This window comes from Xyrauchen texanus, chromosome 47 (assembly GCF_025860055.1).
Source record: "Xyrauchen texanus isolate HMW12.3.18 chromosome 47, RBS_HiC_50CHRs, whole genome shotgun sequence".
Classification (NCBI taxonomy): Eukaryota; Metazoa; Chordata; class Actinopteri; order Cypriniformes; family Catostomidae; genus Xyrauchen; species Xyrauchen texanus.
In genome coordinates this window covers 11122007-11265015 of record NC_068322.1, presented here as the reverse complement: position 1 = coordinate 11265015, position 143009 = coordinate 11122007, and the positions used below count along the sequence as shown (strand labels likewise).

Below are 143009 nucleotides of genomic sequence, written 5' to 3'. Positions count from 1 at the left end.
TTTATATTCAATGAGTGCAGTTATGGCCAGAGGTTGTGTTAACCGATCATTGACAGAATTCCAAATGCTGTCCATCATTTTAAGAGATAAAAAAGAAAAAGAACAATTTATTAATGCATCTGCTTGGATGTATGTTATATGTTGTACTGAAGTTTCCTGAGGGAACCTCATTTTGTTTTGTTCACTGTTCTGCAATGTGTATGAATGACAGCAAACCTGTTTTTATTCGCCTAGACTCCTTCACTTCACTGCCGAAGCATGTACTATTTTGTGTAACGTATAAGAGACCCCCCCAGTTTCAAATGATGCTGAATGTAGCCCTGTAATTATCGTATAAATAAAAACAAATTTGACGGATCACAATCAACTCAGTCCATCATAGTGACAGATAAAGATTTTTTTTCTGGCGTTACCTGAGGTTATGGCCATTCATGGAATACAGCGTCTGTGTTCTAAAATGCTTTCAATACCCTGAATAGACAGAAGCTGAGCTAAATCTTGATGGTTTGTGGTCTAATATCCCATGAGCAAGAGCGCACGATTGTGATTCACGGGCAATTAAAGCTCTGCTGATATTAAGCACAACAACGTCATTGCTTTTAACAGTTTTAATAACAAGAAGTTACTATAGAATAACTTGACCAGATATTTTGTTTATTCGTGAGACTGATAGCTTCAAAATGTAGAGATAGCTTGAACCCTAGCTCCTTCTGACCTTAGATCGGTCCCATGACACCTTCATAGACCATAAACAGGCACCAGTGGATCTTTGCCCCCGATACTGTATGTGCCTCAGAACAGCCAAACTCACTCACTGCATTCTGAACTCAGATCAGTTCAGACAGACATACTGAAACTCATCTGCAATACACAGCTGAGTCTCACTTTAAAATGCAGTTTCAATGACCTCCTCTGAGCATCCCCCCACACACTCATTTAGACACAACCTGGTCTCTATGAACCGTACTAGTGGGGGCCTTAGGGCACAATAACCCACAAACACACGCTGCTAGAGGCTTATTCCATTTCTGGTGTTTTAACTCAATAGACCAGTTCTTATAAAATGCATTATGGGGCTTCCCCCTGGTTCCCCCTACAGCTTCCACTCTCAGGTGGTTGAATTGGAAACAGCACTGGAGGGCCTCTTTACAGCTAAACAGCATCTGCGCCAAACGTAATGTGCCTTCCATTGAAAACTGAAATAAACTGCTCACCATGACCGAGATGGCTATGGTTTATTTTGAATAGCAGGGCTAAACTTGTGCCATTCTGTGTCTCATTCCCTCTGCCCACCCTTCTAAACTTATCTCTGTCTCCCTCTTCTGATTAGTCGACTGTCCGGTTTTAAATGAGCCAATGGGGATTGAGCTACTTCTCTGTGTGTTAGCTTGTCTGTGGGTGAATCTCACAAAGAAGATGTCTGGGTCATATTTTATTTTAAAAGAAAAAGAAAATGGGAAATAAAATTATATAATCATAATACTTAGAAAATGAGATTTATTATGAGATTGATATGGATATAAATTAAATCAATATCAATAACCTAATTCATAATATAATAATTATTTGCATACTTTTGAATTTTATTTTTTTAATATTAATTATTACCAATAATACTGTATAGTAATAGTAATGAAAATGATCCAGTCCAAACACAATGATTTTATTTGAAATAAAATCAGCATAAAGCCAATACAACAAATACTTCCTTGGTACATAAATACTTAACAATTGAAACAATATGTATAAATTAATAAATGTATAATAACATGATAATATATACATTTTAAGGGTTTACTATATATATATATATATATATATATATATATATATATATATATATATATATATATATATATATATATGACAGTTGACAAACTTTGAAAGATTCACTCCTGTTTATGTTTGTGGTTATATCCAGTCTACACCAGCTGTTCCTGCCTGTGCTTAACTTGATTACCTCAGTGCATGATAGACCAAATGATGTGCGTCTACAATCTTTTGCCAACATAAAGTTGACAATATCTCTTTCTCGTTCCTTGTCAGCCTTTCATTCTTTCCTGGCCCTGCATGTTCAGCGTAGTGAATCTGATCTTTATCAGAGGTGTGGTTAAAGGCCAACACACTTTGCATTTAAGCAGCCTAACTTAAGCCTACCCTACAGAGACAGCTTGAGGCTTGAGGTCAGATTTGTCACACTCCAGCAGGGCTCTCTGGGTTTAAAGGAGATATTTAGCTATTCATGTGTACTTCTGTCAGGCTGGATGGTTCCAGTTGCTTGTGATCTCCTCTTCCTCCTCAGTGGCCTGGGCTTAGCCTTGTGATAAGAGGACACCTCCATTGTCTCTTCCTTCCTCTCTGGACACTCTCTTATCCTCAACTCAGCATTATAAGCCCAAAAACATAAGCTTCCCCTAAACGCTAAACTTTATCACACTGAGGATTTACATACAAAAGACGCCTCATGTTGTAGTGAGACAGAAAGTGGCAATGTGCACATTCAGTAGAGGCTTAAAATGGCATGTGGTGTCACTCCAAAGAGAAAGTAAAACAGTAGGAGGCAAATTTAGCTGAACAATGTGGATTTTAAGGATTCAGGTCTGATCACAATCTGTAGTGCTCTAAAAGTAATTAATTACTAATTACATCTTCTACCGTGTAATTAGATTACTGTACTAATTACAAACAGAAAAATAAAAATATAGAGATGAAATTATTATTTTAATTCTTTCAAATAAATCAAATCAAATAAATTATTCATGAACTGGCAAAGAATTTAAGGGGCTGCATTTAATTAGAAAACATATATTTTAACATTAGATGTTAATTTTTTTATTTTAAATTCACTATTGTTTTATATAGAATTGTTCTATAGTCTATACAGCATTTAACACAACACAAGAAGTAACTGTAATTAAATTACATAAAATTAAGAGTAACCCCATACTTTACTTTTTTCAACGAAAAATTACAGTAATTAATTACTTAGTAATGCATTACACCCAACACTACCAATCAATACTCTACACAACAGTGTAGTACAGGTAATGGCTTCGGATCCCATAGATCTGGCTAACACAGATCTATAGGGCCAATCCAAACCAATTCAAACACACACACACACACACACACACACACACACACACGCACGCACGCACGCACGCACGCACGCACGCACGCACACACACACACACACGCACACACACACACACACACACACACACACACACACAGATAGTGTGCTAGGCACCCCACGGCTGCAGTAAACAGTCCAATAAAACTTTTACTGGCCTTGTTCCCCAGGGGAAATAGCATCTAAATGATAATATGACCTGTTTGACACATTTGTGATCCAATTTTACCACCATCATGGACAGATGTAATGGTTGGGGACAGTGCAACCTAGTCATAGTTAGCACTCTTTGGGTGTTTCCCTGAAGTGTGATCAATACAAAGCTGGTTTTCATCTCTCATGCAACCATTTTGTTTTGCACTTTTTACCTAATTAAACAAATAAAACATCCTGAGGAGTTAGAACTTAATTTAATGTATTTACCTATATCCTTGTGCAACCCTGCATTATCCTGCACAGACATTCAGTCTTGTCTTTGCTATGCTCTATGCATTTATCATTTAATTTAATTTAATCTGACTGACCTCAGTTCAGGACATTCTGTGCTGTCAGTAAATGTTTAAGTCATGGCAAAAGAACATGGCAACATCAGCAGAGTTTGTATTTGGGATAAACGCTAACAAAACTACATCTGGTTAGAAATCTTAGAGTTTTTACATTAAAACCAGTTTGAGTCAAAAGACTAGAGTCTCTAGTTTTAACCGATATAGAATTATAAACATTTCATAGATTTATCGCAAAACGGCACACTGTTATACACAATAATCCATGTATCATTCATTCTTTCCATATTCAATTAATAATAAAAAAAATGTAATTAATCATTTACAAAACAAATATTAAAAAACAAATAATGACTTGCTTTTCGCAATTTAAAATTTTAAGCTCAAGTTAAAAATTGGAAATTAGAATAATGGCAATAGGAAATTGTGCATTTTGGTTTATTTTCCACTGTAAAAGAAACTAAAAGAGGTGAAAAAATAATTCACACATGTGGGTGGACCTGTAACGTCCCTTTCTTCTTATTGGTCAATCTGCAATGTCGTCTGTTCTTCCTCAATGCCAGGAGACAGAATAACAATTCACTACTGTTAATTGTACAGTTGAATTTGTCTCAGTTATTATTAAATTCTTTGTCATTTATTCTCCAAAATATTCACTGAATTCAGTCACCGATGAAAGGGCTTCGCCATCATTCTAGTGTGCTCAAGCATGCAACTTAGCAGTGGGACAATCATTGGTACGTGAAGAGAGTGATAATAGCCAGAGAGATATGTTTATTATGTTTATTTAGATTTACATTTATGCATTTGGCAGACGCTTTTATCCAAAGTGACTTACAGTGCACTTATTACAGGGACAATCTCCCCGGAGCAACCTGGAGTTAAGTGCCTTGCTCAAGGACACAATGGTGGTGGTGGGGTTCGAACCGCCAACCTTCTGCTTACCAGTTCAGTGCTTTAGCCCACTACGCCACCACCACTCCACATTTAGATGTTTATAAATTAGTCCCTCGCTCTGTATGCCAAATGTCTTCTTACAGTTATCATTTCTCTTGCCACAAAAAACTGTTCTATAAATGTATGTGGTACAACGCAGGACAGCTGATCTGTTCTGGGCACTGCTGGCTAGTCCAAACAGCACTGGACAATCGGCTGCAGTTACGTATAGCATTCGCAGTTAGGGTGGCCAGAAGTCCCTATAAAACCAGGACAGTCACGATTTTACAAGCCGTGTACCGTGTCCCAGATGGACTTAGAGTCAGAAGGCCTTTTGTCCTGATAATTAGTCTAAGATATAATTTGATTGCTTTAAATAAGCATTTTAATTTGGCATCAATGTTTTGTGCTTTTTCTGACATAAGAAACCAGTAGAGAGTAACAAAATAATTGCTCATTTCATTACTGTAGGGTAATTTTCTCAGAGTGGTTAATAGCACAAAACTTCTCTTGCATCCGCTGCCACCCACATCTGTCTGTCTGCCCAGGAAAATAAAACTCATTATCTGCTAGAAGCCAAAATAGAGAAGGACTGAATCTAATGCTAAATAGTGCATAGTAACCTAAATATATGTTAGGTTAATATGCATCAGTGTTTACTGCATGATGAAGTGAAAAAGCATAAGAATAAAAAGAAAGTGCAAAACAACTCGGGGCACCATTTCTGCCAATCTAGCTGATCCTGGCTACCTACTTGCATTAAATCTAAATACAAACATTGCGACAATTCTCTAGTAGCAAATTATGAATAATGTTTAGAATAATGCTTCAGCTCTGTAGGTCAATACAATGCAAGTGAATGGGTGCCAAAATATTTATGCTCCAAAAAGCACATAAAGGCATCACAAAAGTAATCCATACGACTCAAGTAGTTAAAGCCATATTTTCAGAAGTGATATTATAGGTATAGATGAGAAACAGTTCAATATTTAATTAAATTTTTTGCTACAATTTCTTCTCCCTGCCCAGTAGGGGGCTAAAAAAAAGATTTGATAAAAAATAAAAAAACATTTTGCATTTTATTAAAATTTTTGCCTTGTGCATTAGATCTACTAATTACAAGTCAAAAAGGGAAATGGAAAATACTGTATAATATTATTATGCAGAAAGGATGGGTGGACGGATGGACGGACAAACAGACAAAAGGATGAACAGAAACAGTAAAGCCTTATTGTAAAGTGTTACCATGAAAACAATACTTAATAGAACATGTACTGTATTTTTGAATTAAATAAATACATAGAATATGCCTATAAGTAATACATTTGGATTATATCTCATGCAAACATAGGGTGTAATGCTAAAACAATAAAACATTAGTGTGTTAAGGAAGTGACCATATGGCTGGACATTGTATAGCACTTGACCTGAGGTCAGGAATTAAGACAGTTGAGCTGATGCTCCTCTTTAATATGCTAATAGTATGGTCTGGTGTGGTATACTATCAGCTTACAGGCCTATCCACATTCCTGCTTGCTATACACAAACACACACACGGCCACACTTCAGGAGACAAAGACAGTCTTTCAAAATAAACAGCAGAGGCAATCTTTAAAGAATGCATCAAATTCAACCTAACTAGCAACCATATCTCCAAGGTTGAACATCAATTTTTGAGCGAGTCAAAGCAAGACGTATGCATGGAAATTCACTTGATGGAGTGCTGGCTCTTATCATTTTTCTTTCACTCTCCCTCTTCAAATTTGTTCCCCCAGCCTCATTGCGGTTGTCATAGCAACCCTGTGGTATGACGGAGTTGGTGACAGAGAGGTGGAGAGGTGAGATTTATCTCAGAAATGGCTTGTGGAGCCACAACAGTGCTCCCAGCGTTCCCGTATGTGCTGCCATCACACAAAGCACAATTGCGTTTATTTAAAATAGGCCTGGATTTCCTGGCAAAGTCTGACAGATGATATATATATATATATATATGGTCTTCACATGACATGGATGGATGGATGGCTTGATAAATAGAGGAGTTTTCAACCTTCTAAAAGCATAAAGAAAGAGTGAGTGTGGCAGAGACAGCAGAATAAAGGCTGTAAGTGACAGTTGTTTTATCTATGAGGTGCCGATTTCTACTCATATCGTTGTCATTGAGACTTCGTTATACACATGCCATCAGCAACAGGAAGTGTGTAGTACATCTGTGCTTGTATATGTGCCTGTTTGTGGAAGTGTGCATCTATGTCACACTTAAAAACAATGTGGTGTAGAAAATGAGCATTGCCTTGTTTTCCTAACCATTAGAGGTGAGGGGGAAAAAGATTTTTTGCAAAGTTTCACAAAAAATTCTCATTTTTTGATTTCATATTTTTGGGGACAAGGAGATTGACCGCCATTCAGTGCAAGTTTGTAACACAAAACATACAGTGGCATTAGGTCAACGACTACTCTATTTTTATTCGACCAAACTCCAAAATCAGAACAAGCAAGAAAATAATTACGGCAAGCAAATCCATTGCAGATGAAAGAGAAACAAGTGAGTAGAAGACCACAACACGTCCAACATGATCACACGGGAACTCTACATGTTTTTCACTGAATGATCCGGTACCCTGACATTGACCCCATTCTGCCAAGTTACTGACAAGCGCTATGTCCCATCAGACATCACATTTTTGCATCAATTTAAATGAGTTTCTTTTCCTTTGGCTCTACTGATCAGCCTCAGAGAGATGGGTTCTGATCACACGAAAACCAGGAGGCAATTGCATTCACTTAATCAAATGATTTGGAGGTTGCATTTTCCATTTATGATTAAATTTTTACTCCATTGATGGTTGTTTAAGGTTGGGGTTTGGTTTAGGGTGTATGGTTACATTATGCATTCCTGCTGATTGTTTTACATAATTTGAAAAATAAAGAAAAATACTTGCTTTTGCAACTTTGTGGACATTTCTCCTGGAAATTAGAGCTCGCACATCCCCATACATTAAAAAACACTATCATCTTCAGCCACTGGGGGCAGTGTTTCAAAATTCAGTAAGCACCGACTGATTTCAGCTGAAGAACAATCAACTTACTGTTGCCAAATTCACAATGAGATCAGTCTGATCAATCACAGTTCTGAAAATATTCTACACTAAACAAAGAATCACAACAATATTGTATCATGACCTAGATATCGATTCAATATTCAAAAGCCTGGTGCCTGTTAATTCCCACCGTAAATATAAGCACACTCACATTCAAAGACAATATCTCTCAAATAACAATGAAAGCCGATATAAAGTCACTGGCCTAAAGAAAATCCTACAAGCTGAGGCAAGTAATTCTTGCTTCATCCAGCTCTTCATCTGCCCAATCTGCCCTAGATTTCCTGTTGACTTCTATACATTATGACCAGTACATACATTTCACACTGCTGCATTCCATGTCCAGAGCACCAGATACATTTAAATTATAATGTTTTTGTTATATAACGTTTTACATTGTATAATGTCAACAATAATTTGAGAGGAAGGAGTGGCATACAAGTGTTCCCATTAACAGTCATGACCCATCGAAATGGTTTTACATTAGTATTACAAAGTAATAAACTTTAGAACATGAGTTTGAAAACATTTGTATTATTCAGTTGTCTAATTACCCCAAATGGTCTAAGAGCAGTCGAATATTCTTCAGCTGAAATCTGTCTGTGCTTACAAAAATTTGAACCATTTGTTGAATGTCTGGGCAAGTATGAGCTCCAGTATCCAGCTGAAAAGTCCACAAAGTGGTGCCAAAAGTGAGTTGTTTTTAGTTGAAAATGATATAATGCAGTCACCAGGAATTCATATTTTATTATCCATACACGCTAACCCAAACCCCAAATCTAACCTAAGGTGACCAGATTTCTGAAATGAAAAACAGGGACATTTCAAGTTCATTGTTTAATAGGTCATTGACATTTCATTACTTGTTAAAAAAGGGGACGAATCAGATTTTATGTAATTATACCACTATACACTGTAAGAAACTATTTTAATTAAACTTAAAAAAGTAACCTTGCTGCCTAAAATGTTGAGTTCGTTTAACATAAAATTTGATAATAAAATAAATAATAATTTGAATAAAAATGTCTAATAAACTACAAATTAGTGGAATGAACTGTTTTTTTTATTTAGGTTATATCAGTGCCATTAGTGACATTGTGCCATTAGTTTACTCAAAAACAGATTCTTATGTTATCTGAACAAATTAGTTAATCTAAGTAGATCTGACAAAATTATAAAGTTAACAAATCATGGAAATATTTTTTTACAATGTGGTTTTTAATGCTCTATTGAATACTAGCCTATGTCTCATTGAAATGTATTCATTTTTAGTGCTCTTCTGTTTCATCTTAAATTAGTTCATTCTTTTCTATGCTGTACAGATGACATTATGGCATGTGCAGCTGACTCTACAGCACAGGGGTCCTGCCCATTGAGCATCTTAATCATTTCATGGAATACGGTGAAGAATGTAAACGTTTAACATCTAAAACTTATTTTATCATATGACACAAAGATTTTCAATATTGTATAATAATGATAATAATAATGATCATAATACTATTTTACCTACCTGTTTGCGTATCTCATATGGACCTGTTTTTCTTAATTACCTAGGAACAAATCTGCCCAACAATTGTCAATTGTAAAAGGGAAGGTAAAGATGGAGAAAAGCGAGCGTGGAGAGGATCTAGGAAAAAGAGAGGTGCACGGATTACCTGAGGGTGTTCGAGATCAGTTCCTGAGCTAGAGCGGGATGCATGCTGTGTTTGGCCGGTGTTAATGCCGGAGTGAAGGGGTTATGGGCCGCACTTCCTGATGCCGGCTGTGGAGTGTTGTCGTCTTCTAATGCTGAAGAGTGTTGACAAGTAACAAGTTCAGGTATTCGACTTGTGTCTGCTTCTCTAGAACCTCAAGCTCCCCTGGAATAGTTCCCCCTGCCATCCACGGTCAGTGGTATACACACACACACACACACACACACACACACACACACACACACACAGCCGAGTGTGGCGTTTAGTTTTTTCCTTTTACATTCAGTAACATTTTTGTGCAGATCTAATTAAGCTGATACTTTTGAGTGACAGATACACTCAAAATCTGCTGATTTTAAAATACAGGTGCAGGAGTCCAGCATCACCTATAGATTTTCAACTATAGATTTACATTTTTTATTTATAACTATATTTTGTTGAACATTGTGCTTATGATTGTGTTATGGATGGGGTACAAATATATCATATTGAACTGCATTCAGTTGTTTGTGGTGGTTTGTGTTTCATTTTTGTTAAGTGGTGGTTTTTTGTGAGCTATTCGTTAGGGTTTAAATTCTAAGTTTATTCTGGTTTTCGGGCCTGCCACAATTAAGCAAAGATATTCAATATTGTATAGTAATGAAAATAATAATGATCATAATACTATTTTACCTAATTACTTGTACCAAGTAATCAGTAAAGGAGGACTAATTAATAGAAGCTACTATAGCTAGCAGCCTCTTCTATCGGTCAAAATAAACAGCACATGGTAGGCTTTGCTGCTCTGGCTTTCTTGCAATGTATTATTTCACTATGAACGCTGTCTTGAACACTCAACTGGGACTGTCCCCGGAAAACGGGGACGTCTGGTCACCCTAATCAAACCATTATTGGAGTAAAAATGAAATCTTAGAGGGAAAATGCAAATTCCAATTAGTGCTATTTGGTGATTATGTGAACACGATTACTCCTTAATTTTCGTGGGATAAGACCCGTGTTTCTAAGTCTGCAAGCGCAACGTATTATGTGTTGCGCCACAGGAAAAGGTAAACATATTTGATTAAAAATGTCTGATGGAAGATGACACTTGTCAGTAATTGGGCTCAATGGTGTAGATTTCAGAGTACCAGAATATTCGGTAGCAACATGTTGAGCTCCTGTGTGATCACGTTGCTCACAGGCTCTTCACTTTGATTAATCTTGTGTAGTCAACATAAAATCTGGTCTACTTTAGAGAGAAAAAAACACTAATTAAAAGCCCCAATACAGGACCTTTACACAGGTTGACAACCACTGATTTTTAAACACATTACTAGCACACAGAAACTATGATAGACAGACTTTAAAAGGAAAAAACAGTGTCCCACCACATTTTATCTCTCTTGGCAGAAACTTCATTATACACAGTACTTACACTAATGTAGCCATTATAACCCTTTCTATTCTTTGTGTCTAATTAAAACCTGATTTATAACAGCATTGGAGACCTCACAGGCCATAAGTCTCAGGGTCAGAGGCGGTCAGTGTGATGCCCATCAAGCAGGAAGTGAATTGCACTCTGATCTGAGAATGACACATGTAATGGAACACAGTATTGTGGGATCAGGTGCATCAGCCTGAACTGTACATGGCTCTTTTTTTGCACCTGCAGCCCTCAATTTGGTCCCTGGACAGCCATTTGCTCATTGGCCTGTTACGTCCAATAGCAGCTGCAGTAATTGGCTATTTCAGGCCTGTGAAGGTTGAGCTAGCAAGGGGAGAGAGGCCAAGCAAGCAGCTGTCAGTTAAAAACAAAGCCCTCGTTTATCAATTACCCCTACCAACATGTGAGTGACATAATGTCATGGTCTGGCCGTTTGTCAGATAGAGAGTATGCCAAGCAAATCTGTACACATATTTACTGTTGGGAACATGTTTGTATGTGCATGTCAGAAAATATGTAGAAAATAAGCAGATTTCAAAATGTTAATTTGTGATGAAGTGGCAAGATTTTATGACTATTCACTGAGCTTTACAAACTAATTACATTTGTTCAAATTAAGAAACAAATAACACCACCTCAGAGAGCCTCCTATTTAAAATATTAGACTCTCTGGAATTAATGTATCCGATAATGCCAAACAAATACGTATACACCGATTAGCCACAACACTAAAACCGCCTGCCTAATATTGTGTAGGTTCCCCTCATGCCACTAAAACAGCGCCAACCCACCTCTCAGATAGCATTCTGAGACGCTATTCTTCTCACCACAATTGTTCAGAGCGGTTATCTGAGTTACAATAGACTTTGTCAGTTTGAACCAGTCTGGCCATTCTCTGTTGACCTCTCCCATCAACAAGACGTTTCCGTCCACAGAACTGCTACTCACTGGATGCTTTATTTAGTTTTTTGCACCATTCTGAGTAAATTCCAGAGACTGTTGTGCATGAAAATCCCGGGAGAACAGCAGTTACAGAAATACTCAAACCAGCCCGCCTTGCACCAACAATCATCTAGGCGATTATTTAATCAGCCAATCGTGTGGCAGCAGTGCAGGGCATAAAATCATTCATATACGGGTCAGGAGCTTCAATTAATGTTCACATCATCCATCAGAATGGGGAAAAATGTGATCTCAGTGATTTGGGAGCATGGCATGATTGTTGGTGCCAGATGGGCTGGTTTGAGTATTTCTGTAACTGCTGATCTCCCGAGATTTTCATGCACAACAGTCTCTGGAATTTACTCAGAATGGTGCAAAAAACTAAATAAAACATCCAGTGAGTAGCAGTTCTGTGGACGGAAACGTCTTGTTGATGAGAGAGGTCAACAGAGAATGGCCAGACTGGTTCAAACTGTGTATGGTAACTCAGATAACCGCTCCGTACAATTATGGTGAGAAGAATAGGGTTGGCGCTGATTTGGCGACACGAGGGGGACTTAACAATATTAGGCAGGTGGTGTTAATGTTGTGGCTGATCGGTGTATGGCTGCTTTAATAAACACAATGGTGATTACAGCAAATGATAGAACCCTGCTTTATTCGTTCTCTCATTAAACACAATAATTGCAGCTCATGACAAATGGAAACAGACAGGGAGAATCAGGGTGTAAACATGTTTGATATTGTTACTTTTCTGGTGTAAATTAAACTGGCCATTTGCTAAGAGCATAGCTACATCCATTACAGGATGCTGGATAAATTACGGAGGTCCGAATTGCAGAGGCAGAATACATTTCAATTACCATCTCCATTATCTAAAATTGGATTTCTCAGAAACCCACACATACAGAAACACATCTCCACTCACCCGCACATCTTTAAAAACCCAAATATATAAAAGGTCACCAGAAACCTCTGAGTTATGGCTTTGTTGTGTGAACAAAGTTAGCCCGAATCAAACGATTTGCCCACTGCGTTAGCATCTTGCTATTCTTTAAAGATCCTTTGAAGATTAGCATGCGTCTTTAGACCGCCGTCTGTGTTGTGTCTGATTGAGAATGACAGCTGGTCTCTGCAATTTGGGGCTATTTTCTAACAAGCACAGTTCACTGATTGTCTCCTGGAAGAGTTCTGGATCTTGGAATAATCAATTGGTTAGAAAATGGACAAATGCCGAAACTGTTAAAAACTGTCTTGGAAACTTAGAAACATGCCTTCCTCATTTATTATTGCTACTGTTATAGACTTTATTGCTTCAAACTTGTCCCAGATCCAGAATTTCAATCTTAAAATATCCATCATAAATGTATTCATGTAAAAAAAAATTATTATGAAAGTCTAAGCAAAGGGTGCAGTAATCATAAACCATAATAAATTGTGTGAAAATTATTTATATTCACTTTCCATCTCAAACAACAATTTTTTTATAATAAGAGTTAGTGTACTTGATTACCAAAGAGAAAAAGGTGTCATCAAACAGCATGCATTAGATCAAATATGAGACATGTGATGTGTGAAGAAAACAAAGAAAATCAAATATCACTTGGGATCATTTTTATAGTGCATCATTTCCCATCAAGCTGTAGTTTTGTTTCAAAATATTTTACCAAAAATATGAAAAATTAGAAAATATTTTTTGACGGTGTACTTACAGTAAGAACATATAAAATGCAAGCTATGAAATTATCCATTTTATTTTAAAAAACTAAAATAAAGTTTTTTATTTTAAAAACTTAAAATAAAAGTGGGGGGATTACAGAATTCTCTTGTGATGCACATATAAACAATGTTAATTGTTAAGACAATGTTAATGGAAAAATTAAATAAACTGGTGTGAGTGTGAAAAGTGTTTTTCCCAAAATCCATAGGGCCAAATGTGCCCATAGTTTAAGAAGCACCCAACAACGGGTCACCAATTAAGACGTTAGGATTTGTTTTGGCCAAACACTCCCAGACTATCCTCTTAGAGCTATATAATACATTAGCAGAGTCCAGAATCCATATTTTCAGAGAAAATGTCTAGCTATGGATTCTCACAGGCATGGCAGGAGCTACACTAAAAGCATTGAATATTTCTGCACTTGGGGTAATTGCAGGTGTGTGCTCATATTTACAAAGGAAAGTTAAGACACAGCTCAGTCATGAGCCATCGGGTGTAACTGTCCATGCTCATCAAAAGGTCATCTCTTCTCTGCTTCATAATGGATATGGTGGCTTATTTTCCAGAGGAATGGAAAAGACAGTTATTTTAGTCCAAGCAACTCTTGCAATATGATTACATTGTCTGTCACTGCACACGATAAACTCACAGCGCAATGACGCTTTCCATAACAAAACATCTGGTTGTGTACAATAATTACATATTTTATTTTACATTCAAGCCATGAACCCAAGAGATATGAACTCTAGTCCAGGACACAGCTATTTATATTTTACTAAAAAACTGCATTGATTTTAATACAGCACCTCTGAGGGGCCTGGGTAGCTTAGCAAGTAAAGACACTGACTACCACCCCTGGAGTTGCGAGTTCAAATCCAGAGTGTGCTGAGTGACTCCAGCCAGGTCTCCTAACCAACCAAATTGGATCGGTTGCTAGGAAGGGTAGAGGGACATGGGGTAACCTCCTCGTGGTTGTTATAATGTGGTTCTCGCTCTCAGTGGGGCACGTGGTGAGTTGTGCATGGATGCAGGGTGAATGCGTGAAGCCTCCATGCACACTACTTCTACGCAATAACACGCTCAACAAGCCACGTGATAAGATGCATGAATTGACGGTCTCAGACGCGGAGGCAACTGAGATTCATCCTCCGTCCCCCAGATTGAGGCGAGTCACTATGCTATCACGAGGACTTAGAGTGCATTGGGGATTGGGCATTCCAAATTGGGGAGGAAAAAAAGTGGAAGAGGTGGTGGTGTAGTGGGCTAAAGCACTAAAATGTTAAGGAGAAGGTTGTCGGTTTGATCCCCACAGCCACCACCATTGTGTCCTTGAGCAAGGCACTTAACTCCAGGTTGCTCCAGGGGATTGTCCCTGTAATAAGGGCTTTGATATTTTGTTTAGATATTTTACTGTAAATTCTAATTTGAAGCTGTTACATGCAGACAGACTCTTTAATATTCAGATACTGTACTGTGTCTGTGAAGTGCAAAACAAAACAACAAATCTAAAAACACAACAGTAAATCCAAAGACAAAATAAGAATTCAGAAACACAACAACAATTATAATACACAACAGCAATTCTGTCGAAACGGAAAGGGTAGGTACCACGGCTTATCACCTGATTGGCTAATTGGAGAATACCTACTCATTTTCTCTGGACTGGTTCTCTGCCCACTTGCGCGATTATTTCAAAATTAATTCCAAATGCTCAAGTACTGAAAATAGTGAGTAGTTTGTCACTCAGTAAAACAGTGTGTAAGGGACTGTCTAAACATTCCACAAACTGTGCTAAAACGCTGGTGTCCAAGCATTCATTCAGTTGACTCGCATATTCTAATGTAACAAACACTGTTTTAAAAAATATATATTTTCGCATTCTAAACATTGCAGTAGACTGCTGGCGTTATGGCTCACTTTTTACATTTGAAGCCATCATGTCTAATTATGAGTAGTGTTCAATTATTTTTAGTGCAGTTTGTGGACTTTAAGATGATCCCTTACACACTAGACCATGAGACCATAGATGAACATCGTACCTGAAACTAACTTTTCCCTCTCGCTGTTTTTACTCTTTGTGTTGTAAAGTTTTAAGTTACTGTTTTCCCGAGAGAGAAAACACTCCAAATGATTTAATTTTTTAGTCCATGACCTTTTGGCATGGATTTTGAACAGTGAACCAATCCAGTAGATATTATTAGGTCTCATTCAAACAGCCAATCAGGTTAGAAGCTATGATATCTACCCTTTCCATTTGGACTGAATTGCCACTGTTTTCTGATTTGCTGTTGTGTTTTCTGATTTGCTCTTTTGCAACCGGATTTGCTGTGGTTTTATTATTTGTTGTTTTGTTTTGCATTTCATGGCCACCGTAGAAAAGGCTTACTGGCAAAAAAAAAAAAATCAATAGTTTGCATTAAAATCAGCTTCAAGATGCATAAAACACACTGAAACTATGGATGAAAATACAACCTTTTCATTCTTCCAGAAGTATTTACTCTAATGGAGTGTTATGTTGCCTAAACCAGGGACATCTGGTTTCATTAAGGCACTCAGCAATATCATTGTCATGCAAAGCAAACACCATTTCACTAAAAGGTGAAGTGGACTCAGTGTGTGATTACACTGATTAAAAGCTGATAAATGATAGTGAATCTAATGAGACTAAGTTACTGCCTTGATCATCTCCATAGTTCACATAAACCCACACACTGAGAAAAACTCATGAATCATTTCAAAGTGTGTTTTGACTTTGTCATGCTTCAAAATTCAGGATAAAAGGAGTGGAGTGAACCAGATGTTCATCCTCTTCAGACCAGATTCGACCTAAACTCTAAATCCCTATAGGGTGTTCCCGGGTCACTTCTGGGCCAAAGGTCATTGGGTAATTCACACGTCCAATCTGTATCTTTCCATGTATTAAAACTTCCTGTGGCTGATGGTATGTTGGGATAGATAGAGTGATATATCTCTTAAAACAAGTCACAGAAAAACTATAAAACATGTGTTTACATGCAATAAAGCTTTTTATTAACAGGCTCCATCCACATCAAATGCTCAACCTTATGAATAAAATCAATTACATTATACACAGTCTATTACGAGGGGTTCCATATATCTGCAATGAGTCACAGTTAGGATTTTTATTAAAGTGCGGACAATGTAATGTATCATTGTCTGACATTATTAGCCTGACATGGACCTTGTGACCTCCACACAACGCTCCCAAACACCATGAGGTCACCTCACCCCAGTGACCTACCAGCGTGTGCTACACTTACAGTATCTGCTACTAATAAGCTAAAATGTTGTCATAAAAAAATAAATTAAAAAAAATTACATCCATTAAGACAATTTTTTACGTTTTGAGAACGCTGCAATTTTTTTTTTATACTAATAAAACACATTCCGACCTAAATGTATAGCTTTAAGTGTAATGTCAGCAAAAATCATTAGCATAGCTAAGAAAACAAGCTCCTACTATACTAAAACATGGACCCAGAGTAGAAATGTGGCTGTGAGAATGTGTTTAGTGCTAATTGGAGTGGGACTCGGACACAAAAGGGATAGAGTTCACAGATCACAGGATAATCCATCAAATCCTAAACACTTTGGGGAATTTGATACATGAATGCGTTCCAGATGTCTATACATTCAGTGTTAAGCCCAAAGTATACTTTGTTTTTGATGCGAAGGCTAAGCATCTGCTTACAGTCGACTGCAAGCCTGTTAAAGTATACTCCATTTGACGGTGCGCGCATACAAATGCGGTTGGGCGCATGTGCGCTACAACTATTATAAAACACCAGACTATTTCTCTTCAGGAGTTTAGAACCATAAAGATGCCTTTATATTCCTTCAGGCTCGAGTTATACAAATGCAGGTTTCTCTGACCTCACACATGCACTCTTGCCGACAAATCCACTGTTGTTGTTTTTACCATCGTCTAGCATTTGTTCATGACAGCAATGCTTTAAATGTGAGTATTGCCATCTTATGGACCCATTAATGCACCTAACGTTAGCGCTAGTGCTAGGGGTGTAACGATCCATCGATCTGGATCGATGCATTGATCCAATAACCAATGATACAATGTTAACGACACAACGTGTATCATGTCAGCCACGTCCGTATGCATTTCCGTCAGGAGATGAAGCAACCGTATTACATTCATTTCACTTTATGAGCACTAAATACACTTTTCATGTTCGACAGGGATGTGCACAGGATCTGTGAAGACAAATTGTGCTCTGCTATCCGTGTGCGAGAGTCAACCGGGCTTCCCGCAAAACACGGGCTCCAGACCGGTGACAGGATCAGTGCGAGCACGTCAACCAGGGGAAAACACCACACGCCATCTGGTGTTAACTTAGCGCCTCACGTAACTTCATTAGCACATTCATTTTGCTCATCTACATCTGCTGTCCAAAACTAGATATTAAAATACGCGCATGGAATTTCACTCAGGGTTTGAGTTCAGCTATGTGGCGAATTAAGTTGGCTAATGGTCTTAACAAATTTGCAAGCTAACTAAAGCAGCAATTTCTTTCAAAAACATGAAAAACATTCTTAGTGATTCCAAACTCCTGAAAAGTTGTGTTTGTGTGTGTTGCAAGTACTGGAAAAGCATTGATGTACTCATTTTCATAACTAATTTTACATTATATTTACATATTCAGAATTGAAACCATGCATAGGAGTCTGGAGTGGGCAAGAGGGAGGCTTATAAATGCTCAGGCTGCAGATGAAATAATAAATAAATAATGTTTATTCAGATGGTTCAGAATTTAGACAGGAGAACACATGAAGGTAAATGACATCGCACTGAAATGAAACTCAATCAGAGATTAAAAAAAAATAAATGCTTTTCTTGTTGAGGTTGTTCTGAATAGTGATTATTGAGAGAATCATAAAATCGTTCAAAAATCATCCACTTCATGGAATAATAGTTTAGTTTGCTTTGCTAATAACACAGTAGTCTAAAACAAAGCATGGCATAATAATATTTCTTCAGAAGTATCTGGGTATTGACTGCCATTGATTAGTAGTGGATCACAAGGTGCACCATCTTATGCCATTACTCTGAGTCAGGTCTTTCAGTTTTACAGTACCACAGATGGCAGATATTCTCCACACATCTTTATCCACAATCAAAAGACAGTTACGGTGAGTTGTGATTATTTTATAAACACCGTAAAAAGTGGTAAGCGGCAATGTTTACTTGCTCTTTATTCATGATCTAACCCATAAAATGTGTTGTGTTGGTGTAAGCTAATATATTGAGGCTGGTTCATTGATGTTTTCATATTTTGAAATTTATTCAAACAAATAATTTTAATTTTACTACATGAAGCACACATTTTAGGTTAACAATCTTTTTGTTAGTTAAAAAAAAATATACAACTAGTTCCATACTGGATCTCCCATTGTCTCCGCAGCTAAAGCACGATAAATAAGTATGTTCCATTGTGTTCTGTCACCATGACATTCCTTGTGTGTGTAAGTATACTTGGCAGTAAAGCTCATTCTGATTATTTTCACTTTTTGCTTCATCAAACAACACTGTTCTAAACCTAGCCAAGTGTATCTACACAGGCAGCAGCCATTGAGCACGAGGATTCTCTTTTTCGAGGTTTAGAAAAACACTGCGGGTAATGTGATTTCAACATGGTGAAACTCATTGAAGGGGGTGACCCGCATTGTGTAGAATAAATGATTTTTTTATAGAAAACTCTTATGAGTACAGTCTTCATCTCATGTGAGCATACACCATTCGGATCAAACTTCACAAAAACAAAATTAATTTGTTAATGTGTAAAACTTTTTAAATGGGCTCCAAACTACTGAATGCACCTTTAAATCTTTCTGTTTGGGATAACTCGCTTTTAGTGCCACACAGTGGATGTTTCACATTGAAGCTGCCGTGATATGCATAAGGAACCACTTACTGCAATATAATTTTGAAAATGTTTTGCCACAGTCACGTAATTGGACAAGTTTAGACACAACACAGTTTTATTTATTTTTTATTATACAAAAAAATTTACAAAATGACATGAAAATCAATCAGTGAAATGTAATAATATTTCCATAAACCATTAATATTATATAGGCTGAATGTGCAATGAAACTGACATTTGTTGGTTTCTGAATGTCTCATAAAATGCTCTGGGCTGCCAATAAATTGACTCCATAAAAGTAATTGTGGCTGGCACAAAACAACCATGTTTATCCTCCCTGCAAGTGATCCTGCATTTAATAGAGTCTGGACGCATTTCCTTTTAACTTGCATACTTTTGTCCAGAGTCTAAAAATAACAGTGGAAGTTTTATATTCTTATCAGTTATTGGAGATATAAAGAATATTATTTTCAAGTTTAGAGGGGTGATAACTGTCCAGATGATATAGCTCACTACAAATCAGAAACAGGGATATTTTTAACTTGATTTATTTATCAAATAAAATTGCATATCTATATGGCGAAGAGTGTTGTACATTATAGAGTCATGGCCTGTGTTAATGGAAAGAGGTTAGCCCACATACACGCTCAAGGTCTCTCTCTCTCATTCTCTCTGACTGATTAAACTCAATTAACTCTTCTCATTAAGGTTAATGATCTACTCCACCATTTTCACTCCAAGTTCTTGGATGAAAGAGCACCATACAGTAGACTAAAGATGATGTCCTTTATCCTCCTGAAAGAGATCATTTACTCTTCAATGACTTCTGCTCTAAGCAGGCATGTGTTTCTGTATTCTATAACAGAATTATAGAATCTCCTCTTATTATTTGGATCCGTTCTCTCTTTCATTTTACCATACAGTGTATAGAACACAGTGTTTTAAAATATTCCATTCTGAACATAGCTGATGTATTTCTGTTCATGCCATAAAGACACACCCTCATCTTTCCCATTGCCCTCAGCAGAATGTACATATCCCAGCATGCACTTTCATCTCTAGTCTGCTGACGATCCGGGCCCGGAAAATCACAGATGCAACCATGAATGCAAAAACATGACTAAAAGAGGAACAAATTACATTACAGTGCTTTTAGGAAGCTTGTTATTCTTCCTCCAAGCAAAGCAGGTGTTCCTAAAATGCATTCACTATCAGACCCAGGGAGATTTAGAGTTTTATTCTGCTTTGTAGTGAAGTGGGCGAGAATATCTGATTAATTACAGGCAGATCCACTGGGAAATGACATTTTAATACTCATTATCAGGGCATCATGGTGTAGAAGGCTCATCCTCAAAGCACTAAACTGTGAGTGAATATGTGTGGGGGTTTCTGTATAATTCACTGATATTAAAGAGTTTTCGTAATAGAGATAGGCAGATCAATCTCAAAATATTAATACTTCCGGCACAGAATGTTGTGCAAAAACAATCAATCCTCTCATAAAAATATTGAGAAACATTTTTCTTTTATTTCTTTTTTTTTTAATTAGTGACAATGAAGCTATATATTAATTTTAACAGGTTTTGGTCCAGGTTGATACAGGTGAAACTCGAAAAATTAGAATATCGTGCAAAAGTTCATTAATTTCAGTAATTCAACTTAAAAGGTGAAACTAATATATTATATAGACTCATTACAAGCAAAGTAAGATATTTCAAGCCTTTATTTGATATAATTTTGATGATTATGGCTTACAGCTTATGAAAACCCCAAATTCAGAATCTCAGAAAATTAGAATATTGTGAAAAGGTTCAGTATTGTAGGCTCAAAGTGTCACACTCTAATCAGCTAAACACCTGCAAAGGGTTCCTGAGCCTTTAAATGGTCTCTCAGTCTGGTTCAGTTGAATTCACAATCATGGGGAAGATTGCTGACCTGACAGTTGTGCAGAAAACCATCATTGACACCCTCCACAAGGAGGGAAAGCCTCAAAAGGTAATTGCAAAAGAAGTTGGATGTTCTCAAAGTGCTGTATCAAAACACATTAATAGAAAGTTAAGTGGAAGGGAAAAGTGTGGAAGAAAAAGGTGCACAGGCAGCAGGGATGACCGTAGCCTGGAGAGGATTGTCAGGAAAAGGCCATTCAAATGTGTGGGGGAGCTTCACAAGGAACGGACTGAGGCTGGAGTTACTGCATCAAGAGCCACCACACACAGACGGGTCCTGGACATGGGCTTCAAATGTCAAACGTCTTACCTGGGCTAAAGAAAAAAAGAACTGGTCTGTTGCTCAGTGGTCCAAAGTCCTCTTTTCTGATGAGAGCAAATTTTGCATCTCATTTGGAAACCAAGGTCCCAGAGTCTGGAGGAAGAATGGAGAGGCACACAATCCAAGATGCTTGAAGTCCAGTGTGAAGTTTCCACAGTCTGTGTTGGTTTGGGGAGCCATGTCATCGGCTGGTGTTGGTCCACTGTGCTTTATTAAGTCCAGAGTCAACGCAGCCGTCTACCGGGACATTTTAGAGCACTTCATTCTTCCTTCAGCAGACAAGCTTTATGGAGATGCTGACTTCATTTTCCAGCAGGACTTGGCACCTGCCCACACTGCCAAAAGTACCAAAACCTGGTTCAATGACCATGGTATTACTGTGCTTGATTGGCCAGCAAACTCGCCTGACCTGAACCCCATAGAGAATCTATGGGGCATTGCCAAGAGAAAGATGAGAGACATGAGACCAAACAATGCAGAAGAGCTGAAGGCCGCTATTGAAGCATCTTGGTCTTCCAAAACACCTCAGCAGTGCCACAGGCTGATAGCATCCATGCCACGCCGCATTGAGGCAGTAATTAATGCAAAGGGGCCCAAACCAAGTACTGAGTACATATGCATGATTATACTTTTCAGAGGGCCGACATTTCTGTATTTAAAATCCTTTTTTTATTGATTTCATGTAATATTCTAATTTTCTGAGATTCTGAATTTGGGGTTTTCATAAGCTGTAAGCCATAATCATCAAAATTATATCAAATAAAGGCTTGAAATATCTTACTTTGCTTGTAATGAGTCTATATAATATATTAGTTTCACCTTTTAAGTTGAATTACTGAAATTAATGAACTTTTGCACGATATTCTAATTTTTCGAGTTTCACCTGTATAACTTTACAACTGTACATTTACACAAGTTGTTAAATTATTGGTCATATTCTATAATTGATAAACAAATAGATCACACATAAATTAAAATTCTTTGATGATTTACTCACTCTGTCATTCCAAACCTGTATGATTTTCTATCTTCCTTGGAACACAAACAATATGCATTTAAAAAAAAAATGCCATAAAATGACATTGAATCGTGACTGTGGTCTGTCAACTTAAAAAAAAAAAAAGAAACACCATTAAACCACAGTAAAAGTCACCTGAAGTGATAGTAAAGAGAGTCATACAGGATTGAAGTGAAATGAGGGAGCGAAAATAATGACACATATTTAATTGAGACTTAGTCAATGTTAATGATGGCTTTGAAATATTACATTTAATGACTATGATTGCCATTTTTATACTCAGAAATCACAAAAATATACCTTTTAACAGGCATTGGTATGGATGGTATTAGTATAGATATTAGTGATATTGGTCTTGATAGTACTTGGAATTGAAATAATACGTATCACCCATCCCTGCACAGTAATGACAGATACTGTATGAGTTGGTATGAGCATTTTATTAGCTAATCCTGAACAAAATTCATCCACCCCTATCTTTCCCTCAGGTCCCATCAAGCTTTAAATAGGGGTCGTTTTCAAGCTTTTTTTAGTTCTATTTGAACCAAGGATATCCTCCATTAAACTATGCATTACCTCTGGAGGCTCCTTTGGTGCTGTCAGTGAAAAATATACACTTTGTTGCCAGACAAAAGGGTAGACTACAGAATTTAAGTGGGTATTTCTATCTCTGTTGGTGTGACAGTGGCATGATGAGGAAATTGCTACCTCAAGTGCAGTCATGCTCAATAAGGAAGAAGAGATAATGAGAGAAGAAGATTGAGAGAGAAAAGGCAGGAAACTGCCAGAAAGGGATAGAAAGAAATTTTTAGGGGCAAAATATATCCCCTGAATATGTGACATGCTGTCTACTGCCTAAATACTGTCCAGCATCATAAATTAAATGGAAACTCATAATGCCTGATTTAGGAAGGAAATCCGCTTGCCTCACAAATAGCATTCCTCATGTGAAACACATGTGAGACTTGACACATTGAGTCCAATAGAGTTTGATGTTAGCATACTGCTAAGCTAGCTACGTGATACTTAAATAAGCATAAAAATTAAGGCTGCCGTTTTGACGTTTTAATTCGATGTGATTCATTTGTGTTTCAAAACCACCATGTTTTTTGGAGTCCCAGTCTGCAGGGGGCAGTAAGTGCAACACCAGGTGTACAGAAAATGTGCAGCTGTACAGGATACAAACCACAATTACCAAAAGTAGACAGCATAAGATAAGGAGGAATTGTTCTTGCATTCAAACACAGCTTGACAGAGCATAGCTCCAAATGCCGTCTCGAGATACATTTTCTAAGTTTTAAACTATGTTTAACTCGGGAAGTTAACTCAGGCCAGAGCTCCCTCTATGAGGCGGCTATATCCTAACACAGTGTCCTGAAAACGTCTCGGGTTACTTAGCTGTAACCGTTGTTCCAAGGAAGAAGACTTGGGTGGTGGTGGTGGTGGGTGTCTGCTCACTTCTTCAGATCTTTTTCTCTTCACTTCCTCTACAGCTCCTCATCCTCCATTTAGAGTTCAAGGAAACTCGGGACCCAAAGTCCCGAGGAAGCCTCTCACTCTCTGCTCTACTTGTCACACACACGTAACGGGAGTTGCAAGTCCTCATTAAGGAAGGCCTCGCTTCGATGCCTGCCTCATCATCCATCGAGACAATAACTATCCACAATCATAACAGAGTCCAAGACATTAAAGAAACAAGCTTTCTACAAAAAGCCAAAGAACCAAGCCATAGAACAGAAAAGCAAAGCATGGAAACGCAACAACATGCAAGTACATCTCCAGACTTTTGCAGAAAGTGCTGATGTATTATTTAAATACTTTGGGTATTCCGATCGCAAATTGATTTAGACTCAAAGAAGGATAAATGGTTCTTAAGGCATTGTCAACAGACTCCATAAAGTTCATTTTCTCTGTATTGATCATTCTGTCACTTTACTCACCAACCTGTTTCATGTTGTATGTGTTAGATTAGTCTATGTTTAGAATAGCAAAAAAGTTTGGCTGTATTCAAAGATAATTTGACTGTGGTATATTTTGATAAATAATCTCATCACTGTTTTTAAAAGATCTCACTTCCAAGCTATACCTAAAATATGTGTGATATTATTTTCAATAAGCCATGAGAATAATATTACTCTAATAAGTGTCCAATAATCATAATTCCCTCATTAAAGCCAATTCCTTTCAATAGAAATTGTGAGCGGATACAACGAGATGTTGTATTACGATTTTAATGGTGGAGAATTTTATTCAGACAAATAATCAAATTATTTGTAATTTATCTAGTTTATAATGGTTGTCGAATGTGACTAATTCCATTATAAATGTACTTACATAATGATGTAGAATAAGGACAGTTTAAATGAATTCCTAGCTCACTTACTGTTCCCTATAAAGTGATGAACTTGCAAGCGCTGCCCCAGGAGGAGTCAGACCCAGCCTTGTCATTGCTGTGTCCAGAATGTGCCTTGCATGTTTACTTGGAGCACACAGAGAGCTTTAGACGCACTGAGCAGCTCTTTGTCTGTTTTGGGGGACAGCAGTAGGGGAAAGCTGTCTCCAAACAGAGGATTGCCCACATGATTGTGGATGCCTTCGTGTGCTGTGCCCCCTGGGAGTATGAGCACACTCCACTAGGAGTGTGGCATCCTCCTGGCTCTGGCGAATGGCGCCTCTCTAACAGACATCTGTAGAACAGCGGGGTGGTCGACACCCAATACCTTTGCGAGATTTTACAGTCTCAGGGTTGAGCCAGTTTTGTCCCATGTGTTAGCAGGTATGAACAGATAAGTATGCAGGCAGCAAGAACACCACTTAGGGAAAAGAACACCTTCAGCGGCGCTAATATTTCTTGGTCCCAGCTGTGAATTTTTATTTTCAAAGAGGAAAAGGTCAAGAACAGCTGATGCGACCTATTCCCATTTTAAGTACTTCTTGTGGGAGGGCCTTGGGGGTACAAGGGACTAGGCGACTTATGTGGGGCATTGGGAAGGTTATGACGGGTCGGTGTGCACTTGTTACTAGGCACCACCTATCCGCATAATACAGTTCAGCTGGTTGTGGCATTTTGTATTGGGACCCCTAGTGTCACTACATCAACACGACGTCGAGTGAGTGACAGATAGGGAATGTCTTGGTTACTATTGTAACCTCTGTTCCCTGATGGAGGGAACGAGACATTGTGTCCCTCCTGTCACAACTCTGAACTACCTGCTGAAATGGCCGGGACACAGTCTCGGCTCCTCAGCACAACGTCTCATCCATCAGGGAACGGAGGTAACAATAGTAACGAAGATGTTTATGATGCAACACAAAGTCAGATGCTCCAAAAGAGTTCATTTTACACATTGTTACATACAGCTATTTAATTACCAGAATTATTATATTTACTATATATTATATTTTTTATTATTTAAATATAATTTGATTTATTGTGTAGGCTTAATTTCTCTCAACACTTCACCTATGATGCCTTAAAATCCTGTCTAGGAAGGCTTAATCCAGAAGGTTTTGAAACGGAGCTAATAACCTAATTTATCTATCTTCAAAAAAAGAGCAGTCTGCTTTTAAGAAACCGACAGCAGAGTCAAGACCACAGCTAATTATACATCTTTCTACAAGGAATTCCTGTAGAATCAGTCCTATTCAGAGTGAGGGGTGTCTTCCCATATGATTAATTAGGCACTAGTGTGTGTACGTGTGTGTGTAACTACGTAGTTTAAATGAAATGGAACTGATTAGATTTAAAGCAAGTCAAGATATCATTGATCCAACACTGAAAATCTTTGCTCTTTCTCTCTTATTCTGACACATACAGTATACACGCACACTTACACTGCCTCAAGGTATTTTGCCATCAAAAAAAGAGAACCACAGAGTTGTCACATCTAGCATCGTTAGACAGTGGTGATGGGAGAGAAGGACCGTGAGGGTGGCTTTTACCACAGTGCAGCTTATTAGCGCAGTTCACAATGTGGGCATATTTTAATGTCTTCTAAGGCAGATGAGGTGCATTAGCCGCTGCCTGGTCGTTAAAAATGCATCCGTCTCAATTAGGTGATGGATTTGGCCATTTCCCATGCAATATCCACTGCATCTATTCCGCTAAATACACTGGATACCCACATATACACACTGCAAAGGTATGTAGCCTGTGTGTTTTGGTAAGAAGTCTTCCCATCACATTAAATGATACACATGAGAAATGCAATTGAGAGTTGCAAGTCAAAGACTAAATAATAGTAATAATCCCTAATAATAATACTAAATAATAATAATTACAGTTCGTAAAATCAAGTCAAAATTGCTTAACAGTTATGCACTCACAATGGAAGTCTATGGGGTAATGCATTGCACCAGACAAAACTTTAAAATACACACACATTTGAAAGTATAGCCAGAGAGGCTCTGTTTTAACATAGTCTCTTCACAAGTCGTAATAATTTGTTTGAGATGGTGAAATCATAAGATATTGTACAACTTGGCCCATACAAAAACTTGCAACTTTTATTCCCATAGAGACCAAGCAATCATCTAACAGAATTTCAAATCGATATAACTTTATCTTGCATCCTATCCAACACTCTAGTTTAGGAAACAACATCTGAGAACATATCTGGTTACTTGTTTCATGTTTATTTATGCAATGTAAATGATAGGTGTACGTCAATAACCTGAAATAAGCTTAGGAGTAGGGTTAAGGGTTCAAATAATATTGTAATAACTTTTGTTAATTTTTTTTCTGATGATGGGAGTAAAATTCATACATTTATTAATGCACATTATTAGGAATGTAACTAATCATGTTACTGTTTAGTTTATAGTTGGAAGCTGGAAGTTTATCGACTGCATTGTATTGATTATGAAATACATTTTGTTATACTTTAAAGAGAAGTGTTTTGGTATTGTTCTGCATGCACCTGTGCCAAGGGCTGGCAGGGGATGTCAGTGCTCAGATTCAACCCTTCATTGTTCCACTTTTGAATGCTGATGTTCTCCAGATGTCGACTTTCCTAATAGAACAATCCTATATTGAGACTGCTATACTTTCTGGTTATTAGTCCCTGACTCCAGGGGCGTGCCCCGGCGATATCATTCCTTATTAATATTCTATTGGTTTGATAATTAATAGTTATCTTTGATTATTGTTTAAGGATTAATAAGATAATGTTGATTCTAATCAATGTTCTATTGATTTTCTATTGATTTTTAATGATTAATAATTTTCTTATTAATTATTGCTAATAAACAAACCTGCTCCTGAATGAAGCCAAAATATAAACAAATTATAGACAAAAGCAAGAATGAAATTTGAGAGCAACAGCGAAAGGGAAGATTTTCAGAGAATAATGTCTTTGGTCCATTCCTCACACAAATTACAAATGAAACAGATTAATATCTGCAACTCCTTACTCAAAGCTATTGTATGACTTTCAGAAGACTTGAAATACAGAGCACAAGTTTTATGAACAAATTTTAAAGAAGTTTTTTGTTGCTATTTGTCATTTTTGGAGCTTGACAGCCCTAGTTCCTAATCACTTATAATTGTATGGAAAAAAGTAACTTGGACATACCAAAGGAGACAGCAGTATTCCACAAAAGAAAGAAAAATGTGGATCGTGAGGGTGAGTAAATTATGACAATATTAATTTCTGGGTGAATACAACACATTTCATAGGACCCTTTGAGGAAATGCATGGAAGGGGACCAGTTTGGGCATTGGACTCTGGCACCAGTACTCTGCTGATGGAAAAGCAGTTGCAAAAGTAACTTCCAACAACTATCACTGACAAGATAAAAAAAGTGCTTCCTATTCCAGCACTGCCAAAAATTGGCATTTTGACATCGTCTTTCGTCTTAACTCATACAATTAACTCAATCCCAAATGCATCCTGTTATCTGAGCTTGGCTGTTGATGCTTTGGGCTGGATATTATCAGTGATTCAGAACTCATTTTCAGAATTCTGGCTAATCCTTAATTAAGCCAAGTGATGATGGTGTTGATTGCCATCCATCTTGCAAAGCTCTTGGAGTGGCTGAAAAAATTGCTATTTTTTAAATTGTCCATAAAGGAGGTGTGTGGTTCCACTGTGGGCTGTAAAACGCAACCGATCAACTCGATAGAGCTGTGAGTCACAAGTTAAATTAATTTACACAGCACATTTGGTTCTCCAAAGGCTTAATTTTCAAATCCGGCAGTTTGTTTACGTTTGCGTTAAGGGCGAGAAATGATTTTCAGACGATCTTAAATGAGATGTCACAGAGCACAGTAGTGTGGGATATATTAAACTCAAAAAAGAAAGCGGCATAGAACAACACATAGCATTTTCTTTTTTTTACAATTACAGACAAATATGGCACCCCCTGCAAAACCAATAAAACCACAGGGGGTTTAACAAGCACCATAATGCTTTGGTGTGCATTATGAATGACAAGCCGTATCAAACCGGCCCAAGAGGGTTGTATATGTTGTATAAGCCTCTGTGTCTTTGCTAAGACTTTACCCAACCCTTAGATTCAGTGGCCCACTTGTCAGAGAACACTCACCGATACGCCACAGGCCCAGCCCCACACACAGTGATTTATGATTGTCTGTCAGAGCTAATACACCCTGTTTTACATACTCTCTGCCAAGAAAGAGGCAGACCAGAATCTTCCTGCGCTCCCATTCTCCAATAATACATCACATCCACCACTTTCTGCTATAATGGAGCTCCTAAGTAACAGACAATGCACTCACTGCTGTAAGTTACAATGTATGGGGCACGAATGCATGGCCTGATCTACATAAAATGCATTCGTAGGCATAGATACAGATGCAAAGCTGTCTAGAAGAGAAGAGACAAGGGTTTTCTGAAAGAGTGTGAATGATCACATGCTTCAGTTGAGTTGATCTAGAGCTCTACAGTCTTTCTGGTTACTCACGTCCCTATAACTACTCTTTATTGGCGAGGTATCCAAAGTGTCATAAAAAATATGCAAATTAGGTGTTTGTGTATAATGGTCAATTGCAACAGTGGGTTCTCAAAAGGACTGCTTCAGGATCCAATTGTGAATGAAAGACAGAAAGACTGAGAGAGAGAGAGAGAGAGAGAGAGAGAGAGAGAGAGAGAGAGAGAGAGAGAGAGAGATTTCACTGAAAGAATATGAGACAGGGGAGATGGAAGTGTCCCTGCTGCGACGAGAGGGTCTCATCTATCTCTCAACTCACCCCTGAGCATTTCACGGAAAGGCAACATCGATTGAACTCTGGATCCTTGAGATTTTTACCATTTCATTTAGGAGAGTGATAGTGAAAAAAGGGAACAGGCTGCATAGATGGAGAGAATTTTCTACCTCTCTATACAGTAGATATATTTCCATGTCAAAATATTCTCTGTAGATCATCATAAAATAAAGCATTATGTAAGGGATAACGTACAGTCAGCCGGTTATTTCAAAATGTTTTATTCACAAATGATTACATGGCTCTCTATAATACTCAATTCTGATTGGTTAATGGTGCCATCTAGCAGTCTGATGTTGCTCAGTACCAACTGCACATCCACATATCAGACTTATCAGGGATGCACCGATACAACTTTTTCTCTTCCGATCCAATTCCAATATCGGAAATATCAGTATCAGCCAATACAGATCTCAATCCGATACCGGTGTTGTTTTTTTGCATACTCAGTTTAGAATATGTTTACATTATTGTGTGGAATTAATTGGGTGTACGCTTTAATATGTAAAGAAAAACAAACCTCTAACTACACATTATTTCAATATAAATGTATAGCTTATTAAGAAAAACTTTATTGTTAACTAGTATAATGGATAATGTAGCAGCAAAAATAACAGTAATTCCAGTATAAGACATATTTTTTTTTTTTTTTGCGATATTTTTTAACGTGTATCTGGACTTCAGATCTCCTTTTGTTAAATTTAGTTGTAAAATATCAGCTCACTTTTCATTCACAGTTATTTTTTTTAGGAACCCATACAATTTAAATATTATTATCATTTGTAAACAAATAATAACATATTATAATAGTAATATATAATACAGCCGTGGCCAAATGTTTTGGCAATGACATACATTTTGAGTTTTGCAAAATTTACTTTTGGGAGTTGGGATTATTTTTTTAACATGTTTCTATGGTATTCTGGAAAACAATGATAAGCATTTCATGAATCTGAAAGGCTTTTATTGGCAAAAACATTCAATATATGCAAAAACAAACATATTTACGTTGTTGACTTGAATTGTCACAAGAAAATTAATTCGTAATTCCACTTAAAAGTGGCGTAAACAGTTACACTTGAACAGGCCCAAGTTCAACAATAATGAAACAGTTATTAATAGTTCTGTTGTCAATAACAAAATGCCATCGTGACATACTGACAACCAGTAAAAACCATGAAAGCATCACACATTGCAGAGATACATTCAAAAATAAGAAAAATATATTCATAACAAGCTCTAAAACTGCTCCAGTGAGAAATCATTAATATCTACGGTGCGTTTACTGTCTTTGAGTTTTGCTGTAACACAAATCACAAATTATTAAACAAATGCATGAAGACACGGTGTCGTTATTGAAGGTTATACAGCTATATTTATTATTAGTGATATTGTGACCAACAATAATCTGATTTAAATTGGGATGAGTGACTGATGATGAGATATTGAGAGCACCTGAAGAGTGGAGTGGTGGTGGTGTAGTGGGCTAAAGCACTAAACTGTTAAGCAGAAGGTTGTCGGTTCGATCCCCACACAGTTGTGTCCTTGAGCAAGGCACTTATCTCCCGGTTGCTCCAGGGGGATTGTCCCTGTAATACGTGCACTGTAAGTCGCTTTGGATAAAAGCATCTGCCAAATGCATAAATGTAAATATATGAGTGCACGTCTTTGATTGACACAGAGAGCGCTCATGTTAAAGAGAGTAAAGCTAAAAGTGCTCATGATTGCTCAAACAGTCTCTATCACTCAACACAACGTCTGATTGTCACAACTCATGTCATGCATTAACCTGTTAGCAGCCTCTATATCCTCTTCACTGTGCAACAAACCAGCATATTCATCTCAATTATGTCATGTCTGAAAGTTCAAATTCGTTAATGCTTAGAATTGCCAACAACTCACCCTCCATAGGCCATTCTGTCATGCTTCAAGGGCTGAGAAAGCACTCATTCATTAGAGGAGCAGTGTATGTGTGATTACCTACATGCTGCAGAAAAGATCAGCCCTAAATCTAGGCACAATCGGCCGATCGCGGATCTAAGACGAATATCAGCCAATTTTGCCATATTAAGGCTGTAACATAACAAAATGTGGAAAAAGTGAAGCGCTGTGAATACTTTCCGGATACACTGTATGCTTGGGGTCATTGTCCATTTAGAAGATCTATTTTCGACCGAGATTAAACTTCCTGGCTGATATCTTGAGATATTGCTTCAAAATTATTTTCTTTCTTTATGATGCCAAATATTTTGTGAAGTGCACCAGATGTTATTCAGCTTGCAAGCCTCACTCTTTTTCCTCCAAACATAACAATGGTCATTATAGCCAAACAGTACATTTTTGTTTCATCAGACCAGAAGACATTTCTCCAAAAAGAAAGATCTTTGTCCCCATGAGCATTTATGTGTAGTCTGGCTTTTTTTATGGAAGTGGTATGATGGCTGCATGGTGTTTGTACGCAAGTATAAACAATTTTTTTGTACAGATGAACGTGGTACTGTCAGGCGTTTGGAAATTGCTCCCAAGGATGAACCAGATTTGTGGAGGTCCACAATATTTTTTTCTGAGGTCTTGGCTGATTTATTTTGATTTTCCCATGATGTCAAGCAAGGTAGGCCTTAAAATACATCCACTTGTACACCTCCAATTGACTTCAATTAGCCTTTCAGAAGCTAATTGGCTAATTGTCTAATGGCTTGACATAAATTTCTGGAATTTTCCAAGCTGCTTAAAGGTACAGTTAACTTAGTGTATAAACATTTTTGACCCACTGAAATTGTGATGTAGTCAGTTAAAAGTGAAACACTCTGTCTGTAAACAATAGTTGGAGAAATTACTTGTGTCATGCAAAACTATAGTTTGCTAATATGAAATATGTGGAGTGGTTAAACAATTCGTTTTCATTACTTCAACCTAAGTGTATGTAAACTTCTTCAAATGTAATTACAATGCAAATCTATATTTTATGTTCATATATTTATTTATTTGGTTAGTAGCAGTGTTATAAGTGGGATAATGTACAGTCAGCTGGTTGTTATCGCAAAATAAACCCCCTCAGGGTGATAAAAGTCCCCTCCACTTTGCTCAGGATCCTGATCACCCTAATAAAATAAATAAATAAATGGACATAAAAGATTGATTTGTGTTGAAATTATGTAATTATGTGAGAATAAATTAATTGCTGACTTCTGTTGATTGATATCTTTTAAATAATTACTGTTTGACTGCTCGTTATGAAACTTTTTACAATACTACTCTCGGCTGGGGACGGGGGCAGGGCCGGAATGTCGCATGCCCGGTCCCCAATCGGCCTGATGGGGCGCGCGAGGGATAAAGGCGGCCGGTGATGACGTTCAAGAGAGAGAGAATGACGGACATGTCCGTAAACTATCTATCTCTCCCGCATAATCCTCTGCTGTCGACCTTTATCCCTCTCGGAGGCTTGATGAGCCTGATAAGGGACCGGGTGTGTATGATCATGACCCGACCTGCCCTCGGCCCTGCCAGTCCGGTATTCCATTGAAAGTTTCCCCAGAACTTGTATAGCAGAAAAGAGTGTAACACCACTGCTGCTGTTAATCACTTGTCTCTGCAGTTTTACAACCTGCCCCTAATTGACTGGCAGTATTAAAATAGTCAGCATTTGATTAATACTAAACAGTACTGATGTTTATTTAGCTATTTATTTTATTTGTATTTATTCTTTATTTTAATGGTCAGCTTTTGACTTATACTAAACATACAGTACTGATGTTTATTAAGCTATTTTTTTTTTTATTTATTTATTCTGTCAATCAACTGCTGAACTAAAACAAAAGTTCAAACTTACGATAGGCCTTAAAAGGAAATAACCATCCGATCTTAAAATGTTTAAAGTGAATACATACAGCTTCACAGATCTTTTTCAGTGTGTTTGAAATCAACACAAATGAAGCTCCTTTAATATAGGCAATTCACAAAAATAACGGGTAAGTCTGCTTGAAAGTTCAGCAGCATCTGGAAGAAACAGTGCACCATTTTTTCATGCTTTCTTTGTTTTTTCTGACTTTGTTGTGCTTTAATGTCAAGCAGTAACATACTGACATATGGGGCTTTTCCACTGCACAGTACAACTGTACTTGTGCACTCAGTGCACTCACTTGCATTGTATGGGCCTACAAATCTGAGACAGTTTTCTAAAAAATATTTGTGCTCTGCAGAAGAAAGACAGTTATACACATCTGGGATGTTATGAGGGTGATGGTGAGAGAATTTTCATTTTGGGTTGAATTATACCTTTAATCTGTTTTGCACTTCTCTGTATTGCCAACTCATGAACTTCAACCAAAATAATTCATTTTAACTGCTTGTTGACATTTTATTTGAATATGACAGCCCAGTTAACACCATGTGGCATTACCAGGCCAAATCTGAACTATAAGGTCAATATTATTAGATTTCTTTGGGCCACATATGGTCCACACCAGTTCCTCCAATTTACACACTGTGGGCCACATCTGAGCCATAACCATTCATTTAACAATGTCTGGGCCACACTCATAATTTCTACTCACAATAGTGCATGGGCCAGATCTGGCCCACACGCATAAGTTCTGCTCACTTTAAGGTGTTTGAGCCAGATCAAGACCAAGAACCCAGGTGTATACTGGGCCAGAACTAATACAAGTATGTGGCCCAAAAGTGGGCCAGACAACTCTGCTAACTGGGCACATTTGTATGTATTTGGCAGTTGCTTTTATCCATGTCTGGCAAAAGCATAAATAAAGGTTTCCCTGGGAATCACAATGACTTTGGTGTTGCTAGTGCCATGCCTTTCCAGTTGAGTTAGAGAACATCTTAGGAATTCTGAGGCACTCACACTTAAAAACTGATACAGCACAAAAACGACATGATACAAACTCTCTCAGCCATTCTATTCAAACACAGACTTCCAAAAACACACAACTTGTAGGCACTAACCTCAGAATCACAAGCAACAGATACACACAGTATACACTCGCACGAATTAGGTACATGATACTGTGTCATACAGCAATGTGGTGGCAGATAGTACAAATGGATTCTACTCTGTAACAGACACACATATAGGCTACTTACACACAAATGCATTTACAAACAATATATGTTTCACTTCATTCCCAGTCAATGCCGACAAATTTACAAGCGGCTCTCTGAACATAAACTGTTCATTTAAAATCATATTCTGATAATGGGTTAAATTACTACGTTGTAAGAACCTTTAGCCTGCCTGTAATTATTTGATTCTTCGTTTATCTTTATTTTACGGTGTAATTGAGGTAATCTTACAGTATGCTGACATCTGCTGGACAAGTCCTGACATCTGCTGGACAAGTCTTACCATCAAGGCCTACCTTTATTTATTTATTTATAATTTTATTTTGGCGGGTCAGTGATGAAAACATTAACATTATATATATATATATATATATATACACGGATTCAATATGTATTATTTCTTATTTATATGTGTAACATATTTTTGTTGAAAAGTACAGTAGATTACATGGTACATTTTTGTAAGAAAACCTCCTACTCTAGCTGAATTATGCATTATATAGTGTTACTGAATGTCGCCTCTAGTGGTTGTCAGTTGTAAGTCACACGTTGTTGGGCGCCGTAATGCAAGAGCATATATATATATATATATATATCAAATAAAATTTAATAAATAATAATTTTAATAAAAATGTTAATAAAATAAAATAAAAATACTATTTTAGGGCCATTAAGATTATTTACATAATGTGACATCATTTTCATGACAGTTACACACATTTTACCCCTCAATTCTCATCACTGCAATGTGGAAAAAAATAAAATGTATTATTTAAATTGTAAAGTGTATGTACATCATATTAGTAGTCATTCCCATTCGTTTTTGGCTGATTTTAATTAATAAAAAAAAATTACAATACACAAGCATCTATTTTACTGTAATGGAGTAAAACTGTGTTAAATGTGTTATGGTACATGGTAAAGAGAATCAACATTGAAATCATCATTGAATAAGAAAAGGTAAAATGTCCAGATGTGTTACAGAAATTAGTATTGGGAATATTTTTTTGGGAATAGAGTTAATTAGAGTTAATTGCCCTGACAAAAATGCAAAAAATGCATTGTTTATGCAATATATATACATACATACATACATATATATACATACATACATACATACATACATACATACATACATACATATATATATACATACATACATACATACATACATACATACACATACATACATACATACATACATACATACATACATACACATACATACATACATACATACATACATACATACATACACACACACATACATACATACATACATACATACATATATATATATATATACATACATACATACATACATACATACATATACATACATACATACATACATACATACATACATACATACATACATATATATACATACATACATACATACATACATACATACATACATACATATATATATACATACATACATACATACATACATACATACATACATACATATACATACATACATACATACATACATACATACATACATATACATACATACATACATACATACATACATACATACATACACATACATACATACATACATACATACATACATACATACATATATATACATACATACATACATACATACATACATACATACATATATATATACATACATACATACATACATACATACATACATATACATACATACATACATACATACATATATATACATACATACATACATACATACATACATACATACATATATATATACATACATACATACATACATACATACATACATATACATACATACATACATACATACACACATACATACATACACATACATACATATACATACATACATACGCATACATACACACACACATACATACATACATACATACATACATACATATATATATACATACATACATACATACATACATACATACATATACATACATACATACATACATACATACATACATACATACATACATACATACATACATACATACATACATACATACATACATACACACACACATACATACATACATACATACATACATACATACATACATATATATATATATATATATATATATGCAGGGTTGGGAGGGTTACTTTTGAAATGTATTTCACTACAGATTACAGAATACATGCTATATAAAATGTCATTTGTAATATATTCTGTTAGATTACTCAAGGTCAGTAATGTATTCTAAATACTTTGGATTACTTCTTCAGCACTGGTAGATTTTTTCACTTGTTTTGACTATAAAAACTCTGTCAGTACAGTAAGAGTTTTACCAGTATGTCTGGTAACATGTGCATGTTAATTGGCTATACGTAAATAGCATTTTAGCTTAGCGTAAAGCTGACAATTTACACAAGGATTATTTCTATTTCTTCTGCTCCAAACTGACTTCAAACGTACTTCTCTGTCTGCTCGTATGAATGTGACACATCATAAGAAAGTGTTTCACCGCTGTTCAAATGCACTTTTAAATCACATAATTTATATTTATAAATGTTTTCCATCTGAAAGGACTAAAAATTAAATGAAACAAATGACAATAAAATGCAAAGTAATCTTTTCAGTAATCAAAATACTTTTTGAATGTAACCGTATTCTAATTAACAATTATTTAAATTGTAACTGTGGAATACAGTTATTTATACTTTGTATTTTAAATACGTATTTCCGTTACTTGTATTCTGTTACTCCCCATCCCTGTATATATATATATATATAAATATATTTCTTCTTTCTTTGATTTGGGATAAAATATCAGGACATTTTCTTGACAGGTTTTGTGAAAATCATCTACTAGAAGCGTTTTAGAAATGACAAAGAAATAAATCACCCAAAAATGAAAATTCTCTCATCCTTTATCACCCTCATGTCATCCCAGATGTGTATGACGTACTTTCTTCTGCAGAACACAAATTAAGATTTTTAGAAGAGTACTTCAGCTCTGTAGGGTCATACAATGCAAGTGAATTGTGGCAGGCCTTTGAAGCAAATCAAGTCAGCATAATCCATCAAACTCCAGTGGTTAAATCACTGTCTGTTCCAATAGGTTTTGGGTGAGAACAGAACAGTTCCTTTTTCACTATAAATCTTGGCAGCAATCTCCTTGGCAATTGTGATTTCATGATCGATTACACTTCCCATAGCGGCATCTAGTGGTCTGTGTGCGTCAAGCACTGTAATCAAGCTTGAAATAGTGATCGTGCCTAGAGACTGCAATGGCAAGATGTACAGTAAAAAAAATATATATATATTTTGGTCAGTTCTCACCCAAAACCAGCTTGAATGCTTCAGAAGACATTGATTTAACCACTGGAGTCTTATGGATTACTTTAATGTGGACTTTATCTCCTTTTTGGTGCTTCAAAGGCCTGGCCACCCTTCACATGCATTGTATGGACCTACAGACCCAAGATATTCTTTTAAAATACTTTATTTGTGTTCTAAAGAAGAAAGAAAGTAATACACATCTAAGATGGCATGAGGGTGAGTAAATAATTAGATAATTTTCATTTTCATAAATGAAAATTCTGTTATCATTTAACCTACTCACCCTCACATTGTTCCAAAATAGAAGGCTGTAATTTTCTTCCATGGAACACAAAATGAGATTTTAAGCTAAATGTTTGCCTCAGTCACCATTCGCTTTTATTGCATGCAAAATAAGAAGCTGGTGAACGGTGACAGAGGCTAACAATATGCCTAAAATGTTCTTTTGTGTTCCATGAAAGAAAGAAAATCATACTGATTTGGATTATCATGCGGGTGAGTAGCCTAAATGATGACAGAACTGACATTTTTTGGTGAACTATCCCTGGAGTTCTTATTTGTAAAATAAGCTTACTTAAATGATTACAGTGTCAAACATTAAGACATTAAAGTAATACATCTTGCTGATGGAATAAAATCAAGATCAGACAGAAGGTAGTGAAATCCAGAAACCAACATTTATTCGAATTCTTTTATATACAAAATATTTTTGCAATTATATTATAGAGTAAACCATTTCACAGCCTTTCATGCTTTATATTCATGTAGCTTTAACATTAACCAGAATAGTAGTTCACACACTAAATTTAATTCTTCAATGCCCCCTCATAAACACATCAATAGATTCCGCAACCAAAGCAGTGCAATCAGCCCTCCTTCTTAGGGGATGTGTTCCCTTCTTTTGATTTCGTCTTCTCTTATTTTTCCTATAGAAAACGTTCATAAACCATCCGTGCGCAAAATTCAGAAACATCTGGCAAAACAGACAATAAAACGGTGCCAGTAAAATAATACAAGCTGATGTGAATGTGAATTCAGGTGGAACACTGTAGAGTTTCTGCAGCTATACGTTATAATAGAGATCCATGGGATTTAAGACTAGGGGTTTGTTGTCAGTTAAAACAGTTGTAAGGGCTTTTTGAAGTTACTTACAGTACACAAATTGTTGGGACAGTCCCCCTTGAGAATCCAGGGCTAAGTGTCAACCCTTCCTGGGATGCCTCTTCTCCTCTCAAATTTTGGCTGGATATTTACAAAGCAATGCCACATCTCTACATTAAAAAGCAAACTATTCTAAACTTAAAAGACTTGATGCAAGTTATGACAAGCTAAATCATGAAAATCTAGGGCCTTGCCAAAAAAAAAAAAAAAAAAGGCTTGCCCTATACATCCAGTGAAGACACACACACTCATTCGTACACTCATGCAAATAGGCACACACGCTTCTCATACACACATATACCCATGCATGCCTGCATAAATGCATACATAGACTTAAAATCTCTCTATCTCCAGTCATATTTGATGACAGCACCACTGCAGACTGTGTGTTTTGTGAAGCCCTGATTTCACTACACTCAACAGCTTGTAATACTTCTTAACATGCAATAACATGATTTTAAAAAGGGTTACGAGGTGTATATTTCTGCCTTATGGTGTTGCATACAGTGAGATGTCTCAAAACAGGCTACTCCAATGACCAAAGTTGGTTGTTTCAATCACCATTATGAGCTTTCCAAACTGCCATCCACATGTTCGATCACACCAATCAACGGCAGTTCACTCATTACAGAAATGTGGCAGTATTTTTAGCTGTTTATAAGGGGAATGAGAAGCCCCTCACCCCGAATTGAGGTGATCAGAACTTTTGTGGACTGTGACGCTGAATGTTGGTGACATCTCCTTGAATCTTGTAGTCTTGAATCTGCACAGGACCTCAGCATTGCTTGTAGTATAAATCTAAAAGAGAGCCACATTCTGATTCAAAGTGAAAAGAGGGAATTTGTCTGTGATTATAGAATGTTTTTTACCAAGGCACTAAGGAACCATGCTGAGGGGGCTTCCTTAAATCCCACACTGTGATACCACACCTAGGACATTGGGAGATGTTTGTACCCACTTGGAGTTCGACGCAGTGGGCGGAACGGGAGGCTAAAGGTTGGCTACATGGCTGAATGGGGGCTTTCCTTTAAAATGCAGTTTAGAAACTGTGCTGGATGAAATGTAACTCCTTAAAGGCTTGGGGATACTTAGTTTTTCCACATGCTGTTCCGTCTCAAGTGCAGTCGAGCACTCAGCATTTCAAAGCATTCTCTTTTGACCACGAGCACGTACAGACAGTTTTGCCGCATACACACTATGATTGCTTTGTGAATTAGATATCAACAATTCAGTTTTCAATAGTTAAAATGTCAATTCTTGATATCAGGAATGGAATAACCAGTGAAAGTGTATATTTCTGATATCAGTAATTGCATTTGCATGTATATAAATCACATTGTATATCAATAAGAATTTCAACTAGAAAAAACAATTCTTGATATTTGTAATAGTATTTTCACATGTAGAATTTCTTAATGATTGTAGTCATTCACTCCTTTTCAATCTAAAATGTATTACTTCATAGTTACTACTTGCATAGCTATGTACTTCTTACTAGTAAAAATAGTATTTTACGATATAATTAATTACATTATGTCTAGTACAAATATCCATTACTGATATCAACCATTATCTAGTGAAAATTTAATTTTTTTATATAATGTATTTGGACAAGTTAGATATTGCATTTTAGATATCTGGAAATGGATTTCAGATATCAATAAAAGGCTTTCTTACTAGTTCTAATAACATTATAAATATCTTAAATTAACATTGCTACTAGTGAAACAAATTACGGATATAAAAAAAAATAGCATTTTGCTATAGTTTAGGAATGGACATAGTGACAATGTCATTATTGATATAAAAAAAGTTCTGTAGTACAGTGCTGATATGTGAAATTGGAATTTCAACTAGTAAGAAATTAATTATAGATATCTGTAACAGGTTTTAGATATCTTGAGTTTCAAGTGTAAATGCAGTTAGAGATATCATTAAATGTTTTTTACTAGTAGAAATTACATTTTTGATCGTCGAAAATGGGTAATTCCACAAGTACTGCCATCATTTTTAATATTAAAAATACTAGTAGTAATTCCAATGCTGATATCAAGAATAAGCATTTTAACTAGCGAAAATATAATTGAAGATATCTAGAATTCATATCCTGTAATTGATTAAATGCAAAAAAGGGCTTGTAATACTGCGAGTTTGCGCAATATGACCTCTTTATGATACTCTTTAGTAGGGTTACCCTAACCACGCCGAAAACAGAAGTATACTGTGGCCATAATTCTCTCAATCTCTTTTTTTTTTTTTCAGGGATAAAACAGCAAAAAAGATTCATTGTAAATAAATAAAACATTTCAAAATGTTTACCACAAGAAAACAGAAAAAAAGGACACAACCATGTGTGTAAGTGACAGTTTGTCTACAAAGAGTTATTTTGTGTCATAAAAATGCTACCATACCTGATATCCAATTTGAAATCCTACTGTGATTTTTTTTGTATATTCATAGAGTTTCTGTCTGTCAAAAAAGACACCTAATAGCTTTTACACACAGTCGCATACTGTAGGCCTACAGCAATGCCCACAAAGACATTGGTGCTTTAAATGTGTAAAATACCGATTTGAACACTGACGACACAACGCAATGCATTAGCTGTGAAGCAAATGTGAGCATCGTATTTGGACAAGATTCACAGTCTCCACAACGCTGGCTAATGTTGAGTCACTGAGGGCGTGATGTGATAATATCAAGTCCAGTGGATGAGATGGTGAGATACAATGCCTTCTGAGAGTAATGGGGGCATGTTAATAAAATATTTTCTTATGTTAATTTATATATTCATAAATATATATATGTCCTGTATGCTTGCCAAAAGATAATACAGTGATTGCACCTATATGTAATTTGACGTTCACTCTGAGAAATCAGGGTAAAGCTAAAGCCCCCTGGTACTTCCATATGTATGACATTTTCTCTCTCTCTCTCTCGTGATGTCAGAGAGTCAAAGTGCAACAGAGACAGCCTGTTCTCCATATGATGGTGTGGCAAAGGGAGCGGGGTCTTAGATTGGCCAAAGGTGATGTAGAGTTTTCAGACAGTTACACAAAGGAGTTCATGGCGTTGACTGGGGAAGGAGCCTCTGAACTCTCGTTGCCCTCTGCTGTGTCCTTTTCCTTCTTCCCGCTGTACTGACCGATAAAGGAGCCGTCCTCGTTGAACTGGCCATCTCCACCTTCTCCGTAATCGACCAGACTGTCATCACTGTCATCCTTCTTTGCTGTGCCATTGGAAGGGGTCCGGCTGCTCTTGAGGGGCTTGTGGTCTTCAGTGTCACTGATATAAAGATTAGAGACAAGGGGGAGGGGAGGACATTACAACAAAACAATTTGAATGTGCTAAACCAGGCAATTTATGGAGATTTCAAAACATCCATTTCCAAGAACATGCTGTTTAGTGCAGGAACTGTATGTATGACAGTCCTTTATTGGGGCCGGGGGGTCAGTTGATGCCATAATGTGCATTTGGAAGGGTAATTTTGAGCACATTCATCATAATGAATGGAGCACTTCTCTCAGAATCAGAAAACAATCATTGAGGATTTCTAATCGGATGCATTGAAATAATAATAAAATAAGTGCAAACCACAGTACAGTTAGCTATGCAAAATGAAAGATTTCAGATTTAAACTTATTTTAGTAAAGGCTTGGTTTGGCTTAGTCTGCATGAGATTTACATTGTCTGCACAATGGTGAAGCTACAGTGTAAGGTAACAGGCGATTTACGCATGCAAGACTTGCAAAGCCCCTCTTACCTTTCTAAAGACCTGAAACCCCACCCCCCAAAAAACAAAAAAAAAAAAATCAAAAACACACAGGAACCAATGAGACAGACTGACATGTTTGACAATGATGGTATCAACTTTACATTTAAAACAAAGACATGTAGTGACATCATACAAAACAAACAAAGTCATGAATAGGACAAATGCAATGATAACCCAAAACTAACATTTGTAGAGATGACTCCTGTCAAATGCAATTCTGATATGCACTCTCAGTAGCTAAAATTTAATTTAGAAAATGTTTCAATTCTATACAGTGTATGCTGTGTGTATATATACAAATATATAAATTATCAGGAATTTAATTTGCCTCAGTTTAATAGATTGAATTTATGTGCTGAATTAGGTTAGATAAGTTCAGACCAATTCATCCCTGTTCCTATCCCATTTACTGCACTGTTACTGCAATAATAATGGTGATATGACCAGACCACCACACATATACAAACAAAAAAAAAAAAAAAAGAATAATGATGACAATAAATATAATGATGGCACACAACATAAAATACCAAATCACAGCAATAAGTCCAACATTCAGGTAAATAAGGAAGGCAATTCATTTGACACTTAAAATGTGTTAAATAAAAAAAAATATATGTGTGTTTAAAATCATTTTTAAACAGTCACATTATACAGAGCTTTGGTTAAGGCTTGTTATGTTTAACATATAACATGTTTGCTCCTTCTGTCCTCAAGCTGTTTGTGCAGGAAGGTTTACATTCATCTCAGAGGAATGAAAAAATTACGGTCTGAATCCCTGAGCAAGAGGAGAGGTTTGGTTTCAAATGAATCAATTAAATTCAACACACATGTTTGATGATTTCTGACCATAGTGTTATAAATCTGTAGTTTTCCTCACCTGTACTCCCCAAATGTCCCATCATCCTCTTTCATGGGTTGGATCTCTGGGTCTTGATGGGCATCTTCTTTCTCTTTTACTTTGAGGCAAATGGAAACCAGCATGTCACATGGTATAAATGCATGTCATGTGATAATTGACAGACTTCATTTAAAGCTTGCATGTTTATAATAAAAAAAACACTATCAATATTTATTTTCAAAATGAGAGTGTGGCTAAAGAAAAGTATTGTCAGACTTAGCTCAGTTACCCTAGCCAAGACCGTGCACATACACTCACCTGGGTATTTGCCTCCTTTGTTCCTCTTAATGAAGCAAACGATGAGGAGTACCAGTATCAGTAAAGCAATGGCACACATCATCCCTATAAACCAGCCCTGTGTGGCTATGCCAACTTGCTTGCTGGTCATGGCTGCACACATGGAAGTAGATACAAAATTAACCAAACATCACAATCTCAAGCCAATTATTGGTTTATCCCTAGTGTGCACAGAACGAATTAATTGTATCAGACAAACAGAAATTGACATCATGTGAAAAATCACAAAAAAAAAAAGAAAAAGAGAATTTGAGTCATGATATGGAAAAACGACCAGTTGCTTAAATTAAGGAAGGCTGTTCATTAATGATAGTTTCAATCTGTATAGCAAAAAAGCAAGGAAGAAAGGAAAGGAAGAAATGTAATTCTAGAATGCATCTACTTTTCCCTGGACCTGTCTGGACACCAAGCATGCTTAATTTGTTAAGATTCCGAACCAAAACAACAGGTGATGTCTGGAGGGGCTTTATGGGTGAGTGACAGGTGAGATGGACTCCAGCTGTCTACAGACATGCACTCCTCACCTGGAACTGTAATCAACAGCTCCTCTGTACGGTGGACTGTTGTGTTGGAGTGGTCTTTGGCTACCACCCGAACCCTATAGGACATCCCCGGCTTTAGACCTCTAATCTGATATGTCCGAGTGCCATTTACAAACTCTGTTTTCCAGGGTTCTTTACCTGGAGAGCAGCAAAATGTTAAAATATTCTGTTTTATTATTTGCATTTGTTCTGTAAGGTGACCGTTGTGTATAATTAATAATATATATATATCTATCTCAGGTCAGATCAAGTGGATCTTTTTTTATCTTCAGTTTTCAAAAGATGACTGAGATGTAATTGAGTTTTTAAATCATTAAAGTTTTTAATGTTTGAATGGTTGGAAAAGTCAGTTCGGCACTGCTATTTTAAATTGTAATGCGTGAAAATGGTAAGAAGGGAAAGCTTACTGTTATCAACAACATATTCCACAAAAACATTCCTATCTGGCCCAGAGTATTCCCAACATATCAAGGCATGGTCCTCCTCCACGGAGGAGTTCACGCTCCCAAACATACGACCAGCAGGTGGCACTGATCACACAGAGGAAAAAACACAAGTGACGTAAGAATTAAGAAATTACAAATAAATCCTGAAAATCCCTTAAGGGATCGTTCACCCAAAAATTGAATTTCTGTCATCATTTACTCAACCTCAAGTTGTTTCAAACCTCTATCTTTCCTATGTCCGTGGGACAAAATAGAAGATTTTAGGCAGAATGTTAGCCTCAGTCACCATTCACTTTCATTGGTAATTTTTTCCATACAAGTGAATGGTGACTGAAGCTGTCATACTAGGTTTCTAACATCTCTTTTTGTGTTCCACAGAAGAAAGTCATATGGGTCTGGAACAACATGAAGATGAGTTAATGATAACAATTTTCATTTTCGGGAGAACTATGCCTTCACAATACAAATCCTGTTTATTTAGGAATCAGAAGTAATTTACAATGCCCTGGCCAATAAATGGGTCAAGAATTTAAAACTATTAGAAAGCAGATTTTAAATTTATTTTAATGACTAGTTTGAGTCACTTTTTTTGACTCATCATTTAATAAAAAAAGTGACACCTTCTTTCTTCAATCCAAGTCTATAATCTCAAACTAAGCGCAACAGTTGAGGAAAGGGAAAAAGGTGCCGGGATGGTAGTGTTTGTACCATTGTGCAACAGGGGCTGCAAAGATTGAGTGGCAAGAGGGGTTGCTGGTGGTGGTGGAGGGGGGGCTGAGCCTAAAGGAATACAGAGAATAGTGAAACACACATGAAACAATACAAACCATTAGAGAAAGGGAAAACCAGCAGAAAGAGAGAAATACAGTTAATTGAGATATCGGCATGCAGGAACATGCAGATCTCTGGTGCATTAGAGACAGTTATGCTGCAGAGAGGAAGTTGGGATCAAGGAAAGAGAGATCTGGGTGTGTCTTGTTACATTACATTAGAACAGTGTTTCCCAACCTTTTTTTGTATTATGTACCCCCCACAGCTCTATAAGTAATTATATATATTTAAAGAATGTTGAAAATAAAATGTTGCTTTATAAAGGATGTTTTTTGGGATGAATATAGGAAAGCGGGTTGAATTGTTGTGGAAAATTGTAATCAAAGTGTAAAGAGCACTACTGTAGAAATCTATGAATATCTGCAGTTTTATATGCATATACAGTGACCACCAAAAGTTTTTGGACACTGAAGTCCCCCTTATAAATGTATCAATGTCATTACATTAGACCAGGGGTTGGAAACCTTTTTGACATGGAGTGCCATTTTTTTTTTCCTAGTCAATGGCTGTGCAGACGGAAGTTTGAGTCCCCTTGTGAAAATGTTTCTATTTTGCATTTTTGTAATTTAATAATTTCTTTTTCATTATAAATGATATTATCAGCATAAATGTTTGAGTGAAATATGTCAGCAAAACCCAATAATTATGATATAATCATGATCCTGCATGTGAATTTTCAAAGAGAATCTTGTGAAAAAGTGCTTTAATGAAAGAAAACCTCTCCTTTTGTACAAAATAAGATAACACAGTTAATATCACAAATTTGCTTATTTGACTACTGATCACGAAATTGTGTGGAATCGTAAACATTTCTTATATTATGTCATTGTAATCGTGTAAACACTAGCACGCAAGTCTTGCCGTTGTTGGCATGCCAGTGATTACCCCTCAGCGTGCCAATGCTGGCAAGTGTGCCATAGGTTGCATTAGACACTATCAATATAAAACTACATTGCATTTGTAAACAAATAATGCTAGACTTTTTCTCAGAATTTATGTCACTTTTCTTAGGCAAATCACTTTTAACCAACTACCAAGGTTGTATGAAGTCAGTTGACCTCAAATAGCAGTGTCCAAGCAGAGTATGTATTTCATTGCATGAACTGTGGACAAGTGTCCAAATGCTTTTTTTTTATTATTATCTGTTGAACAATATCTCTATTACTTAATAGTTTGAAACCAAACTGTTGAAATGTGTGTTTGTGCTAAATTAATTTAATAAATGCCACTTGGTTTGATATTTTGTAATAAAATGTATACATTTTTAAGAGTGTCCAAATACCTTTTAGGGCCCCTATACATTCTGCTGCAAGTGTCCAAACACAAATTGATAAAACATACATATTTTTCTTTATTTTATTTCCTTAAAATGTTACTGAATGTGTTAAGCCACTAACTGCATATAAAATAACGAGATTAATAGTTTTTCAGTGTTGACAGCCCTAATATGTTATATTAAAGTTGTAATTTGTCTTGATACGTTTAGCAAGGCAAAATCTTACATATCACTAGTTGGGAATCACTGCAGTAGATCACTCTACACTGCAACATCCTGTATCTGGTGTGCTCATCTACACTAACTTAACAACAGATGTTCTAGTTCAAGCTTAGTCCTAATGAAAGCAGTGGGATAAAATTTGCATCTGTTGCTAACACGATTCTCCATGACACATGGAGCAGGTTGCTTCAGGTGTGAAGCTGTTTGGAGGAAGTTCATGCATATCTATTTCTTTTCAATGCTACAGTGACTTTCTAGTCTCATAGCTGATGCTTGATCAGCATGCATTTTCATCAGCCTGGTACTGGTGTTACCTTTACCCGCCTCTACAGCGGGATGTCGAATTAAAGCTTCAAAGAGGAGAGAGAGAAAGGGAGACAAAGATAGAATGGATGTAAGTAGGAAGCACCTGACAACCATTCATTAAAAAGAATAAATAAAACAGAAATGTTTCCAATTGTGTATGTTGCAAAACATGATGCTGCTTGAGGAAGCTCCATTTTAATGTACCACATAACAATGATTTAACTATGGAAATTAGAATGCCAGAGAACAAGAACCATTTCCATTTAAGGCATTTAGCAGATCCAAAGCATCTCACAAAAGCACTTTATTTTTGCAGATATAACTATATATAATCAAACATTAAAGTTGTAAAGACTGATGTGAATGGCACTTAAGTAAGCATTAAGTGGCTCTTATCAGCTTACAAAATAAAAACAATATATAATAACTAGATTTGCATTTTCTGATGAAATTGGCAGTGCAAGGCAGCAAAACAATAGCGCTTAGTTAAATTTGGTTCTGAGTAAAATGAAATGCTGAATTATAGCCACTTTTTTGGCAATTTTTTCCCTGTTGACTACAGCCAAGTATCAACATAGTCAATGTGTAGTGTAACAGTGACTATAAATGGTTAATTAAATGCTAGGAAGGCAAGACCAATCACTCAAAAATGCAAATATACAGTATATACACAGTGCATCCGGAAATTATTCACGCCGCTTTCACTTTTTGTTATGTTACAGCCTTATCCCAAAATTTATTAAATTCATTATTTTCTACAAACAATACCCCATAAAGACAACATGAAAGAAGTTTGTTTGAAATCTTTGCAAATGTATTAAAAATAAAAAACGGGGGAAACAAAAAAGCCTTTGCTCAATCCAGTAGCACCTTTGGCACCAATTATAGCCTCAAGTCTTTTTGTGTATGATGCTACAAGCTTGGCACACCTATTTTTTTCTCCCATTCTTCCATCATGTTGGTTGGGGAGCGTCGGTGCACAGCCATTTTCAGATCTCTCCAGAGGTGTTCAATCAGGTTCAAGTCTGGGCTCTGGCTGGGCCACTAAAGGACATTCACAGATTTGTCCCGTAGCCACGGGCTGTTATCTTGGCTGTGTGCTTAGGTTCGTTGTCCTGTTGGAAGATGAACCTTCACCCCAGTCTGAGGTCCAGAGCGCTCTGGAGCAGGTTTTCATCAAGGATGTCTCTGTACATTGCTGCATTCATCTTTCCCTTGATCCTGACTAGTATCCCAGTTCCTGCCACTGAAAAAAATCCCCACAGCATGATTCTGCCACCACCATGCTTCAATGTAGGGATGGTATTGGACAGGTGATGAGCAGTGCCTGGTTTCCTCCAGACATGACACTTGCCATTCAGGCCAATCTTTGTTTCATCAGACCAGAGAATTTTGTTTCTCATGGTCTGAAAGTTCTTCAGGTGCCTTTTGTCAAACTCCAGGCGGGCTGTCATGTGCCTTTTACTGAGGAGTGGCTTCCATCCGGCCACTACCATACAGGCCTGATTGGTGGAGTGCTGCAGAGATGGTTGTTCTTCTGGAAGGTTCTCCTCTCTGCACAGAGAAACACTAGAGCTCTGTCAGAGTCACCATCGGGTTCTTGGTCACCTCCCTGACATAGGCCCTTCTCCCCTGATCGCTCAGTTTGGCCAGGCGGCCAGCACTAGGAAGATTCCTGGTTGTTCAAAACTTCTTCCATTTACGGATGGAGGCCACTGTGCTCATTGGAACCTTCAATGCTGCAGAAAGTTTTCTGTACCCTTCCCCAGATCTGTGCCTCGATACAATCCTGTCTCTGAGGTATTTAGACAATTCCTTGGACTTCATGGCTAGGTTTGTGCTCTGACATGCACTGTTAACTGTGGGACCTTATATAGACAGGCGTGTGCCTTTCCAAATCATGTTCAATCAACTGAATTTACCACAGGTGGACTCCAATCAAGTTGTAGAAACATCTTAAAGATGATCAGTGGAAACAGGATGCACCTGAGCTCAATTTTGAGTGTCATGGCAAAGGCTGTGAATACTTATGTACATGTGATTTTTTCATTTTTCATTTTTAATACATTTGTAAAGATTTAAAACAAACTTCTTTCATGTTGTCATTATGGGGTATTGTTTGTAGGACTTTGAGGAAAATAATGAATTTAATCAATTTTGGAATAAGGCTGTGACATAACAAAATGTGGAAAAAGTGAAGCGCTGTGAATACTTTCCGGATGCACTGTAAGCAAGAAGATCAACTGCAATTCAGCATGCAAATACAAATACTGTGTCATTGTTTCCGGCTTTTGAATGAAATTTTGACTTCTGAACATTCTAGATAATTCAATGGGAGATTAATTCAGAACAACCCCTAACCAGAATATCAGGGTTACTGCAGCTAGATCCTTGCATCTTATCCTGGAAATGTTATTTAGGAAAATCAGTCACAAATTAATCCTCACCTTCATCCATTACTGTGATGGCCTCTTCTGTGATGGTGGGCCCCGAGCCCTTGACGGTCATGGCGTTCAAATAGAACTTGTAGCGCGTGCTGTATTTGAGGTTGTCAAGAGTGATGTTGGTCTCATTTGCTAGTAGAAACAGCTCTATGAGAGGCCCAATTTCATCTGTTGTATTGACTACACGGAGAGAAGTAAAAAGAATGTGTGCAAGAGAACTGAAAATTACAACCATCTTAATGTTGGATTTTAGATGGATCATTTCTGCACCGCAAGTGTGACCAAGCAGAATTGCAAAAACGCTGAAATGTTCTCAAACAGGTTTCCAGAATACTCCCCCCTCCACCGTTAGACAGATTAACAGATAGTTCCTCCCCAAACTCATGCAACTTGTTGCGCCAATGTTGTGCTTGTCAGGATGCTCTTACAAACAGAGCAACAGTGTTTAAACATTTAAGAGAATTTAAACTGCAAATTGCTTGCTTATCTTTGCATATTAACATCGAAAAAAATTACACACTTCAGCTTTAAGACTTCGGAATACAGTCCTTGATAGATGACTCTTCAGTAACAAGACTGGCCTGCAATATTTCATGAAATATCCTTTAACCAAGACTTACTAGGCTGGTATTTGAGCAGGTATCCTGTTAGGTGACCATTATCTTCCAGAGGTGGCACCCATTCCACAATCAATGAGTCCAGATCCAGATTTCTGACTTTGAATTCAGCAGGAGGCCCTGGAACTATTGCGAGAGAGAGAAAAAAACATAATTCATATTTAAAATGTAGAATATTCTATGCTTTGATTTTGACATGTGAGAGAGTATGCAATATAGACTCTACCTCCTTCTGGTGTTAAAAAGTGCTGATCAGAGCTGGTGGGTCCATCTCCCTTCCCATTGAAGGCCCTAATATTGAGGGAGTACTGGCTATAGGGATGGAGGCCGGACAGATGACCCTCTGTCTCATTCCCACTGAAGATGAGCACCTGTGGCTTATCAGGCTCAGAGTCTTGCTTGTGTAGACTTCTCAACTTCCAGTAACTCACCTACACAATGGCCAACATTTTAGATACCTTAAAGCTCAACTAAAACATTTTGCCGAAATATTTTGAGATTCAGAGAAATGGAAGCGTTAGCAATAGTTCTAGCAGGGAGACTCCTAGTAGCTCCATGCCTATCAATTAATTAATCCAATCATAACCCATATAAGCTCCAGCTGTTGTTCATCTCTCGTTATGTCGCCGTTAGTTTTCAAGCATGTGAGCGGAACACCCACTATGCCTTTGCTCTCTAGCAAACAATTGCTTAACATTGGATTATATATTGAAACACAACCATCTCACATGCTTTTCTTTGCTTCTCAATCAAACAGTCGACTTAACATTGGATTGTACATGTTCAGTTTACTCACCTAGATGTTTACAAACTATACCATTGAATTATCCTTTTCAAGGGTATTGCACTAACAATGCTCCCCCACCCTCATACTCCTCAAAAGCTTGTTATCCTTTTCAAGGTTATTGCACAAATGTTGCTCCCCCACCCTCATACTTCTCAAGCACCCATCGGGGCCCAACAGTGTCATAAGAACTGTGATCCTTTTCAAGGGTATTGCACAACATTGCCACCCTTTTCAATTGGCTCGGACGCTCCGCAGAGCAGTTTCTGAGAGAACTGTTATTGGTGTCGGATAGAATATTGTTCATTAGGTAAATTTGTTTATCTATGAAGAATGTCATTTTTATTCAACAAAACATAAAAAAATTAATGAATTTATGTAGTTTTCATTGTATAATTTAAAACAATTTTCTTAATTTTCAGGAACAGTGCAGATAAAATGCAGTTAATGTCTTTCACTGAAGTGTCTCTATCAAAAAATTTAACTAATTTTATTAACTATTATTTCTGTATTGTTGGCTCTTTTATGTTAAATTGCTTGTGTTTTTATTAGTTTACTAGTTGTTACAAGTACCTTGTATCCCTTTAGTCGCCCTCGGACTGTTGAATGAGGAACAGTGTCCCAGCGCACTTCAGCTACTGACCCATTCTGTACAGAAACCTGCACGTTCTCTGGAGCCACAGTGGGAGCTAAATGATAAAAAGACAGATATATGATACAATGATTCAGTCCACTTAAATCCCCCTCACCCAGTCTTTTACATTTAAAACAAAAGCTTTAATTAATAATTTAGTTAGTTTAGTTAGTTTTCTCAGTTCACTTACAGTCCTCTCCTGAATATCCCAACACAACCTCAGGTCTGGGGCCGAGCCCATAGTCATTGATCGCCTGTACAGTGACTTCATAGGGCACAAAAGTGTCTGTTCTTGTCACCACATACTGTGAGACATTGGCCAGGGTGAGTGAATTCCAGTCCTGATCCACATCTTTCTGTCTCCAGCTCACCTTGTACTGTAGACCTGGACCGTTCGACTCCAGCCCTGTCAGCTCCTGTTCACCAGACATTAAAAAACCTTCAGGTTGTCTCAAGGAACTAAAATCAACAACACAGGGTTCCCACACTTTTTTTATTTTATTTTTTACCAAAGATTCTTTAATTTATCATGAAGACAACTTTGTGATTTGTTGAAAAGACCAGATTCAAAATAATTACTCACTCACAAATTGGAAATTATTATGGCATGCAAGTAAGTTTTATTCGAAACAAGCTCTCACAAGAACAATATTGTGCCAATTAAATATTTAAGAGCAAAGTCTGACTAGAAACATTTATATTCACTATAGAAATGTACATGACTTTTCCAGGCCTAGAAATCATAACGTCTCGGTTACTGATGTAACCTCCGTTCCCTGATGGAAGGAACGAGACGTTGTGTTGATGAGTTGACACTAGGGGTCCCAATGGAAAACGCCACAAGAGCTGAACCGAGTTACGCAGACTGGTTTTGCGAGACGAGCAGACCTCTGTGTGCCTCGTAGCCAGCGCAGCAAGCCGTTGCATAATTACCCCCTACACACTGGCAGGCATGAAGCAGTCCCCTGCACCTAGGGGAACGGCTAACTGCTCAGAAGTATAAGGACTGGCTGGCCTTCTCTCTATTGTTCTCCCCAAAAAGGAACAAAATAGTTCGGCTGGGCGAAGTCTCCAACGGTGTCGCCAAACAGCCCAACCTGGGAGATGGAGGCATCAAGGAAACGCACCTTGTCAGCCTCTCGTAACTCGACCAGGTTGAGCCAGAGGTGGCGTTCATGGACCACCAGGGTGGACATCTCCTGCCCGAGAGCCCGCCGTGACCTCCGTTGCCCGGAGGGCAAAGTCAGTCGGCGAGTGCAGCTCCTGCATTAGACCTGGGTCAGGACTACGCTTGTGTAGTTCTCTGAGTGCCTTGGCTTGGTGCACCTGCAGGAGTGCCATGGCATGCAAGGCAGAGGCGGCGTGTCCAGCAGCGCTGTAGGCCTTAGCCGTCAGGGACAACGTCAGCCTACAGGCCCTGGACGGGTGCCTCAGACGGTTCTGCCAGGTGTAGGTGCTTTGCGGGCATAAGTGCACCTCGATTGCTTTATCCACCCAGGGAATCGCAGAGTAGCCCCTTGCCACCCCGCCATCGAGGGTAGCGAGATTGGAGGAGCTCACAGATCGCATGCGGGCAGTGAAAGGTGCCTGCCAGGAGCGCGTGAGCTCATCATGCACCTCCGTGAAGAAAGGAACGGGGGCGGAGCGTGGCTGTGAGTGGCGCTCTGGCCCCAGGAACCAATCGTCGAGCCGCGATGGTTCAGGGGGGGCAGAGGATTCCACTTCAGCCCGACACTCGCAGCTGCCAGGGCAAGCATGGCCATCAGCTCCGCATCAGCCTGCCGCCGCACCCAAGGGTGGGAGACCAGCCAAGTCCTCAGCGTCAGACATGATGAGCCCGCTCTTCGATGCCGCGATCGAAAGCTCACCGTCGTCAGGCACCCCAAACGAGATTGCGGGTCCTCCGTGAAACGAACCAGCAACCTCGCACCAGCGCTCGGTTGGAGCATACGAGCATGACAGGGAGTGGGAGGTCCGTGGGGGAATACCCGGTGGAGAGGCTCCCACTGAGGTCACCATATCACCTCCAGTGCTAACCAACCCCGCCTCATACCCTTAGGTAGAAGAACCGAGTCGGGGAGCCGCTGGGGTGGCATGCGCTCTTTCGAGGGTGAGCCACGACCACAACGTAGCCATGGTCATGTCCTCGCAGTGAGGACATGAACCATCCATGAACGCTGACACCGCATGGGTGGCACCCAGACACGAAAGGCAGCGATCGTGGCCATCAGACAGGGAGTGACATCGACCGCAACCAGGAAATAAACACAAACGGAAAGACATCTTGAAAAAGACGCTTTCCGTTTGCGCCACTCTTTTAGAGAAATATTACTTTTTTGTGTGTGATAGATATATATATATATATATATATATATATATATATATATATATATATATAGGTAGGTATATAAATATATATATAAACGAAGTTATTCACTCCATGAACTTTCTTTCTGCTGCTGAAGCACCCAGGGGTGTGTGCTCAGCACAACGTAGTGTGCGAGGGGGAGAACCGCTGGAAAGCACCGTAGATCCAACAGCATGTAGAGATGAATGGAGGCGGCAGAGGAATTCAGCTCTGTGACTTGCTCGCTTGGCTCCGAAGATGATATCTGATGTGTGTTTGCAGTGTCACTCCTTTTATACCCGTATGTCCGGGGAAGTGGCATGCAAATTCCACATGCCAATTTCCATTGGCCTTTTCTCAAGATCAGAGATGTCTGGGCACCGCAGGAGCGACCACTATTGTCAACTCATCGACACAACGTCGAGTGAGTGACAGATAAGGAATTAAAAAATTCCCTGATATTACAAGGTTTTCCATGACTGTGGGAACACAAACTACAGTAATTTTGTCATTATTCATTGTATAATTATTAAATATAAAAAATTATAACGTTTTGTACCTTCCAAGTTATTGTCATACTGTCTGGTGATGTTCCAACTGCTTTAAGATTTGATGGATTCATGTCAGGCTCTGGAAGATTTGAATATAATCTGTTTAAGACTTTTCATTTACCAAAAAATAAGGGTGTTCAAAGATTTTAGATTGTACATCCTGTTATCTTTCCCACTAGGGTCACTCACGTGCAGGGTTGGTTCGGTACTGACTGGATGGCAGGCTGGGTTCACTCAGACCCACTTCATTGAGTGCCAGAACTCTAAATGAGTAATACACGTATGGAGACAGCTCCAGACGGGCCGTGGTGCTGTTTCCCGAAACCTCAGTCATATTGACCCAGACTCCACGCTCATGGAGCGAATCTTCATATTGGATCAGGAATGCTGAGGAAACAAGAGACAACAGTGAAGTGAACAACTGAAGTAATCAATTGATTTTTGAAAGGTTTTCAGTCATCCAAGACATATAATTTTAATGCACATTTTGATACATTTTAAGACCCCATAAAATGGCATGACGAGCACAGTTTTTTTTTTTTTCTAGCCGGTTGCAGGTGGTATCAAAGGGGAAGGACATTCTAATTATAGAAAGCATTTGATTGGACAAAAACTTATGAGTTTAAGATGAGTCATTAATATTATGTTGATTATATCAATTTAAAATGTGCATTACAGCTAAAAGTCAACTTTTAGGAGTACACTAGCATGTAGATGGCTTCAAATATAACAGACATGGACTAAAAGCCACAAACCTTAAATATAGATTTTATTGGGTGATTTTTAAAATATCTAATATCTATTTCATATTAAATATTAAAAGCAATATTAAAGGCGCAGATGTTGCTTGCACCCTCATACACAATCAACATCATCACTGACACACACTGTTTAATAACATGCTTTGTTGTGTGCCTATAATGCTTACAGTGTACTGAGAATTCATGTAATGTATGGCTATACTTAGGTTACTGCTCAGCTTTGATTGTGGTAATAATCAAAGCATCAAGAACAAACATTGCTGCTAATGTAGTCTGCCATGGATCTACAAAAAGAGATCAGTTTTCAGTCCTGCACAACTCACATTTAATGAGGCTGTTGTGGTCATCTCCAGGAGTCCAGGTGAGCTGAACACTGCGCTCTCGTTGGTCCGTCAGCTCCAGGTCTGTAGGCGGGTCTGGTTGCTCTGGGAGACCAAACCACCAAAATTATCAGACACAAAACAATTAGACCAAGCCAACTTAAATGCACCACAAATAAAAACATGCAACACAAGTCAAAATAAAAACGTCATGACCAAATGACCCACATTTAGAATAACAACTAAAAAACACAAAAGCACATAAAATCAATAGTCACAAAATGAAATGTGACATTCTATTTAAGACGTGACTTTGGGAGAACAACAGGTACAAATGCATTCAAATAACAGGTCCTCACAGGTCCTTATTTCCAAAAAAGGCAAGTACAAAAAAAGCTGCACTCAAGTCCAAGTTTATTGAGCTGCTTAATCTGAGAATAAGAACCTAATAAAAGGTTAAAAAAAAAACAAAAAAAACAATAGCCTTTAAAGCGACAGTTCACCCAATTGAATTTGAATTAGTTATTCTTATGTCTTCCCAAACCTGTATGACTTTCTTTCTTCTGTGAAAAACAAACAGAGAAGTTAGACAGAATGTATTAGACAGCCTCAGTCACCATTCACATTTATTGTATGAGAAAAGATGCAATAAAATGAATGGTTACATTCTGCATAACATCTCCATTTGTGTTCCACAGAAGAAAGTCATAAGGGTTTCAAACAACATGGGAATGCCTGCTTAATGACATTATTTCATTTTTGGGTGAACTCTTTAACTAGATGTAGACTGATATATCGGTTTTACAGATTAATCAGTGCCGATAGTCACCATTACACTGTAGAATATTGCTGTTATAATGGTAGAATCCTCAACTGTTGGTCATAGTGGCACACTACCAACAATAATCAGCACAGAGTTTTTGTTTACAGAATTGTTTATAGTTAAAAGTTTCACATTATGCACCAAATCTGGGGATTTTATTCATTTTAGACTATCTTAGTCTCTGTCTGTGCCCATAATAGTGAGGATTATTTTTTTTTACATTCAATAAAACTCTCAGCCGATGAATCAGTTTTTCCACCACATTAGGTATCGCCAAAATCCTCTTTCATTAACAGTTTATACATTGATGAGAAACATTTTCAGAAAACATAACCACATAGCCATAACCACATCAGTGAGGTGATGAGGGGTAAACAAAAAAAGCAAAAATGCATGTGGATCAAATGGGTCTGGGACCTGTTTGGGAACTGAAAGGAAGTGAGCTTTACCCAGTCCTATAGGTGGTGTTGGTGTTGCCTCTGATAAGGAAAGCAGTTTTGGGTGAAAGTCCAAAGTTAGTCACACAAAACAGCATACTTTCAACTCTACACTAGTACCAATTTTATATAGCTCATTAATCCTGTTTTGTGTGTTGCCAGCTATATTGTACAATGTACAGTTACAACAACATACAAGTTCGGAAAAAGAATATACTGTATACCTTCAGAAAGTCAGAGATGTTAGATTTTGTTTGATCTGAGGTGAGGAAGTATATATCTGAACTTACCGACTACTGTAAGTGTGGCACTGGCTGAATCGTGGTCCAGCGTTGTGTTCCTTATGCAGGTGTAGGTACCCTTGTCATCTTCTCTCACGTCATGTATTGTCAAACTATCAGAGTCCACCTCAAATCTATAGAACACACACAAAGTGCAGACATTTTTTTAAATCAAGGAGCAGCAAACTGCCATTTAATGTTTACACATTCTTCAGAAATTAAGAAATATACTCAGCATACCGAACATCATCAGGAAGTTCTCCGTTGTCTTTAAGCCATATCATAGTGGGTAAAAGAGTGGGGTCATGTTTGACCTTACAATCAAACACAGCCACCCCGTTTCTCTGGACCACTTTATACTCTGGCTGTTTTAGAATCCGTGTAGGCTCTGAGAAAAGACACAAAAAGATATGGTATAATCCTTTGCCCACTTCCCACATTATTTCTTTAGTATATTATTCCTTTATCATTTTAAAACATAAATTAACTCTAGTAGGATTTCACAGCTTTTCCTCACCTTTCACTTCCAGGTATACATGATTTTCTTTGTTGCCGAGATTGTTTGAGGCCATGCAGGTATATTTACCACTGTTTAGTGGCTGAGCCACAATGATCTCTAAAGTACCGTTCTGATGAATGATGTACGAGTCACCATTCAGTATGCTTTGACTGCCCTTAAACCTTTGGAGAATGGAAAAAGCAAACAAAATCATTCTACAAAGACATGCGTAGCCGCTAATGAGGCCTTTTACAAATGCTGTTAGAGACATATTTCAAAAATGTAATTAAATATAAAAAAAATAAGAAAATGTATTGAATATGTGGCAGGACTGGTTATCACCCCTCCCACTTGTCTGAGGTTTGTCCAATGGCCTGGCATCTGTTGCGTATAAGCGCACGGGCTACCAGTTCATTGATGTGCGTCATTTTCCGGGGCCGTGATGTCATCCGTGCGCCCTGCTGCTTTCTTTGCTGGAGTGCAGTGTTGAATGTGTTGCTCGTAAAGACCGCTAAAGCTGCTTATCCGCTGAATGTGCAGTCTACTGAGTGTGTACTTCCTGGGAAGTTGAATGTGGACAATCGAGACAGGTAAGGGAAGGGTTGTGTGCGACGGTGCTTTTGGGGTGCTTTGAGTTGGTATCTGACTAATCTGTATGCTTCATGTAGCGTAAGATCTATCTGCGTTTCCTGCCAATGAGCTTTGTCGGAGACATTTGGCTCCATCCACCGCATATTTTTGGATAGTGATCCTGGGACAGCATGCTTTGCTGCACGCGCTAAGGGCAATAGTGGCGTTCCGAATGAGTATGTGCTCTGTGCCTCATCATAATGTGCTGATTGCTCCAACGCCCTGCGCTTCAGCATATAGTGCTGTTTGCTTTGTGCTTCATCATAGACTGCTGTTCTGTTTCCACTGGTTATCCCGCGTCTAGCACGGGACTGATACGCTGCCCATGAGCTCTCATGTTGTTTTAAAGTCAATGTTCTGTGCTGGGCTAAGTGATTTAGTACTGGGGTTTCTTTTGTGCCTTTCTTGTTTATTTCTTTAATTGTTTTCAATGGTCAAGCAAGTTTTGAATTTGTATCTTTGTTTTTAATTTAATTGTGATTAGAGAATTCATGTATTGCTTTCATCAAAACAGTATAAATTTGTAACTCAAATTTGGTTGAGTTACACTTTTAGTGACTCTTTATTTAATTTGAGTTTATACAGTGTCTTTTGCTATTTTTTAGGGTTTTGATTTGTGACGACTGAGTTGGGACCAAATGGTTGGTTCCTTCTTGGGACTGTATTAATTAATTCATTATATAGTTGTATTTTGTTTTCTTTGCATATCCATGCTCTTTCTTAATGTCTTTTTCTTTCGTTTGTTGGCAGGACCTGGGCACCCGGGGAGCAGACGAGTGACCTTTTGGTGGTGGTGTCCTCACTGTGTGTCGTGGTCTTCTCTGACATGAGTTGCTGAGTGTGTGCTAGTGTGTGTGCACTGTGAATAGAGTGATTTTCATAAGGGTGATATCTTGAGACTGCCCCTGTTGGTAAGCCCAGGTTCCTCTGTTGCCAACGATAGAATTTAACAAATAGATGAGAGTGATTGTTGGTCAATGCCTTTTATAACTATTGTGTCTTTTAACAATTAATAAACTTTTTGTACGATTACCATTGTCTCTGATTCCGTCTATGATTAGGATCTGCGTGTGCCTTTCAGTTAGAGGTTGTTAAATTCTTGGGGTGAAATTCCTCAGGTGGCGTAGTCGAAAATAATATCAACCGGAGTTTTGAGCGTGGGTATAATTTTTGCTCCGCCCGACTCCATATATAATAGAGCTGCCCTCACACGCTTTGCCACAAATATATACAAAAAAATCTCACCAAGTGATCTTTGGAAGAGGCGAGCCAAATGAAGCGCAGTCCAGCAACGCCCGACTGTTGGTGATGACTGAGTACACATGGTTTGGAGGGGTCAGCACCCTTGGAGGTTCAGCTAAAAAACAATATAATATATTTATCATATGATTGATTAAATAACAATCTGAAACAATATGAACAGAATATAATAGAGTCTAATTTAATTTAGAGAGAATACACATGCATCACTAACCCAGGACACTGACAAAGGCATTGGCTAGCAGGTAACCATATTCATTGGAGGCATTGCACTGGTAAACTGCACTGGACCCAGTCTGGACATCACTGAGGATGATGACATCATCTTCAATATTCCGACTGGGATCCTTGGGTGAGTCTATCAAGGAAGCCAATGATACATTAATATATTTTCAATTCCTTATTATTTCAGTCATGTAGGATATTCCTTTTATGCCACACTGAATTTCAAGCTTAAGATAAATGTGTTTGGCTGAGGCATACTCTCGATTGCCACTCCATTGACAGACCAGGTGACCTTGGGTCTAGGCTTGCCATCTGCCCGGCAGGTGAGCATTCCATTTTCTTTAGGGGCCAAGATGAGGTTCTGAGGGGCACTTATCCAAAAAGGAGCCGCTGTGGAGGTGAGAAGGCAAGGCCTCAATTCAAACAGTGTTCATTTGAATTTAAAGTGTTCTTCTACTCCTTTTACTGTGGTATTGATTAGAAGTATTCCAAAATGTATTGTATGAACTGTCTCATGACGTTTGGCAAACCAGAGGCTGTTTAAGAGCAATAGAAAACATAAAGGGTCTTTCAGATCTGATTGATGCAAGTTAAGGATGGTGTCCCATGGGGCAATGAATGATTTGACTAAACAGTATTTTTGAGATGTGACAGATGAAACAAAGTCATGTGACAGACCTTTGACAACAACTGTGATGATGTGATGGTTGCTCCCCAGGCGGTTGTTAGCTAAACAGCGGTAATCTCCTCCATCCTTGTCTGTCACCTCTGTTATCTTCAAAGTTTTCTGGAAACTGTGAAATACAAAACGGCCGCTTGGCAGCTCCCCATTCACCTTACTCCAGGAGATAACTGGTGTTGGACTAAAACACAAAAAGAAGACAAACACTTAAAGACTACATGAAATGAACAGACTTTTGTGACATAACACATGCCTATTACAGTTACATTTAACAGTTGTAAATCAAATTTTTGCAAATACTTTAAACTGATCGGACTCGAATCAGAAGAAGAGATGGATTTGGAAAATTAGATAACACAGGTCAAATTAATCTTTGCTGCTCTCAGACCTTCCTGCTACTTACAGGCCATCAGCAATGCAATCCAGCTCCAGCGTGTCTCCTTTCAGGACTGTGGCTGTACTGTGTGTCCCTGGTGGGTGCATGAAAGTGGGTGCTCTCTCACCAGATGGGCTGTCTACAACAGGGATTGGCCACAATCAGACAGACAGCTATTGTGACTGGCCAGCAATCGGCCAGGACTACATTGGTTAATATGTATGAGAGGAGGAAAGATTCTGAACTGGTGTGAAAAACCACACATAAATAAGGCAAATAAATCTAGAGGTGTGCGAATATGATATTGCTGATCAAATTTGACTCTATAAAAGCATTTTGTTGGCTTCTCTTTTAACCCGCTGAACGTTAAATGTTTTTATTTGTAACCTGACCTAAAATTGCCCTGGTGCCTGTGGTCAAGTGAACCTGATATTGAATGACAAGAATTGTATCCTTCCATTGCTACTTTTTTGATGGACAGGCCCCTTTAAAAAGAGAATGGAAGGATTTGAGGGAGAAATATACATGAATGAAAGAGCTACTTTTTGTATCTCTCAAAATGGATCCAAAGGATGATCAATACAATAGATTTGTTTAGTTTGACATGCAAAGAATGTTTAGAGGACATCAGACCAGTAGATGACATATAGAGAGGTCTAATACATCATCTACATACTAGTGAAAAAGGACTGATTACCATCGCACCTTAGATATGCATGTTGTCATACAAATTGCAAAATTAAAAGTTTAAAATAAAAATTTCCAGTCATCCACATGACAGACAGATTGACTTCAGTCCTTTTGTCAGTTATATCTGAGTTTTCATGAGGAGGATGCAATGAAATGAATATTAATATAGAGTCAAAGTGTTATTTCTTCATAAATATGAGTTGTTTGAGGTCAGGGTTGGGTTTCTATAGAGGCGGGTTATATTTCTGGTTAAGTAGGTGATATGTTAGGAGAATTCCTGATTAGGAAAAGTGATGGTAGGGATGAAGGCTGGGTTCACTTGGAAAGGTTCTGCTAGAACTCACCACCCCAAAAATCAGAGCCATTCAAAAAAGCTGCCAACACAGTATCATTCATAGCTTCAACTGGAATACAACAAAAAATAATGAGCATGCAATACTGGAAAAGTTCTGTGTCTGGAAACTGGAAAGAGGAGGAAACACTAAAAAGGCATTTCAAAATAAAAGGGACAAAGTGACACTGTCACATGGACAATAACCAATGCTCCCTCTAAGCACATTGTTTTATTTTGCTTTATTTTATTTTTTTTATTATGCAGACTGTGCAAATTCTGTGCAAATATTTGGGATAAGTTTGGAATAAGTTTGGAGTCCATAAAAGTCCCACACAGATGCTCACAGAGGCAATGCATTATTTTTCTGTCTTGTTTTTGTGACTTTGACAAAAGATATATTGCTTTTTTTTTTCAGAAAGAAAAGACAGAAAAATGACAATAATGTGTGACCTAAATATCCCACTATTATATGAATATTAATGTAATAATATACAGCACCTATATACATATATAATACAATTTTAATCATTAACTTATATAAATTTAAAGTAAATGTATACCTTTATTTTCATTTATAATGATTACATTTACGGTGTGTATATATATATATATATATATATATATATATATATATATATATATCAAAATATCAATAATAAATATTTAAATGTAATATATAATGGATATACTGTGCATTCTGCTTAGATGTAGGTATATACTGTATAAAGTATGTACAGTATACACATTAGAAATAGGTTTTGCTCAGCAAGAACAAAAATCCAGAGTTTCTTCAACAAATTAAATCAGAGAGCCAACTGATTTCAAGAGTGTTCTAGGGCAGCAGGGTGATTTTGTTTCTAGCAGCAGGCAGAAAATACTTACTGTCCAGCACGTTGAGAGTGATGGGCTGTTTCTGTTGGATTGTTTGAGTGTGTGGGAACCGGGCGTAGCAGATGTAGTCATTTCTGGTATCATCCATGAGCACGTTGGAGAAATACAGGTCTCCGTTTAAAGCCTGGGACACACGACTGTTTTGGGGAAGCCTATGGAAATCTGACAAAAACGGATACAAAAACATGCTATATTTGGTTTTAGCATATTTAGATTTTTTTGACATGTTACCATGGTAATACCATGTTTTTGGACATATACCATACCACATCATGGTTCGCTTTGAAGGAACATGGAGAACCATGTAAATATGGTACATGTACCATGAACATGATTACCAAACTGCTTACCATAACTAGTATATTTAATTGCTGTGGACTGATGTATCACTCGCTTGAAATACATCATTTTGAAAACATAAAGAGTAGGAATGATTATCTATTGTTTAGAAGAAAATAGAAACATGCATCAGAGAAATAATAGAGCATTAGAAATATTTACAAATAGTTAATCAATAAAATAAATCCCCAAACAGGAAAAGCTTTATAAGTGTAATAGATTGTGCTCTCCACCAATAAGGAAACTTGAAACATGCACGTTATTTTTGTCCTGTTGCCTTTTGCGAACATAGCAATACTGGATCTTTGTCCATATACAATACAAAGGCCCATCAAATAACAATGTGCTAAACCTATAAAAAAAAAGAGAGCAACTTGGTTTAAGTTGAGAATCCAAGTGATTTACATTCATGGGTTGCCATGGAAAGTATATGTAAACGTAACCAAATGAGATGTCACATTTGCTATTCATGCTAGCAGCATGTGCAAGAGAGCCATATGTAATCTTTTTAAAGTGTAGAGCATGAGTATACGTGATGTACTCTGTGTTCTCTGCTCTTACTGTTATCCATCCAGAAGATGATTGGTGGAGGCAGGCCAGCCGGGGGTCTGCACTGCAGTACTAGAGACATGCCTCTCTGCACTGTAATTGGTTCATTTTTCTCCTTCGACCACAAGGGGGACCCTATGAAACAGAATTGAACTGAAAATACAAACTTGGATGCTAAAAATGAAGTGACAACTTATTTGTGATAAGAAATATTGCGAGCAGACTGCAATAATAATAAGACCAAAAAACTGTGTGAAGTAGTGTTGATGTATTTCCTATTGAAACATGAACATGCTTGTTCGGGACACATCAAAGGACTTGACCTTTTATTTAAATAGAGGTTTTAGTTGTGACACAGCCATGATCTATCATTTGCTACTTGCAAGTCATTTACAGGTGATACTAGGGGAAGTTAAATGCATATATCTACTAAAAGGTAACTTTGTCCACTTTTAGGAGTACTGTAGAATTTAGGTAGATTCAAAGCTAATAAATATATACTGAAAGCCTTGGAACTACAATTTTAATTTCATTAGGTCTTTAACAAAGCATCCCTGTGCCAATTTATTTAGCTGTTAGCTGCATCTGCAAAATATCTTACTTGACTGACGGATGACGATGTTATTGGACACGGCAGAGCCATGCTCGTTGCGGGCGATGCACTGGTAAACACCCTCATATGCCTCCGCTTTCTCATCACTGATGTCAATGACCAGAGTGCCTGAATTGGGTTTCATGATGACTTTTGAATCCTTCTCCACATCGAAGTGAGTGCTGTTACGTGTCCATGAAAAGCTATAGGGTGAGGAATAAAAATAGAACATCAATTACAAAACATGCACACAGAGTTATGTTATAATCAATGTTGTTATTTATATCTACATCAATCTATGCTAAATTTACAACCAACCTGATTCATTAAAGGGGCTATATCATAAGACCTGGAATTTTCCTTAAATGTTTTTTTTATTAAACACTTCAGTGTACTATGAAAACATTTAATTTGAAGAAAAAATCATATCTGTTCAACATTAGTATAATTTGGTAAGTGGACTTTGCATCAGTCCACAGCAGTGGAATCTGCAGCGATGGTAACCATGGGGATTCAAAGTGACACCCACCTGGGATGAGGCTTTCCTTTAGCCTCACAGTGGATTATGATGTTCTCCCGAGGGTCAATGATGTAATCCTTGGGGGACTGATGAGTTATTGTGGGTGGCTGTGGCACTAAAGCACAGATACAAGCTTGAATACAAACCCCTCAATTCCCACACACAACTTGGCACAAACTGACACACTCCACACAGCTGTACCACCTTTGCAGAAACCAATTCCGCAAGAAAATATCTAAAAATACAATCTACCCAGTTTTACCTTATTTTATTATGTATATGTACAACAAAACTCAGAGTGTCAAACAACCAAAGAGCATGCAACATGCAACACAAACTTGTTGGCATGGCAGATAGCTGTACATAGCATTTCGTTTTACTTTTGACTTAGGGCTGGGAAATATTTAGAATATTCACAATATATGTGCAATATTTTTGCTGTTGATATAAAATTTTGCAACAGTGTGAATATTGCAGTGACTTTAATATGCTTTTTATTTGGCCATTCATTTTCAAAAAGGCTAGTTTTGTGATTCCTTCTAGTCTTGCAACTTGAGAGAGCTTTAAGATATTTAATAGCCTCTCTAATTTCTAACTTCAGTGGCAAAAACAGCATTAGAGTTGTTAAGTTTGGTTAATTTCTGTGAATCAGTTCAAACTTTCTGTGAATTGATTCAAAGAATTTTTCATGTATTAAAATGTGTACAAATATATATACATAATTATTGTAGCTAAATAAAGTTTATTGATTAAATATAATTCTTTGCTGTGTTCATTTAGAGAAAAACCTTGTGGAAAATATAAATATTGAGATATATATATTGAATATTGTCAACTGAACAATATTGATATAGTTTTTTAGCTATATTTCCCAGCTCTAGTTGGACTGTAAGTTCATGTAATGTTTAATTTGAATACAATTTTTTTTTTAATATGCGTACCAAAAACAGAAACACTTCAAACAAAAGAAAAAGACAGGGGGCCATTTTTTAAAAGAGCTCATTCACAACAGATTTCACAGCAAAGTGCCCAAACTTACATCCCTCCAGAACTTGAAGAACCAAATGAATCAGGAAACACATAAGCAGAGAGTAAAACAGTTTAAATTAGTGTAAGAGAAGAAGAGAAGAGTAGATCAAGCATAATCATGTTCCCTCAGAGAAACCTCTGGAGGTGTGTTGGGTGCTCATTATCCATCATGCATTTCTCATGCTATTTCATTTTCCTAATGCATATTTGATGATGTTGATTGTTTGTTAATAATTGATTGGCTTACCGGCCTTCAAAAGGGTGGTGCATGCATTGTAGACTTAAAAAATTGACAACATACTGGACTGAATTTGTGTTGATGGATGTTTAAAAGGATAGTTCACCCAAAAATGAAAATTCTCTCATAATTTGCTCGTGTATGATTTTCTTTCTTATGCAGAACAGAAGTTAAGATTTTTAAAAGAATATTTCAACTCTGTAGGTCCTCACAATGCAAGTGAATGTGTGCCAAAACTTTGAAGCTCTGAAATTCGAAATAAAGAGAGCATAAAAGTAATCCATTTCACTCCAGTGGTTAAATCCATATCTTCAGACACAATATTATAGGTGTGGGTGAGAAACTGATACATTTTAAGTCATTTTTTTTTATCATAAATTCTCCTCCCTGCCCAGTAGGGGGCGATATGCATCAAGAATATGAATCACCAAAAACAGAAGAAGAAGAATGGGAAAGTGAAAGTGAAAGTAAAGTGGAGATTGACTGAGCATGGAGGAGAATTTATAGTAAAAAAAGACTTAAATATTTATTTGTTTCTCACCCACACCTAACATATAGCTTCTGAAGACATGGATTTAATCACCAGAGTCGTCTGGAGTACTTTTATGTTGCCCTTATGTGGATTTTGGAGCTTCAAAGTTTTGGTCACCATTCACTTACATTCTAAAAACCTTTGTTTGTGTTCAGCAGATGAAAGAAAGTCATACACATCTGGGGTGGCATGCGGGTGAGTAAATGATGAGAGAATTTACATTTTTGGGTGAACTAACCCTTTTAATACTAAAGTTTTAAAGGAATATTTCACCCAAAAATAAAAATAATGTCAGCATTTACTCACCCTCATGCCATCCCAGATGTGTATGACTTTCTTTCATCTGCTGAACACAAACAAAGGTTTTTAGAAGAATATTTCAGCTCTGTAGCTCCATACAACGAAAGCATACAGCATCCAGTGGCTATCAAGCACCAAAAAGGGGGGGAGTACCATAAAAGAAGTCAATATGACTTGAGTGCAATATGTCTAGTCTATTGAAGACAGCCAGAAATGTAAGCTGTTACTCAATGAAATCCATTCCCTACTTTGAGGTCAAGAAAGTCATGCATGGGGCCTGGGTAGCTCAGCGAGTAAAGACGCTGACTACCACCCCTGGTGTCGCAAGTTCGAATCAAGGGTGTGCTGAATGACTTCTGCCAGGTCTCCTAAGTAACCAAATTGGCCCGGTTGCTAGGGAGGGTGGAGTCACATGGGATAACCTCCTCGTGGTCACTATAATGTGGTTCTTGCTCTCGGTGGGGCATATGGTGAGTTGAGCGTGAAGCCACCACACGCGCTATGTCTCAACAACGTGCTCAACAAGCCATGTGATAAGATGCGTGGATTGACGGTCTCAGATGCAGAGGCAACTGAGATTCGTCCTCCACCACCTGGATTGAGGCGAGTAATTATGCCACCACGAGGACTTAGAGCACATTGGGAATTGGGCATTCCAAATTGGGGAGAAAATGGAAGAAAAAAAAATAAGAAAGTCATGCATGAGGCATTATTAAGGCATGAAGCTAAGTACAAAATGACAGATTTTTGGGTGTACTATTTCTTTAAGTAGAGTTAAAAGTGTGTTTATGCATCATTAATTCTGCTTTCTGAAGGTTTTTCAAGAAGGTTTTAGGCAAATGGTTTTCTTAATAAGACTAGATTATCAAAGCCAGAGAGAGAGAGAGAGTGAGAGAGACAGAGAGAGAGAGGGAGAGAGAGAGAGACAGTAGAATGACAGAAAGAGAGACAAAGAAAGAAGCAGGAATATGGAGTGACTTATGCTTTCTAAAAGACCTTGTATATATTTTGCTTATACAGTGGTGATGCTGACTTAACACATTGGCAGTATGTAAATGTGAGACGCTCCTCAAGAGAGCAGTAGCTCAGTAAAGAGAAACGCACAGAAAGTCTTGTATGAGGACAATTTTACTTTACTTAATCTTGTACTGCATACTGCATTTTCATACTAATGAGATTACTTTTTGGTTGTTTTTATTTTTGGAGGACAGATTTCTTGAATAAATCAGGACTGAGAATCTTCAAACTTATGTCCAACTCTAAAAATATAACAAGAACTTAATTTTAAGTCAATATGATCTCAAAGTAGACCCTATAATAACTTGAGCATGATTCACCAGTAGTAAGTCTCTCCTTTTTTCTACAATTCAACTTAATTCCAAAGGATAAAATCGAGGCCCATCCTAAAGATTTTTCTCATTGAATATCCTGTTTTACTCAGAAATTTTCACATCATTGAAATTAAATGGAACATGAAGGCTTCTTCATGTTTACTTAAAAGACATTTGTAATGCTCATCTTAAAAGGCTAAGTAGTAAACTGTAGTTTTGGTGGTTGCTGTACAACTGGAAATCTGCAATTATGGAAATTATTAAAGGAATATTCTGGGTGCAATACAAAAGCTCAATCGACAGCATTTGTGGCATAATGTTGATTACCGCAAAAAAAAAAAAAGTTGTTATTTGTTTTTCATTAAAAAAAAGCAGAAATCAAGGTTACAGTGAGGCAATTACAATGGATGTTAATGGAGCCAATTTTTGAAGGGTTTAAATGCAGAAATGTTAAGCATTTAATTTTTTAAAGAGCACTTACAATAATTATTCTGGTTACACCCATGTATTTTTTGAGCTGTAGAGTTGTTTAAATGGTAATTTTTACAGTCATTTTAAGGTTATAGGGTTTTTTGACATTAAATTGTCATGGAAACGAAGTTGTACAATTTGGCTATAACTTTACACATAAAAGGTTAGCTAAACTTTTTAAACGGTGAGTATTTTAATGTTCATGGATTGGCCCACATTCACTTCCATTGTGAGTGCCTCACTGTAACCAAGATTTTGGCTTTTTTTAAAGAAAAGGTGGGGCAAGTCAAATTGAATTTTGTGGTAATCAATATTATGCCACAAATTATGTCGATTGACCTTAACCTGTATTTAACCCAGAATATTCCTTTAATGTTTATTACCACACATCAAATTTCATTTGAAGAGTTTGAAATCATTGCCACTGTGCAATACTCACGGTCTAGAGGCACCTCTAATGCAGTGGTCATGTGACCAAACAGCAGCAGCATCATCATCACAGCCCCTCCACAGAGCGTACGATTCCTCTTCCTGTCCATAGCAGGGTGTTACACAGAAATCCTTCCCCTCCACGTCAAAGCAACTGGGCCTTGTGAACACTCAGTGTGACCATTCAAACATGCAGGGGCATCCACAACTAGCCAGCGAGACTGAAAGTGAGATAACAAGAATTCATTTTTTTTTTTTGCCATTATACTGCTTACTGGCAAAAATGATTTTCTTCATCAGTATTGTTGTCATGTTTTCCAGATAAAAATATAAATATTAATATTTTTGATATTTTACTAAATACCGATTACAAATTGTATTTAAATTTTTGCAGTGTTATGCCTCTATAAGCACTAACAATCGACAAGAACCTCAAAGGGGAATGCAAGCCTATAGCTAATATGGGCTTTGATAGTCTCGATGTACTTGGAAACACGTGAGGGCACTCAGATGGAAGAGACAGGGATGCTGTGATGGCAACACGCTCAGCACTGGCAAATGGATCTCAACACACATGGATGAAGCACAAAATGAAACAGTCTGCTGTCTGGTTTCTCAGAGGTTAATTAATAGAGACAAAGAAACACCTTACACACTGCGATCCCTGCCCCAAAAAAGCCCTTTGTTTTATTGTTTGGCTTCCTGCATGCATTGAATGAAAATTTCTGAAGCAGATCATCATTTCGTCTCATGCACTGAAGTGGGAGTCAATTCAGTGTATTGTGGCACTGGTACATTTCTTATCAGTGACCTCATACCTGATAAAAGAGTGGATGGGAGATTGTAATGTTTTAAAAGGATTCTGTCAATTTCTTCACCCACATGTTGTTCCAAACCTGTATGACTTTCTTTCATCCATGGAACATGAGAAAGAATATGTGGACAATCCTGCTTATGCTAAGCTCTTCTAATGAGAAGACAGGTGCAGGCGGTCGGGTTAACGATTTCTGAGGCCCCAAGCAACCAACCGACATAAATATTTTTGCTTAAAAAATAGCTAAATGTATTTTAAATCATCATTGTAAATTCATGCTATCAGCCGTTGTAGCCAAGTACATTCAAAATGTTTACTGAAACATAAAATTCTAGTTCAAGATAATGAATGCATGTTTTCACAATACAGTGATAAAAAAAAATAATATAATATTTACCTACATATATTTTTACAAAACACTCTTTTTTAAAAAAAATTTATGAAAAGGATGTGCAAAACACTCGCTACTACACTCGCTAACATTTTGGAATTCAGTTTTTATTTATTATTATTATAACCCAACAATTATTTATCGTTGTCCAGTTTGTCATTTTAATTTGATGCAGTATTATTATTACTATTACTTTGAGGATTTGTTGCATACAATAGTTATATATTTCTGTCATATTTATTTTACTTTCACCAGGAGCTTATATTCTGACACTGCAGTGTATTTATTGTTCACTATGTTGCAAAAGGCTGTATTTTATGTAAGCATTGTAGGCAACATTCGTTACAGTATTGTAACAGTAAACATACAAGGCACAGCGGTCCCTCAGCACACTAGAACAGAAGGAGAAAATAAAAAACATTGCCATTTATCAAATGCTGAAACTTTGCTTGGTGGAGAACAATCTGGAATAATGTTAATCATTGTAGCAGTCACCTCTTTGCAACCAGAAATTGTTCAAAACGTTAAATCTTTGTGACACATGCGCTTAAAACAATCTAGACAGTGCAACGACTGAAACAGAATGCAGGTGTCTCGACAGGCATTTTTGAGACCTGAAGTTCTTTTTAACTTGACGCAGTGTCTAAAAATGCGCCGGTCCTGAGTGAGACACTGAAGAAACAGCGAGACACGGTGCAGCAGGTATGGACATTCATCCAACGCATGTTTACATAGAAAAACAATGGAAAGACAGAGCAGACACGCTCAAAATACACATTCAGTATGAACGGCCCCTAATGTTCGCGCATATCTGTGAGTGAGAGCGCGTGGGCGAAACAAGTTTGGAAAGCCTGTATCATTTTTTTAACCCGAACTAAAAGTCCTACTTGAAAAACTGACCCAACACGGTGGACCTCTAATGTGAACTGGCGATGACAACACATGTGATATGTCACCGCTCATGTGGTTTTTGCAGAGCTTTCCTACCGGGGCGGGGGCCCCCCTCGATGTCCGGGGCCCCACACAATTGCGTGGTGGTTGAAACTACTACTGGACAGGTGTATAATGTGTCAAAGAAGTGAGCTAGATTGCACTGTTCCTACTGGTAGGTAGAGACAGTACTTTCTGGGTGATTCGGATGTGTAGCAGGCTGTGTCAGGAAATGGGCTCTGCTTTGCATAATTCAAGAGCTCAGAAACCTTGACATACAGCAAGTGAGAGAGAGAGAGAGAGAGAGAGAGAGAGAGAGAATGCACGAGTCTGTAGATTCAAAGACTCATCTCAAGGTGAATTTGTCAGACATTCAGAGTCAGACTAAAACTCTATCCAGATGGTTTCTTCTAAATATCTCCTGCAAAAGGTTTTATTCAAACAGTCAAGTTTCCAAGCCACATTCTGGAATCTACATCATGCTAGTTTGTGGCACAAAGGGCTGGTTTCTTATATACACTTTAGCCAGTGAGAAATCTAAGGCCAGTTGCTTAGACCCGGGTTAAAATCAGAATGTGGTTTAAAAATGCAATTTTGAATGCTCTCTGTTCTGGTGAACAAATGCAGCAGGATCATTTATTCACACCAGACTTAATGTGTTAATATGTGGGTGGGTGGTTGCCAGGACAATGATTGGTTTGCATTCTGGTGTTGCTAGGGTGCTCTGGTGGTTGCTAAGTGGTTGCTTACTGGCCAAGTCAAAAGAGCCACCACATCGTTTCCATGATATTCTTGTCCCTAGATAAGGCTTGGGTCACGCCTTCAATTAATTGTGTGCTTTGTTTTATTTTGTTTTGTTTTTTGCCTCCAGAAAAAAGTAAAGAAAAATAATAAGAAATATCCATAGTAAGTGTGCGGGATGAGTTAAACACCACAGTTTAACACTTATGGTTAAAGGTTTGTTCAACAATCTACACACAATGAAACAAGTTTCCCCTGACTACAGTACACAGATGTCCAACTCAAGGGTCTTTTTAACAAACTTTCTGGCTGAAGAAAAAGGCAAGACTCTCTCAGTACCAAAGTCAAGCAGATTTAAAACATTTTCAGTGTTTCAGACAATGTGGAAAGCGTGTCTGATGGCTGCTATGGTGACAGTATGTGTTCAAGCGCCTTTTGGAAAAACCTCAACCAGTCAATTGCAGTAGAGTGACAGTGACATTGTAATAAATGGAAACTGCCAATCACGTTTCTTGTTGCCATGCCATCAGTGCCAAAGATTGACCTTTAGCTTTCTGTTAAAACAATCTGTGAAAAAAGTAGCAGACATTTCCATTTGTGTATTTTAAAATGACAGTGTGATCAGTCTGATCTCACAGTGAAACTGGAAATAGTAGGTTGAATTTTCTTAAGCTAAACTTGGTCTGTGCTTAACAAAATTCAAAACGCTGCCCCCAGTGGCCAAAGAGGTAAGTGTGGTTTGGAATATGTGCACGTGTGAGCTCCATTTTCCAGGTGTAATCTCCACGGATGGGTGCCAAAAGCAATTTTGGAAGAGAGTTGTTTATAGCTGTACATGCAGTGAAAAGGAATGCTTGTTTTATAAACTATCCTCCAATCCAAATCCCAAATGTATATCTAACCAGTGAAGTAAAACCTTTATGAAAAATGCAACCTCTGAAATGCGCCCTTCACTGATTATGTGAACAAAATTACTTCCTGGTTTCAACACATTATCCGACCTCAGGTCTCCCATACTGCTGACATGACATGCATCCGATCATGCCACAGAGGAAGGTAAACATGCTGGATCTGATGCTAACATGTCTGATAAGAGATACCACTTGTCAGTGAGTTGGCATGATATGGCCAATCCTAGTGTACGTAAAAAACATGCCGACCTCCCGTGTGTTCATGTTGGTGTGAAAGCCAAATAAAACACAAGGTTCATGCAAGCAGGACTCACATCACAAGCACATGCACCACAGCCTAATGTGTCAGAATTTGTGTTCTAACTGCTAGACCGTGGCTTAGAATTTAAAGTTAAAATACAAAGTACATTCTGCATTTTCAAACCACTGAATTGCAACACTTTGAACCACCCAATGTGCTAAGTTCCTATAAGAACATTTGCTTTATAACTAAGCACACTGTAGATGTGCTGAAATCTGTGCACAGTGGGATATGGCAATCAGTTTCCTCAGTCCCATATGGATGTTTAAAATACTGTCTATTTGTCCTATAGCTTGAAGGAAACCCCTAAGTATACTCTTAAAAAGTAATGAGTTTGCATGCATTAGATGTTGGCTAGTAGCCCTGTGGCGCACATAATTAATTTAAATAGCTCAAAAGGAAGCTATGGGTAACAGTCTGATGTCATAGAACAGCAAACATTGAATTAAATTCATATCATGAAAGTTTCAAGGGAAATGGTGAAAGATGCATGTCAACATAGGTAATCAGACACGTTCATCTATTCTCTTTCTGACTGGGTGAATGGTGGGCTGTCCTAAATGAGGGCACTCCATCCAGAGCAGCTGGGCTTTTAAGGCACCCTCTTGGTTAATAGCCTCTTTACTGCATAAAATAGAAACACAGTACAGGGAATATTCTGTACAGTATGCCTGAGATATATGTGACTAGAATTACTATCCATAACTCCCCCACATTATGCTGTTTCGTGCTCAAGAGAAAATTTGCCACTGGCTTTTCCGCAGACAGACTATTTTGGTATTCATCTCAGCATAATCTCTGCATAAATTGAGGGAGGTGTATGCAAATGAATGGTATAATTTACACATGAATGGTCTTTAACTGTAAAAGTTAACAGAGACTAAACAGTACAGTCAGCAGGGCTAAACTTTATTCATATGTGTTTATTTTAATCACATCGCTCTGTTGTCTTTCGTGGTTTTGGCTTACTTGTTGTTTGTGTTGACAAGTTTTTGCTTGTTCTTGAATACTTCAGCAGCTTTTTCTACAAAAAAGTATTAAACTCAGAATGATAGTACGGAATAGTATAATTAAATAGTATAGTATAATTAAATAGATTTCTTTAATTAACTTTCCTTTTTCATGTTTGTAAAAGGGCAGAGAGGTGTGAGAACCATCAACAGACTGTCCTTCGAAGGTTGGGAAGGGTCTGTCTAAGTGTGTGTTTTGAGCTGGGCTGGATATTCCCATGAGAATGACACAAAATAAACTCAGACCAATAAGAAAATATAATAAGAGACATTATATGGTAAGGCACACACACACACACACACACACACACACACACACACACACACACACACACAGAATAAGGTTCCATTTGTTAACATTAACTAAGATTAATAAATGCTTGATAAGTATTGTTCATTGTTAGTTAATGTTAACTAATGTAGTTAACAAATGGAACCTTATTGTAAATTGTTACTGAATTTTCTGTCTTGTAGAATTTATTAAACATCATAAACAAATCTGAGCCTGGTCCCATAGACCAATCCACAGAATACAGCAATATTTTTTTAATTATAGTTCATATTAAATTAATATCCCCCAAAAGGAACCCTGTTTGTTCCTCCATTCCCTTGTCGGTTGTTGTTTGTGAATATCGTTGCATGTTATGTTTCTTGCTCATGCCTTTGTTCTCTCGCTGTTCCCCTGGTTCGTTCGAGGTTTACTCTGCTCTTCGTTTATGTTCACTGTCTGTTCTACCCGCTGTGTGTTCTTTTGTGTTTGAGTTAACTTTTTCCCATCGTGGACTTTTCCTTTGTTCCCGTGTTTGTATTATTATTATTTGTTTGTTAATAAAACCGCGTTTGGATCCGCACCCCCCGTCTGCCTTCTCCTGCTTCCCACACACATCGTAACAGAACAACCGACTGACCACAATGGATCCAGCGGTTCTTCAGGCAAGCTGCCACCTCCTGAACCTGAGGCAAGGAAGCCGCCAGGTGGAGGACCACATTAGAGACTTCCTGGACCTAGCGTGGGCTACCGACTTCCCAGACTCCTCCCTGGTGGTGTTCTTCCGGGCTAATCTGACCGATTCGCTCAAGGAGCTGTTGCCACCGGCGACACGCGGCTGGAAGCTCCGCGATTTTGTGGAAGAGACTTTGCTGGTCAGCGGTTCGCCACTCACTGTGGGCGTGGCAGAGGAGGACCCAACCTCACCTCCCGCAGTGGTGACCTTCCACTCGCCCATGGCTCTTCCCATCACGCCTGCCCCACCTGTCAGCGAGCCAACCCCCATGCCTGTCGCCGCCAATGAGCCTGCATGGTCCACTTCGTCTGCCCGGAGGAGGAAGAGAAGACGGGCTTCCGTCTCCCGGCCCACGCCTGCCTCGGTCTGCGAGCCAGAGCCCACGCCTGTCACGGTGAGTGAGCCTGTGCCCACGCCTGTCACTGTGTGCGAGCCTGCGCCCACGTCAGCCACGGACAACGAGCCTGAGCCCTCGTCAGCCCCGGTCAGCGAGCCAGCGCCTGTAGCCTCGACCGTCCCTGAGCCAGCGCCAGTAGCCTCGGCCGTCCAAGAGCCAGCGCCTGTAGCCTCGGCCGTCCAAGGGCCAGCGCCAGTAGCCATGACCGTCCAAGGGCCAGCGCCAGTAGCCATGACCGTCCAAGAGCCAGCGCCAGTAGCCATGACCGTCCCAGCGCCCCTCGAGCCTTCTAGGGCTTCGCCTCCCAAGCCTCCCAGGGCTCCTCCTCTCAAGTCCCTCGAGTCTTCCAGGGCTCCTCCTCTCGAGCCTCCCAGGGCTCCACCTCTCAAGTCTCTCAAGCCTCCCAGGGCACCGCCTCTCGAGCCTTCCAGGGCTCCGCCTCTCGAGCCTCCCAGGACTCCGCCTCTCAAGTCTTCCGAGCCTCCCAGGGCTCCTCTCGAGCCTCCCAGGGCTCCGCCTCTCAAGTCTCTCGAGCCTCCCAGGGCTCCGCCTCTCAAGTCTTCCAGGGCTCCTCCTCTCGAGCCTCCCAGGACTCCGCCTCTCAAGTCTCTCGAGCCTTCCAGGGCTCCTCCTCTCGAGCCTCCCAGGGCTCTGCCTCTCAAGTCTCTCGAGCCTCCCAGGGCTCCGCCACTCGAGTCTTCCAGGGATCCTCCTCTCGAGCCTTCCAGGGCTCCGCCCCTCAAGTCACTCGAGCCTCCCAGGGCTCCGCCTCTCAAGCCTCTCGAGCCTCCCAGGGCTCCGCCTCTCGAGCCTCCCAGGACTCCACCTCTCGAGCCTCCTAGGGCTCCGCCTCTCAAGTCACTCGAGCCTTCCAGGGCTCCGCCTCTCGAGCCTTCCAGGGCTCCGCCACTCAAGTCACTCGAGCCTTCCAGGGCTCCGCCTCTCGAGCCTCCCAGGGCTCTGCCTCTCAAGCCTCTCGAGCCTTCCAGGGCTCCGCCTCTCGAGCCTCTTGAGCCTTCCAGGGCTCCACCTCTCAAGTCTCTCGAGCCTCCCAGGGCTCCGCCCCTCAAGTCACTCGAGTCTTCTAGGGCTCCGCCTCTCAAGCCTCTCGAGCCTTCCAGGGCTCCACCTCTCAAGCCTCCCAAGCCTTCCAGGGCTCCACCTCCCGAGCCTCCTACGGCTTCACCTCCTGAAATTAAAATATGCTTAAAAAAATATTTGAGCCTATTTTTTAAGATTAACGAATTTCAATTTGATGGAAAAAATGCCATAAAAATAAATTGTGTAATTTAAAAAGAACAAATTCTAAAACTTAAAATATTTAGGCCTTTTTATTATTATTTATTTATTACAGTTGTTTAAAGGTTACTCAGTTCAATTTGATGGAATTCTGTATATATATATATATAATACTAAACACATTCATGTTTCAGAACTCAAAACAGAAACCTTGCCTAACATACTGTAAGTGGTACCATAATAAGTTTAAAAATAATAAAATGATTTAACAAAAATATTAAATGGACCCTTTAAAAACAGTGTACTGTAGCTGGAAAGATTGAGAAGCATATTCAAGTGTTTTTACTGATCACAGAGATTTGGAGAAAGTACTTTCAGAAAGAGCACAAGACAACCATTTTGTCCAACTAAAAAAACCTGAGTCAAGAGACTGAACTGGCCAGCCACTTTACTGATCACTCTGTGTCCATGACAACACACTTATTACATAGAAACATGCCTATAAAAAGACACACAAAAAACACCCAAGCCCATCCATCTTTTTAATGTAAATCTAAGGAAAGGACACTACTGAGAGAAGCCATCTCAACAGCGCTCAGCTGGCATTGAACACTGAAAAGAAAGAACAATTCTTTAATTTAGCACAAGATGACTTCAGGCCAAATGAGAGGCACAATTAAATGTCTTTTCACACCAAAGTCTGAAGCCCTTGAGCAGTGTGTTAGACAAACAACAACAGATGAGATAGTAATTAATCCTAAAAATCTTTTCACTATTTTTTAAAGGGTTAAAGTTTGTTTGACAACTCCTAGAACTTATCTGTTCTCTAGATCAGTGGTTCCCAAACTTTAACAGTGACGTACCCCTCCAAATATTCCACATCCTTTCACATACCCCCTCTTTATCTATGTATATTTATGGTACTATGAAAATGTATATGTTTCTATACATATTATCTATGAAAATATGTACAGTATATTTAACACAATTACTCCCTGTGCAACACCTTAAACACAAATTATGTTTTAAACTGCAAAAAAACAAACAGACAAACTAAAATCGTGGACGACTGACATGTGCGAGTTTGGTAAAACAGTGAAGTATCAATTTTACTTGCTATCATTAAGCTACGTCACCTAGCAGTGTGATGGGCTGGCGAAATAAGATACTTGTGTGATGCGTGATGCATGAGTAGATACATTTTTCTTAACCACAAAAGATAAGGTTATTTTATTGTATATTTATCTGACCTTTATGACTTGTTTGGGAGAGTACAAATGAAATTGAACATCTACAAATGTGTCAAGGTAATTCATTTCAATTTTCTGTATGAGTAAATTCACAGTGTGCATTTTAGCCATGAGACTTTATACGAAAGAGTAAAAAAAAAAGTCTGTTATTGCACGGAGAAATACTAAGAAATACAGAATGCTTTTAAGGGTTAGTTTAAGTCTAACTATCTGTATGTGAAAGAGATTTGAGAGCTCCAGCAGATGGGAAGATTTTCTGAGAATAAAGACCAATTTTTCGGTCTGTTCCTCACATAAAGCTGTTGTTTGCCTTCAGAAAGACAGGATATAGCACAAAAGTCGAATGGACTACTTTTAAGATACCTTTTTTTGTAGCTTGATAGCCCCTGGTCCCTATCACTTTTCTATAAATTGGACAGAGCTGTAACGATTTGTGTGAAGTCAGGAGAAGGCAGACAGATGATGCGGATCCAAATGCGGTCTTTTATTGAAAAAACATCAACTAATAAACAAAACACAGGAACAAATGAAAAGTCCACGATGGGAATAAACTCAAACACAAAATAACACACAGTAGGTGGGACAAACAGCGAACAGCGAACATCCACGAAGGGCTGGGGAATCCTTGAATGAACTAGGGGAACAGAGAGAACAGCAAGAGGTCATAGGAATAAACGTGAACCGTGAAGACGGACAAGAAACGTCAACGATCGACAGGGGAAGGAGAAAACAGCGGGGTTTAAATGGACAGACACGGTGATAACAAAATGACGAACAGGTGCGGACAATAAAGCTGTGACAGCGCCGGGAAAGACGGGAAGTGAAGTTTACACACGGACAGTGAGACTCAGGGCGGACAACAGGGAAAACGTGACATGGAACGGGATCAGTGCTGGGTGAAACAGAAAACACGGTACGGTCGACACGAAACACGGTGCGGACGACACGAGACCGTGACATAATCGTGATTAGTGAAACAGAGAACACAGGGCAGACAACACGAGAACGTAACAGGAGCAGTGTGAATATTCTTTAAAATTTCTGATAAACTCTAGCTCTGTAAACTTGAACTATCTGTTGAACTGCTCTGTTGGCAGCTGTCTGCCTTTATGCAGGAGTTATATCCAAAAATCAACAACTGAACATTTTCGAAAGCAAGACAAAGCTAAACCTCAGCAGTGAATACTTTCAGAGGGTCACTGCCAGAACTTAACTAAATAAATGAGCTAACATCATTTAACACAGCACTGGTAGGTTATCCACGGCTTAAGGGCCACTCACTCTTGCAGTTTCAGCAGAATAGGAGACCGTTCTTTCTCTTGTGAGCTTTGGGAAGTTGCTGAACGTCAGCATGCTCCTGTCTGGCTACTCACAAGCTGCATTGTTGCTTTATGCTGTTTATAGTTCAGTTAAGCTGAAACTTTGCACTGAAATTATAATACTGTGTAATTTAATCTACTCTTGAGATGAACGATTCACTTTAAATAGCAGAAAATTAAACACTGGAAACTATAATGTAAAAAAGTTAAGCTCATTCTTACTAAGCAACACCAAAGCCCTTTTAATCCATCATTTCATTCAGCAACTGGTAATGTGTTTTGGCAGCTATTTTCAATCATGCAAGTACAGCTTATATCTACTTGAATGGTGGAAAGAATGAAATATCCAAAAAAATCAATATTTTGCTTCAATGCACTTTCTTTTTTTATTCCCTTTTCTCCCAATATGGAATGTCCAATTCCCACTATTCAATGTGGAGGCAAATGCTACTTTCCGCAATCCACGCACAACTTACCACGTGTCCCATTGTGAGCAAAAACCCCTAATTGCTACCACAAGGAGGTTACCCCATGTGACTCTACCCACCAACTGGGCCAATTTGGTAGCTTAGGAGACCTAGCTAGAGTCACTCAGCACACCCTGGATTCGAACTCGCAACTCCAGGGGTGGTAGTCAACTATGGCTGGACTGGGAAGAGAGTTACATAGTAACCGGGGGGTTAAGGGTGGTTCGCTGTCCTTTTCTGCATATCGCGGCACCGTTTGGTGGTCCGGTGGGAAAATGCCTGGTATACCAGATTACCAGTCCAGCCCTGTAGTCAGCATCAATACTCGCTGAGCTACCCAGGCCTCCTGTTTCAATACATATTCTGAAACATATTTGAAATCAGCATTATAATCTGATAACAAAAGGCAACTGGCACTTTTAATTGGAAACTGGCATAAAAGCCACCAATTTATCCCAATCATATGCATATGAGCCACCCATCTCCACCCTTTATAATGTCCCTAGATAAATCTGATCTGATCTTGGTTTGGAAATCAAAGGTTAACAGGCCTCTTAAAGTGAAGCACAGAGGTTCCCCTTCTGTCGCTCTCTCCACGTTGTGTCAGAGAAGCGACACTAGGGGTCTCTCTTGAGCGCCGATATTCACCTCTGGACTATGAAAAAAGGCCAATGAGAGTTGGCAACCAGTATTTGCATGTCCCGCCCCCGGACATACGGGTATTTAAGTGGCGCAAATACGGGAGTTCATTCAGAAAATTTCTTCGGAGCCGATGGTCATGTCTGCAACTGCTGCGTGTACACACTGAGTTCCTGTTATCCCTCTGCTGCATGCTGTTGGATTCTACGGCGCACAACAGCGGCTTTCTCCTGTTTGCACGGCTGTGCATTCCTGCCCCTGGGCACATCGACAGTGCAGATTTAAAAACTCTCACGAGTTTTTTCCCTAAAAGAGTGATTTTATTTAAAAGAGTAATTTCCTCTAAAAGAGCAAAACACAGCGGCGTTGAACGTCCTTTGAGGACGATGCGGCTGGCGATGGAGGCGATTTGGGGATGGCAGCGGGTGCAGCTCCACCGGGTACGCCCCCTCGGACCACCCGCGCCCCGACACGCTCGTTGATTCCCGTCCGTGCCTCACAGCCAGTCGGCCGACCCTCTTGCGATGGAAGCCGATGAGCTCGCCGCGGCATTGGAGGGTGGGTTATCCGATGCTGAGGACTCCCCTGGGCTGCCGCTTTCGGGCCTGCACGCCCAGGCTGAGGCCGACGCACAGATGACGAACATGCTTTCCCGGGCAGCCGACAGCGTGGGCTTGGATTGGAACCCTCCATCCTCCCCACAACCACGACGGCTCGACGACTGGTTCCTGGGGTCTGGACGCCACTCACAGCCTCGCCCCGGTCCCGTTTTTCCGGAAGTGCATGACGAGCTGGCGTCTTCGTGGAGAGCACCCCTCTCCACTCGTCACATCGCCACAGGCTCGTCCGCCCTCGCCACCCTCGATGGCGGGCGCGCCATGGGTACGAGGCGATTCCCCAGGTGGATAGGGCAGTTGCGATACATCTATGCCCCGGTACCCCTACCACCTGGCGAGGTCGCCCCGTACTCCCTTCCCGGACCTGTAGAGCAACATCCTCGCTGACAGCGAAGGCCTACAGCACCACCGGACGCGCCGCTTCTGCCCTGCATGCCATGGCTCTCCTGAAGGTCCACCAAGCCAAGGCACTACGCGACATGCACGGGGGTGGCCCTGATCCCGACACGCTGCAGGAACTGCGCTCAGCGACCGACCTCGCCCTGAGAGCGACGAAGGTCACAGCGCAAGCACTCGGGCAGGCGATGGCCATGCTAGTGGTCCAGGAATGTCAACTGTGGCTGAACATGGTCGAGATGCGTGAAGCTGACAAGACTCGCTTCCTCAACGCCCCTGTCTCCCAGTTCGGCCTCTTTGGCGACACCGTCGAGGACTTTACCCAGCAGTTCTCCATGGTGAAGAAGCAGACGGAGGCCATCTCTCACATCATGCCTCGCCGCAAGCCTGCCGCTACGGCCCATGCCCCGTCTGCCCGCCGAGGGCGTCCTCCTGCGGCCAGAAGGAAAACCCCTGCTCCGCCTCAACCCGGGCCCAGCTCTCAGCCCCAGCGTCAAGCAAACCGCGGGAAGCGCATGCCCCCTGTCTCACGGACCCCCTCGAGGACCCGGAAGGCTCCCAGGCGCTCCTGAGACAAGGCACCCAGAGCCCAAGACGTTAGCTCCGGAGGTGGTAAGACCGCTCCGTCCCGCGGTGGAGGGCTGGGAGGAGAATCCTTTGTTTTTTCATTTGCCGCACCCCCTAACACGGGCTGCGGTACACAAATTCTCAATAAAAGAGCTATTTCCTTTGTCTCTTGGGCACATGGCCCGCAAATGCCGTTCTCACGGCACTCTGCTTTCAGGCCTCAACAGTCCCGGCACCATGGACACGGTGTCCCCGCCTTCAGCGCCACGACTGTTCTCCGGCCGGTTCAGACGAGTCCAGAGGACGCCAACATCAGACCTCCTCCTCAGTCACGAACCTGTCCCCTGCCGGGTGCGCGGAGCAAGGTAAGTGCTTTGAGTTTATTCTCAGCACCAGAGCCTCGGGACGCCACATTGCCTCCCGCCGCCGCGTTACCTGTTCCGCACCGCTGCGAAGCCCCGCTGGGTACGTCCAAAAAACCCGTCCCCTTGGTGCCCCTAGCACGGAGTTTAGAGGCGTGGCTCTCACTGCCCAACCCGTCACGCTGGCTGCACCGGACCATTCGACTCGGTTACGCAATTCAGTTTGCCAGGTCTCCGCCCCCCTTCGTGGGCGTACATTTTTCCGCAGTACACGGCCAACATGCCCTCTCCCTGCACAAAGAAATCACCTCCCTTCTACTAAAGGACGCGATAGAGCCTGTCCCTCAAGCCAAAACGAAGAAGGGTTTCTACAGCCCTTACTTCGTTGTACCCAAGAAAGGCAGCGGCTTACGACCGCTCTTGGACCTGCGAGTTCTCAATCGGACCTTGTCCAAACTCCCGTTCAAAATGCTCACCCAGAAACAAAGTCTATCTGGCGTCCGGCATCTAGATTGGTTCGCAGCGGTAGACCTGAAGGACGCGTACTTCCACGTCTCAATTCGCCCTCGACACCGCCCCTTCCTAAGGTTCGCGTTCGACGGCCAGGCGTATCAGTACAAAGTCCTCCCCTTCGGCCTGTCTCTGTCCCCTCGCGTCTTCACGAAAGTCGCAGAGGCAGCTCTTGCTCCACTCCGAGAAGCCGGCATACGCATACTCAATTACCTCGACGACTGGCTCATACTGGCCCACTCCCGAGAGTTACTATGCGCACACAGAGACCAGGTGCTCAGCCACCTCAGCCGTTTGGGGTTTCAGGTCAGCTGGGAACAGAGCAAGCTCTCCCCAGTCCAGAGCATCTCTTTTCTCGGTCTGGAGTTAGACTCAGTCCCAATGACAGCACGTCTCTCCAACGAGCGTGCTCAGTCAGTGCTGAAATGCCTTGCTTTCTTCAAGCCAGGTGCCATGGTCCCGCTAAAACGTTTCCAACAGCTCCTGGGGCATATGGCATCCTCCGCGGTGGCCGCGCCACTGGGGTTGATGCATATGAGACCACTTCAGCACTGGCTCCGGACTCGAGTCCCGAGACGAGCATGGCGCCGCGGCACGCACAACATAAAAGTTACCTCTGCCTGCCGCCAAACCTTCAAACCCTGGACAGACCTCTGCTTCCAAAGGGCAGGAGTACCCTTGCAGCAGGTGTCCCGACGCGTTCTGGTCACAACCAATGCCTCCAAATTGGGTTGGGGAGCCGTATGCAATGGGCGCGCAGCCGCAGGCCGGTGGAACCGAGTCCCGCTGCGCTGGCACATCAACTGCCTAGAGCTGCTGGCTGTTTTTCTGGCCCTGCAGAAGTTTCTCCTGTTAATTCGGAACAAACACGTCCTAGTCAGGACAGACAGCACCACGGTCGTAGCCTACATAAACCGCCAAGGCGGAGTACGCTCCCTCCACATGTCACAGCTCGCCCGTCGTCTCCTCCTTTGGAGTCAGCAGCGACTCAAGTCACTGCGCGCCACTCACATCCCCGGCAACCTCAATGTGATAGCGGACGTGCTGTCAAGACAAAGCTTGCCCGGCGGAGCGTGGAGGCTCCACCCCCAGTCGGTCCAGCTGATTTGGGACCGGTTCGGCAAGGCTCAGGTAGACCTGTTTGCCTCCCAAGAAACCTCCCACTGCCCGCTCTGGTATGCCCGGACAGAGGCTCCCCTCGGGGCAGACGCGTTGGCACACAGCTGGCCTGCGGGGCTGCGCAAGTATGCATTCCCCCCAGTGAGCCTTCTTGCACAGGTGCTATGCAAGGTCAGGGAGGACGAGGAGAAAGTCATTCTGGTAGCCCCTTACTGGCCTACCCGGACTTGGTTTTCGGACCTCACGCTCCTCACGACAGCCCCTCCCTGGAGGATTCCCCTGAGGAAGGACCTTCTTTCTCAGGGACGGGGCATGCTCTGGCACCCACACCCAGACCTCTGGAACCTCCACGTCTGGCCCTTGGACGGGATGCGGAAGATCTAGCAGGCCTACCACCGACCGTCATAGATACAATCAATCAAGCCAGAGCCCCCTCTACCAGGCATCTCTACGCTCTAAAGTGGCGTCTGTTCGCGGACTGGTGTTCTTCCCGAGCCGAAGACCCGCAGAAGTGCGCAGTTAGGTCAGTGCTCGTGTTTCTTCAGGAGAGGCTGGAGAGGAGGCTGTCCCCCTCCACCCTCAAGGTGTATGTCGCCGCTATCGCGGCCCACCACGACACAGTAGACGGCAAGTCTCTTGGTAAGCACGACTTAATCGTCAGGTTCCTAAAAGGTGCCCGGAGGATAACTCCCTCTCGGCCTAACCTGTTCCCCTCCTGGGATCTCTCGGTCGTCCTTACGGGCCTCCAGAGACCCCCCTTCGAGCCACTTGACTCAGCTGGACTCAGGGCCCTCTCTCTCAAGACTGCCCTGCTGATCGCGCTCGCTTCCATCAAGAGGGTCGGGGACCTGCATGCGTTCTCTGTTAGCGACGCTTGCCTGGAGTTCGGTCCGGCAGATACTTTCGTGATCCTAAGACCGCGACCGGGCTATGTGCCCAAGGTTCCTACCACGCTCTTCAGGGATCAGGTAGTGAACCTGCAAGCGCTGCCCCGGGAGGAGGCAGACCCAGCCCTTTCACTGCTGTGTCCAGTACGTGCTTTACGTATTTATCTGGACCGCACACAGAGCACCAGACTCTCTGAGCAGCTCTTCGTCTGCTTTGGGGGACAGCAGAAAGGGAATGCTGTCTCCAAGCAGAGACTCGCCCACTGGGTTGTCGACGCCATTTCCCTGGCTTATCACACCCAGGCCGTGCCCCCCCCTTGCGGGTCCGAGCTCACTTCACCAGGAGTGTTGCGTCCTCATGGGCACTGGCTAGGGGCACTGCCCTAGCAGACATTTGTAGAGCAGCGGGCTGGGCAACACCTAACACTTTTGCGAGATTCTACAATCTCTGAGTTGAGTCAGTATCGTCCCGTGTTCTCTCAGGTACCGAACCCGTGAGAACTTCGGTGGCACGCCCACGATCTGACCAGGTGAATCGCTTGCACCTAGCGCCCTTCCCCTAACCAGGGAAACAGTCGCCTTCATTCCCAGGAGATCTCAGGTTTGGGACACTGGTCGATTCCTCCCTAGCCCTCGTGGGTCGCAGTTCAGCGGAGGAACTCGCTGACCCAAGCCACTGCGGGTACCGTAAGCTACCCTGTACTGGTATAGGTGCTCCACAGGTAAGGTCTCCTTCTGACTCCCCCTGTGTGTAACACCATGGTTCTGTCCCCTCTGGCGAGCTGACTCCTGTGTTTCCCTTAGGCAGTCATGGCTGCCTCGGCTGCCATGCTGTATGTTCCCCCCTCTATAGGCTGGATCCACCACCGCACCGACTTTTCCACATAGGCCCTAAGAAGGCCTCTGATGGTTTTGCCACTTAAACTTGCCTCCCCTCTCGGGTAGGCGTGGCCTCCGCAGGGTCTTCTCCTTCCTGAATAAGGGCTAAGACCCCCTTCCCTCAATGCGTGTAAGGGCCCCTGCCTAAGTTGCTCTATGCGAGAAACATAGAGAGAAAAGAGGCCCAGCCAGGCTTGGCCCGTTCCCAGGTTGGCGGCCAGCACCTTGTTCCCCTCCAGGGTAACGATAAGGAATCCTGATGGCTTAAATGGGGCATTGGGGAAGGGTACGTGCAGCCTGATACAGTTGGTCGTCCTGCACGTGAGAATACCTGCTCGCTCCTGTATCAGCAGTTCACGTACACGGCTCAGCGCATGGCGCTTTTATAAGTGGACCCCTAGTGTCGCTTCTCTGACACAACGTGGAGAGAGCGACAGAAGGGGAACGTCTAGGTTACGTATGTAACCTCCGTTCCCTGATGGAGGAACGAGGCGTTGTGTCTCCCCTGCCATGTCGCTGAGCCGAGCCACTGTTGTGGCCGGACCATTTCCGGCTCCTCAGAAAAATCCTGACTGAACTCCCGTATTTGCGCCGCTTAAATACCCGTATGTCCGGGGGCGGGACATGCAAATACTGGTTGCCAACTCTCATTGGCCTTTTTTCATAGTCCAGAGGTGAATATCGGCACTCAAGAGAGACCACTAGTGTCGCTTCTCTGACACAACGTCTCGTTCCCTCCATCAGGGAACGGAGGTTACATACGTAACCTAGACGTTAATATCTGGTTTAAATAGTGGGCACATTCTCAATAAGGGAACTACACACTTTCTACCTTTGTCTAATCTTTTAGTCTATATTTACAACTATTTTCTGGGTTATCATGAAGATGAAATTAAGTTGTGTTTCAAAAAGGCAGATGCTAGGAGACCTGCATCAAGCTCTCAGAAACTACCAATGTGTATGAATTATATAAAAAGCAGCCAGGAATGTCCAGAAATTATTCAATGGTTCCTGAAGGCTGCAAGTCATAAGTCTAATATCATTCTTGCAGCCCTTTTCCCAAGTATACGCTAATCAGCCACAACATTGAAACCACCTGCCTAACATTATGTAGGTCCCCCTCGTGCCACAAAAACAACACCTACCCGCATCTCAGAATAACATTCTGAGATTATATTCTTCTCACCACAATTGTTCAGAGTGGTTTTCTGAGTTACCATAGACTTTGTCAGTTCGAACCAGTCTGGCCATTCTCTGTTGACCTCTCTCATCAACAAGGCATTTCCATCAACAGAACTGCTGCTCACTGGATGTTTTTTGTTTTTGGCACCATTCTGAGTAAAACAGTCTAGAGACTGTTGTGTGTGAAAATCCCAGTAGATCACAGATCAGCAGTTACAGAAATACTCAAACCAGCCCGTCTGGTACCAACAATCATGCCACGGTCAAAATCACTGAGATCACATTTTTTCCCCCATTCTGATGGTTAATGTGAAAATTAACTGAAGCTCCTGTCCTTTATCTGCATGATTTTATGCACTGCAGTCACACAATTGGCTGATTAGATAATCACATGCATGATTGTTGGAGTCAGACAGGCTGGTTTGAGTATTTCTGTAACTGCTGATCTCCTTGGATTTTCACACACAACGGTCTCTAGAATTAACTCAGAATAAAAAAAAAGACAATTATAAAGTGGGAATTATCTTTGTTTATTTCCGTCATCCCTGGCAGCATCCGACTTCCATAATGCAGGAAATTAGTAGGTGCAATTAAAGGAATAGTTTGCCCAAAATATATATTGTCATAACTACAAACCAGAGATTCTCTCTTCTGTGGAATACAGATGCAGGATATAATAGCAGGACTATTTTTATGATACTTTATGGTGCCTTTAATTACTTTTGGGAGCTTTAGAGCACCCATTGCCTTTCACTTTCATTGTATGGTAAAGACCAGTGTGAACATTCTGCAAATATCCCATTGTGTGTTCCACAGAGGAAAGAAATTCATACAGGTTTTGAACATTCCTTTCAGCCAGAAATTAGACTCTATCTCACAAATATCAAAAAACAACTTCACATCAGCAATAATGGCAATGCACATGGCAAGAGATGACCGTCTATCTGTGTTTCCTACCAAAGACAGCTAAGCTCTGGAGCATGCCATCTGTATCTCTCTCTAATGGGGCCAGACGTTCTCAGTAAGTAAAACACAGCAGGGTTCATCATTAGGGAAGAATCACATTCAAGGCCAATCAGTTCAAGTTAAATCTTTTATACATAGGCCTAGTTTTAATGATAGTATCATGACTTATAAAAGCAGATACATTTGTGTCTCAGATAAAGCTGTCTTTACTGATAATATACAGTAATAATCTAAAGGCAATTTCCCTGCATGAAATCAGATAAGATGATATAAGACTTTATTGATTCCTTTGGCTTCGGTAGGTGACTCACTTGTTGACTAACACTGCTGAGAGCCAGTGTGTGTCCTCAAAGACAGAATCTGCTCACTTTGGATGACACAGCATTTACCAGTTCAGCTGCACATTCAGCACATTTACTCATCAACAGTTTTAAGTTTTTCCCTGCAGTGTCTAAATTTGATTGTACTATGTATGTACTGTATGTTTTAGTGCATTTTAGATTTGTTGCAGCTGCTGGGATGCATCTAAGGGTACGTTTACATGACAATTATGTACTAAAAACAGAAATGTTTTTCATTTGCATTTTATTAAAGTTTCATGTACAGACGACAAAGTTGTCAAAACGATACCCGTTCACACGGATCCACAAAATTACAAAAAAAGCTGTATTGCCAGGCCAGTAGTTGGCGATGTCACTTTGTAAAGAAACACTACACGCCTGCGCACATAAGCATTTTTCCACAGAGCGATGAATACAAACAATGAAGATTGTGAAAGCATCTAGCAATTTTGTCTGGATGGACGATGAGGCTGCTTTATTACTACAAGTGACCCTGACTATAAAGCATGCAACCTTGTTTACTTTTTAACTGGTGATCTCATGTTGGTCTGTTTGCCCTGGAAGTAAGGACGATGTTCTTGAAGTTCATGCCTATAGACTGAAGAAGTAATGCGCGTGCAATTTCACAAATTTGCATTTTTGTTTGTTTATACAATATAGACGATAATGGCATCATATTCAAAATCTTGCACTTTGAAACCCGTTTTCAAAAGTTTGTGTTTTCAGGCCCTAAAACACCATTGTCGTGTTTACGAACAGCCAAAACGCATAAAAAAAGTTTTCCGGTTTTAGTTGAAAATTATGTTGTGTAAACGACCCCTAAATATACCTCAGGTGCATAGAAAAAGAGTGCAGTGTACAAGTATATGATTACTCATAATGGTTTTGCAAGTAAGCATCATATCAAAGTTGTAAATACAGTATTATGGTACTATACATATGTTATTACTGGCTTAAAATGTAACTCAATTTTACACAAAATGTATATAATAAAAAAAGAAACAGGGGGTCTCTACTCCATCTCTAATCTATTCCCACCAAGGTGTCCTTGGGCGGAAAAAGGGTGTAGACTGCTCGTATAAAAGACATACTGAATAAATGATCAAAGATGGTGAACACAACCGCACAAGCAACCCAGACCATCTGTATGGGGGAGACCAGACACATTTCACTGCCTTCTACATGATAACAAACTGTCAACAGACAGCAGTGTTATCAAAGCCTCTGCGATTAATGATGATCCTTAATTTGTGTGTGAGTGTGTGTGTAGTGGGGGGTGGTGGGTGAAATCAGCCATAAAATGCTTATTTCTTTCTATTTCAGTAACAGCATTAATGTTTCAGTATATACTGAGAACAAAACATTTATACTTTTTAATTTTCAAATAATCTTCTTTTGTGTGTTTTTCTAAAGATCTGTCATTGCATCACAAACTCACTGAAAATGGAACAAATTGCATTCAGTACAAACAGAAAAGCAGCATGCCGTGAGCCACATTTTACCTGCTTAGACTGTATCAGAGAGTGAATCCTCTCGTTTGAACCAGACGTCAGCAGCTCAGAGGGGTGTGGACACTGTAAAGAAAACAATGGCGCAATTAAATGGGGAACTCTGATATGACAAACTGCTCTAAAATGTTTTTCAATTAACCTGAAAAATTATCTTCATATTATTTAAATAACCAAGTTTAATGACTCAATAAACCTGACTACATTACTTTACACCAATGAAATTATTTCCTAAGGGTCTGATCAGGCTAAAATAAGTCTGTCAGTCCCTAACATTCTGCCTAACACATAGGCTATTAAGTTTTACAGAATAAGCCAAGTCATATGGTTTTGGAACAACATAAGGGTGAAAAGACTGGATGAGTCTCTGTAGTTTGCAGGACATAAGACTCTTGAATTGGATCAAAGATGCAACAAAAAGGCAGAACTTGTGCTGACCATCACCTTGCTATAATATCTAATACAAACACAAAAGATTTATTATTCTATGGTCCAATGGGATTTCTAAAAAGCATGGCCTCAGTGCAAACACAAAGACATGTCTTACTGTAAATCAACAGAATGACAAAGATCCCCCCCACCCCCGGAACCTCTACATCACACATGCTGGTTCATGGTCATACATACATTAGTGCTCTCCCTCGAGACACATGCATTAATTTTACATTAACAGAAACACCGCCACTGACACAGCCCCCACCTCCCCCCACGCACCCACCCACAGAGCTTTTGAATGGAGATGGAGTGAGGGAGCACAAAGATGCATCGAGGAAGAACCGCACTGCTTTACATTATTGTTTTCTGATTTTAAAGCAAACTGAGGAAATCTCCAGAACCTCAAGAAGCTGTCACAAACAGCTGCTGTCTCACAGAGAGAAAGAGAGAGTCAGAGAGAGAGACATACACAAAGAGAGAGAGAAACAGGCAATAAAACAGAGAAAAAATCACACTAACTACCTCCCACCTCTCAGACCTGTCCTGAAGTGTTGTCATGGAGACAGGCCACATGCCGGCACAATAAAGAGAGATGGAGGGGGATCTAAGGGCACTGTAGCTAATGTTTAGAGGCAGACTTAAAAATGCTTCATCATCATTTGCATCAACATCAAGAAGAATTATCTATCTATCTATCTATCTATCTATCTATCTATCTATCTATCTATCTGTCTGTCTGTCTGTCTGTCTGTCTGATAGTATGTTTAATGAAATATAATATAATATAACATCCATCCATCAATCCATCCTTGAATCCATCCTTGAATCCATCCATCCATCCATCCATCTATCTATCTATCTATCTATCTATCTATCTATCTATCTATCTATCTATCTATCTATCTATCTATCTATCTATCTATCTATCTATCTATCTATCTATCTGTCTATCTGTCTGTCTGTCTGTCTGTCTTTCTGTCCTGTATTATAGTACGTTTAATGAAATATAATATAATATAACATCCATCCATCAATCCATCCATGAATCCATCCATCTATCTATCCATCTATCTATCCATCTATCTACCTGTCCGTCCTTCCATCCGTCCGTACATTTATCCATCCATCCATGCTTATATAGATACAATAATAGTACAATAGTACAATAATATGTTGTAAAAAACTATATACAGTCTGTACTGCATACATACAATATATGGATGTTATTAATTGATAATGTATACAGTACAAAACACACACACACACATACATACATACATATATATATATATATATATATTACATACTAAACCTACCAGACAGTCAGATAAAACAGATCTCTCATGTCAAATGCTTACACACTGCAATAAAACCTTTGTTTTATGAGTCGTGTGTGTTGATGGGACTGAGAGTTCAGTCCCATCAGCACACACATGACTCACAAGAATAAACAAATCAGCAAACACACAGAGACAAATCTGACTGGTTTTCGCGGGAAAGGTGATACCAGGTGTGTACCATGCAATAGACAAAATGCTGCTTGTTCTTGTTTTCTAGAACGGCAGTTTCAGTAACTGAGTCAATGAGGTGAAAGGAAATATATCACCCTGGAGGTGGAAGTTTGACCCACAGGGTGTGAGAACTGCAAATGTTGAGGAAATCACCAAAAAACTCAACCAAAACTCTCATGACCAAATCACACAGAACAAATCAACAAAACATTAGAAAAAATCACATCGCACACAGAAACAAAGGCTCCTGGAATAAAAACTGTGTTATTACAAGCAGCCAGAGGATTGTTACCTTGAGTATATGGTGAGTCTATAGCAGTACTTTCCTGAGCGGTGTTTTAAATGTGTATCTTGCTAACCATTCTCTCTGTCTCCTGTACCGTGTGTGGCCAGTGAATGCTCTGACAGGCAGCTGCCTCACACACACACACACACACACACACACACACACACACACACACACACACACACACACACACACACACACACACACACACACACACATACTCAGACACACATAAACACAGACGGTGCCGCGTCCCTCCTTGGCACTCACACCCCTTTCCCTGCCTCCTAAAACTCTGTGAGATTTAGACACACCCCTTTGTCACCATACAAAGGGGGTTAACACATTTCCTGGTGCAAACCAAAAGCATCTGTAAAGAGACTGAGGGAGAGAGAAAGAGATGGAGAGAAAGAGAGATGTAGCAGGTCAAGTGATATTTATACATAGAAGTGTCAAAGTTATCAATCATGTTTACTCAGTAAAATAAATAAATAATCCATATTTTTGCCTCGTTTTCCAGTAAAACTATCTAAAAACAAATCTTGAAATAAAATACATTTACTCATGAAGCAGAACTGTGTAAAATGACATCTTGAATAAAAGGCATAAGACCAAAGGGATAGTTCACCCAAGGGATCAGTCATCATTTACTCACCCCTCATGTTGTTCCAAACCCGTATGATGTTAGTTTCAGTCACCATTAACTTTAATTGCATCTTTTTTTCATACAATGAACGAAAAAGGTGACTGAGGCTAATGGTGACACATTCTGCCCTCATTCTAGATTGTTTCATTTTTCAGGATGTTTAGATATTTTTACTGGAACACGGGACAACAATATTGCTTAAGAAAATATTTTTTTACAGTGCATGCTCATCTTGCAGGTCCATTTGTTATGTAAAGTGTTTGCTTCAACATTTGCTTCAGGAACTCGTTTAATGTGCTAGAGATTTCAATTAACCTCAAGAAGTGTGAAATAATGATTAAAAACAAAATCTGTGCAGAGCCTCACCACTTAACTGACAATAGCCTCAATCACTTAAGTGAGTCTAAGGAGTCTGTAGAGCGAGATTCAGCCCATTTATGAATATCTGAGATCAGCTTTTCCAAACCTAAACCATTACAACACAAAGCACAAGATCATCTGAGAACAGTTTGACTAGGCATATCAATAATGGGTAAATAGATTTAGACTTGTTATTAATCTCCCTCCTGTCTCTAATAAAAGAGCTCTATGGCAACCAGTTGTTTTAATCAATGTCTCCTAATGTAGCTAGGCAATGCAGGCACGTATAACCCTCTGTGTATATAAAAGTGCTTTCAATACTGACATAGTGAGTCATTCTAACATAATATAAAGGTAATTTGAAATGTTCAGAACATTTGTTTACTGAGATTAAATGACATTGGCAGTTGTAAACCCCAGTCATTTTACCATATGCTGTCTTCAAATTGAGGCATAAAATTGATATCCTCTTTGTAAGCAAATTAAATGTTTCAGAAACGTCTGGGGTCAGCAAATGAATCCATAACATTTCTTTGAGAAAAACTAAGCAATCTCCATTGACAATATCTCAATTTATGCAATAAGTCACAAGAGGTGATTTTACCACGTGTGAAGAGTGTTCTTAGGCATGACAATAGCAGTAATAGCACTATGTTTAAAGATACCATTGTTCAGTAAAGTGTTAAATCAATTATTAATAATGATCAGAATAAATAATTAGTCAGCCAAATATTATAGTTCATTAGTATTACTGAGGGTTGTTAATGGTTGCCAAGTAACTTGCGTGCATTAATAAAGAATGCAATTGATGTGTGGTTACAGTGTGTATTGTATATTGTACAATGACTTGAGCGTCATTGGAAATGTAAATGTAAAATGAAAATGTAAACAATGTATGTAACAAATGCCAGATATGTTCCTTTGCGTCTCTATATTGTATATTTTTGTAACCATGTGAGATCAAATCTCAGTGACTTAAAAATAAGCTATTTGAATACCCATATCCTACAATGAGGGGCTGTATTTTAACAGAATGTGGTGTTTTAGAGTAGCATATTGAGCTAGACCCCATGTAGATACAGTCTAGAGTATATATGAACAGAAAGAAAAGTTCTGATTACTTTCCCCAGCTCTCAGCTTTAATTTACTCTGTCTGAGTGTTAACATCCGTCAGACTGGGGTCCCCAACACACACAAATGCCTGAACTGAGTGAGTGCTGGAGAGCTGCACAAAAGGGCATGGAGAGGCCTTTTCACACAGTAGATTTGGCACACACCAGCTGGGCTTTCAGCATAGATAAGAGTTGCCACTGAACTCTGTGTCATTTCCACTTCAGCTTTGAGGACATAGTTATCCACACTAGCAATAATAGCAGGACATAACCCCACCAGACTTCCAACTGCACTAACAAGGAAACAAAAGATCTTGTTTCTTTTTAGTTTGCAGTTTATAATCCATTTGATCTTGTGTAGGACCATACATTTGATATATATTATAAATGTTTTATTTTTTATATTTTTTTACAAATGGGTCGTTGACATTTACAAAATGTCAATTACATTTATTATTATTATTTTTTAACAAAACATTAAGATTTCAGGTTATGTTGATATGAATGTATAATGTAAAGTATTGGTCAGTGATGGGACACTGAGTTTTTTCCCTAATAACTATTCAAAAATACATACATAAAAAAAAAAATTATAATTCACACAAAACCATTACATGAATACACCTTTTCTATGATGAACGTATTTTCAGTTTCTGAGTTTAAAGTCATTTTTATATTTTTTCTGGGGCTTAAAGTAAAAAATGTCATGTGGTGCAACTGGCCACAGACGTTACACCACAAAGGTCAAAATCTCATTAACAGCTGAAATTCTTAAAAAAATAAAATAAAAATGTATCTTTTAGTTTTAGTTCTTGAAGAAGGCGTGAAACAATTGTGTTTTAAAATATATGGTTTATATTTTAAAAGTCAAGTAATTTGGCGTAACCAACTCATAAGGCATGTTGTCATTTTGTTATATATGTTGATAAAATTCAGAGGAGATCCTCATGACTGTGTGTGAAGTTTTAAAAAATATCTAATATTTTGACATTTTTGTGAAAAGGCACATTTTCTACAGGTCAAGTGGTGTAACCCAGAAAAATCATCTGGATATTATTTTCTCAATAAAAATTACATTCATAAAAAATGTAATGATTAAAAAAGATTATTTTTACTTGCTTGACATTTTTTTTAAAATATGCATGATTGTGGTGATGGGGCAGATCAACGTTTGCAGAGAGAGGCCAGGAGAGACATGCCAGTAAGGATTGACACCTGTGGGAAATTACCTCAAACATTACTTTTGTGCTTGCAGTGAGAGTGGAGAGGGATAAAAGGACATTGTCACAATGATTAAGTTGTTTATACTCTCATGTATTCAATGTTCAAGGAAAGTTTTTTATATTTATTCAATATTTTGGTAACACTTTACAATAAGGTTCCACTCATTGAAATTAGTTAATGCATTATGTATCAGGAACAAACAATGAATAATATACTTTTACAGCATTTATTATTCTTTGTTAATGTTAGTGAACAAAAAATACAATTATTCATTGTTGGTTCATGTTTAGTTCATAGTGCCTTAACTTATTTAAACAAAACACAACTTTTGATTTTAAAATATGTTAGTATATTTTGAAATGAACATTAAGATTAATAAATGCTGTAAAATTATTGTTCATTGGTAGTTCATGTTAACTAATTGTTTTAACTAATGTTAAAACATGGAACCTTATTGTAAAGAGTTACCACTATTTTATTAGTACAAAAAGCTATAAATATTTAAAACAAATTATGAAAACTAATCGAACACAGATTACAATTCTAAGAACTTGACACAAGTGTTTTAAACTAGATTTTTTTTTAATTCTTATTTTTAACACTTCGGACAACCACATTTGTCAGTGACCCATATATTTTAATCCTGTCAACATTTCTTTTGCCTTCACATGTTCTTAATAAATGGCCCAAAGGTGTGATACATTAGTTTTAAGTACAAAACAAATATTCCATGTAGTTCATATAATTATATAATATAATGTCATAGAACATTCACTGAATTAAAGGAAAAAATACTTTTTATTAAGTATAATTCAGTAAAGAAATTCACTGTAAAATTTTATAAAAACATTTAATTGAGAAGCAACATATAAGATATTTAGACTTGCTTTAAGACAATGTGTCTTAAATATAAGTGTATTTTTTCACTTGGTTATAATTCTGCGAGTGCAGTAAAGACAAAATATACTCATATTCAAGATCTATTCTCTAAAAGCAAGTCTAAATATCTTATATGCTGCTTCTCAATTGAATGCATCTTTTTTTTTAAAGGATTTTTATATATTTTCAAATATTTGTATTTTTAATAATATATTTGTTACTGAATAGAGACAGAGGCAAACGGGAGGTGTGGATCCAAACGCGGAACTTTTATTGCAACAACTAAAACTAAAAATAATACAAAACACAGGAACAAAGGAAACATCCACGATGGGAAAACAGAGACTAAACCTTGACAGAACATGGAAACATCTACGAAGGGCACAGGAACCTCGAACGAGTAAGTGAAAGTAGGAAACAGGGCAGGAAACAAGGAACTAACACATACACGTGAAGTGCAAACATTCAACGACCGACAAGGGAATGGAGGAATTAACAGGGTTTAAATACACAAGGACAAGTGTAACAAGGCCAATCAACAAACAGAACTCTGAAACAGGATAACAAGATAATTAACTAAAACCAATGACAAACAAGAACTGAATCAAAGTAATCAAACAATGAACCAATAAAAACCAGATACCAAACATGGAGGGAAAACAGGATGTGACAAGGCTAGGAACAGAACAGGAATTTCAAAATAAAAGTACACAAAAGAACAAAGGACAACAATGAACATGACAATATTCAACATTCTCAGATATATAGATATTTATATTGGAAAACAAGCCAAAACAAAAAACACATTTTGTTGCAGTATATAATGGAGTGAAGACTACATCTCTCGCCTTTCTGTTCACTTCAATCCATCTTTAACTCACAAAAAAAACCTCTCGCTTTTTGAATATTAACAGTTTTCTTCACGATAAGAAATGCATAGTGACACATATATTATGATTCAATAAGTCGTGAGCCATCATGTTATAATCTAGTTGCATTAAGTGTGCACACATGAGAGACAAGCATCCCCGGGTACAGTTTCAGTCTCTCCCCCTTAGATCGTGACATTCAAGCAACTCATGGAAGAGGCGCTGACCGCACAGAGAAATGCCAGTTTTGGAGATAAAAGTTATATTCATGTTCTGCTTCCGTATTATTTGAACTTTATTAAAGCTATAACACATTAAATTCATCTTCATTTAGATGCTTGTCAAAGTGGAGCGGCAGCTTTTGTATTTTTGCATTATAATTCTCTCATACTTTGCGATCTACATGACCTGAAGCTGTGAAAGTTTAGAGTGCATCTGGTCTGTGATTAGTGTAATTCTTCCTCTCCTCAGTCAAGCGTGAGCTGTAGTGCTGCTCTCACGTGTCATCATTAGAGTTTAAAGTGATCTCATGTTACGTTAAATGAGATCCAATGACTATTCGTCAACAAAAATTTTTGTGAACAATTTTTTACTGTCAACATTGTCGATTACTTTGAGTAATCGTTTCAGCCCTACCTTTGACAGACAAATATCAAATCTTTTGGTATGATGCCCCTTACAGAGGCTTCTGCACGAAGAGAGTATTATTTGATTTTTATGTTAATGATGTGGTTTGAGCAAAGGCCACATGCCAAAAGGGATATTGAATGGCTGTAGTATTCCACACATTTTCCATTACTATTTATTGGAATCAGCTATATTCATCAAAAGCAGTAGTGTAACATTTTAAATCAGAAATCAACCATTAGAATACCAGAGGCATCCTCAGTTGAACATACGTAAGAAGGCAATATTTCTTCTATTTCATTAGCTCATTCTGATGCACTGTGTATGAAAGCGCTCTCAGTTCATTTTAGTAGCTGCTGACATATGTGCCTTCCACATTATTGATCTGCCTGTTTATATAAAGGCACAGTTCTTAGGGAAAGCCAGCCAATAAAACAGCATTCAGTCATATCTAATAAGGTCAGTGTGACATGAGCGTGAGTAAATTAGGACAATTTGGGGTAAACTATTATAACACAGATCGGCCACATAACTTTTTTCAAATACCCTCACCAACCATGCCATCATCACCATGGATACGAACCATAGCAACAAGGCCCAGCGACGGCAGGACCACCCCGGTGACCCTGACCCTCCTTTAAGCCCACTCTCCTGAGAGAAACTAATCTTGTGTTACATACAATGAGCGAGCATGCAAAGAACAAACTGAGGCAAAGAAGCTGACACAGGGAGAGTCTGCAAGAGAAAGCTAATGAGAAACTTATTCTTCAAAAGAAAACAAAACAAGCTGGTGGTAATAAAAAAGCGAGCGGGTGAGCAGGAGAACTATGGGGCGGTATTTCACCCTGAGTGGAACCATACATCTGATGGAGGAGAGGGGAGAGGGTCGGTAAAGTCTTGTGTGATGGCTATTATTAGCCCCACTAGAGGGAAGAGATTTCTTGTTAAGCCAGTATCTCAGCTGATTGAGAAGTGTGGCTCCCTGAGGCTCGTGAATCAATCCGGAACCCGGCTACCGCCTTACATGCCAATATGGACCGCAGAGAGAACACTGGCAAAATCTTGAAAAGATTTAGTTGAAAGGGCAATATAAGCATACAAACAGTTCACTGAGCATCCATTTAGAAAGTCTTGATTCTAAAGGCTAGTTCGCACTACCCCAACAAAGACACCTGCGTTCTATTAAATAAGTTGTGTTGTGTATAAGTATTGTGTAGCTTGCTTTATAGTGGCCAGAGAGTAGTTAGCTAAAACTCCGCTAGCTATACAGTAACATTTGCATCTCGTACTAACTAGGGTGACCATACGTCCTCTTTTTCCAGGGCATGTCCTCTTTTTTGGACCTGAAAAATCCTCCAGCCGGGATTTTAAAATTGGCTATAAATGTCCAGGATTTGGCTTTCTTCATATTGACATGAAGTTAGGACTCTCATACATTCTGTGTATGTGATCCTCCGCACTAGCTTTTGTGTTCACGAGTCATTACGTGTCTATTCTGATAGAGAGTGGCAGACGAAGGGTGCTTCTCAATCGGAAGGCTGGACATCTCGGCTGCCATGTCATCAAGCACTGTTGAATGCCGCTTCAATTGTGAGGACACTTGGAATGTAGCCTTGTGTCACAGCTTTGCCATATTTTGGAGGATGCATCGGGTGTATCCTTTGTGGCCTTCTATCACCCACAATCCTTTGCACATGTCCCAAATTATTTTTAAAAAGGGTGGAAAATGAGTTGCATGACCACAGAGGTGGAAACCTTTATGACGCTGATTACTTTTTTCTTTCTCTCTTCAAGTTTTTATTCACATTTGCACCAAGACAATATGTAGAAAAAATTAAAAATGCAAGTATTTTAGACAATACAACAAATTAGAAGATATAAAGCACAAAAAAAAAATAATAATAGTAATAATTAAAGGGCAATAATGTGAATTTTAAAAGCTTTAAAGGTTTGATAGTTTTTACAAGTCTAGCGTTCTGTTTTTTTATATTTGAAAGGGTTTAAATATAAATTCTAAGATCAGTGTTGCATAATGTATTATATAAAAGCTTTTTTGAGTGACTCTAGCTTTGTGAATAAAACATTTAAACACATCCTAAAATAATTAAGGGATTAAGGACATATTTCTCATTATAAGTCAATGGATTTTCTTAACAAAGTAAAATATCACATGGTTCTAAGCTTATGGTTCTTCATGCACACTTACTGGACTGTCTCATTCTAGCATTGAGTGATGAGGAGTCTAGCCCACAGCCTCAGAAGGACTGGTCTAGGAAGGACACAGCCTTACTAGGCTACAGCCTTCCATTTGAGAAGCACCCTAGGTGTGCTCTCTCTCTTGTCCACCCGCTTGCTTTCTGCATAGGTGTGTGGGCAGAATGTCACCAGATGTGCCCTGCGCTCTCAACCAGAATCATAAATAAGATAAGTTACGATTTTTTTTTTTACTGAAATATACTACTTATTAGGGAAACGTAAACTAATAGGACAGATAAAATAGACCATGATTACAATTTTACAACCCCTTCCTCTGATATTTGTAGTGCAACCTCTGTATTTCACCTGTAAAGCTGGTAATTCAATGCAAAAAAATCAGAAAAAACTAAACACAGATCAGGCCAGGTGAGGGGTGAAACAAGCATCTACATTTTTCTTTCTTGTATTTTTTTAAGATTTACACATTTCAAATGTATAAAAATATGATACATATTCCCATCTCCCTTCCACTGTGTGCTCTATTTGGAAAACCATAATATGTTCACCCTAGTAGTAATAACTAAAATACAGTTGGAATCAGATAATACTACTTTAAGTCCTGTAATTAATAACGGCAAAGTTGCACAATGATGATTTCAATATTAATTTAAAGTTGGACCGCCACGCAATCGTACGCTGCCATAGAGTGAGAGTGAACTTGAGGTTATTAAAGTTGTAGCTAGCACCTAACTATTAGCAACTAGCTTGCTATCCAGAAGAAAAAAAAACATGCATACTATTGTTGTAGCCTAGTAGCTGGCTGGATAAAATGTGTCTAGCCTTAATTTAACATTAGTCTCAACAAAATAAGGTCTGCACTGATCTGTAATTATCAGTGGCCCCGCGGCAGAATGAACATTTAAATATTAACAAGTCAACTAAATGTTGCATTTGGCTGTTTGTTTATGGTGTTGAGGGTAGTTTTTTAAACATTCAGGGTTCTTTTTAATATTCTTTGTTATCTGTTAATTTAAAGGCCAGTTTGGTATTGAAAAAGTAATTCAACTTTTTATTAAGAGCAATAAAGTTTGTTTATCTTTCAACCTGTTTTTGTAATGTCATTCAATACCGTGATAATACAGTACACCGTGATAAGAGTCAGTAATTAGTGACGTGAAAATTTGATGCCGTCATATAAGAGACAGTGTCAAGTAAGGTAGTGTTCTCGTCTCGACTTAATTCTGTTCCATTCATTGTCTAGCTTTTTTTTTTTCCGCAAGATCGTGTTCAGTCTAAATGGCCCCTTAAGGGCTGTTCACACAGCATGCATTCTAATCCGCAAATGTTGGTGCATTTATAATGTTTTAGCTCAGTGTCTGAGAAGAGAAGCCACTAAAACTGACAGTTAATCAAGATCTATCTAAGTTCTGTCTGAAGGGAATACGTTGACTCCATACTGTGATTATCAGAGTGTTGAGGTATTGAATAACTACATTATCCAAGAAGCAGAAGCCCGTAATGTAAGACCTCGACGCTAGCTGCTACAAGATAATTTAATAAAACTGCATTATTTAAAAGAAAAATGAATTAAACACAGTGTGTGCAGAGCAAAAGAACATAGTTTATCATCATAGAAGGTAAATAGGCACTTCTGGGAGGTTTGCATAAGAATCAAGCAAAGAGAGCCATTTTAAATAGCCATGTCAGTGAAAATAAAAGGCCAAATAGATGGATTAAGCTGAGTAAAAACACTATAAACAGTGTACACACACGCGCTTAATAGCTATCTATGAGAACATAACATATAAGTGTTTTGCTTTGATATAACACTAATTATATAATTACTAATTACTATAGATTAACCCATATCCTTACAACCCCTATAAGAATATTTATACTTTATGAATATACACTCACCTAAAGGATTATTAGGAACACCTGTTAAATTTCTCATTAATGCAATTATCTAATCAACCAATCACATGGCAGTTGCTTCAATGCATTTAGGGGTGTGGTCCTGGTCAAGACAATCTTCTGAACTCCAAACTGAATGTCAGAATGGGAAAGAAAGGTGATTTAAGCAATTTTGAGCGTGGCATGATTGTTGGTGCCAGGCGGGCGGTCTGAGTATTTCACAATCTGCTCAGTTACTGGGATTTTCACGCACAACCATTTCTAGGGTTTACAAAGAATGGTGTGAAAAGGGAAAAACATCCAGTATGCGCCAGTCCTGTGGGCGAAAATGCCTTGTTGATGCTAGAGGTCAGAGGAGAATGGGCCGACTGATTCAAGCTGATAGAAGAGCAACTTTGCCTGAAATAATCACTCGTTACAACCGAGGTATGCAGCAAAGCATTTGTGAAGCCACAACACGCACAAGAGGTGGATGGGCAACAACAGCAGAAGACCCCACCAGGTACCACTCATCTCCACTACAAATAGGAAAAAGAGGCTACAATTTGCAAGAGCTCACCAAAATTGGACAGTTGAAGACTGGAAAAATGTTGCCTGGTCTGATGAGTCTCGATTTCTGTTGAGACATTCAGATGGTAGAGTCAGAATTTGGCGTAAACAGAACGAGAACATGGATCCATCATGCCTTGTTACCACTGTGCATGCTGGTGGTGGTGGTGTAATTGTGTGGGGGATGGTTTCTTGGCACACTTTAGGCCCCTTAGTGCCAATTGGGCATCGTTTAAATGCCACGGCCTACCTGAGCATTGTTTCTGACTATGTCCATCCCTTTATGGCCACCATGTACCCATCCTCTGATGGCTACTTCCAGCAGGATAATGCACCATGTCACAAAACTCGAATCATTTCAAATTGGTTTCTTGAACATGACAATGAGTTCACTGTACTAAAATGGCCCCCACAGTCACCAGATCTCAACCCAATAGAGCATCTTTGGGATGTGGTGGAACAGGAGCTCGTGCCCTGGATGTGCATCCCACAAATCTCCATCAACTGCAAGATGCTATCCTATCAATATGGGCCAACATTTCTAAAGAATGCTTTCAGCACCTTGTTGAATCAATGCCACGTAGAATTAAGGCAGTTCTGAAGGCTAAAAGGGGTCAAACACAGTATTAGTATGGTGTTCCTAATAATCCTTTAGGTGAGTGTATATATATATATATATATATATATATATTATGAATTTATTTTGCAAATAAGAACATCCCTGTATCTCCCCAAAGGCAGGATTAGCTCACTTTTGGGAACAGTTTTGTCCCCAAACTATAGCTAAGTACACACATGCACGTATGCTAGCTTACACAGATGATAGAAAATGTATCCACCCTCTATTGGGCAAAACGACAAAAACAGTCCAAAATGCCACAGCATATTAGAGACCCATTTGCCCTTATTTGTATCCAGTCAGGCTTGAGCAGGCAGCACTGTCATTGCCCTGCCATGTGCATGGCCAGTGCGTGCTCATCTGTGAATCTGACGCATCTGGCAGTGACAGACACACAGAGCACACATGAAAAATGAATCTCAGTCCCCTGTCTTGATTTCCATTAACTAAAGTGACACTACTAAACCATCAGTGACCTGCATTCAAATTCACGTTTGTCATGAGGAGCATCATAAATCAAGCTGGTCAGACAGGCTGCGTGAGCGCAGAGAAATTTCAGCAATGGGGAGCAGCTATAATATGGGATGCCTTCACACTATTGCTTTTATGGACACACAGATGCTTGAATTGATGAGTCAAATAAATATATGCGCTTGTCTCACTAAACAAGCTTGTGCATATCGCCACCTAATGGCATATTGTGCAAATATGATATATGTATTCCTGTTCTTTCCTTTATCCCTTCTTTCTTTTCTTTCTCCTCCCTGCCCAGTAGGTGGCGATATGCACAAAGAATGTGAATTGCCAAAAAACAAGAAGAACCTGGTCCTCATTAACGTGCATAGGAGGGCTGGATGAAAGTGGAGATTTATGATAAAAAAGGACTTAAGTATTGACCTGTTTCTCACCCACACCTATCATATTGCTTCTGAACACATGGATTTATCCACTGGAGTCTAATGGACTACTTTTATTCATCCTGCTTTTTGCAGCTTCAACGTTTTGGACATAATTGACTTGCATTGTATTGGCCAACAGAGCTGAGATAGTCTTCAGAAGAAAGAAAAACATCTGTGTGTCATGAGAGAGAATTTTCATGTTTGGGTGAACTATTCCTTTAATATGAATATTAGAGATGAGTAAAAGATTAACATCTTGTTCATGACCCCAGGAACATAAATGGAAAATTAGATTTTGCAATAATCTAGAATTTAGTAAAAAAATTTGAAGTCCTCTAAATACTTTTGATATACACTCACCTAAAGGATTATTAGGAACACCTGTTCAATTTCTCATTAATGCAATTATCTAATCAACCAATCACATGGCAGTTGCTTCAATGCATTTAGGGGTGTGGTCCTGGTCAAGACAATCTCCTGAACTCCACACTGAATGTCAGAATGGGAAAGAAAGGTGATTTAAGCAATTTTGAGCGTGGCATGGTTGTTGGTGCCAGACGGGCCGGTCTGAGTATTTCACAATCTGCTCAGTTACTGGGATTTTCACGCACAACCATTTCTAGGGTTTACAAAGAATGGTGTGAAAAGGGAAAAACATCCAGTATGCGCCAGTCCTGTGGGCGAAAATGCCTTGTTGATGCTAGAGGTCAGAGGAGAATGGGCCGACTGATTCAAGCTGATAGAGGAGCAACTTTGCCTGAAATAATCACTCGTTACAACCAAGGTATGCAGTAAAGCATTTGTGAAGCCACAACATGCACAACCTTGAGGCGGATGGGCTACAACAGCAGAAGACCCCACCGGGTACCACTCATCTCCACTACAAATAGGAAAAAGAGGCTACAATTTGCAAGAGCTCACCAAAATTGGACAGTTGAAGACTGGAAAAATGTTGCCTGGTCTGATGAGTCTCGATTTCTGTTGAGACATTCAGATGGTACAGTCAGAATTTGGCGTAAACAGAATGAGAACATGGATCCATCATGCCTTGTTACCACTGTGCAGGCTGGTGGTGGTGGTGTAATGGTGTGGGGGATGTTTTCTTGGCACACTTTAGGCCCCTTAGTGCCAATTGGGCATCGTTTAAATGCCACGGCCTACCTGAGCATTGTTTCTGACCATGTCCATCCCTTTATGGCCACCATGTACCCATCCTCTGATGGCTACTTCCAGCAGGATAATACACCATGTCACAAAGCTCGAATCATTTCAAATTGGTTTCTTGAACATGACAATGAGTTCACTGTACTAAAATGGCCCCCACAGTCACCAGATCTCAACCCAGTAGAGCATCTTTGGGATGTGGTGGAACGGGAGCTTCGTGCCCTGGATGTGCATCCCACAAATCTCCATCAACTGCAAGATGCTATCCTATCAATATGGGCCAACATTTCTAAAGAATGCTTTCAGCACCTTGTTGAATCAATGCCACGTAGAATTAAGGCAGTTCTGAAGGTGAAAGGGGGTCAAACACAGTATTAGTATGGTGTTCCTAATAATCCTTTAGGTGAGTGTATATTACTGTTGATTTCCATAACAGATTAATTGTTAAAGAATTACCCTCCAGGGACAGAAACTAAAATACTGCTTCACTCTATTCCAGTGAAAGACAGAGAAAAGGACTTCTTAAGAAAAAAACAGGAACGAAAAGCTGAATAAGAAAATAGCAGAGTGTTGACTTCTCTTCGGATTGTACAGACCCCTTGAGGAGAGTATGCATAACAGATTACAGGCTTGGCATGTGACGTAGGACCTGAAGTGCTATACAGAGTTAGAGCAATACGAAATCAAAGACTCAATTCACTATTATATAGGGTTCAAAGGCATGAATTAGTTGCCTGTTCTAGCACATACCGGACTTGTGACTTTAAAAGGGTATGTTTAAATTAAAGCTGGCAGACTAACTTAGCGTACTGTAAGCTGTGATAAATTATCTTGTGTTGTTTATGCAATTGGCATTTAGCTGCCTTGTTATATCAAAGGGTCAACTCCCTCTCTCCCTCTCCCTCTCTCTCTGCCTCTCTCTCTCTATTAATTGTGGAATCATCATTTCAACTGATTCACACTCTGATCTCTACTGTAAGAAATTCTAAGCATAAAATGTTCCAGCTACCTGCAGATATCACTGAAGTAGGTGTCCTGAGAAGCACGCTGTGACCCCAGCAGCAGCAAATCCCCTTGTGACGTTGGTGGACTGGGCCGTCTTTTATCTCCCCCAACTCTCACTGTGAACGTGGAAATGGTAATTAGTCACAATTCATCTCAGGTGGATGTCTTTACTAGAGATGCACCAATACCACTTTTTTCTTACGAAACGATATCGAATATCTCAGTATCGGCCGATACCGATCCCAATCCGATACCAGTGTTGTTTTTCTGCATAATCAGTTTAGAATATGTTTACATTATTGTGTGGTATTAATTGGGTGTATGCTTTAATATGTGTAGAAACACAAACCTCAAACTACACATTATTTAAACATAAATGTATAGCTTATTAATAAACTCTTTTCATGAATTAGTATACTGGATAATATAGCAGCAAAATTAACAGTAATTCCAGTCTTCAAATCTTCAGTAGAAAAGAATACTGTCTTCTTTTTGACTTTTTTTTCCTTTTCTTTTTTCCAAAGATGTTTCAACTTGCATCTTTTTGTTCAATTTAGTTGTAAGACATCAGTCCACTTTTCATTCACACAGACATTTGTTGGAACCCATTCAACATAAATATTGTTATAAATTGTAAACAAATACTAATGATCACTAATGATGACAATAATAATAATAATAATAATAATAAATCATTATTCATATTATTATTATTATCTTTTAATTTTTATTTTAAATACAACAGTATTATATTTAAATCGTGCACTTTTTAAACCTTCACGCTTTTATTCTGACATTCTAATCTCTCTAGGAAATCCTGTATGTGTCTGTCTGTTGGCAAGTAAACAGTAGTTTAATTGGCTTCTTATTCAAATTCTGGTAAAATGTATCTCCGTTGCCATTCTAAGTGCATATTATAAGTGAACCGAACTATTGAGCATCTACATCTGAGATGCTGTTCTTAAGTAGAACATCCCTAGTTCTTACCTCTTTCTCTCTCCCCAGATGGGCACTTTACCATGCCCTCACCTCCACATTATGCAATTCTACTTGATCCTGCTATTGGTGCATAAATAGGCAGATTGAACTGATTCCCCTCATACACGCAAGCGCATTGAAGAGTGACTGGAAATAGACAATTATAGTGAAAAGGACTTACTGTAAATATGGATCTGTTTCTCACCCAAAGTGATCACATCGCTTTAGATGACATTAATTTAACCACTGATTACTTTTACTACGATTGTCTGTAATTTTTGGAGCTTTAAAGTGCTGATCACATTCACTTGCAATGAATGGGCCTACAGAGCTGAAATATTCTTCTAGAAATCTTCATTTGTGTTCTGCAGAAGTAAAAAAGTCATACACGTCTTAGATGGCATGAGGGTGAGTAAATGATGAGAGAATAAACAAACTATCCCTTTAAGCGACTAGGTGTAAACGGTGATCTGTCTCGCCTGACCATATGTGATCGGTTCACCCAGGTGTAAATGGAGTCCAAGAGTCATTCTAATACTGTCACGATTCACAGTTGTCTGCCCTGTGTTTTGCCTCTGTCATCTGTTCCCCATGGACTACACTTCCCATAATTCCCTGCTCTCATCAATGCCAGCTGTCTTTCATTGTCTTCACCTGTGTTTCATTAAGTCATTACCCACTGTGTATATAATGCTCTGTTGTTTGCTTGTTCTTGTTCAGTTGTTGTATGTACTTGTATGTATCTAGACCTACCGTGTTTTGCCTGTGACCTTAGTGGACGTTTTTCCTGTTTATGTTCTTGTTTCCCATCGTGGATGTTTTCATTGTTCTGGTGTCTACCCGCTATTTTGTACTTGTTTATTTTTTCATTAAATTCTGTTGCCGCACCTAGATCCAGCTCCTGAACTTTCTTCCCAGCATTACAAATACAGAAGATCAGGTTGTTGGGTAAAGACCAGAATCCTTTTGAGTTGGTTCATTAGACCGTCCTGCACTTTAAAAATTGATTTGTGATTCTGTAGCCACACTGAGGTCAAATCTAATTCTAAGGTCAATGATCTGTCAATACTGCCAATCTACTGGCTATGATACATTTATTCACTGATATGTGCACTTAATCAATTCTTAAACCCCAACCATGACATATAAAACATCTTGGACACAAAGTACAAAAGATACAAGACAATAATTTAGAGAAGCAAAAATTCCAATCCAGTACAAGAATTTTAGTACATTCTTCTCGGTTCAGATACAAAAAAACTATAATCACAATTTGTCTGTTTTTATGTTTGCATTAAATTGGGTAAGCCTATTTTTATTTTTTTTTTTGCAGTTAGTCATACTGAAAGGGCCCACATGCTTCTGTGTTTTTTATATTTATACCTCATAAATCATGTTCACAGTGACACCGTGTTTTTGAATTGACTAGACTGCATTGATCACCAGCACAGCAGTGAATTTAGTTCCATTCATGTCTCTTTTTCTCTCAGCAAGTCTCCAGTTTTTTCTCCATTCTATTCAAGAGATCTTTCGGTTCATTCTGTTAATCACAGTCAGACTGGACACCTGCCAGACACTGTCAATCTGGATTCAACTGAAATAACAGGGGCTCATAAAACACAATGTACATAAGGCACTGCAATAAGACTAAGTTGCAACTAATTGGGGATATAAAACCAAAAGCACACATTCCTGATTTGGTTTCCTCAAAAGAGAGATTTAACAAACAGTTAAATCTTAAGTTGTTTAAATGATTAACATCAAAAACAGCACAAACATTCAAATGAGATTACATGCTTTTAAATATTGTTAAGAACTAATTTTTTTCAGGTTCAGACTTTATAATTATTTGTGGCAGGGCGGAGGGCAGGGCCAGGTTGTGATGCTACATACCCGGCCCCTTATCAGGCTAATTAAGCCTCTAAGAGGGATAAAGGCCGACCGGAGATGGCAGTGCGACAGTTAATTTCATAATTAAATATTATTTATATTGTCAAGCTGGTTCTAGCCTCCTCCTTACCCTTTTACCTTGTTACACTATTGTTCTAAAATTAAGCTAATAATAATCATTACACCCAAAACCTACTCCTAATGGACACATTAGCAACACAGTCAAACAATTCATGTAATTTAGCTGATCAATCCACTATGGGTCAAGTCAAGAATAGTGTGCTGAATTAACTTTATAAACCTAACTGTCTGCACTTTATTTCATCTTTCAAAGAAAAGATGAAGGGAGAGGCACACAACTCTAGCATAATTCTTAATATAATCAAGAATGAAACCACAGGCCTGCTAAGAGTTACTTGAGAAGTAATCAACAAGTACAACTTGATCTTAACAGTTACTGATCTTCTAGATGTGTGTAGAACTGATCTATCTATTCATAAACATATTAACTTAATAAAGAATCGATTTTTGGGACATATCTCTGATATTGGATCCACCAAAGATGAGGCTGTATGGGGGGAAATTACTCATGCTGTCAGAAAGTTACACTTATTTTTCAAATTGGATTCTTTTAAGTATGGTTAAAATTTTTCTGCAATAAAAGTGTGCGTAAACTGAGCAAATGCATCAGAGTATGTTGAAATAAAAGCAAGAACGTTTTTAAGAGATACGGATCTTAACCGCACCTGTTCAGAAGCTGAAATGCTGTATGACACCACTGAAGAAGCTAACTATGACATATTAAATATAACAATATTTTAGCAGTGTCTTTACATAGCTGACAGAATAAAATCTCTACTCTTTACTTTGAAATAAATGACTTTTCACAGTTGACAAGGGACTCAAAACATCATTAAAGTCTAAGACTCTGTCTGGAATGAGTCTCGTCTCAGAACACAGAGGAGTTTGAGGAAGTTCAATTATTTTAGGCCTACATTGTGATTCATAGACATGCTACAGACAGAAAACATATGCTGAGCTATATTAGATGACTTTTAAAGGCAAAAACCTATGACTCACATAAGATCAACATAAAATCACATCTAAAACAAACAGGAGTTGGTTTTAGAAAAAGCGAGGATGTAGAGTTCAGGGCGGAGGCTAGGAGGATGAGACCAGAAACCTGTAGGAGCGAAATTTCACAGGGCTTGTGGGCGCCATGACCTCCAAGCTATTTACACCAGTCATAAAGTCAACAGACATCTCTCCAAAGAAGCAAGCAGACCACAGACCACAGCTCTCAAACCCCATAAATCAGCAAGGTTAAAACACATTGATACCAGGCCAATTGAAATATTTCACATTTCTTGGTGGTTAGGGTGGTCAGATGTTAGACGCTTAGCAAATAAATGCTTAAGTTCTTGAGATGATGTGGGTTTGTTGACACAACAGAATAAAGAACCAGTGTCTGAAAATGCTTGCTACTAACTGATTATGTCTACTACTAAAGCTGGGCATTATGCCAGTATTGTGTGACATTAAAAATAAAAGTGTCAACTGGTAGAGATTTTTATATACCACTAATACCGCGATTCATAGACATGCATGTAGATATTTGTCCAGCTATAAGTGTGCAGCACTACTTTACATACTTTACATTATTCATCTTTTGGTTTGTATCCATCAAGTTCTAATTAAAAAGATAAAATAATCAAATGTAACCTTTCATTTTTAAACAATTTAATTCACTGGAATATCCATAAATGGGTATTACCACATAGTTATTTAAATGTGCCATTTTTTATTAAATGTTCAGCAAATATTCAGCAAATTCTCACAAAATAAATGAGTAATTAAATTTTTCATATAGAAAATTAAGTATATTTTAAGGCTATTAAGATTTCTGAACATGTAACATTATTTAATGACTGTTAAACACATTTTAGCCCCCAATTCTCATTATCACATAGTGAAATATACATATTTATATATTATTTTAATTTAAAGCTACATTATGTGGGGGCCTGGGTAGCTCAGCGAGTAAAAGACGCTGACTACAACCAATGGAGTTGCAAGTTTAAATCCAGGGCGGGCTGAGTGACTCCAGCCAGGTCTCCTAAGCAACCAAATTGGCCTGGTTGCTAGGGAGGGTAGAGTCACATTGGGTTAATCTCCTCAATGTTGCTCTAATATGGTTCTCACTCTCAGTGGGGCACGTGGAGATGCGGATGCTGGAGAATGTAAGCTCCACGTGCATGTCTTCGATCGCTCACAGCCATGAGATGGATTGACGCTCAGATGCTGAGCACTGAGATCCTCCGCCACCGGATCGTCAGTCACTAGGACTAGGTCTTGGGTTGGGCATTCAAATTGGGGAGAGAGAAAAAGTAAACTATTTAACTGTCTGGTTGGTGCAGCTCAGACATCAAGACCAGACAGTGATCTGCTGAGAGATTATGTGCCCTGCCCTCCAGAACATACCTCAGAGTGAAAGGCTGGTAAATCCTCTGGCCTCACCTGCCCACCTTTTGAACTTTGCCTTCTGGCGCAGGCACTGAGCACCGTCGCACAGGAACAGTTTTCCTCAGGCCATCCATCCATGAACAGCAATTACCCCATGGCAATACTATGTGCATACACAGTTTAATTTAAATTATATGTCAACATCACTTCTGCCATTACATTGCTCTGTATACTGTTTTTGTTCTTTATAACAGATTGTATTGATTTGCATGTGTGTATGGGTATGTATGAAAGTGTCTTTGTTAATTACCTAATTATTGTTGTGCTGGAGTTGTATGACAAGTCCTGTATGAGAAGATAGCAATAAAGCTGATTACTGATTCTGATTCTAACTTTTGGCCCTCTAGCGGTTGAAGCATAAAACTGCAAGTTAAATGAGGAAGAACAATATGTCATTATGATTCGGCACTGCTCTTCTGGTGGAAGAATCTCATAGTTCGTGGATGTGGAGTTTACCCGCAGAGCGGAGTCATGACGAGCTAAAGTATTTTCATGTTGATATTATGTCATTGTCTTAAACATCTATAACCGATATATTACTTACTTTGAGGAAGATAAACACCACTCTTAATTATATTTTAATATGATTATTAAAGTGTTCAGCCACTACACAATACACTTTAATGTTTGTATTGTACTACACATATCTGTTTAAGAGGTTCAACTCGTAAAATGGCTGATATGAGTTCAATTGAAGACACTTATTTTTATATTACAATCTACAGCCTCATTTGATAATGCAAGTGAATCGTAATACTACAATAGTAGATCTATGCAATACAAACAATATGACTGCTTAAGTCAAATTTTTAAGTTTCGTTAAAATAATGTCACAATGTAAAAAAATCTTACTGGTCCAAAATATATGCTAATTTTAATTAATCAAAATAAAATGTCATAGATTTTTTTTTATTATTGATTTGGGTTTAAATATGACCAGGACATTTTCTTGAAAGGTTTCATGAGAGTTACCCAACTATACTGTGATACTGTTACCATGATATATAATTAATCATACCATGATATGATTTTGGTCACCCTTACCTAACACCATGAAACAATAAAAAGTCATTAAATCTGTATCAAGCTTATAAAATTATCAGAATTATTGAGAATTCAAGATAATTAGCAATGACACATCTAATGGTGTGAGGAAAAATTATGCTAATGAGACATAAAGAATTGAATAGCCCCCTGGAACAGACATTAAGAAAACCTGTGGGAAAATGAGAGGAGGAGATCATTCAAGGAATAATTGCAAATGTTCTCCCTTCACAGATGAGAGAGAGTGCGCATGAACTGAAACACCAGTATTTAAAAGAAACATCATCATCACAACTGTCTAGCGGTGAAAACCATCACTAGGGCAAAATAGTCAACAATTCAATAGGGTTTCCAATCCCCATGTTACATAAGGAGACACTCGCCTCTGATAAAGAATGGTGCTACACCAGAAAGCACAGCGCCCTAACCTCGTCCAAAAATGTCCAGCTTCTGCTTTCAATCAGTGAATTAGCAGATGACAGTATCAGGGCTTCAGTCCATAAACAGGAACAAATAGGCAGAATAGTGCCTCTCATAAACCACCCAATCAGCAGACTGAGAAAGCAGCATATTGTGGGAGTCCATCAGTCCTTATAGTAGGGCAATTGTGTCTCAAACTCTGTGGGGACATTGCTGGAGAACCTTTAGACCAATTCATCTGGTCCTAATTTGCTAGTAATTCATATAATCATCATAATTCAAAAGAAGATACAGTGGATTCAGAACATTTTTGGACACTTATTTCACACTTAAAACTTCTGAATGTCAATGCAATGCATTACATACAAAATATCAACCATAGTGGCATCTGCAAACAAACGATGCTAGACCTTTGCTCAGAACTATTTTCACTTTCTGAGCCATTTTTATTTATTATTATTATTATTACTTTAACAGGTGATTTTTTTTGTGGATTTTTTAAACGTAACAAACTTCTCTTTGTGAAATTATTTGCTTGAAATGTGTGTGTATGCATTTTTTTATGCATTTTCTTTTTTATTAAATAAATGCAACTTGATTTTATATTTTGTTATATACTTAAATGACAAGCATAGATTTGTAGGTGTACCTTAAAGGGTTAGTTCACCCAAAAATGAAAACTCTCTCATCATTAACTTAAGCTCATGCCATCCCAGATATGTATGACTTTCTTTATTCTGCTGAACACAAATTAAGAATTTTAGAAGAATATTTCAGCTCTGCCCGCGACCCGACTTCGGATAAGCGGTTGAAGATGGATGGATGGATTTCAGCTCTGTGGGTCCATGTAATGCAAGTCAACAGGGTCCAAATTTTGAAGCTCATAAATGCAGCATAAAAGTAATCCATATGTATCAAATGGTTTATTCCATGTCTTTAGAAGTGATATGATAGGTGTGGGTGAGAAACAGATTCATATTTCTGTCCATTTTTACTATAGATCTCCACTTTCAAACAGCCCTCCTAAGCTCTCTTCTCACTTAAGAGTTACTCTTCTTTGTTTTTGGCTATTCGCATTATTCATGCATATCGCCACCTACTGAGCAGGGTGAAGAATTTATTGTAAAAAAATTACTTAAATATTCATTTGTTTCTCACCCACACCAATCATATTGCTTCTGAAGATATAGATTTAACCACAAGTGTTGTATGGATTACTTCTATGATACCTTTATGCTTTTTTGAGCTTCAAACTTTTGGACCCCGTTGAAATATTCTTCTAAAAATCTTTGTTTGTGTTCAGCAGAAGAAAGAAGTCATACATATCTAGGATGGCATGAGTGTGAATAAATGATGAGATAATTTTCATTTTTGGGTTAAACCATCTCTTTAAGTGTCCACATATTTTCGGGGTCACTGTATTCACATACTAATGTAAAAACTGTTATGCCATTGCTACCTCAGAATATTGTACTCTGGTTGAACTCACTGTGGTTTCCATAATGGTTAAACATAAAAGAGAGCATTCCTTTCCCATAAACAGCCCTAAACTTGAACTCTGTACCAAAAAGGAGTGCAGTTTCTCCAATCAAAGGGCTTTTACGTGTGGTCAGTGTTGAAGATGACAAATAAACTGCTCTTGTGATGAGATGACAGTCAAAACTAAAAAAGAGGGAACTTGTCCTCCAATCTCCCTTTAAAAGTGAAATGTTCCATCTTGACCTTATCAGAGAAACAGTAAACCACATGTAGACATTCATCAAATACATTTTTGCAAGGGTGCATTTTTGAGTCTCGAAGAACATATATCAAAAGTCAAGCTTTTATGGTAGACAGATGGAGCTGAAGAAGCTTATATTTTAATCAGCTACCACAACATGTAAGTCCTCGCTATATGAGGCTAACATACTACACATTTCCTGAAGTTTTAATCAAACAAATAACCATGCTTCATAATGTAATTCAATTAAAAGCATGCAGCTTCTACATCGACCAAAATGGAATACATTTATCATACAGCACATGAAATATCACATACCTATATGATACACAAGTCACCATATAAGCTGTCATTTCTCAATACAGTTTGCTGTTTCAGTCTGACAAACATCCTATTCAATTATTCTGCTCAATCTGCTGAGAACATTTTCAATAATTATTATGTGTGCTTTGATCATGTCCCATCAATTAATTAATTTAATGTACAAACAGGAACCACCAGCCGTCGATTGGTTGAGAGCGAGAAACACAGTCACATGTTGCCGTGAACACACATGGTTCATCTTCTGACATGGTTAACCTTCATCTCCACTCATCATTTATCAACCATGAGGAAGCAAAAATAGCTCAGAGTCAGCTTGTTTTGTTTGTATTTTTAAATCATGACAAATACAAAATATATGGTGCATAAAGAGAAGTACAGTAGATGTAGCATGTGAAGAGAAATGTTTTGGTTACATGTGGCCACATGTTCCTAGCCTGTTTTTATTTTGATTGGTTGAATAAACCTGTGATCACAATAATATTCAATTATTATCTAAAAGGTAAGAGATGCAAAATTATTATAATACATACACAAAACACCTGTTTAAAAAATACTTTTGCCCCTGGCACCACATGGCACAAAAAGCTATTATTCACTAATCTACCAAACCCAACTCGATCTCATGAAAAGTCATACATAATTTACGAGGTGGCTATTTTGTGTGATGTCGCACAATTTTGTTCGCATAAACTCTTTTTTATATATTACCCTTACCCAAACCCCTTATCTAAACTTAACTGATCAGCAGAGTGTGTAAACATGATAGGAAGCTGTTGTGTGTGACAGAAGCAGGTAATTGTCACGTATTAGATGGAAACGATGTCCAGCAAAGTCACTGGCTGTAGTGAAAGTTGTGGGAATTAAAACGAGTGCAGTCTCACAAATCAGGGTTGGGAGGGTTACTTTTTCCAATACAGATTACAGAATACATGCTATAAAATGTCATTTGTAACATATTCCATTACATTACTCAAGGTCAGTATTCTAAATACTTTGCATTACTTCTTCAGCACTGGTAGATTTTTTCACTTGTTTTGACTATTAAAACTCTGCCAGTACAGTCAGACAAAATACACATGTTAAAAATACATTCTCTGAAAAACCTAAATATCTTATGCAGTGTTGCTTCTAAAACAAGATCAATCAAATTGATCTTGTTTTAAAGATTTTTAGATATTTGTTCAGGAAAACAATACAAAAATTATTAACAAGAATACTATTTTTACCCTAATATCAAAGGTCTTACAAGAAAAAAAGAAATTATGATCCAACATGAATTACTTTGCTAAAAAAAAAAATATGAAAAATATGATCATGTCTGGTAAAATGGCTAGAAATACCATTTTAGCTTAGCATAATGCTGATAATATACCCAAGGATTATTTCTATTTCTTCTGCTCCAAACCACAACTATGGAATAATAGAAATGGAAATATGGGAATTATGTTGTGACTAAAAAAAATCTAAAATAAATAAAAACTGTGTTATATTTTAGCATTTATTTTAGCATATTTATAGCAGATTTTGCAGAAATGTACTCTTGACATTTTCTCAACCAACTTCTTGAGGTATCACCCTGGGATGCTTTTTAAATAGTGTTCCCATCTATGTTGAGCACTTAGTGGCTGCTTTTCTTAATTATTCAGTCCAAGTCATTAATTTCTTTTTTTATACAATTTTAGTTTTCTAATTAAATAAATTAATATGGTGGCACAGTTATATTTTTGTCTACAAATTTAGAAAATCCTGACAATTTCACCATGAGAGTGTGTTGCAACCAGATTTAAGAACCAGTGAGATAGAATTACATTTAGTTTACTCAGCTTAAATCATATTGAGAATCTATGATGCATTAAAATCAGGACACAGGGCACACGTGGCATATTTGCAGAGCAATTCTGAGCATGCAAATGTCTAGCCTGCCATGCCAATGGCAGCTGGTGCAATGTGTCTCTATGTAAATATCCATCATTTGAACTTACTGAGGCACAAACAAACACTCCAAAGCCACAGAAAGAGAGTTATGTCATGCTCTGTGAGTCAGTCTTGCATCTAATGGTTTTCTATCTCTGATGGTCTAATTGTATTCTTTCTGCTGGGAGAGGTCGAGATAAGTCATTGTCTGCTAAACCTCAAAGCAAAATGTGTATATTTTAGTTGTAGAAATGGCAGGAGTTACTGTAAATTCATTCCATAAAGTTACTGTCACATCAGCATGTTGCCTTTGGTAATAATAAGGTACAGAAGTGCATGGTTTGAAGTCAAAGCTCCATGATAAAACACAGCTGGGAGTGTTTGGTGGCACGTACCTGGTGCCTGTTGTGCTTCATCAGCACTGCTATAAATTCCCATTAAATGACCACCAAAAAAACTGTTTGATCTGGTTCCATCTGCACGCACACTGTTCAGAATCCAATTGCACGGAATGTATAAACACTGAGGGAGTTATTATGAATTTTTGCACTGTCATATATTGATCTGACAAAGATTCAATGCATCCATTATGGAAATGTTGAAAATTGTATTATAATTACTATAATAGTACCAAATGTTTTTTTATTTTTTTATTATTATTATTATTAATTTCTTATCCAAAATACAAAACTTGACCAATGTTTAGCATTAAAAATGCATTAAATACAGATAGTTTGATCTCTTTATGTCTTATATGAACATTCACTCACACACACACACACACACACACACACACACACACACACACACACACTATTTTCTCTCGTTACACCAATGCATAAATGTTTATTAAAAATTGCTTTCCCACTAAATGGGAAAATGGATTAACTATTCTCAGTGTCACTAAAGGACTTTTGGCTCTGCAGCACACAAGGCAACAGCTGTTATGCACACATGCGTGCTAATAACCAATCACCAGAAATTACAGGCAAATATTCCATATTTTTTCATTTATTAATCATCAATCAATTGTGTCAATGTTACACAAGACGCAGGTCACTTATAAAGCAATTACAGTACTCAAAATATAAAAAATTATGTTACAAAGCACTAATCATCCACACAATAAGTCTCCTACCAAACTACAGTCTGTGTGTATATGTTTGTGTGGAAGCATAAAAATAATAAGCATGAAATAATAAGTCTACAGTGAGCACACAATATAAAACTGTGGGGGGTGAAAGAGTGCAGTGCTTATTACAGTGTGGCCAAGAGATTTTAAAACTGTTGACCTGCAGTAACAGCAAAATGAATGAGCAACAATGTCCTTAAGAGTTTTTTAAAATGAGCTCATAATAATATTAGCGATCCAAAATTAAGAGCTAACTGATTCCCATATGTGCATAACAGACTGTTTCAACATTCACTATAAAAAAAACTATATATATCACACTAGCTAATATCCATGCAGTAGCCTAAATGTAGTCAACTCAGTTTTCAGAGAGATGCCAGAGAAAAGCAAACACAGCATCATCCGTAAATCTGCTGTTTTGCATTTTTGAGCTGTATGATGAGACAACCTTAAATCTGAATTATCTGAAATAATGTCATATAATAATCTGATATCTTTTTACAAAAGCTAAATCCTGAATCCAAACACAAACACAAAACAATTCCTTCAGCGGCAGCTATCAAACACAATATTCTCCATGCAATATACAATATACAAGAAAGAAAGAAAGAAAGAAAGAAAGAAAGAAAGGAGGAGGAAAGATAGGAGGAAAGAAAGAAGAAAAGAAAGAAAGAAGAAAATGAGGAAGAAAGAAAGAAAGAAAGAAAGAAAGAAAGACTCTATTAAATAGTTGATCTCAAATAATGTAAACTAAATGCCGAATAAATACGCCATAATAAACCAATATTAAAGATGAAGTATCAAGTATGAGAATGGTGGAAACACCTGCTGTCTGTCGACCCGCCTATCAAACATAGTCGTTCATGATGGACCGTTTATAGACTGTCAGTGTGACACGACCCAAATAAAAACGGAATTCGAAATTGTATTTCGATTAGGCAGACATGATCTTCTATCTGAAATATACGTATCTTTTGTGATGCCTGCTATATCTCCTCGAAAATCCGCATCATCATCGGTTGTCATGGGAGAAGCGCGACTAGATGCTGCTCATTCTTGTCGACACAAATAGCTACTGCACCTCCTGCGCATTTTCCTTATAAAAACAATATTGTACAACACAAAATATGTCGTGCGTTCAATATCCATAAATGTAAAGCTCACCTATTCCAGTGCTGAATCTTCAACCTGCATGTGATTGATCAGGTTCTGGTGGTGTGTTGTGTAGTCGCGCGTACCGCAGCCTGTGCTCGCGCGCTCTTCTATCTCCTCGAGCGCTCGCTGTCGCTGCTGTCAGACGACACGCGCAGCGCCGTCCCGCGCACTCTCCGTGTAGGCGCAGCCGCAGCGACACAGGAATAATCAGCAGCAGCAGCTTCAGACATAAGACACACACAAAGCACAACTGGACAATAATAAGCATAATTATTTCTACAAAGACCATTATTAAGCTCCTGGAAGTAAGTCAGTAACTCTGAGCTTCTAACTTCCCCAATGACAAAATATTTATAATTATATATTTAATTTATCATTATTTAGGCTACATAATGCTACTACTCAAACTTTTTGACACACCTACTCATTTATTACAATGTTCCCCATTATAGAATAATAGTTATGTCATTAAAACTATGAAAACAAATAAATAATAATAAATTAAGTATGGAAATGAGATTGACCAAAATTGCAATTGTAAAAGAATTACGCGTTTCAATTGCAAAAAAAACATTTTTCAAGAAAATTTAACTTAATCTTTATTCAATTAAAATAAAAATACTAAATATTTTAAGTTTTATTAATTTATATTTTCTTAAAAATTACACAATATAATTTGTAATTTGAATATGAAATCGAAATACATAAATCTTAAATTCTGTGTGTTGAAGGAATCAAAACTCACTTATATTTTCTTCAAAGTAGGGTTACAACTCTGTGTTTAATGTCATTAAAAATGTCATTATATATGTGCTATGTGTCATTATAATAAGTTACAGAACATGGCACCTTCATCATACAAACCTATTAATTGTAGCTTAATTTTCCATGAATACAAGCATTTAAACTACTTTGTCAAAGCCATAATAATCCCTATCTTTGTGCTGATGGGTAAAGTTGCTTTGAGTTTTGTTTTTCCTTTCTGAATGCAGGCAGGACATCTGACTGATTTATGATGGTGGTTTGGCAGAGCAGGTGAAAATGAGCATGTTACAGTGCTTTCCTTGCACTGAACAATATCATGTCTTACCCGACCACATCTTCTCAAATTCTAAACAATTTGGTGTGTCTATGATATTTTTGAGACTCTGAGTAAGACTCCTGTCTGTCTGAGTGTTGAATGGAATGAGGAACTACTTGTTAACTCGTTCAGAATGATACAGTACAGTGAGAATCAGGATTACATTACAATCAACATCAAAGGTTTGGAAGTAAAAAGTTGATGCCCATGCAAAACAAATTACTAAAAAAATGTGGAATAATATATCTAAAAAAAAAAATCTAACAGAATTATTAAACAGCACAGCATATGGTTCTAACTTTTAAACATCCCCTTTTAGAACTTTTACAAGACTCCTATTTAAGAGTCTCTTCAAACAAGAGGTTGTGAAGCTTGAGCTAATGCCAGTTTACTCTCTATAAGATTACTCTTTTATCTCTATTTTGAGCTAACACAGATCACTGGCTTTGTTTACATGTTCCACTTCCTAAATTGCCTTTTAAAATAGTCTTGAGACATCTATCATTATGTCTCATGGTGTCTTTTATGTGAGGGACTTAATGGGATCATCCAGACATAATCCATATCATGTACCAGACCTGTGCCAAATGATTTCCCAACCAGTTGGTATTTGTTTATAATGTGTTCTTTTAGTGCCTCTTTTTTCTTTTTCACCCATAGCAGTGGAATGAAATTAATTAAAGTCTTTCTCCCTATGCTATTAGACTTATACATAAATGTCAATGTGACAGCACTGAAAAATGCAACTCAAGGACACTGCTGACTTGGCTGGCAAATCAAAATGACAACAGAAGTTTGGAAACACTTCAGATACACAAAATGGACAATATTAATTAAACAAATATACACTGTAAACACACAAGGCATTACAGTGCTACAGAAAATAATACTATGTAGTGTATTGCGTTTGAGAATTGCATTGGAAAAAGTAACTGCATTGGATTACCACAAACATTTATTTCAACTCGCCCCTCCTTTTCATTAAAATAAATAAATAAATAAAAAATCTAGGTTATTTACTAAATGGAAGTGAATGTGACCAATCTCATTTTATAAAACCTTTACATTAATTCTTCTTTTAGGGGCCTGGGTAGCTCAGCAAGTATTGATGTTGACTACCACCCCTGGAGTTGCAAGTTAAAATCCAGTGTGACTTGAGTGACTCCAGCCTGGTTTCCTAAGCAACCAAATTGGCCTGGTTGCTAGGGAGGGTAGTCACATGGTGTAAACTCTCAATGGGGCACGTGGTAAGTTGTGCGTGGATCACGGAAAGTAGCACGAGCCTCCACATGTGGAGTCTCCGTGGTGTCATGCACAAAGAGCCATATGATAAGACACGTGGATTGTCTGTCTCAGAAGCGGAGGCAACTGAGACTTGTCCTCAGCCACCTGGATTGAGGTGAGTAACTATGCCACCACAAGGACCTACTAAGTAGTGGGAATTGGCCATTCCGAATTTTAGGTTAGAGGTCATGTGTGAACACAACCTTTTTGAAAATACTGGTAAATTTTGCTCTGGCAATTTCCCTTGATTAGAAGTTGTATTATTACCTATAAATGTCCATATTGATGGTATGTGTGAACATCACATGTGGTACATTTACCTGTAAAGGCAACCCAACAGTTTTCCTGTAATTTACCCGGTTGTATGTGTGAACGGGTCTATTGTCATGGCAGTGAAGTTGTAAAGTTGGCCATAACTTTACACAGAAAAGGTTAGTAAGTGATTTTATCATACTAAAATCATGTTAAAACATCTTGTGGTCTTGTGGCTAAACTTTTGAGTATTTTAATATTGATGGATTGGTGCCATTAACTTCCATTGTAAGTGTTTCACTGGAACCCAGATTTAATTTTTATTTATTTTTTTTTTAAGAAAAGGAGGTGTGAGTCAATTTAATTGTTTGTGGTAATCAACATTATGCTACAAATGCTGTCGACTGAGCTTAAGATGTGTTGAACCTGGAATATTCCTTTAAGTTACAAAATTGGTTCTAAGAACAAAATATAAGCTCTGATATGGTTTCCCATTGGCAGCCTCAGGGAATCTGATGTAAGGATTGAGCCAGAGACTATCCTATTGGCTGTGCTTCGAATGTACAGTTCTTCGATCAATCTTAGAACCGGTAAACCTTCTCAGCTGAACACACATATTCTTTTTGGACAATGACAAAAACAGCTGTGACTGCACTTTGGTAGACTGTGTGGATAAGTTGTAAAATTGTATTGGGTACAATGCAGATTAGATTCTGATTAAATAAGTGTTCAATTAAAAATAATCAAATTTGACAAGAAAAAAAGCCACACATGGCTCTTTGCATCCACTTTAGGTTTGTCAGAGAAAAAGTCCAATGTCTCACAGGTAAACGAAGGTTCCCTCTCCCAGTAGCACAGAAATGCAGATTCATCTGAGTGCATGTTTCCATCAAATCTCGCACTCACCTGTGGGATTCGACACATCTCTGAATGTTTCCATGAATAAGACACATTCCTTACTTCAGGTTGGTTAAATACTCGAAACTGAGGTTTGACTGAGAAAATAACCGACTTACTGTTATGATCCCTTTTGTATTGAGATTGGGTATTGGGTTTGAGTAAGAATTTAATATTCCAAGGCCTTGCCAACCTATAAATTATGTGACATAATATATAAAGACATCTACATATTGTTGTTGAAATGTGTTGATGGGCTGTGTAAAAATTTCTGCTAACATGGCAACAATGTGGAACATCAGACCAATGGAAATCAATGGTGCAATTGGAAAAAGCAATTAATTGATTAAATTAATTCATCAATTAATTACAGCCACATACATGTTACATTTTAAAGTAAAGTGTTCTGGTTAGCTTTCAGACAAGATAAACTGACAAACAGTGGTATTTAAAAATTGGTTTTCCAATGATCAGGATCTTAATCAATATTAGAGGGGAAACAAAAAGAACAATTCAACATAGGTCTATATACTTTAAATAGTACAGTACAATTACTAACATAATAGCATCCTTTTTATTAGCAATGACATTGAACAAGGACACACTGAGGTTTTAAAATCTTTTATTTCTCTTTGATGTTGTTTAAAGATGCTATTAGGATATATTTGTTACATTTGTTAAAATTGAATCTACAACACTGTCATTAATTTCCTCAATGAATTCAAGGATTATCATTATTTTACAGTATTACACCTTATCAAGACAGAATCGATAAATGATATAGTATGTATAGTGTAGTGTGAGTATTTTCTTACTACACATCAGTTGAAATGAAAATGAACACTACTGAAAAGCAGTGGAAGCATTCAAACATAGACCATGTCCATGATAATAATTTCATTATTATTTCAACACAACTGTTAGAATAACCAATGCAAGTGTTGCATTCAGCAATAAAACAACTGCAATTAGTGATTTCAAAGAAATTTGTGCAAAAGTCCTTAAAACAGTGCTGTTTGTTTCTCTTTGTGGTCTAAGACACAATTAGAGGGTTGACAATTATGAACATCCCACATAGCATAATAATAATAAAAAAAATGTACTGCTTTAACTACTTATTTATACAAACTTCAATTTGTATATAGCAGCTCACCCCATTCGAAATACTGTAAGTTCAGTAAATTCTTACCAGAATTATTGTGCAGAAATAAGTAAGCAACTACAGGGTTTGGCAGGGATGCTACACAACAGCAAGTGCACTATTTCATCATTTAATTTAATGCTAATTGTTCACAATGACAATGTACTGTAATTACATTGCAAAAAACAACAACAAGCAGGAAGTGCTAGCTAGTGGACAAAAGTACTGCCAGTGTTGCCTCTAGCTTTCTTGTCCAGCATCAACAGAGCCGAAGTTAACAACTACTGTCCTTACAACAACAATGAACACTTAGAAATCTGACCTGATCAAGAATCTTTTCAATAATCTAATGTGCTCTTCAATATGAGGCAACAGGCTTGATTCAGATTAAACAGTCATTATGGCAACATAACAATAAATCCACAAAAGCTGTTAAATGTTAAATAGACTTAGGTAAAGGTCATTGGTTGTGTCAGGTTGGTTTAGATGATGAGTTTCATAGCTTTTAGACATGTTTCAGAGTTTGGAGCCAAAGGATAGGCCATCATACATGTCAGCTTTCAGTTGTGCCCACTCAGCCAGCTTCTGAACGACGCTCTTCTCTTGAGTAAGAACACTGGCCGCTTTCTTCAGCTTGTTCTCATTGCGCTCAAGGTAGCGGCGGCCTTCCGCCTGCAGGATGTCCAGCCTCTCCTGTCTCCTCTCATCCAATGGGACATCCTCACTCATGTAAGGGTTAAAGCGAAAGTAGGTATTGGGAGGGAGGAGGGCATCCAACATTGTGTGGACCTCTAAAGTACAAGAGGAAGACAGATCATTAGGTGTTTATAGAAAGCGATCAAAGCAGTAAGAGAGTCATTTGTGCTGATTTGAAAACAAAGTCCTTTTAAAGTTCACTCGGCAGTCAGTTTGATAACAACCCTGGGCAACATTTTCTATGTATGTAATAGGAATTCAGGTACCCTAAACCTAACCTTGAAAGTGGAAAGTGTCATAATTATGCTTTAATAATACAATGTATTTAAATCAGTGATAAAATTGGACAACAATAGTTTAATAAATTTGACTTCTTTAGCACAAATCACGCTGTAATTTTCAGAATGGTCCAGTCGAAACGCATGCATCTACTGTTGAGTAAACAAACCTTCAGTGTCTGTGGCGCTGCTGATGATGTTGGTGAGTTTGGTCTTCAGGCTTGTGTAAGTGCTGGAGCCAGTCTTGGTGACTGTCTCGTATCGGCCTGTGCCCAGAGACACCACACACTGCACAGGTGTGTTGGGCCACAAGCACTTGCTCTCGTGGATGGCCAAAGCTGTGGGGTTGTTGATCAGGAGTCCACCGTCCTGGACAAAACCACAAAAGCAACCACATTTGAATAAAATCACAAGTGTAATTTTCCCCACTATAACAAGTTGTTACTAGAGACTGATCTGTAGGTGATCCTTATATGATTTAAGAAAATTAGATAATTTTAGATTATTTTTACTGGATGACTACTGAATGCTGTAGGCATATCTACTAAAAACTTTAAAGATGCTGTAAGCAATTTTAGCATTCTGAAGCTTTCCCGTGACTGAGTCGTTGAATTAGCCATGCCCCCTCACTCCAAATCCCGCCCTCCAAATATAATTTTGAGACCAAAACCGAGCAAAAGAGCAGCTTTGTTTGTTCCTGTCAAATTCAACAGTGGCACAATAGCGCCGTCAACTGACAAACATTAGGAATCATAGCCTCAATGATCTGCTTCAAATACAACACATTGAGAACGAGCAAACTGATTGACTTGGGAAAAGTCTGCGGTCCGCGGACAATTTCTTTTTTGTTGTTTACAAAGTTTACAGCTGTCACAGAGACTGGTGAGATCTCTCAGGACACTTATTTTATTTATATCTCTAAGGGAGTAGGAGCATTTTTTGCATTCTTTTCCATGAAAAAAATAGCTTACAGCACCTTTAAGGGTTTCTCTATTTACCTGATTCTGACTCATTATTTGAAAGGAAGTGGGAAGGAGGCAGGACAATAAAGGGTGGATGGGAGGGTACAAGATCAAGCAGTATAACAGTATTGCTCATTACAATAGGCCAGAAACACCAGCCCCATACAGTTATGGTGTGTCAGTCTTCCATGCCCTTTTTAGAAATGTCACTAACATTTTACATTCACATTTAAACACATTTTATGTTGCAGTGTTTCAATTGTATCCCATCTATTGGATTCTGAGGATTTTTGATTATACAGTATGGGAAAACAGATAGAACAATACGTCAGGACAGTCTGAAGGTCTGTGCCAAGTTTGGTGCATGTAGTTTAATAGATGTAGGAGGAGACTTGGTTTAGGGATTCTAAAAATACCCTTACCAAAGTCAGTAGGAAATGAAACAATAAGTCTGAAATGGGTCCAAAAGAAAACACACAAGCCAAAACGACACTGTAGATCTTAAATAGGAAAATAACAATGTAACTAACTGCACTTAGTTCCTCACTGCCATATAACATGAAACTGTTAGCTGGGTTTTGTGCTTGATTATTTCCAAACAGTGATATTTGAAAATAATCCTTATAAGACAATTAATAAAATGCTAAAATCCTGATATTTGACTGTTTAAAGGACTAAATCACATTTTGTTTTCGCTTTACTTCTCTAAATGTACAAAATGTAGGTCAAAACTACTCAGCTTCCCTAAAGCCATGAATTTGTCGAGTGAATATCTTGTCTATTTGATAAAAGGACTGCTATTGGTAGTATGAGCTTGGTCAATGATCTAAGTAGGATGGACGTGAGTCAATTAAAATGCTGCAAGCAACATTTCTTCTTAAAAAACAAAAATACAAAATATGTAATGTTTTGTGCTTAATTTAAATATATCTCATGCTTGGCCCTGTACATATGATTTCCAAATAAAGATCCATCCATCCATCCATCCATCGTCAACCGCTTATCCTGTGTACAGGGTCGCGGGGGGCTGGAGCCTATCCCAGCTAACATTGGGCGAAAGGCGGGGGACACCCTGGACAGGTCGCCAGTCCATCGCAGGGCCACACATAGACAGACATACACTCACACACACCTCCAAACAAAGATTTTGCATTATATTATCTGAAAGTTTTACCCCTAAATAAAGGCAATAAAACCACTATATTTAGGTAAGGAAATAATTGCTAAAATTAATGTGCTTCAATGATAATTAAACTAAACAATCAGTGAGTAAGAGCAACTTTTGAGGTCCTGCCAAAACAATTTCATCTATTCTCTAAAAGCGTCTTTTTAAAAATCTGGGTTATTCTCTGAAATGCTAGAGTTTAAAATAAAAATTAACTGGTCTATTTACATTTCCAGTTGATAAGATTATGGAAAATCACCACTGTAAAAAATAATAGACACTTAATCTCTTCAATGTAGGAGACGTGGGTAGATGTGTTCAATTAACCCGAGGCATGTGAAATCTATTGACTTGGCATCATCCCTCTCTGTTTCCTCGCATCTCGTAAGGAGCACATAAGAGAAAACATAATAAAGTCATCCACTAGACAGCATCCCTTATTTCTCTTGTGACCTACAGTGGGACCTCAGTGACATGGATACTGAGAAGTGTATCACTGCTCCAAGCGCTGCATACTGGAACAAAGAGGATACCTCATCAAAACAATCAATCAATAGCTGACTGAGAATTAAAGGACTAGTGGACCCCATCATTAACTCACCCTCATGTTTTTAAAAATCTTCACATAGTTTTGTTCCATAAAATGATAGTTCATGGTGACCATGTCTTTTAAGCTACAAAAAGGGAAGAAACAAAATCACTGAAAAGCACATAAAAAGTACATGTAGTCCATTTGACTTCGTCTTCTATGCAATAATTTTGTGTGAGAAACAGACTGAAATTTCAGCCATTATTCACTGATAATCAAATATGGCACCAATGGCACAGGTCTGATGTCATGATGTTTGAATAATTACTAAGATTTCGATCTGTTCCATGCAAAAAATTATTGCATTGCTTCAGAACACTTGAAATATAGCGCACAAGTCATTGACTGTGGTCACTATGAACTTTCACTGTATAGAAAACAGCTGTAGTGTTTCTTAAGAACAATGTCACTATAAAATTCTTAGCTTTCTGATCTCATTTTAAATGGATTGTTCAACCAAAAATGAAAAATTATTCATTAACGCACCCTCAAGTTGTTCCAATCCCATATGACTTTCTTTATTCCATGGAACACAAAAAAATATAGTTAGTGTGTTAGTCTCAGTTAGAATTCATTTTCATTCTCTTTTTAACATACAATGGAAGTGAATGGTGACTGTCATTCTGCCTAACATCTCCATTTGTGTTTCATGGATAGAGGAAAGTCATACAGGTTTGGAAAAACATGATGGTGAGTAAATGATGAAATAATTAGCATTTGTTGGGTGAACTATCACTTTAAATCCAAAGAACATTTTCCCTTTTGAACAAGAACATTTGAAACATTTAAAACATTTTGATGGAAGAAGATGAAATGAAAGATTAATTAAACGTTATTTAAATTTTCCAGTATTCAATAGCTTGCATTGCTCTTCAAAATCAAAAAGAAACATGAATTGCTTCACTCACTCACTCACATACAGCTTTATGTCACTATATAATAATAGAGCCATCTTCCTACTGACCACAGATGCTCTCAGAATCCTGATGAATCTGGGCATTCATTTAACTTGATGTCCAACAGCTTTATTGGCCTTTCGGGACAACAGAAACATTGTGGAAGGCTGGATGTGAACTCGGTGGGTGTCAGTCATAGACGGACAGAATGACGCCTTTCCGATGGCTCAACAGACACCGCTGAGGGCTACGATTCAACATTAATGTCTGTCATGGCGGAGAGACTTCAGGCTGAAATCTCAAGCTGTGAGGGTGCGTTCAGTGTGGCTGCAGTGGAACTGTGCTAATTTGAGCTGGCTGAAGATAGGCAAAGAGAACTGACAGCTATGCCTGGACTGTGCAGACACATTTTTATAACAATAAATAATCCAAATATGTATAGTTTAAAGCAGCCATGCAAAGATAACCAGATTTAAAGGTATAGTTTTCGCACAAAAGAAAATTGTGTCTTCATTTACTAACCCTCATTTTGCCATGCAGAATGTTAGCCTAAATGTAACCACCCAATGCCTATAAAACAACACTAATTCTCACTTGAGCACAGTTTTCTAAGGTTGTTGGCAGATTGGTTGTTCAAAGCATTTTGGAGAACTGCTTTGTTCTTTGTATTTAAGCTGTCTCAATTGCTTCTGTGTCTTCATGTAACCCCAGAATGACTCATTTGATGTGGAGATCAGGGCTCTGTGGGGCAATACCATTTTTTGCAGGACTAAAATTAATATTTTATATTGCCACATTAAAGTAGAAGATTAAACCAATGTTTTTGTGAAATATCAAATGTGGCCAAGACTTTTGCACAGTATACTACTGTATACTGAATTAATTCAATTAAGTACATCAGCAAAGCACCCAAGTGTATCAGGAAAGTAGGAGGAGTCTAAACAGTCCCTCTCAGTGGAATCACTTCAAACAGCATCTAAAAGCCACTTTGAAGCAGCTGCACTCAGCTGAAGTATTTTGAGTGACAGTACTCAAGGGCAACACTAATGAGTTTGATTGTGCAGCCCTGATGAGACAGCACAGGAAATAGTTAGAGTGCATACATGTGCAGAGTTTGCTTTTCCTCCCTCTTCTTCTGACAAGGACCTGAAATGTTTTTGTAATGATTTTCAATCCTACAACATGTCTGACTTTCAGTATGCATAAATAACTTGAATTTACTAAAGTCAACTTAAAGGAGACCAATTATGCCTCTTTTTACTAGATGTAATATAAGTCTCAGGTGTCCCCAAATTGTGTCTGTGAAGTTTCAGCTCAAAATACCCAAAGGATAATTTATTATACCATGTTGTAAATGTTGGTTTTCATGTGTCTCTTTAAATGCAAATGAGCTGCTGCTCCCCTCCCCCTTTCAGGAAGAGGGCTGTGTCTTTACTCAGCTTGTGAACAGCGTAAAAAAAATACAAAATTCTGCTCTCTGCCTGACATTACTTCAGGCAGATTTTTCACAAGTGACAAAATTGGCAAAAAAGTTATTGATATTTAGTTAAAAATGTACATATATTGCTAGCTAATGTTTATTTAGCAAGTTTCACAGAAACTGCCAAAAAACGTTTACATAAAAAGAAGAGGTTCGCCAATGATGGTCACTACAGCATACTACATATACTATAGCAACAACAAATCAGAACTAATATGACTGACAGTCAGGAGTTCAGCCATATATGAATAACCAGAGTCGGACACTGATGAAGGAGAGACTCCGGCAGTAGTCACAACTGTGAGAATGAACCAGGATGTTTCTGAAGGGTTAATTGACACTACACAGCTGTGGTGAGTCAGTCTGGCAACAAACATCCCTCGTGGTACTGATATCTTGTGCAGATGTGCTGGCCTTTGCAAGTAAACATTCCACTTTTAGCACAACTCACTTATGTTCACAGAAAACATACATAGTTTTCAAAAAGACAAGCACCTTAGTGTATTGTGCATAATAAAGGTGCGGCTATGAATTATACAGACAGCAAGCTTAAAAAAAAGACATAGCTCTGGTCTCCGTGAATCCAATCATTGACAATGGTAACTTTAGCTGGAATACGAACTGTTGTACTGATCCATGCTTGAGAATCAAATTTTTTGAATATCCTGCTTTATATTGACACTCATTCACAAAGCAGTCTGGTGTAAAATTATTTGCGCAAACAAACACACATTTTTGTATGTTTTGGGGCACATTTCCTTCAAAAACAAAACTTGTCCACTGCGTCTTCAGTGGCTCTGGAGTACATGAAGACTCTTTTTTTCACTTTTACAACCAACAACAGAACTCTTATGACTCTTACGAAGCTAAGATATTATTCTTCTCGCTGTATTTGCTCCACCGCGGAACCAAATGGCGGACTGTGTATAGATCACTCGGGAGGATCTATGATAATAGGGTGGAGTCCTTCACCAGTCGTGGGCGAGGCGTGCTCTAATGTGATGTCACTTTAGAGCAGAAACGAAAACCATTAATTTTTACACACTGTTTTTGATTAATAGAAATATAAGAAAGAGGAGCGGGTGGACTTTTAACATTGTAGGGTGGTTGTATACACACTTCCGACTCACATTGTACAAACACCATGAAAAAGAGAATTTTGTATAATAGGTCCCCTTTAAAGGTGTCCTAATTAATTTCTTGTTACTATTGTTTTTCTGAACACCATCACTGAAATTACTCTTTTTTTTTTTTTCAAAACTTACTATTAATTTAATTTGGTGTAAAACTGTGGCACTTTAATACTTACATTATGCATATTTGAATACATACATAAAACATAAAATTCCCAAGGATAAATGACAGAAGCCAGTATAATTCCTGCATTAAGATAATGCATTTTTGTGTCTGTGTGGTTTACCTGGTGGAGGTCATTTCCTAGAACGAACTCCTGGAAATAGCCTGGGGCAGCAGAGGATGCTCGAACGGCCTGCCACATTTTGTGCTGGCAACTCCCCAAGTAGTGTGAACGAACCCCAGGTAAGAAGTTATAATTCCTGAAGACATATGCCTTCAGTGGCAGGCCTCTGTTCACCACAGTGCTCACCGCTGACACCTAGAGGAAGTATTGAGTGATTTATCCAAGTCTAAGTGAAAGGATAAGAATTGCAGTTTGTACAAAGATTTATTGAAACACACCTTGGGGCTTTTAGGGTTTTTGGCAGTCTCGATCAGAAGACCAGGTCCCATTCTTTCTCTGTTTAAGACAAACAAAGGGTTGGCCTTTTTGCAGCATATGAACACTTGTCCTTTACTACAGCACTTTACAACTAAACACTTTTCAACATTGGCTATGTTCACACAGGCAGAAAAAAAACAGATTTTTTTACCTTTCTGACTCAAATCCGTTTAAGGTTTTGTAGTCTGAACAGGACAAAAACACATAAAATCTGATTTTTACAAGCTTGATCCAAACCCCAATCATAGGTGGTTTAGAATCCGATACTTGTTAATGTGTCTTAGTCTGAATGGTCATATCAAATTTCATGTGTTGTTCATTTGTTGTGTGCAACAGGTTGTTTCGTCAGGTTTTGCAACACTGCATTTCATGCACATAAATGATTCCTTCACAGGGAACTTTGAAGGGAAAACAATAATGATGGCCATGCTGTAGGACCAGTACAAACAGAATTTTCAATAAATAACTTTAAAAATGAGTTCAGATCAATCCTTTTATTATACTTTGCAGCTTTTCAGACAGTGGAAATTCAAGTTTTGGAGGGGAACAAGGCATAGGGATGATAATTTCTGAATAGAGTGCATATGTCATGTTTATGTTACAAAGCAGCCAAAGCAGTGCAAACTTCTTTTAAAATACTGTAATACAGACATGACCTTTACACACCCAAAGAAATACGCTACGTACTGAATGTCTCTGGTGAATCCGAGAGTCGGAACGCTTGAGAATTTTGAGCATTTCAATACAGGACGCGGGTTCTTTTCAAGTCTTGCTGTCCGACCCTTTTATGATTCAATACAGAACACAAAGCCTTCAGTATGGGACATTTTTAAATTAAAAAATTAAATTAAATTAAATTTTGCTGCCCACTAAAACACAGGACAATAGGCCTCCAAAATATGGGATGTCCCAGCTAAAAAGGGCCAGTTGTAAACCCTAGCAGTAACAAACACTACATATGCCACCTCTCCCATTTTGGAAGCCATTGCCTCTGATGAATGTTTTATTATTTGGATCCTGATCTCATGAAAAACAATGGAAAAACTTCCATTGCTAAACTTATAACCTGCAGTTATAGTCATTCTAAGAATTGGATTTGAGAAAAAAAATCAGATTTGTCCAGGAGTTTTAACAAAGCCTCAGTCTCTTTTGATATCTGTTTATTTCAACCAATGTTTTTTATTTTTGCCTCTAACTCTTCATGTGTTTGTTACATAGTTATTTCACTATGCCTTGGAGTCAAGAAACAACTTTTGTTGTAGTTGTACTATGCAAATAATGGAATTGAACTGCATTTTAAATAATCCTTCAACCTTCATCATTGCATGCTGGACATAGTCAAAATGAAATTGCATTATCTAGTGTGCTCTTCAAGTGGAGTCGGAAATATCGTAATTACGAGTTCCAAGTGCATGAATGATCCCATGAAATTGGATTAACCAGTGGGAAACTTGGAATTCTAAATGATACATGAGTTTCCATGTTGGAAGCTGAAGGGGCAAGTCAACCTGAAAGATGATGGGAAGCAACGATTTTGCCTTCTGACTTCTAATTTATTCCAATAATATTAATTTGTTATATATGACAATAAACTAATGACTCACGCTTCGTGGTTTGTTTTAAGCAAGTTAATAAAATATATTATATCCATATTATAACCATGCATTAATAAATCATATACTGTATGCCATTTATAAGTGAAACAGGTTTATTTACTAATGTTTATTCACCGTACAACAGCAAAATAGCTTCTACCATTGTGTAATTGTTTAATTTTGGCTTCTTCCATATTTTATTTCCCATATTAATGCATGACATGTCGTAGTAACGAATGCCTGACTCGAAGTTAGGAGCTTCCCTGGTGCACTTGAAGGCTGAATTTGTCTGTTGGTTTGACTTCGCAAAAATCGGACTAGTACAATTTTAGTCAGACAAAAGCGTTTACATGACCTCTAAAAAAATTACTATTATTTTTTAGTCTGACTGAAATCAAACTTTTAAAGTGCATGTAAACATACTGAATGTCTTACTTTAGGATCTCCTCCCAGATCTGGCTATCGTAGAATGCGTGACTCCAACCCATCTTCACTGTGCCCACAATCAAGTTCTGATTAAAGACATCAGATCCCAACTTCCGATACAGTTTCTCACACTCATTCAAAGGGATCTGGAATACACCCAACATAAAGGCCAGGATGGCTCCTAAGACAAGAAAAAAACAATCTATATTTTTCTTGCATCAGCACTGAAGAAGGCATAGAAATACTACAAGAAATTTCAATCATATAATTTAAATTTTATTCAATCACGTTCCATTGCTCCAATGTCCCTTTCAAGGCAAGTCAGTCCAGTCTGTCGCCATCTTGGGAATTCTCCCGGGCAGCTATTTTCAATGGATACGAGCAGCATGAAAGTACAGCTCCTATCTACTTGAATTGGGAAAGACCAAATTCTCCAAAAATGTTCGCCAAGAACGTATTTAAAATCAGCAGTAAAATCTGACTACAATGGTATTATAAATTGTGCTTCCTCAGCTCAGATCATGCTAAAACAATTCTATTTTTCATCTGCATCCTCAAGTTGACTGCCTGGCGATGTCTGTATCTAAAAGATGATTGGCTCTTCCCTGTAAGGCAGGACTTCCTTTTCTACATCCTTGTAACATGTTCTGTTGTGTCTGTGTCTTTGGACTCTTATTTTGAAAGTTTAGTTCCTGTTTCCTGTGTCATGGGATTTCCCAGTTTGTTATGTGACACTAATGTTTCATGTGTTTTGTTCTCATTGGTTTATAGTCATTGTTGTTGGCACTTCGTTCAGGAGCGGTTTTGGTTATTAGCAATAATTAATAATTATCACATATTAAAATCAATAGAACATTGATTAGAATCAACATTAGCTTATTAATTCTTCAAATCAACTATCATCAAAGATAACTATCAATTATCAAAATCAAAATGATCAAAAATGCCAGAGCACCACCCTGGAATCAGGGACTGATAATACAGACTGATCAGTAAAGCAGTCTCAATATTGGATTATTCTCTTAGGATTGTTCTCGCACCGAAGCCGGTTTAGCGATCGTGGGAGAGACGGCAACCGTTCGTTTTATCACTCAGAGACAAGGTGAACGGCTCGTAATCCGTACGTTACTTCCTTGGGCAGCAAGGCTACACCTGGGAGCAGCAGGGCTGCAACTAGATATGGCAAATACTGTCAGAAATCTCCGGGGTTTTACTGTCAATGACATGGTTGAGGATCATGTTCTGTTGTGCGTTTCATCCAATAGGAGTTGAGAAACCAATCCTTCTGAATTTCACACCTAGGTGTATAGTGTGCAAGGCTTGATGGGATGTGCAGTCTGTTTGGACTTGATTTTGGTGCTGTTTGGCTTTGAGTGTCCCTACAGGCCTCAGTCAGGCTTTATGACTGTGTGTAGCCCTGCCTTTGTCTCCTATCTGAGCACATGAGGCCTAAAATTGTCTTGCTATCATATTCATTAGTCTTGTCCTGGTTCATGTTTCATAGTTTTGTTATCTTGTTTATTAGTTCCATTTTGTCATTGTTGTCTTGTCAACTTGTTAACCCTTTCCATGTATATAAGCCCTGATGTTTGCCATTGTCCTTTGTCATGTATTGTTTGTGTAACGTTGTTCTTGTTTGTGGTAATCAGTCTTAGTCAAGTCTCTTTGATCTAGTTACGGTAATGTTGGTTATTCACTTTGCAAATAAATACTGCACTTGGGTTCTCATATCATCAGCATCTTCATTTGTTCCTGTCTTCAGCCTGTCTCTACGTTACAATCCGCCACAGTGTGCATTCCATTTTCTCCCATTCATTTTAATAAAAGTGCTCTGTCTTGTACTAAATAGACTCTGAATGTTCTGATAGCTTATAGCAGATATATTTTGTGCATGTGGTTGAATATACCTGTACTAACTCCACATATGTAGTCAAAGAGTTGGTAGATGGGCTTCCCTGTCAAACTTTCCAATCTGTGCAAAGTCTGTAAAGCCACCAATCCTCTGCAAAACAACGTGATATAAAATTATGGAGTGTCCTATAATACAAACATGTTCATAAATCATCTAAGAAGAAGCTAAAGAAACAAATTTACTGAAAAATTTATATATTTAATTCTTGGGATATAATCCTAAAATGTGTGACTGTGGACAATAATTCTAAACAGAAATTAGCCTGAATTGATAAACAGCATCTAAAGGGAATGTAAAATTGTGTCAGTTCTATTATTGGGTGACCTAATTTTCAGGTAATTTTGGCTGACCTACTTTTATTTTAAAAGTACTTTCGTAATCTGTTTACTTAAATTTTTCCTCAAGTGTCATCTGTCTGTCACAAGCACCTGGTTCCTCCTCCGTCGATGGAGAGCACGCGTATCCCTCTGCCTTTCACTGGGTCGTTGTAGCCCACCAGAGCCAGAGACTGCCTCACAGAAGCCTGCAGACTGGCGTCCCGGACTTGCCCCAAACGCAGCAGACATGGGATCACCTTCTCCTATAGACAATCAATGCGAGAGAATTCAGTGTACAGTGGAATTTTACAAAAATACAAGCTTCTTTGATGTAGATACTATAAATGAGTGATGGTTTAACACACACATACAGTGACTGCCACTCCTCTGGTCTCTGGAAACTCTAGGAGGTGGAAGCTCAGTTCCTCCACTCTGCTGATGGTGATCTTCACATCAGTCACTTTTTTAAGGCTCTTGACCAGTGCTCTGGTTCGGTTATCCACACTTACACGCGCTATAATCTACATACGACACAATTCAATTTAAAGCTCAATCATAAGACGAAGGTTGTAAAATCAATGGTTATGATAGATACTTTCTTAATCTGAAAGAGTTTCCATGGATGAATCTCAAGAAGAACGTCCGGGTAATATTTCAACACAAAATTAAATGGGAAAAAAATAAGAAATTATATTTTCCAAAAAGACAATAATGCTTTTTTTAATGTAATAATATATATACATGCACTGTATGCATATATATTTATTATTATTATTATTTATTTAAAAAAAAAAACAATTACATAAACATATACATTACACCCTTCTTCACAAAAATCTTAAAAGGCACTCATACCAATGCTTCCATAGGTGTGATTGATATCGGACCGAGCTACACCTGGGACTTGTGAGCCTTACTATAATATAGTTTCTTGACTCATCAAGTTCGACCCATAAACTTAAACATTAGGTTCCTCAAGAGGGCCTGTAAACAGCTTAGCCTCAAGTCACAAAAAGCTTACTTGCACTGCTGCTCCTGGGCTTCTTCAGCAGTATCCTCAGACAATCATTATATGCTACCTGCAGTTTACGCATGGTCTCCTTTCTGTAGTTGACCCATAATGGGGCTGCATACATAGGGGTACAGTAAGCACTGAAACAAGTGCACTTTCACATCATCAGAGCAGTAATGAAATTTCCTGACTAACATGTTCAGCTTGTACATACAACATTCGTCTTTGCCTATACATGTCAGCATCATCTTCCATCTTGTCAGTAATGATATGCCCAAGATATTTTGTACAGTTAGATACACAGATACATTGCCCTGACAGGTAAAACATAGGAAAGTGCAGCTTCTGATCTTCTCTAGTCCTACAAACCAACACAACACTCTTCCTTGCATTGTACTGTACATCAAACTCACCCCCATACTTGGAGCATATATCCAACAACTGCTGGAACCCAACAGTACTGGGGGACATAACAACTAAATCATCTGCGTATTACACATCCCGTCTTACATATCCCCAACTGCTTTGAGAGATTATCCATATACAAGTTAAACAGTGCCGGAGACAAAAGCCCCCCCTGCCGTACTCCATTCCTTACACTAAATGGTGACGATAAGCGATTTCCCCATTTAACCTGCATGCTTTGTTTTGCATACCAGTAAGCCAGTATACTTATGATGCATCCCGGCACACCCCTAAGCATAAGTTTAGTAAAAAGCTTCTGATGATTTACTCTATCAAATGCCTTGGACGCATCAATAAACCCAATAAACATTGTAGAGCCCTGCCTCCTATAGGATTCAACAGCTTCTATCAATGCATAGATGCATAGATCAGTACTGTGTTGAGACTTAAAGCCAAATTGATTTTCCGTGGTGTAAATGAGCCCACTGAGTCTATCTAGTAGCATCTTTTCTAACACCTTTGAAAGAATGCTAGCTAGAGCGATGGGTCTATAGTTATCCATACTCCCTATTTTCCCCGCCTTGTCCTTAATGACGGGCACTAATGTGACGGTCATCATGGTGTCTGGCAATACACCATGAGTCATCAGCCCTGTCAGGCAAATAGATAGAATGGCTGACACTCTGGGGCTGGCTAACTTGAGATGCTCTGCAGTGATGTTATCTTTGCCACTAGCTTTGTTATCAGCTAATTGCTCTATAGCATTATAAACCTCATTGGGAGTAAAGTGGATTACATCCTCCTTTAACTCCCCCACACAATAGGGCTTACTTTTAATGCAATGTGCTTAATTATAATGAAAATCACTTCACAATGCAAAAAATTCTTCCCCAGTTCCCCAAATTCTCATTACTATAAGGTGAATTTTTTTTTTATTTTAAATAATATTCTAATAACATTATTTGTAAGCACTTAATTATCATGTCACGATGCAAAACAATCTTAATAGTCCTAAAAAAGGCTTCATTTTTTTAAATAAATTATCATTTCTTATTTATTTATTTTTTCATTATTATTTTGTGGGTAACTGTATCATTACTTGACAGTTTTTTCAAGATTCAACCCTTAAAACGATTCTACAGGCCATACCTAAATATCCACATTCTCTGAAACACTATTTTACATTAAGACAATTAAGTCTATTTTTAGGAAAATGTAAATTATTATTATTATTATTATTATTGGACTGTGACATTATTTCTTTGACAACCAAGCATATTTTGCCCCTAAATTCTCATTACTATAAGTTGAAAAAATAAATCTGCACAATACTCAGTACTGTATATTGAATTAACTCTTGTATTAATAAAGAAAAGATTAATTCAATTCTCAATTCTATATATTTTAGTTTGTTATAACATTTTATTAACTGCGCCATTATTCTACCTTCTCTCTCTGAGACAGCAGTCTCTGTGCTTTCTCATCTGCTTCTTTCTGTTCCTTGGTTTCTGCACTCTTTGTGAGCTGCGACACTGGCTTTTCTGATTCAGCCGGCTTGTCCTTCTCTGCTGTACCACCTTTGGAATCCGCTCTGAACTTTGGAACCAGGGGAGTGATATAGTTACCTACAAAAGCCTGGACACTTGGCCTGGGATAGGACAAGTATTGACTAATGCCTTTTCTTGACGATATGGGGATGGCTGAAAAACCATCCTCTTGAGATGGAGAAGAAGGGGCTTGTGAGCTTGGACCGGCACCATCCTGTTCAATTGCAGGTGGAGAAAGGGGTGTCTCTGGTGTAGATCTTTGGGCCAAAGGCACTGCCATAAGGACATGATCCTTGTTACCAATGGAATGAGAACTAGGTTGGATGTGAGTTGTGGAGGGGGTTGCATCTCTTCTTCCCTGTTGTGATCTTTTGTAATCTTGTGTGTCACTTCCAAAGTATGTGTTGACATGTTCAGCCAATTGACTGAAGGCATCCTCCATGTTTGCTGTGAAGGCAGCAGGCTGAAAAAGTTGCAGTGTCTGCTTTGCAACCATGCTGGATGCACTCCCTTTGGTGGTAGATAGGTTGCTTTTAGATTTAGGAGGTTCTTCATGACATTCTATGTCTTTCTCTACCTCTTTCCCTTTTGGTGGGTCAGGTTCTGCTACGGTCATGATGGCTTCAGCATCAGGACATTCAACTGTAACCTCAATAGATTTGCCATGGGCCACACCGGGTTTGATGCGTGTAATCTTGGAGAGGAGCTCAGTGTTCACTGTTCCACTCACAGCCTTGGTGACTGTGACTAGTGTGCTCCTGATCCGCGACATGCGGTGAGGTTGCTTGAGGAAATTCTGGAATATTCCTTGAGAAAACACACTTCATCAAAGTTGGTCAGCTGTGCAGAGCTCAGTTTTTACATGTTGTGTAAAAGCTCGCTTTAGACATTTTGTATCAGTTAGATAAGGGCTCTGTTCATATGATGTGGGAACTTTTTTCATTTTACTGCCAACCTGTAAAGAGAAAGATTGTTGTTAGTTGTTATTAATTTAAGGACTTAAACAAATGCCAAACTCTTAGGATTAAGTGCATATTCCAAGTTCATGACAAGTTAAGCTCAATCAATGGCATTTGTGGCATAATGCTGATAACCCAAAAAATATATATTATTATTATTTATAAAAAATTAAAAAAAAAGCAAAAATCTGGGTTAAAGTGAGGCACTTACAATGAACATTAATGAGGGCCAATTCATAAACGTTAAAATACTCTGTTTCAAAAGTAATTAACGACAAATTCCTAAGTTGCTACTGAACTTAGAACAAGGAACTATGAGGGGGAGAGGGATAACAATTACATTTTAAATGATCTAATATATAAATATATATATTCCCCTTAATGTAGTGAGAAACCTGACAAATACATTGTAACATGCAAAAAATACATCCTAAAATAATTTTAGAACACGCCTCCGTGCAGGAGACAACAGGGACAGATACTTTTTAGAAAGACTTTGAACAAGGACACCCGGAAGACGGACACCCAAACTCTTATCACCATGGCAACCGACGTCAACGTGACAAACAGGCTGACTGCGCGAGCGACTTTACGTAGTTCGCATTTCATCGAACGACAATAATTTATCAATGGATGCCAAGTCGGACAGCGCACACTCTCGGAAACCGCAAATAATGAGGAAAAAGGGCACGAAATCAAAAACATAGACTGGATCTCGTGCAAAGGTTTTACAATAGAGGCGGGAGACCAACAGATCAGACAGTACATGGACACATGGGAGATGCAGCAGCACCCTGGCTGGCTGTACAGCCTGAAGTTTCTGCAGGAGACAGAGCTGGAGTTTAAACGGCAGTACCAGTACCGAGCCCACTAGAGCATCCCGACCGCAGACGCCCCAATCCCCAGAACCACAGCCAGCGTTTATTTCATCATAGAAATCTCAAATATCTAACCAGACACCCTAATCTACAGTGCTGTTTACAAACATTTATGAAACAACATTAAACTGATTTAATAGATGCTCTTTAAAGAGAAACTGCAAAATACACTAATGTTTTAGTATAAGTAATTAAAACATGTCTTTAGATGAAATTAAAATGAATGGTGCATTGCTCTTCTGAAATAGGGTTTTATATATATATATATATATAATTATTAAACATTCAAATTTAAAAACACATGTACCATGATCTAATCATCTGGCCACAAGATGAGTTGTCTTTATATTCTGCGATCAAAATAATCCACGAATTGTTATCACCAAACTGCACAACACCAGTAAACGCTACAGTATATTCTATATAAATGTAACTTTATTGATTAGAGGTAGCTCATTGGACAATAAGTGTTGTTTTGCTCAGATATCAAGCCTTAAATTAAATGACTTTGCGCTTTGGATCCGAATGTTGAAACATTATACATGAATACAGAATGACATACCCGACGACTCCTTTTTATTTGCAGTCATTTCATTCAAATAACGGTTGAAAATGGAGAGATGTATGAATCCCAAATGGAAAATTTGACAGGAAACGTTTAGAAACAGACGAGATGACGGTGCTGAGCAGCAGCCAATCAGAACGTCGCTCCTCTCTTCTTCTCTTCTGCTGACAGGAACAACATAAACAAACGGGAAAGAACGGACTGAAACTAGTGGCAGTAAATGAAAAAGCATGACCTGAATAAATAAATTAAATAAATATATGCGAGGCAAGTTTATTGATATAGAACTTTTCATACACTGGTAATTCAAAAGTGTTTTGCAAGGAAATGATAAAAAAAACAAAAGTCCATTTTAAAATCACTTAATAAGACAAATAACAATAAGAATAAAAACGATTATACTATATACTGTATATAGTATATATATATTTATTCTCATCAAAAAAATCCTCCACATGCAACATTGACAGCATTGCAGATCTTTGGCATTCTAGCTGTCAGTTTGTCCAGATACTCAGGCGACATTTCACCCCACACTTCCTGTAGCACTTGCCATAGATGTGGCTGACTTGTTGGGCACTTCACACGCACCTTACAGTCTAACTGATCCCACAAACGTGTGTTTCTTTGTCCACTCTAACCTTTTTGTTTTTCTGTTTCAAAAGTGGCTTTTTCTTTGCAAATCTTCCCATAAAGCCTGAAACCCTGAGTCTTCTCTTTAGTCTTCAACTTTACTGTTGTACATGAAACTGGTGTTGAGTGGGTAGAATTCAATGAAGCTGTCAGCTGAGGACATGTGAGGCATCTATTTTTCAAACTAGAGACTCTGATGTACTTATCCTCGTTTAGTTGTACATCTGGCCTTCCACATCTTTTTCTGTCCTTGTTAGA

At 38.5% G+C, this 143009-nt stretch overlaps 2 protein-coding genes across 4 annotated transcripts; both read right to left on the bottom strand.

Moving 5' to 3' along the window:
- Window positions 1-38883: 38883 nt before the first annotated feature.
- Window positions 38884-120156, bottom strand: LOC127638911 (neuronal cell adhesion molecule-like). 2 transcript variants are annotated; one of them, XM_052120664.1, is made up of 33 exons: window positions 120053-120156; window positions 106948-107059; window positions 90643-90714; window positions 69912-70122; window positions 65581-65686; window positions 65061-65254; window positions 64472-64594; window positions 63563-63733; window positions 62691-62750; window positions 61684-61795; window positions 61277-61461; window positions 60857-60988; window positions 60588-60731; window positions 60359-60470; window positions 58502-58665; window positions 58225-58372; window positions 57994-58118; window positions 57716-57745; window positions 56447-56548; window positions 55552-55749; window positions 55371-55441; window positions 52655-52880; window positions 52404-52519; window positions 51273-51477; window positions 51050-51172; window positions 50433-50609; window positions 47994-48029; window positions 46059-46130; window positions 45312-45434; window positions 44887-45042; window positions 44324-44455; window positions 44045-44123; window positions 38884-42674 (listed from the first exon to the last, which is right to left on the bottom strand). In XM_052120664.1, the coding sequence occupies exons 4-33, from the start codon at window positions 70009-70011 to the stop codon at window positions 42440-42442; spliced, it is 3957 nt and encodes a 1318-aa protein (XP_051976624.1). In that variant the 5' UTR covers window positions 70012-70122; window positions 90643-90714; window positions 106948-107059; window positions 120053-120156; the 3' UTR covers window positions 38884-42439. The 2 variants fall into 2 exon arrangements, with proteins under 2 accessions (XP_051976624.1, XP_051976625.1); XM_052120665.1 differs by lacking the exons at window positions 44887-45042; window positions 45312-45434; window positions 46059-46130; window positions 47994-48029; window positions 57716-57745.
- Window positions 120157-124172: 4016 nt separating this feature from the next.
- On the bottom strand, window positions 124173-142213 carry pnpla8 (patatin-like phospholipase domain containing 8). 2 transcript variants are annotated; one of them, XM_052120936.1, is made up of 10 exons: window positions 142116-142213; window positions 139616-140671; window positions 137124-137273; window positions 136864-137015; window positions 136431-136525; window positions 134533-134704; window positions 132463-132520; window positions 132185-132379; window positions 125843-126041; window positions 124173-125489 (listed from the first exon to the last, which is right to left on the bottom strand). In XM_052120936.1, the coding sequence occupies exons 2-10, from the start codon at window positions 140486-140488 to the stop codon at window positions 125215-125217; spliced, it is 2169 nt and encodes a 722-aa protein (XP_051976896.1). In that variant the 5' UTR covers window positions 140489-140671; window positions 142116-142213; the 3' UTR covers window positions 124173-125214. The 2 variants fall into 2 exon arrangements, with proteins under 2 accessions (XP_051976896.1, XP_051976897.1); XM_052120937.1 differs by lacking the exon at window positions 137124-137273.
- Between the last annotated feature and the right edge of the window lie 796 nt (window positions 142214-143009).

What these genes read in the sequence shown, in the direction of transcription:
- pnpla8 (XM_052120936.1), bottom strand. Translation starts at nt 140,488, where the DNA reads ATGTCGCGGATCAGGAGCACACTAGTCACAGTCACCAAGGCTGTGAGT. An exon ending in CCAGAGGAGTGGCAGTCACT is followed by an intron (nt 137,016 to 137,123) that starts GTATGTGTGTGT and finishes GATTGTCTATAG; the next exon opens with GAGAAGGTGATCCCATGTCT. An exon ending in ATCGACGGAGGAGGAACCAG is followed by an intron (nt 136,526 to 136,863) that starts GTGCTTGTGACA and finishes GTTGTTTTGCAG; the next exon opens with AGGATTGGTGGCTTTACAGA.
- LOC127638911 (XM_052120664.1), bottom strand. Translation starts at nt 70,011, where the DNA reads ATGGACAGGAAGAGGAATCGTACGCTCTGTGGAGGGGCTGTGATGATG. An exon ending in AACACCACCTATAGGACTGG is followed by an intron (nt 56,549 to 57,715) that starts GTAAAGCTCACT and finishes TTGGTCTCCCAG; the next exon opens with AGCAACCAGACCCGCCTACA. An exon ending in GGGACATTTGGGGAGTACAG is followed by an intron (nt 42,675 to 44,044) that starts GTGAGGAAAACT and finishes TCTTTATATCAG; the next exon opens with TGACACTGAAGACCACAAGC.